Here is a 144,179-nt window from a genome sequence, read left to right on the forward strand (position 1 = left end):
GAATTGACGGAGATTGTGAACAACGTGGAATGCTGGGTTATGTAATTGCATAGTGAACCCAATATGTGAAGGTGTTAGTCATAGGAGAATGAAATCTGAAGTCGCAGAGAAGGTGGTATGGCAATTGTGTGGAAAGGCGTTATATCGCATAGCAGATTCAAACCTAGTGTAATAGATCGACCGAGTTACAGTATGGAGAAGCGGATAAGGTATGGATGCATAGGATCCATTGGATCACTGTCATCAATGGAGCGTACAACATCACGTTGGATCAGCGATGTATGATCTTCGATCACCGATTGATATTAAATCGGAGTTGAATGTGCATGCAACCACCAATATTTATAAAGACGGCTATATTATGTTTTCTTTTAAATCCATATATTTTCCTGTAATTTGTATTATGAGTGGCACGGGGTTTTAACCCTTAACGCCTATATTGTAATAAATGAAAAGGTTTAAAAGTTTTAAAACGCTTCCGTTTCAGCTTAGTGGGCCCATAACCCACAGGCCCAGGTTCGAATTTTTACATGAAAAGAGATTTTGGCATACCCCAAGATTTCTTTTCATCAAGTGGTATCAGAGCAGGGAAAGGATTTCCTGCGAGAAGAAGAATGCAAGCAAAAGGGGAAAGAGGTAAAGTTGAGTTAAAGCTGGAGAGTTTATGGTCTTACTATCGTGCAGATGGTGGCAGCGGAAGGTGAGAAGATTTGCAGCAACCTAGAGAAAGGTGTGCTCAATTGGTTCCATAGAAGAGAACCAAAAGGATGCTAAAAGACCGAGTGTGGAGGGCTTGGTGAGGTATTGTGTAACAGAAGGAGACTGTTACTGCAGCGGTTGGTTGTAGCTCACAGAAGATCATGAAGGCAGTTCCACTGACAAAATACAGTGGGTAGAATTGTCGAGGACCAGGAGAAGTATATTACTAGGAGGTCATAATTTTTTTTTTACCTCGGGAGTATGATGCAGGAGCATCTGACCCTTTTCTTAATTAAATAAGAATCTAAGTGGAGCGATCAAGACATGGACAGTCAAGCTGGAAAACGGGAGGAAAATCTGCTCAAAAACAGATTTAATGAGGATTTGGTGGATATATTATCTGCGTGCATGCATTATGGAGCTTTCGTTGGAGGAAAATAAGGATCGGATCTTATCAATCCTTTCGATCTAACATTCTTATATGTATATAGTAAGACAAAGATAGAGAGCGTAAGAAGTAGTGTGATAAATAGACGTTTGTGAGAAAAATTGAGTGAGATGTAGCCGAGAGTGAGCTTGTTTCTAAGGCTGAAATGCCTTAGCCTGTGATTGTTCTGTATAATATATAAAAGCGTGTTTTACTGTGAGTTGTGTACGCCTGTATATGTGTATTGTATAAATGAATTAAATCTTGTGTTGAGAGTTGGTTGATCGACCATCGATCACTCGTGGATCGATGGCGATCTAAAATATCGTTTAAATGTTTATATATATGAAGTTTAATTTGAATTGACAGAGATTGTGAACAACGTGGAATGTTGGGTTATGTAATTGCGTAGTGAACCCAATATGTGAAGGTGTTAGTCATAGGAGAATGAAATCTGAAGTTGCAGAGAAGGTGGTATGGCAATTGTGTGGAAAGGCATTATATCGCATAGCAGATTCAAACCTAGTGTAATAGATCGACCGAGTTACAGTATGGAGAAGCGGATAAGGTATGGATGCACAGGATCCATTGGATCACTGTCATCAATGGAGTGTACAACATCGCGTCGGATCAGCGATGTATGATCTTCGATCACCGATTGATATTAAATCGGAGTTGAATGTGCATGCAACCACCAATATTTATAAAGACGGCTATATTATGTTTTCTTTTAAATCCATATATTTTCCTGTAATTTGTATTATGAGTGGCGCGGGGTTTTAACCCTTAATGCCTATATTGTAATAAATGAAAAGGTTTAAAAGTTTTAAAATGCTTCCATTTCGGCTTAGTGGAACCATAACCTACAGGCCCAGGTTCGAATTTTTACATGAAAAGAGATTTTGGCATACCCCAAGATTTCTTTTCATCAGAAGTGCTGAGCAGACCATCGAGATTTTGCACCCATGAATATTCAGCTTTTTCATCTCAATTCAGGTGGTGGAAGAGCACATGTCAGACTATGGAAGAGCACAGGTCGTTTTCAAGGAGAGATAAGGCTGAATTTTCTCTTCTTTGAGGCAAGATGGTTACCACTATTGGAAATATATTTCCGAGCCCTTGTAGTGGGTTAATTTTTTTCAAAAATCTTCATTTTTTTAAGTAATTACTATTTAGGTATCACATATTCTAGTGGAATTTTGATTATGGTAGTGCTCAGTTTTTACCAATAATGATTCAAGTTCCAACCACCTTCCAGTATGAATCCCTCTCTCAATCACAGAGTGATCAAATCCCACCTTTGCATTGAATATACTAATAATGTTAGGAGATGATTGAGAGTACCCCAAGTGAGGTAAGTTGTAATTATTATTTTAAATTTAAGAAAAGAATTATATTTTTCAATAAATAAGCCTGCAATCACAAGCCTATAGTATCAGGTGGGGGTATGCTTGTAGTAGAGAACAGAAAGGCATCCCTTGTTGTCTATAATTTATTCACCAAGACCCATAAGATTTTTCATTTTGTTCTGCCTCACCCATGGTCCTAATCACTTGTTGGCCTTTGATGTTAATGCCATAACTTGGGATTTGGCTGAGGTTACCATGGCTCGTGTGGTTTTTCCGCATATACTGGAGCATGAGGGGTCCTTGATTATTGTTGGGATCAATGAGGTTGGAGTTTTGAAGCTTGGAAAGAGCTAGGAAAATTAGGTTCTTGAAGATATCAATTTAGGAACTAGGGCGGGCATCAATCAATGTAGTTTCTCTAGCTGCTTTCTTTGCCAAGATAGCATGGTTCGTTTGGTGGATCACTTTTTTTGGCCAAACATGAAGCATAATTCTAACCCAAGAAAACCATCCCTTTCCATGGGGTGATCACTTTCTTTGGAATAAAGTATGCAATATGCCTGATCATCTCTTTAGTAAATTTAATCATGGTAATATTAATCACTTTTTCACTGTTGGTCTTTGGGACAAGATTTTATTTTACATACACTACTCTTCACCTAATTTTCATGTATGATATTTTGGAGAATATATGGTGTGGATTTCCACACTATCCTCTTTACAGTTGCTTGTGTAAACCAAGATGGTTTTTCCTTACATGGGAGCCTCGCCTTGACAAGATGGTATAATATAGGTATCTTAATTAACCTATTCGTGATAATGCAATCTCATAGATTTCATTCTCGACCTTCACTCACAAATCCATATGGCTCGGCTCTTAAGATGCCAACTAACCTACTCAAAATTAAGAATATGCCTTTTCTCTAACTCCATCGCCTTCATTTCTAATAGATGTTCCTTAGAAGGGGTGAAAATGTCCAAAAGGGAGCTAAGGGATTCCATATTAGCCACAATCCAATTGAAATCACTTTTTTTATTAAACTTATTTATTTATTCCCATCTACGGATTACCCCTTTGAGAGAATTAAGTTTCTGCAGTAGCGAGTCCATAGCTAAAAAATTATTCGTATGGGAACCCATGGGACAATTATCTCTCACAAAGGATATGAAATATTCCTCATGTAGCCACATCCTATTGAACTTGAAATGGATTCCAAGTTGAGAAGCCTCCCCTCTCCATTACAAAATGATCAGCATATCGTCTAAAATCTTAGACTATTCCACCCAAGACCTATAGTTTCCAAAATGTTCCAGAACCTTACCATGGACTAATAATTTTTCAAGTCACTTGCCTATATGATTAGATCCCAAGCTAAAGTTATATTAGGTAGGAGTCAAAGGAAAATCCTTGACATTGCAAACGGAGTAGTTCGTGAACAATCTATAAAGAAAAGGGCCAAGTGGGTCAGGTCTACTACAAAAACCACAAAAATCACCACAAGAAAGTGTAGCACTAAAATCACCAGTTATAAGAAGGGATTCAATCTACAACATACCATAATATTCCATCCATTCCTAGAATTCCCACCGCTCTTGGAATGGAGCATATAAATTTAGGATATGTATTTGAGATTAATGACCGCTAATAGAGCCAGTAAGAACAATACCTGCAAAAAAACTGAAATAAGAGACATTCACCCAATGAGGATTCCACATGATCACCATACCATAAGATAGTCCACAAGAATTGGTAGTTGAAAGATACTAACTCAGACAAATGGATCAAAAAATTGCAATCATCTTCTCCTTTGTGGCCATGGTTTGGTAAATAAAGATCAAAATGAGTTAAACCAAGTTGAAAAAACAATTTAATGAGAATTTTTTTTAGAGGAATCCCCTAAACACTGGATGTTGAGAGAAAGAAGTTTCATCTAGTCAAACCTAGTCATGGGCATTGATTCTCTAAGGGCTCAAGAGTCGCCAATACAGATAATGGGAATGTCTTGAAGGATATGTTGACAGTGCTAGAAATGTGTCAACAAAGGGAGTCTCCCTGATGTGAAGTCCAAATTAGATCTCACACCATTTGGTGTAGGAGCCTCATCCGTAATATTACCCTGGTTTCCATATATCTCAAAAATATTCCTTGGCCCTAACTATTAGCATGAGAGAGGGATGTAATGATGTCATGGATAACTTTAAAACCTTGCTCACAACGAAAGAAGTTTTCTCGTTAGAAGACATTGATTTTGGGGTTAATCACTTGGCTAATGGGAAAGCTAAGGACATTGAAGGTCACGAGGTGGAAATCTTAAAAATTGGAGGTCCTGCCTTCATCCCCCACATTCACAAGCTTTTCAATCAAGCAGTCAATCAAGGGTTTCCTAAACCATGGACTCAAAGCCCCATTATCCCTCTTTTTAAAAGTGGGGATACAAATAACCCCTCTAATTATCGAGTAATTATGATCAGCCCTCTCCTAGCCAAGTTATATGGTATTATTTTGGAAAGGAAGTTGAGCATATGGCTTGAAAGTGAAAGTAAGTAGGCTAAAGGCCAAGCGGGTTTTAGAAAGCAACACTCAACAATAGACCAGCTCATTACGCTTAGGATCATTGTGGAGGAATGCCACAATGATAAATCCAATCTCTGTTGTTGCTTTGTGGACTTTATAAAGGCTTTTGATATGGTTCCTAGAAACAACCTTTGGAACATATTAGAAGAGCTAAAGGTTCCTTTTGAGTTGAGAGCTACCGCTATAAGGTTATACGAGAATGTAATTGCCAAGTTAAAGAGCAATGAGGGGTGGTTGAAAGATATTAAGTGTAATATCAGAGTTAAACAAGGTTTTCCCCTCTCCCCTGCCCTATTTGGCATTTACATCAACAAGCTAGAAGGTTGTTTAGAGGAAGTAGGATATGCTAGCACAATCTTAGCTGGGATAGTCATCATCCTTCTTCTCTACGCTGACAATATTATTCTTCTTGCAAGTTGCCCATTTGATCTTGATAAGAAACTTACACTTCTTAAGGATTTCTTCTCTAACATGGGTATGATTGTTAGCACTCACAAAACAAAAGTTATGATTATCAAATCCAAGAAGGACACTTAAGATAATTTCACGTATGACAATAGTAACTTGGAAGAAGTGTCTTCATACAAGTACCTAGGAATTGATATTCATCACAAGCTCAACTGGAACTATAGCATTGAGAAAAGGATTAATGGGGGATGGAAAGCTTACTTTGGTCTTGAAAATAATTGTAAAATGGAGAACCTCATAATGTGGGATAGAAAGAAGTTCCTCTTTGAAACTTTAGTCACTCTGGTTATCTTATATGGATGTGAGGTTTGGGGTTGTAGCATCTCTAGAGAGTCCTAGAGAAAGATTGAGCAAATCCAGAAGCATTTTATAACATATAACCTCAAAATTAAAAGCAACACACCCTATCTTATTCTCCTTATAGAAGTGGGTCTTTCCCCTATCGAGAGCCTAGCTATTACTAGGCTTCTGTTGTACAAGCACAAACTCAATAACATAGGAGACCATAGACTTCCTAAGCTAGCTTTAAATTCCATCCAAAACCACCTAAGGCTCAAATGAGATTGGTATAAAGACACCAAGGCCTGGTTAAACCATTGGGAGACTGACGAGAATGTTGCATTGCAAAACATTAATAACATTAAAAATATTGTTACTTCTAAGTTCAAAGAAAAAATGTGGTGTGAGAAAGATTTAGCAGCTAAAAGAAAATTAAGATATTACAAGGAGGTCATCAACCCCACCCTAGAAGATCAAAAGTATCTCTCTGTTTTAACTAGCTCAAAGAAGAAAATCAATATAGCCAAGATTAGAACAAACTCTCATGAGCTCCATAGTGAGACGGGTCGTTGGGTAGTTCCTAAAACACCATGGTAGAAAGGTTCTACCATCTCTGTGAGAATATGAACATCAAGAATGAAAATCACTTCATCTTAGAGTGCCCCATGTACAACCACATTAGATCTCAGTTTCAAAATCTTTGTTGCAATACTAACCTTCCTAGCCATTTACGTTGTCAAAATTACAGTGATCAGCGGACGTTAACCATCATCATCATCATCCTATAAAAGTAATGTAAGACAAAGTTCGAAATTGAAAATTCTATTTATAGTTGTCGTTGATTCTTTTTGTTATTACTATTGTTTAGTTTGTTAATGTAAATATTATTATTTTATTTCTAAATTATTTATTCCCTATTTTACCTTTTAAATAAATTAATTGTAGCAAAAAGCACTAGAAAATGATATTAATGTGATGTAATGTTTCGTTGAGTTAGTTAACATTACAATAAAAAATAATAATTATATATAAGTTTACGAATGGTGGTTTAAAAGTCCATGGTATTGCATAGCCCATAGTATATGTCAATGGTGTTTTTATAATAAAAACTATTTAAAATTTTAAAAAGATCCATTACCTATAGTATATTTCAATGCTATTTTTATAGTAAAATCTATATAAAAACTTAAAAAAATCTATTATAAAATATAATAAGTACTAGATGGAACAAAAAATAACAATTCACCTTTTCTTAATAGTAATAATAATGACACAACTCTCCTAAAATAATTATCAATAGCATTAATAAGACATCATAATGCAACACTCTATTCAATGAACATAGGATTAATAGAACATTGTAATCAAACACTCCACGGCGATGGCTTTCTATATAAAACCTTGTTTCCACCCTTCTATTAAACCTATAAAAAATAAATTATTTTTCAATACAAAATAATCTCATTTTGGTTTAACAATTTTAATTTTAATTTTAATTATATCATTTTATTTAAAACTTTGATTGAGAAACATTAAGTTAGTTTTTCTAACGAGTAATATATAAAAAATTTGATATCCATATTATTTATTGGCTATGCCAATAAAATTTTATGTATTAGAGTATGAACTTACGAGGACTATTTCGGTTTTTACTATTGAATTTTAAGGAGTGTTTCAAAATAGGTGAAATTAAATTTAGATTGATTATTAATTTTGATAATATTTTAGAATTTAATAAATAATAATTTTTATTGAGAAAAAATTTTTATTGACAAAAACACTTATTATACAATTTAATATGATGTGTAAAAATGTCCATAGATCATTAAATTTTATTCAGCGTAACAAACATAGAAAAATCTAAAAAAGATAAAAATCCTACTGACACTTTTTACTAATCTATTTCCGAAATTTTAATAAGGAATTCATTTAAATATATGAAACCATTTAAATATCTGAATGTTTCGATGTTCTTAGAATCAAACTGACAGTACAAGCACAGTAGGTTAATTTGTTTCCAAATCGTCAAACACTCCTTCTGGGTTGTCACCTTTTTTGGAAGAGATTTATCCAGTATATCCAAATATTGCTTCATCTTTCCCTTTCCCAAAATTTTTGTATATTCTTGGACTACTTCTAGCTTCGCACCTCTTCACGAAGGAAATTTATGAAGTGTAAGGTAGTCTTCCATTTCCTGCCTCAATTCTCTTTAGGAACGGACACTTTTCGCATTGAACCATTGTTTAGTAAACAATGGTTCTTTGCATGGTGTTTGGTTTCCCAGATGGTGTCTAATGTTTTTCTGTTATCTTGATTGACGGGATCGTCAGCAAACTCAGAGCTAATAGCGTCCATATATTCCGAAGGCACCATTTCCATCTCAATTTCATTGCTGTCCGATGAATGATTGGATAAACATGGTTGTATTTCCTTATCAAAGCCATCAACAAAGCTTTAATAATCCCTCCACATGCCTGAAAACAAGGTTCTGCACACCATTACAATAAAATACATGAACTCTAAAATCAAAATATAAAACCCTCTTCACACAAAGGAGCTATTCGTATCTCCATAGCTAATATCGAGGTCCACTAAGGGAAACCTTTGAGGTCCTAGGAAAAAAATAACCCATTACTTGATAACTCTGATCTTATTTAATGCTGACACGCAATTATGTTAGCTCTCTGTGTTCAGTGGTATGAGTTATGTTCTCATGTATATAGAGTCTCTCTAGCACTTAGTCATGGGAAAATCCCTTATAAGCTTACAAACCGCGCACTACAATACATGTATATATAATGATTATGATGCTCCCTTGAGCTACCCTTCTTGATCTTATCGAGATTTGACCAAGGATATTAACCTACTCCATATATATTTACACACACACACACAAACACACACGCACACACACACACACACCCACATATATGGTTAGCTTCATTATCTCTTATGAACCTTATTTTTCTCGTCCCAACTCAACCTTCATCATATAAATATATAATGATATGGACGGGGATGCCCTTGGATCCCTACCATACGAACCTATCTCTCCTAAGCTTACCTAGATTCGTCTAAGGCCATTAACCTTCTCCCCACACACACACACACACACACACACACAGATATATATATGAACAACTTCACTATCTCTTCTAAGGCTTTTTTTCTCAGCCCAACTCGGCCTGCAACATATAAATATATAGAAATATGGATAGGGATTCCCTCGACTACCTGTCATACGAACATATCTCTCCTGAGCTCTAATAAGTCTTTAGCCAGACAATACTCTCTCTCTCTCTTCTCTCTCTCTCTCTCTCTCTCTATATTATATATATATATATATATATATATATAACTCTCATGACCTTAAGATAAAATGTCGACCCTTGGTGTTTAATTATTCTTAAGAAGACCTTTAAGCACTAACAAAGATCTAGTTGTCTCTTTTAGATCGATCAGGCAATTGTTAAGCTCAGAACAACATAATAATTCATATACCATTTAGGATTAAGATTTAGCATCAAAATAAGTTCCTTTCCACATGCACGAAATTCATTCATTCATCCATGAGCCACATAGAGAACCAGTAATCCTCCCTTTTACAGGAAGCTTCATTTCCAATATTAAAAAGCCAATGTTAACTAGCCTATAATCGTGTGTAAACCCCTTGGTGGAAGTAATGGAATATTGGATATATCCTCCAATAGTATTCATTAAGGTGATTCAAGCCAAAATTTAGAGTCATGAAAGAAATAATACATCACCCATTCCTTATACGTGATGCGGAAACCCAAAATTCCTACCTGTTATATGCCATTTTTTCACATTCGATCAGTGAGCCTCCTAATGGGACCAATCAACATCCTATTCCCCCTTGTCACCATCTTGCACAAAGCCCTAAGCATTATCCCTTCATTCCTGAGTGTTTTAGCCCTAAATTGTATCATTTGAGCTAGGTCTAGGACCAACGCTGCATGTATGCCTACTTGGGTGCGATCACCTACAGGTTGCTCCTCTATGGCCTGCGTTGGTCAGCAACACATTGCTCCCCTTTCTACCTGTGTTGGTTCTGGAAATATCATAGAATGATTGAGATTCTGAAAGCTTCCCCTTCCAGGAGTTTCTAGAAGTTATTTTAAGTACTTACCTTTGATAAGACATTCAGATCCTATCCTACCCTACTTTGGAGATTTCATCACTTATCCTTTGATCCTATCCCTCCATCAAAGGTGGATCTTAAACCCTAGATTGGTAATTGGATAAGAACTCCCAACTTACCCTAGTTATATATATATTTACAACCTTCTATGTGGTTGGGGGTTGGATTTTGGAGAGTGATTATGCTCTTATGTTGCTGCAGTGAGTGGTTATTATCGCATGCATTTTGGGTGATTGGAGGTGCATATTGTGACAAAGAAAGGATAAGTCAACAAATTGGAAGAGCACTTCAACAAGATCAACTGCTACTTATGGTTGTAATTTCCTTCCATTTGTATTAATGTAAAGACTTCATTGTTTTCGTATATGTGATGTTGTTACCATGGACCCTATATTAGGTTGGGCAGACCTACCTATGGTTTTCGGTCCATGGTTTTGGATGCGATGGTTTTCGGTCCATGGTATTGGATGCTTCGGCATGTATAAATATGTATTGTAACATTGAAAGGAAAATAATGAAAAATCAAGTTGGTAGTCCCAATTTTGGGATCCAGGGCAAAATCTCTGTGTATATGTGTTTTATGTGCTATGCTCTCGCATTGTTTATGTTCTGTGTTTTAGAATTTGTATGCAGGTAATTTCTGTACAAGGTTAAAACCTACATTCATGAGGCTATTAGATGACATTTTACAGCCATTCACCATGTCATCTGTAGTGGTATACTTGAATGACATCCTGATCTTCAGCCAAAGTTGGGAAGAGGACCTCCACCACATCTAATAGGTTCTCCAAACGCTGCAGCAACACAAGTTATGTGCAAATTTGGAGAAATGCACTTTTGGCATGAACCAAGTTCAGTATCTGGGATACATTATTGATGAACGGGGGGTGCATGTGGATCCAACCAAGATCCAAGTCATTCTGTATTGGCCCTCTCCAACCACTCTGACGGAGCTATGCATCTTTCTGAGTCTTGCCAAATTCTACTGGAGGTTCGTGTTGGGATTTTCTCATATCACTTGGCCCTTGAGTCAAGTGACCAAGGGAGGAGTGAAAGAAAAATTCTTTTGGTCTCAATCTCAACAGAAGGCATTCACAGAGTTGAAAAATCTCCTCTACTCGACACCAGTGCTCACACTACTAGACTTTCAACAACCATTTAAGATCAAGACAAATGCCTGTTACTATGCTATTGGGCAATCCTCACTCAACACGGGAATCCAATGGCATATCACAATGAGACAGTTTTAGACATTGTCCAAAAGTATCCCACTTATGACAAAGAGATGTATTCCATTATACAGGTATGCCGACAATGGAAGCATTACATTTGGGGAAGGAAACGGTAATCCACACAGAGCACTAGCCCCTGTAGCTCATACAGACGCAAGGGAAGTTGTAGAATGATTGCCATCAGAAGTGTTCAACATACCTGCAACAGTTCCATTTGAATATCAAGTATGCGAAGGGCAACACTAATAATGTTGCAGATTGCCTCAGTCGACCACCGATCATGGCGTTAACCACCGTGCTCAATTCTTGTGGGCACAAGACTTCTTATTGTCCACTTCTCTACAAAAGCAACCCAAAATTCAGCCACACATACTAGACACTGTTGGAGGGTTAGCATGTTCTAAATTTTCACCTCCAGGATGCCTTGTTATGCAAGGTGGGTCACCTTTGTGTTCCTTCAAGTGAGCGTTCCAAGATGATTTGGGAAGCAGACTATAGTCAGGCTACTGGGAATTTCGGGGTCAAGAAAATGGTGTCATTACTGAAGAAGTATTTCTATTGGCCAAATCTTCAACAGGTTGTTGGGAAGTACATCAGATCATGCACTGCCTATGCCATTGCCAAAATGACCATGAAGAAGTAATACTTCTATACTCTGTTGCCTACCCCAAGTCAACCTTGAGAATCCATCTCCATGGATTACATGTCGATCCTTCCTTCGACTAGGCATGGAAATCATTGTGTTTTCATGGTTGTCGACAGGTTCTCGAAGATGGCCATTATGGCGGCCTGTAAGAAGAATATCACAGCAAAAGCCACTGCTAAACTCTCCTTTGAACGAGTGTGGGTACAATTTTGGATCCCACAGTCTATCATCTCAGTTTAGGACAAAAATCTCAATATTACATTTTAGTCTAGTCTCCAGTCGATGTTGGACACCAAACTCACTAAGCCCACAGCCTTTCATCCCCAAACTGATGGCCATATAGAGGTTGTCAACATGATGATCATACAAATTCTATGCATGTACAACTCAAAACATCCATGTAGATAGGATGAGATCCTACCTTATGTTTAGCACAACTATAACCGAGCTCTCCATAGCTCGATTGGCCATAACCTTTTTTAGGTGGGCTTGGGATTCCAACCACTATGTCCCATTGATGTGGCCATGCCATTTGCACCTATTTAGGCATATTCGGCTCACTTCTAGTCCAAAATAGATAAGGAAAACAACTTCATTGAGCACATTCAACATATCTGCCATCATGTGCACGACATTTTGGAGAAATCAAATGCCAAGTACAAGAAGCGACATGATCAACATTGGGTGACACATAATTTTCAGGTGGGCAACATAGTCTGGTTTCATTTGAAAAAGGAACGCCTTACCGGAGCCTATCAGAAACGGGCCACTCTGATATAGTCCTTACAATGTTACCAAGGCTATGGGAGATAATGCATTTGAGCTCAACATTCCCCCATCCCTTGGCCTACACCTAGTGTTCAATGTGGACAGCCTTTGGCCATACATTCCACCATTACTAGACACATCTGACATTGTAGAACAGCTCACGCCAACAAACTTAAATCCAGATTGCATGGAACAAGCTGCAACTAATCAAATCATGGAAAAGTAGATGCAGCACACTAGCCAACAAAAGATCCAAATGTATCGAGTTGTCAAAGCAAGAAAACTCCTTCAATAGGGCAAGTGGCTCACCAGGGACCAAGTTTAGCGGAAGTTTCCTCATCTCATGGAGGAAATCAACACAATGGGGACCATTTCTTCCTAAGGGGGGAGGAATGATCCAAGTGGATATTGGTGGCCACCTGCCAATTCCACTTGGACCACCACCGTTGTCTCTTTCAATTTTTTAGTTTCATTAATTGTAACACAATTTACTATTTTTAACAGTTTTTCAGGTCGTGAACTTCCAGAGCCGTTTTGAGGCACTAAACGACATTTTTTTGGAAAACTTGGAGAAACATGGGTTAATGGATTGATATTTCTCACTAAAAAATTGTATTCCTCAGATAGATCTTTCTAACAAGGTATTGTGCACATCAAATGAAGATCATATGCCAAAGTTACAACCCCAGGAAGTTGATGTACCAATTTACCCAAACGGGGCCCGTAGTTTGGCGCTTCATCTACTAGTGTTAGGTTTCTAGATGTTTATGGTTTTCCATTGTTTCTCAACAACAAATACGCCTTCGAGCCTCACTGTAAGATAGTTCAGAGGCATGTAGCTGCCACATCTATCCTCATAGATAAGATACCATCGCGCAACCTATTTTATTTCCATTTCTGTTTGTAAGCATATTTGAGTATTTTACTTTAAAGAAATGAAGTATTATTTCTGATGCATCTCTATATTTATTCTTATCTTTGTAATTTGTTGCATTCCTGTTTAAATCTGGATCAGTAAATCCACTCTAAGCTTACAAGTTGTGCATTGTACTACATGTAGATATAATGATTATGATACTTCCTCGAGCTACCGCTCTCGGGCTTGTCGAGATTTGGCCAAGGCTATTAACCTACTCTATACATATATCTATGTGTGTGTGTGTGTGTGTATCTGTTTAACTTCACTATCTCTTATGAGCCTTATTTGTCTCCTGCCAACTCAATCTGCATCATATAGATATATAATGATGTATATAGGGAAGCCCTTGGCTCCCTATCATACCAACCTATCTCTTATGAGCTTGCCAAGATTCGCCCAAGGTAATTAACCTTCTCCACACACACACATATACATATGTGGAACTTCACTATATCTTCTAAGCCTTATTTGTCTCGGCGCAACTCGACCTGCATCATATCAATATATAACAATATGGATATGGATTCCCTCGACTCCCTTCCATACCAATGTTTCATGCCTGAGATTTAATGAGTCCTTAGCCAAGCATGTGCTCTCTCTCTCTCTCTCTCTCTCTCTCTGTGTGTGTGTATATATATATATATATATATATCTATCTATCCATCTATCTATCTATCTATCTATATATATATATATATATATATATATATATATATTATATATATATATATATAATATATATATATATTAATATATATATATATATATATATAATATATATATATATATATATTATATATATATATATATATATATGACTCTCTTGAGCTTAAGACCAATTTTCTAGCCTTGGTGTTTAATTCTTCTTAAGTAGGTCCTTAAACACTAACAAAGATCTAGCTATCTCTTTTATATCAATCAGGCAATTTTCAAGGTTATAACAACATAATAATTCATACACCACTTAGGATTAAGATTTAGCATGGAAATAGGTTCATTTTAAATTGCACAAAATTCACTCATTCATCCATGAACAACATAGAAAATCAATAATCCACCCTTTTACAGGAGAATGCATTTACAATATTAAAAAGCAAATGTCAACTAGCCTATAATGTTGTGTAAATACCTCAGTGGTAGTAATGGAATATTGGATAAATCCTTCAATAGTATTCATTAAGGTGATTCAAGCCAAAATTCAAACACATGAATGAAATACTAAATCACCCATTCCTCATACGTGATGTGGAAACCCAATATTCCTACCTTTATAGAAAATAACCAATTCTAGGAATCTAAAATAACATTTACATAACACACCAAACAACCATTTAGAAAACTATGGCATACAAGGAATAAATCCCATTCATTATGGCATATTAAGAGTTCAATAAGCAGTCATATAAGGTATACATGCACACAAAGTTACATGAGCACATATCTAATAATGTAGAATCCTAGCAACTATGATGGGGACTCTAACTCTCCACCCAACTCTAGATGTACTACAACCAAACTTTCTTGCAATTTTCACCTGTGACCTAGATTTCAACACTTGAGGAAGGGTGCTTCAAAGAGGATTTTCACAGTTCAATACCACCAGGAGCCTTGAAACCCCTTTTTGCACACAAAATATACATGAACAAGTGCCTCAGTGCCTCCAACCTTTGAACATTTCTGTGTGCCTTTTGATATGTGAAAACAAGCTTTTCCTCTCCTCCTCTTTTGTGTGTTTTATCTAGGATATTTCTCCTTTCCCATATGATTTTCCCTCCTCTCTTTTCAAGGCTCTTCAATACCCCACAATGGTTCTCATGTGTCCTCTTTCCCACAACTCTCTTTTCCTTCCTCTCATGTGTGGGGACTCTTCGTCCTCTCCCCTAATCCTGTCATTATTTATATTGCAATCATATTTGGTTTGCATGGGCATACACCACTTAATGCACCTATTGATATCATTCATGTTAGTCCTCATTTCATGTGGTCATTGGGATAATGGTAAGCCAACTATAGAAAAATTTAGGGGGGAATGTTAGCCCAAGGGTGAAATTTAAGGTGTTTTATGTAGGTTTTAACCTCGTACAGAAATTACATGCATACGAATTCTAAAACATAGAAAATAGACAATGCAAGAGCATAACACATAAAACACATATACATAGAGATTTTCCCCTGGATCCCAAAACCGAGACTACTAGATTGATTTTTCATTATGTTTCTTTCAATGTTACAATACATATGTATACATTCTGAAGCATCCAATACCCTGGACCAAAAAAACCATTGCGTCCAAAACCATGTGCTAAAACCATGCACAAAACCATAGTTAAGTTCATCCCACCTAGTCATGGAAAGAATATAACACAACCCAACATTCTCCCACTTGTTGTTTTCTTTCCACATGGGGCCATAGGAGACCTTAGTCATTTATCCAGCCCTGCAATGCCCATTGTTTCTCTACACCAAGAGAACTTCTCAGAGCTCACAGAATTTGTCAATGCATCTGCAGTATTTTTCAAAGTGTCCACCTTTACCAGCAACCAGGGAAACGTTTAGGGGTTAACATTCGCCCATGGGCTAATTTTCTATACCTTCTCCAAAAACAAGATTCACTAATTTCCTTTTTTGGTAAGAATGATTCTTCTAAATTTTATAGAATGAAATTATTTTACCCTAAAAATCGCCAAAAATATTATATATAGACTATATAAAAACATTATAAACTTGAATATTTTTACAAAATAATCTCCGAACATTTTATATATTTCTTATTATGCACTAGTGGGATTTGCCAAGGTTTCTAAACTTTAAGGTAAATTTCGATCCTTAAAATTTTGCCTGCCAACAACACCTTTTTGTCTTCTATCATATCCCTCACAAAGTGATACTGAACATCAATGTTCTTTGTCTTTGAATGATAAGTAGGGTTCTTTGACAACAAAATTACACTTTGGTTGTCACAATCTATCCTTATAGCTCCTTGTACTAACCACATACTTGAACATAATCTGTGCAACCAAATTGTTTCCTTGGCTGCATGAGTGGCTGCCATGTATTTTGCCTATGTAATTGATAGTTCCACTAGAGATTGTTTCTTACTCATCCAACTGACTGCACCTCCAAATAGGTTAAACACATACACACCTGTAGATCTTTTATCATCGAAATCTCCAGCCTAGTCTGCATCAACAAAGCCACGAATATACAACACTCTGTCTAATCATGGTCTTCCTTGATAGCACAAGCCATAATCACTAGTGGCATGCAAATACCTAAAAACCCACTTCGTTGTTGTCTAGTGCTCCTTCCCTCATTTTGACATAAATGTGCTCAATACTCACACTGCATGTGCAATTTGTGGTCTAGTATATACCATCCCACATATCATGCTATCGACTCCACTTGCATACGGAACATGGGGCATGTCCTCTTCCTCTTCTTTTGTCTTAGGACACTATTGAGAAAATAACTTTACACCTACAGGAATAGGAACCTTGACTGGTTTACTATCCTGCATATTAAACCTCTGCAATATTGTCTCAACATACTTCCTTTGGTTTAACCAGAGCTTCCTCTTTGCCCAATCTTTTTTAATTTCCATGCCCAAAATATAGTTTACAGCACCAAGATCTTTCATGTCGAATTTGGAAGACAATTGGGTCTTCAAATCCTGGATGATTTCTTGGTCATTTCCAACCAGCAACATACTATCCACATACAAGAACAGATAAATAACATGGTCACCAATTAATTTAAAATACACATAGTGTTCTTCTTTGCTTATGGTGAAGCCAAGTCCCTGTATAAATGTATCAAATTTTAGATACCACATCCTTGGTGACTGTTTTAACGCATACAAAGAGTACTTTAAGTTACGTACCAGTTCTTTATTACCATTCACTGCAAAGCCTTCAGGTTGCTTCATGTAGATCTCCTCTTCCAAGGCCCCATGAAGAAATTTTGTGTTCACATCCATCTGTTCTACCTAAAAATCAAAAGGAGCAGCAATAGATAAAATTAATATAATAGAAACTACCTTGGAAATAGGAGAAAAAATATCACCAAAATCAATTCGAGAGACCTAGGCATAACCTTTTGCTACCAACGGAGCTTTGTATTTCTCCACCTTTCCTTCTGCATTTGTCTTCTTCTTGAACACCCATTTGCTGCCAATGGGTTTCCTTCCAGCCGACAACTCCACTAGATCCCAAGCCTCATTTTTGTGTAAAGATTCCATTTCATCAACCATGGCCTCTTTCCAGAGTTTTCCACCCTCTAAATCTACTGCTTCCTTCACAGTTCTGGGATCATCATCATTAACAGATAAGGAAAAATTTAAATAGAAATCATATGGACTATACCTTTCTATCTCTTCAACTTCGAATTCCTCCTTTGCTGTGAGTTTTATTCTTCCTCCTTATGCTCAAACTCTATCATCTCAGGTTCCTTTGGTGGACTTCATGTTATAACATATTTAACCTCTCTGAACACCACATCTCTGGTGTACATGACCTTCCTTGTTACTGGGTTTCAAATCTTATAACCCTTTAAACCATCCTTATACCCAATAAAAATGCACTTTTTAGATTTACTATCCAACTTGGTTCTTTTCTCCTTTAGAACATGTACATATGCATCACATCCAAATACCCTCAAATCTAAAACAGAGGGTTTCTTACTAGTCCATACCTCTTGTTGAGTCTTATCCTCCAATGCTGATGATGGTGATCTATTGACCATGTAACATGTTGTCTCCACCACCTCTGCAGAGAATTCATGTCCTAACCTAGCACCACTGAGCATGCATCTTGCCATTTCCATCAACGTAGTTCATTCTTTCTGAAACTCCATTTTGCTCAGGTGTGTATGGAGTAGTCTTCTGGCATGCTATACCACACTTCTTACAGAATTCTTCAAATTCCTTGCTACAAAACTCTCCACTATTATCTAGCCTCAACACCTATATCTTCTTCTCTGTTTTGTTTTCCACTCGATCCTTAAATTATTTAAACCTATCAAAGACTTCAGATTTCTTCTTAAGGAAATATATCTATGTATTCTTTGAGAAGTCATCTATAAATGATACATAGTACACAAGCTTACCCATTAAACCTTCACAGGTCCAAACACATCATTGTACACAAACTCTAATATCTATTTCGCCCTCTCACCACCAGACGGGAAACTCACCCGATTCTACTTCCCATATATACAATTTTTACATAAAACAAAATCCAGATATATATTAGTCATACCTTCTACCATACCTTTACCATGAAGTATTTGAAAGCCCTTCTCTCCAATATTTTCAAGCATTTGATGCCATAACATGGTCTTTTCTCCAGGGACCAATAGATTTTTTGCTCCACTTTCAGGATCCACAGAACTGTTGCACCCATTAATAACAGTGCTACCTTGCAACTTCTACAAAGTTCCAATCCGAACTCCCCGTATCAATACCAGTGCTCCCCGAACCATCTAGCATGTATCCTTCTTGAATACTATTTTTACACCTTCATCATCTAGCTTTCTTACAAAAATCAGATTTCTGGCCGATGCAGGAATATGCAGAACACCTGGAAGTGTTCTAGCCCTTCCACCTTGAAAATTCAACTTTACTTTTCCATGACCAACAATTCTAGCCTTCCAATCATCCCCTAATAAGACATCACCACCATCATATTTCTCATACTTGCAGAAGCACTCTCTATGGGGAGTGAAGTGAAAAGATGCACCTGAGTCAATCAACCATGCCTCATGATCTACATGTGTACTTGAAGAAGGCAAGTACACATCCCCACCTTCATCTGAGGTGGTTTTCACCTCTACAAAAGGAGCATCATCAGATCCCTTTCCTTTATCAGGAGCTTTAGATTTACAATCCCTTTTGTAGTGTCCTTCCTTTCCGTATTTCCAGCAAACAACCTTTACATGTTTTCCTAGAGATTTAGGTCTCCCTCTAGATTTAGATCTCCCACTCAATGACTTATTTTTATTTCTGTTTTGGGACCATCCTCATACAGACACGGCATCACCATTCTAGCTCTCCATATTTTTCCATCTCATCTCCTCTATTAGCAATGATGAGACTATTTGATCAAACTGTAACGCTTGCATTGCTACCTATTGCAATAACCAGACTATCCCACGAATCTGGTAGAGAACACAACAAATTGATGCACTTATCTTCATATGAAATTTTAATATCAACATATAATAACTGACTTACCACAGTATTATATGCATTCAAATTCTCTATCACTGAGTCTCCAGTTTCATCCTTAGGTTATATAGCTTTTTCCATATGAACAATATATTCACCAGAGACTTAGATTGGTACAAAGTCCCTAACTTGTCCCACAAAGGCTTCGTTGTAGCTTCCCTTGATACACTCAGCAATACTGAATCTGATACACACAATCATATTGTGCTCTTTGCCTTTCGATCTAACTTCTTCCATTCTTCATCAGACACTCCCATTGGTTTAGTGCATGGATCTACCGTGATCCACTGATATTTATCCACCAACAAATCCTCCATCTTGAGTTTCCATAACTCAAAACTCAGACCATTAAATTTCTTGATCTCTAACTTTCCACTTCTCACCATCTTCTTTCACCACCAGAATCGATCCTACAGATCTCCAGCTGAACAGGGTCTACCACAGGCCCGAGTGAAACAACTCAACAACAAAGGTGTCCTCTTGAAGCCAAAACAACTCTGATACCAAATGTAGGTTTTAACCCCATACCGAAATTACCTGCATACGAATTCTAAAACAGAGAAAATAAACAAGGTGAGAGCATAACACATAAAACACATATACACAAAGATTTTCCCTTGGATCCCAAAACCGGGACTACCAGATTGATTTTTCATTATGTTCCTTTCAATGTTACAATATATATATATATATATATATATATATATATATATATATACATGTTGAAGCATCCAATACCATGGACTGAAAAAACCATCATGTCCAAAATCATGTGCTAAAACCATGCACAAAACCATAGGTAGGTTTGTCCCATCTAATATAGGGTCCCAAAAAAATTTCCTCGTGGTGTTGTCCCAGACCCCATAGAGGGGGGCTACTGTCCCCCTCAAAGACCCTGGACAAGGGGGGCTTCCACGCCCCCTGTGACCCCCCCGCTACACAATCAGTGCAACGAAGGGGGGATTTGCGCCCCTTCTAACACATACCAACATTTTATATGCCAGAGGGGATTTTTTCTTTATATTACACCGATTTTATATAGTTAGCCCAAAAATTTGTTATAAAATAAATATTTATTACATTTTAGCCATAAAAAATAAGGTGAATAAACAATGAAAAACCAAATTTGCCTCTTTTGGGACATTGGACTTTTTTGCAATCGCTGAATTTCCTTGATTGGAGGTTGGATTTCATTGCAATCACCCTGATTTCCTAGCTTTCAAATCGAGGGTAGGGTTTAATTGAAGGGATTTTCCTGTATAAATTTTACAGTCTCCATTCGTGAGTTTTACATAGGTCGTGACTTGTTTTCAAGCAAGAGAATCAGTGTCCATTCATGTAGGTCATGAGTCATTTATGATAAAGATACTTAGTCTCCATTCATGCAAGTCATGACTCGTTTTCGAGCAAGAGATTCAATCTCCATTCATGCATGTCGTGACTTGCTTTCAAGAAAGAGACTTAGTCTCCATTCGTGCAAGTCGTCACTCATTTTCTAGCAAGAGACTTTGGTTTATAAACAATATATCAGAGTAGAGCAACACATTCATGAGTTTTACACAAGTCATGACTTGCTTTGAAGTAATAGATTTTGGTTTATAGACAATATATAATGGTAGAGCAATGCCAAGGATACCATACAAGAAATCCATTCAATTTGTGTATTTAGGGAGTAGTAAGTTCCATAGATTGATCTTCATATCTTAGAGTAGATAGAGGGTAGTTTTCTTCATTTGTATCAATAGATCTCTCGATATAGTGTGAAGGGCTTAAGAAGGGAAAATTGATAAGTCTTTGTAACTTGATAAGATTTGCAGAATATCTACCTTAACCTACTGACATTGTTGACACCTGGAAATAGCTTCTGCTATATCCTTCTTCATTAATGTTAAAAAGTAATGCTTTCTGGATGCTGTGACATTACACAGAGCAGAAAAGTGCTGAGCAGACCATCGAGATTTTTCACCAGTGAATATTCATCTTTTTCAGCTCAATTCAGGCAGTGGAAGAGCACAGGTCAGACTGTGGAAGAGCACAGGTCATTTTCAAGGTGAGATAAGGATGAATGTGCTCTTATTTGAGGCAAGGTGGTTACTACTACTAGAAAGATGTTTCTCACCCCTTGTATTGGGTTAATTTTTTGTGGAAAAGCTTCATTTTGTTAAGTAATTACTATTTAGGCATCACATATTCCAATGGAATTTTGATGATGGAACTGCTTAGTTTTTACTCTAAATGATTTGAGTTCCAACCACCTTCCAGTATGAACCCCTCTCTCAATCATAGAGTGATAGAATGCCACTTTTGCATCGAATTGATTAATAAGCTTAGGAGATAAGTGGGAGTACCCCCAGGGAGGGAAGTTGTAAATATTATTTTTAATTTAATAAAAAATTATATTTTTCAATAAATAAGCCTACAATCGTAAGGCTATAGTATGAGGTGGGGGTATGTTTGTAGTAGAGAGCATAAACGCATCCCTTGTTGTCTATAATTTATTCACCAAAACCCATAGGATTTTTTTATTTTGTTCTGCCTCACCCATGGTCCTAATCACTCGTTGGACTTTGATGTTAACGCCAAAAATTGGGATTTGGTTGAGATTACCATGGACCATGTGTTTTGTCCGCATATACTAGAGCATTAGGGGTCCTTGATTCTTGTTTGGATCAAGGAGCTTTGATTTTTTAGGCTTGTAAAGAACTAGGAATACTAGGTTCTTGAAGATATCAATTCATGATCTAGGGCAGGCATCAATTGATCTAATTTCTCTAGCCGCTTTCCTTGTCAAGATATAATGGTTTGTTTGGTGGATCAACTTCTTTGGCCAAACGTGAAGCATAATTCTAACATAAGAAAACCCTCTCTTTCCATGGGGTGATCACTTTCTTTGGAAGATTAGTATATGGGAGCTCGATGAGTCTGTCAAGCAATGGATGAAAGTATGCAGTATGCCCGACCATCTCCTTAGTAAATTTATCCATGGTAATCTTAACACTTTTTCACTATTGGTCTCTGGCACAAGATTTTATTTTTCATAAACTACTCTTCAATCATTTTCATGTATCATCTTTTGGAGAATATATGGTGTGTATTTCCACATTTTCCTCTTTACAGTTGTTTGTGTAAGCCAAGATGGTTTTTCCTTACATTGGAGCCTCTCCTTGAGGTGATGGTATAATGTAGGTATCTTAGTTAACCTATTCGTGATAATGAAATCTCGTAAATTTCATTCAAACTGTGGGATTTCTTACCTTCATTTGTGTCTCTGTGTAATTATGTGGCAAAAATAAGGAAATTTTTTGCATTTAGATGTCCTTTTGTTGACTGGCCCATGTAGAAGGAAATTTCTCCATGGATAGGCTTGAATTTATATTTGGTTTTTCAAACTTTCAGATGTACGGAAATATCTACAAAAATAGTCAAAGAGGCAAACTCAAATAGTCTTGCTGACAAGAATCAATTCTTTTTATTGATAAGCATTGTAGATGGGATGGGGAAGCCATCAAGACATCCTATTTGTAACAAATTAATTAGTTGGTCCAATTTCATTAGGCTTTTCTCCTATCTATTTTCTTCCAAACTCATATAATATTCCCTAGCTATGTAATTGACTAACTAATGCTATTGTTTGTTTCACGAATGGACTAAGATACAATATAGAACATTTGGCTCCACAACCACTGTGGGATACTAAACAACTAGCTTTGCAACATATTTTTCCAACCTTGGTTTTATAGGTGGTTCTAGACCCATGCTAGTTACTAACGTTTTTGGTCCTTATGATATAGGTGTTTATTACTTTGCTTATGGTGCCAGACCGACATCTGCATATTTTAAATCAAATACATTTTAGAATCACTCTTTTTGGGGTCAATTCAACCTTCTTTCCCATGCATTTCGTGGGGATATCAGGCATGCCATGTTGCATTCTAGATTATCCAAATGTTTTGGTTGGTCTTGATTAAATCCATCTCTTCACAAAGCTCTTTCAAGGGGAAAGGATATAAGGAAGGGCCAGAAAGGAAGATGAATTCATTCTTTTTCAACTATAACTTACTCTTTCAGAGAAAGAAATATGGGGTCTTGAAAAGCTATAGAATCTCGAAGAAAGTAAGGTAAATATTGAGGGGGAGAAATATAGTTTGTCATGCTATACTCAAGAGACAACTTTGGTAGGCTAATTTATTTGAGGTTTCTTTGGTATGTTACTTGCTTTGAACCTAAAAAGATTGACTCAACAACATCAACGAAAATGCAAACCAACCTACAACCACACGTTGAAAACAACTTCCTACAAAGTGGAAATCTTGTTCAAAATACATTGTAAAAGAAAATAGTGTAACGAAAATCCATGACAAACAAAACCATCTATCGAGAAAACAAAAACCACATCCGAAAAGGTATTGAACATATGTTATTCATATTAAGGTATTGAGTGAGTGTATTTTCTTGATATTAAGATATTGAGTGTATGTTCTTGATCTTACCCAAGTCTATTAGCCTAAGGCCTATGGGAACCCACTCTTAACTAATCCCCTACCCTACTCACCTGAATGGATCCACTTCTAGCTCATTTTTCTTTGGGGTACACCTAGAGATGTTCTGCTTAAGACTTCTGCATCGACTCAGTTGTATTTTAAAATACTAGAGCTTGATTTCATGCAAGGAAGGACATTGGCTACAATGCACAATAATAATATAGATACTGCACAAGGAGAACAAGGAGAATATGGAGAATTTTTTGGATGTAATAATAGTAGTAATGACCTTCTAATGATATTACTATTATTACATTGTGCTAAGGGTTATGCTATGATATTATATATTCTAAAAATAAGTGTGATTGTTGTGCTGATGTATCATTTGTTGTTAATGAGTTAGTAATAGTTTTCCCACATCGTCTGCCACATTTACTTCCCCAACTTGTTGAGTAATCCTAGGCTACTAATGTTAGAAGCAAATACTTAGAGTATGTAATGATACTAATCCATTTATAACTAATTTCTTAACAATTTTCTTATAGCAACACAATTAGAAGCATACAAGAGAAATTTAGTTTTCAAACAGTTGTCGAAACTCATAATTCTACAAGACAAAAAAAGATTGCCAATTATTTCTACTATCAAAAAGAAGGAGAATAACTTCACTGAATGTAATTTCAAAGAATGGAATATTAGAGTGTGTCTCCATTTTCACATTTATCGCAACTCGTAGTTCTATAAAACAAAGAAAAGTTCGACCTATTTCTAGTATTAAAAGGAAGGAGAGTGACTTCAATAACTTGAATTTTAGATAATAACATATTGTCCTGTGTAAGTTATAGTCTATAAGTGAGGATGTTGATAAGGAATGTTGTCTGTAGTTCAATATTTCCATGCATCAAGAGTCAAATTTATTAAAAAATATAATTATTCCAAAAAATCATCTGAATGTACCTTACAAATTCAAGTGAAAAAGGCTCTACGATACCCATAAGAGAGCTTCAATGCCTAAGAGAAACTCTTAAGACAAAAACCATTTTGGGTTCAACCATACACTATTCAAGCTTTCTCAATTGTGCAAATCCACCCAGGACTATCTCTTAGGTACCAATCCATCTTGGATTTTCCAGGGACTGAAAATACATCATGTACCTCAATTCTCATTTTGATAACTTGAAAGTTTATGATAAGACAACCATCTAATATGGTGCATATTGGTTTGGAAATAGTAAGGGCTTTTATTTCGTATATGTTATAACAATTTTATTCTAATTCGATTGCAAAAAAAATCCCTTTGAGGCAGCCAACGATTTTGTTTTCCGAAATGTAAAAGTGATTAGCATGGTTGCCAATGATGGTCCCCCATCCTTACTCTTTATTGATACATTTGAAATTTCAGTGGTGACGTTTTTTTAATAGAAACATAAAGTGGCATTGGACAACTGACAATTCAATTTCTTTATCATTTTCATGTTGTGTGATAAAAATTAAGTACTCAGTTACCTCTATTATCTTGGTAAAAAGATATAGAGAGTAGTAATATTTTCTGAGGGGTTATTCCGACCTAAAAACCTTTATGATTGGCACATGTGGACTGGTTCTAAGTTAGGGGCAAAGTACCTTCTGGTCTAAAATCCTAATTTATCTCGATCACCACCTCAGCGGGGACCACCTCCACTTGTGGTCAATAAACCTATATAGATCTATATATGGGCCTTCCATCACCAGTATATCTTTGACCAGATGAAGGCCATTTTCTAGGGCTTGAGAATTATGGCGTGCCTCTACTTCTTCTGCTTCCAATTGTCCTTCTATAAAACTCATCGTCTCTTCTAATCTATTAATTTCTCTAGCAATGCAGATAATTATCACATTAACTGGCAATTCTGAGCGATTTGGGTCATTTCAACGTGGCGATTTTGTTATCGAAGATATTTGCATAATAGAAATCCCATGATACAAGTCTGCACTACCAATATCTTCAACATTACTTTCAGAAAATTTATTTGTAACAATGTAAGGACCCGTAATTGTTATTATCCTTTGGTATGGTTTTTTTTCCAAGGATTTTCTTAGCTTCATCATTCATGTCACAGAAAATCTGAAACATAAGGGATTCGATTTTCACATAACCTTCGTTATTCATATAAGCATGTTTTAGCATTTCAACATAACCTTCAATGAGAACAATTTACTTGGGTTTCATATTAGGACAGCCTTCTACATCATGGATGTCCTCTGCTTTCAGGCCTATGACATCAATTGCCTTGCTGATTTCCTCACAGAATTTCCATGAAGTTTCTTTAGTGTGTGTCCCTATATTATTGTTCTACATAAGCTTTGTAATTTTAATAATGAATTCGTTTAAATATCTGGAACCATTTAAAATATTGAACGTTTCGATTTTGTTAGAATGAAACTGACAGTACAAGCACAGTAGGTTATTTTGTTTCCAAATCATCAAACACTCATTTTTGGTTGTTACCTTTTTTGGAAGAGATTTATCCAATATATCCAATTATTGCTCCATCTGTCCCTTTCCCAAAATTTATATATATTCTTGGACTACTTCTATATTCGCACCCCTACACGAAGGAAATTTCTAAACTCTAAGGTAGTCTTCCATTTCCTACATCAATTCTCTTTGGGAAAGGGCACATTTTGCATTGAACCAGTGTTTAGTAAATGGGTTCTTTGCATGGCATTTGGTTTCTGAGATGGGCTCTAACGTTTTTCTATTATACGGGATCTTGATCGACAAGTAACTGGACGAGATCACAAGCAAACTCACAACTAACAACGTCCATATATTCTGAAGGCACCATTTGCATCTCAATTTCATTGCTCTCCGATGGATGATTGGATCCCATATCAATTTCATTGCTCTCCGATGGATGATTGGATCCCATATCAATTTCATTGCTCTCTAGTAATTGATAAGCTTCCATTCTATTATCGCAACTACATGATTACTTCTTTTCTAAATTTTGGTAATGGCAAATAGAACGCCTTACAAAAAAATTACTGAAAATAAAAGACAATTGTTCGTCAATTTTGGTTAAATGACACTCCAAAGTATTTGATCACGACGAAAGGTGTGTTGTTTGTAATTGTTGATGTTCTACTAATGAATATTTTGCCTTCATGACTTACCTATATTAGTTAAATAGCCTTTTTTCCCATAATAACACCCATAGGCATGCCCAGTCGAAGGGGCCCAGTCGACCCCACAAACCCACCGTTAAATAGCTAATAATATGTGTTTGATTAGTTGATTATCAAACATTTGTTGATATAAATTATTTTTTTTATAAATTAACTATCTTATATATATATGTTTACTCGAGAAGTATGGAGGGATCAAATCTCTTTTCAACCTAAAAAGAGAATTACAATTCAAAATATTTGATCTTATAGTGAGAAGTTAATTAAGATGGATCTATGAGATTTAGCTATTAGTTATCATTCATTTTAATTATTAATTTAATTTTATTTTTATATAATGTGATCCACTCAAAAAAATTAAATTAATAATTATAATTATTAATTTTATTATTTGGTTTTTGAATTTATTTTAATTTTGATGCAATATGATGAGTCAAAATGTTTACATAACAAGACAAGATAGCACAGTACATTACACCAATCTCTTCCATATTGGCCTAGAGCCAGAGGCCCAATGAACCAAGATGCATATTATCTCTGGATATATCAAGTGTGAGGGATAAAATATTTTGAGGTGCAAACATCTTTTAAAGTCAAAAGAGATTTGATCATTATAGAGGCCTGCTAGATATGTACTTAAAATGCATCTAGCCTAGTTTTATTATTAGTTAAAAAAAAAACTATTATGATATATGTCCATAAATTACTTTTCAAAATATATATATATATATATATATATATATATATATATATAATTCTTTACAAAAATATATTTTTATATTTAAAAATGTTTTAAATCTTTTTTATTGATTTAAAATGTGGGAACATATTCTCATATATATAAATATAGATATTTAGTTATTTAAATTAAATGATTATTTCACTCCTACACTTTATACTTTTTTTAAGTATATTTTTAATTAATTTATTCTTATAATAATTGAAAATGTTATAAACTGAAACCGTTTTTTGTGGTATTTATGATCTAATTTATCAATGTTGTATCTAGCATGACTGGGAGCCATAATATGAACAGAAGCCATAAACATGGTTGTATTTCCTTGTCAAAGCCATCAACAAAGTTTTAATAATCCCTCCACAAGACTCAAAAAAAGGTTTTGCACACCATTACAATTTAAATACTTGAAACTCTAAAATCAGAATATAAAAAAATCTTCGCACAAAGGAGTTGTTCCTATCTCGGCCCCGTCTAGCTAGCTAATATCGACATCCACTAAGGGAAACCATTGGGATCTTGGGACAAAAAATAACGTATTACTTGATGACTATCATCTTGTTTAATGATGACACACAATTATGTTAGCTCTGAGTGTTGGGTGGTATGATTTATGTTCTCATGTATATAGAGTCTCTCTAGCACTCGAGCATGCACAAATCCATTCTAAGCTTACAACCCGTGCACTGCACTACATGTAAATATAATGGTTATGATGCTCCCTCAAGCTACCCCTCCTGGGGTTGTCGATATTTTTCCAAGGCTATTAACCTACTTGTTGTGTCATCTACAAGCACCCTCCAAAATTTTGGTTTGCACCCAAATTCGAAGCCTCCCTTGAGAGTTTCACTTGATGACTGCACACACTCAGGTTTACTCTGTGAGCTCATGTGAGTTTTCGCGTTCGACTTGGTTGATCATTCTTCCCAAACTTTTGCATGTTGTGTCAATGTCATGCTTGCGATCAGGTTTTGGTCATGCTCAAGGTCTTTGCTTCATGTGTACATGTTGTGCTCGTTATGAAAACATCTTTCGCACTCACACACAGAGTCACATTCACTGTTGTGCAAGCGTCATCATGGTCGATCAATGATTAATCACAAGTGTCGCGCTTGTCGCTTGCACCATCGGTCAGTCATGTTGAATATGCATGTCTAGTTGGTTTGAATCGTCTCATCGTCAAGTCATGCGGGTGTGTGTTTGTAAGATCACATTTGCACCTTTCACTCGTTCACACACTTAGTCATTTTACTGAAGTTATGATGACCAATCTCCCCTTTGATAGCTGACCGTCACCCCTCCATCGACGTGATCAACTATCGCCCAGAACAACGCAAAAGCACCAAGAAAGTATTTTCAAGTTGTGTTGCCCGCAAGAAATTCAATCAAGCTTCATGTTGGCCACCTGAAGAGTTGGACACGGTAGCCACCCTGGGACTGACTCCCATAAAAAAATGGGCAGAGGCTGTTGACCTTACCCACTCTGCTGACTAAGGATATTGTCTAGATAGGCTAGACAAACACCTAGTGCCCATCCCTGCCTCTCTTAAGAAATTACACAATTTTTCTAGCCACAACTCCTCACAGTCTACCGGCTGCACATCCAGAAACTCGCGCAGATTTCATGAGTAGGTCATCTACTACCTAGCAGTCCACTCAACTCATAAATTGCGCAAAAATGATTGCCAAGCCAACCTCCCACCATCAGTACAATTTCTCTTGCCAGTAACAAACTGCCAGTTCCCTCGAGGAATTGCGCAATTTCTACTACCAAGATCCTCGCAGCTGACTGCCTGTTCCCCTTACAGATTGTTTAGTTTGTGCTACCAGTGACCTAGAAGCTAGTTGCCAGTTCCCTCTAGGAATTCTGTAGTTTTGGCTGGCATTTTCCTGTCCAGTTCCTCCAAAAACCAGCAAAAATCTTGTCTTTCAATCCTCCTTGTAGCATGACCTGTTCCTTCAAGAAATTGCGTAATTTTTTTTTCCAAGCCCCTGCTTCCCGCTCGTTCCAAAAAATGTGCAAATTTTGTCTACCTTGCCTTCTCACAATAGAGACTATCCCTCCCAAAATTTGGGTAGTTTTTCCTTCCAACCGAGCCAAACCTCGCGGACAATCACTATCGTCTTGAATTACCCATATTCATCACCTAGTGACCCTTGCAGAGTTTTTATCAGCAGTGCCTGGAGCCATCATCCTACCTCACAACCTTGTTCCCTCTCCCAGTTACCTACATCCAAATTGATCGTGTGTCATGGTAGACTAGGATGTTTTTGGATTTAATGTCGTCTCGTTATGAGTGATTCCGGGTACAGGTACACCAACAAACATGACGTGATGACGAATGGGATGAAGGAGGGGAGCACATGCTAAAGGACAGGTTCACCAATGGACGAATGAATGACGCATGCAAAGAGATATGATTGCAAATGGATGATCATGCGAAGATGTGTTCGCGGACGGACGAATGAGAAAACATGCAAGATGTGCTCACAAATGGATGAATGGATGCACATGCTCCTTTCGTGAACAGATGAGCCTGTCAAGCCTTCCAACATACAAGAAAGGAGAAGAGTTCCAAAGAAACATCAAGTGAACCAACAACCATTGAGGACTCCACACACTTTTCAATGTGGAGGTGAAGATGTGACACACCATGAAGACATCCATCACCCAACAACACTGCAGCTCGACATGCACTCTAGCAACAACATGAATGTACCAACACTTTCATGTCGATTCGTGTCATGAGTCATGTCATCCACATATCTACTATGGGCCATGTTTTCAATCAATGTAATGTAATGTGGAAGTCTAAGAGACCCACTTGTTGTGCAAAGAGTCATGTAAAGTCGAAAAGTCATGGAAGTCAAACAGTCATGAGGGTATTCGAATAGCCACAAGGGTTAGTTTCACCCCTGGCTATAAATACCCCCTCATTCGTACATGCAAGGGAATTTTCACCTTAGCTCCTCCCACATAGCCAAGAGAGTTTGTAATCTTTTCCATGAGGAGTAAGTAGTGGCTCCAACCCCTCGCGCATGAGGTTAGTGATGTATGGTGTAATGATGTGTCTTGGAACGTTTTCTTGATTCAGAATCATGCTAACAGGCCAACACATTTTCATACATGTATTGTAATTATTGTAAGGCTAATCTTGAACACTTGTAATGCATGTTGCTTTAGCCTGTGTTGAAATGTTGAGCCCCAAAACTACCTCTCTTATACACATTTTCTTAAACCCTTTCTCTTCTATTTTCCCATCTCAGTGCCTCCTAAGCTATCAAAAGTTGTTACATGTTGATTTCAGGAGTGTATTTGAGTGATTTTCAAATTATATCATTGTGTGTGCTATTTGATCTAGGTTTTGTTTATCAGCTATGGAATGTAGCCACTTTCCGCAGCTAACTCGCAATTCCACAACCATTTTCATTGTTTTGTAGGTTACAGGTGTTAGTAGGAGGAATGAGACACATGGGTAGCTCAGGAATGATACACACATGGATGAGGTCCTATCTGCTTAGCCAAATTCGTAAGGAAAGGTACTGGTCAAAGTGTGGTCAACAGAGAGTTCTACGTCAACTAGGACTCTATTCCTGCACGTAAAAGAAGCTCGAAGCCATTCCTGAACTTGTGGATCCATTTTTGCCACCTAGAGGCCATCTCCATAACACAATCCAACATCCACCTCACATAGATTTACTGCTCATGGCAACTGAGAGGCTGAATCCTCGGATTTTGACCTATTCACGTGTCTGTTGCTGAACAAATTCCTCTGAGATACAATTATCCATTTCCTCTATAAATATGAGCGTTTGCAATACAGATAGTTAGTTATTGATACTATTGATATAGCTTTATTTTTTTGTTGTCTAACTAAGAGACATATTCCTCTATTTCATAATATAAAACTCTGTTTTTCACATGGTTGTTTAAGCGTGGTTTGAAGTGACAGCGTGTTAGTCCAAAGCTGTGCAGAGGGCCCCTACGTAACTGAGGTCCCTTCTTTTGTTTTGTATAGTTTTTCATGTATATTTTCTCTCATTTGAGATGTACATTTCTCATGTTTTGCTTATGGTTTTAATCATTCTAATCCTGTACATGTTTTTGCAGCTTCTTACATTCTCTACTAACACTAACCAGTGCACTTCAGAATAACTCTTTAAGTCTAGTTATGCTTGAGCTTTTTAATGTAGTTTTTACATCAAGTGGTGATCTGAGACTTGCTTCCTCTGCTGAACATTAGTTTTCAATTCTAGTTTTTTATGCTTTTATTTAGAGAGATTTGTTTACTACTTAAGATAGTTTAGGTATCAGTTCTTCATGCTATATGATGATATCTTTGGAGCCTTTAGCTTAACCCCATATTAAAAGTTAATTGGCGAGCTATTATGATTATAGGTGAAGTAATTTATTTTTCTTTCATTAGTATGCAAGTAGATAGTTTAGATGTCAGTTCTTTCATGCTATATGATGATATTTCCGGAGTCTTTAGCTTAACCCCATTTTAGAAGTTAATTGACGAAATGTTGTGATTATAGATGAACTAATTGACTTTGCTTTCATTAGAGTGAAATTGGATAATTTAAATGTAATTCTTTCATGCCATATGATGATATTTCCAGAGTCTTTAGCTTAACCCCATTTTAGAAGTTAATTGATGAAATATTGTGATTATGGGTGAAATCATTGACTAGTTTCCAGTTTCTTTAGTTTTTGGTTTTGAGTGTAGCAGTTGATTAGATTTCAATTCTGTAATTAGGATGGATAGCAGAGATAGTAACCTCATTTTCAGTACTTAATTTTTAGCTTGATTTATGTAGCTGCATGTTTTCACTCTTCTTCAAACTCTGATTTCATGAATAGCATTTTTTGAGATCTTTTAAGTTCTAAGTTTGGAAATTATTGTAAGAAGCACAAACCCTGTCTTCAATTCTACATCCACACTTGATATTTTAAAGTATTCTTAAAACTTTAGACTAGGATTTCCATTTGCATTAAAACACTTTAGGAGACCAACAAGAAAAAAACCCCAAAACAAGATAAAACTCAAAACAATGAGGTAAGAAAAGGGTTCACTAGCACATACAGTGCACTACACTTCATCAGTTTAGGACTCCCGGATTGATAAGTTATGTAGCAATTTAGGACACACTAAATTGACTAAACATTTTGGTGCCATTGTCGGGGAAGTGTAACTAGGTAGCCTATCTCTTACATTAAAAAAAGGGGGAAAATTAATAATTTCTTGAAGTATGCTCTCCTCTTGAACCTACTGTGATCTGGAGGATTAGAAAAGAGAATTACTAGTTCAATAATTTCTTAAGTATGCTCTCTTTTTTCACCTAGTGTGATCTGGAAGATCAAAAAAAGGATTATTAACCCAATTAAAAATCATCAAACAAAAAAAAATGACATGCATAGAGAAATAGATTGTAGGGGAAGGTTTATAGCTAGGGGCAAAAGTTCGATTTTTACAACTCCAACTACTTCAAGGAATAGACAAGATACACCTCCATCCTAGACTCATACTCCCAGCCTTAGGATTCCTAGAATTCAAGGGGTAGCAACTGAATTAAAATATTCTCCCACTCCATCTACTAAATCTGACCTAGGAGAAGAACCCTTCTTCACCTCCATAGGGGAGCCTATTGCAGTAGAAGAAGTAGAATTACCTAGAGAAAAAGAAGAGGTAGAAACTCTCTCTCATCAGCCACTAATAGAGGAACCAAAAGATTCTAAGGAAACTATCATGGCAGAAGAGGTACAAGAGAGAGAATTTTCACTATTTGGAGGAGAGGGTAGAGGTTGAGGTAGAGGAAATAATGGAGGTGGTAGAGGTAATAATGGAGGAGGTATAGGTAACAATGGGGGAAATAGGGAAGGAGATAACTCATTTGGATTTCCTATAGTAGATGAGGAAACCCATACAAAAATGAAAAAAATTTCACCATCTGTCCTCCCAAAATTTTATGGATCACGAAGTGAGGATCCTGAAACATTTCTATTTGAGTTTGAACTCTTATGCCGAACATATGACTATCTAGAAGACTCTCAAAAACTCAAATTGTTCCCTTCAACATTGAAAGGCGTTGCTCTGAAATGGTTTATGGGATTAGTTACTCAATCTATTATGACTTGGAATGATATGAGGCATGCATTTTTGGATAGATATCTGGATTATTGTATGCCTACTAATCATAAGGATGAGGTAATCAAAATGATGCAAAAAGAAGATGAGAACCTAGAGGATTTGCTTGAGAGATTTCAATACAACTTAAAGAGAGCAAAAATGAACAATTTAGATGAGGAAACCTTGAAGGCCCTTTTATTGAAAGCCATTAGAGATGAATGGATAGATATTTTAAACATGATGGGGAAGGGAGACATCTCTCAACTTCCACTAAGTGACATAACATAACTATGTGTCCATGTTTTAAGGGGAAAATCTAAAACTGGAAAAGGGCCTAGAGATCCTTCTCTTATTAGAGCAAACAAATTTGCAACTGGGACAATAAGTAGGGTAGAGATTGATAATATTCTTGATGAGTTCAAAACTAACATTCTAGGGAGACTTAGTGAATAATTAGACACCCTCAAAATTCAAAACAAGAAGAAAACAGAAGCTGATGCCTTAGCCATCTTTTGCACAAAATATAGAAAGAAACATGCCCTTAGAGAATGTCCCTTAGACGTAAAAGTTGTAGAAACATATATGATTTGCTTAGAAAGTCATGAGACCAAGGATTGTCCTTCAATCCCAGGACTCAAAGCTGTCTTTCAGGAGGACCCAAATTTTGTAGAATCTCCTTGCTTTGTTTCAATAAGACCTTGGCAAGGGCAAGAAAATCAAGGATTTAACAATCCAATGAATTTTCAGCCCCTACCAAATTGGAATTCTTGGCAACAACCTTGGCCTCAACCTCAAAATCAATATCAATCTCAATCATGGGCACAAGGGGTACAAAATCCTTCTGGGAGATTTGCTCAATATTATCAATATCCTCCATCTTATTAGGGCTATCCTCCCCCACAAAACCAACAACAAAATCCACAACTTCCAAATCAAAGCCCACAACTTTCATTACCATTTCCACAACAACAACCTCCTCAAAAATCAAAATCCTCAAATCTTGCTTCCATTTCAACCCAAGCCAAATCAACTACTAGCCCAACCATTACCAAATTCCAACAAAAAAAGACCTTTAGAATGCTTACATGGTAGAAGGACAACAATTTACTACCAACATGATTGTTCCTCTAGATCTTAATGATGTTCAACTTAGATCTGGTAGGATTCTAGAAAAGGCAAAACCTTCTATAGATGTTCAAGAGCAAGATGCTTCTAAGGAGGATTCTCTGAAAGTCAATAAAAGTTTTGAAGAAGCATCCCTTCAAAACCCAGCCATTCAAAAAGAAAAACAAAAAGAATCAACCCCCACAACTCCTATAGTTGAGCAACTTGTATCTACATCCACACCTCCTTTTCTTGAGAGATTACAAATTGACAGGGGAGTGGAAAAACAAAGCTTGTTGCCTGACTATGATTTCCTAGATGAATTAAAGAATGTATGTATCAAGATTCCCTTGCTACAAGCCATTAGAGAGATTCCTATTCTAGAAAAAACAATAAAGGAGTTGAGTATCAAAAGACCAGGTATGAAACCAATAGAGACAAAAAGAATCCACCTGGTAGGAAAAATATCAGATATCATGATGGGAAAGATTACCATGCAAAAATATGTGGATCCAGGTAGTCCAATTGTCAAGACACACATAAATGGAATATAGATTCCAAATACATTGATTGACTTTGGGGCTGCTATAAACATTATGAGTAGACAGACTATGGAACAACTTAAACTTCCTAATCTTCCTTTTGCACCTACCTTACTGCAACTTACAGATAGATCACTAATCAAACCAGATGGTGTACTGGAAGATATTTCGGTCTCCTTAGATTCTTGGGAATATCTAGTATATTTTATGATTTTGACTCCCAATAATAATCTAGGAGGACACCCACTCATCTTAGGAAGACCTTGGCTAGCCACAGCTGATGCTTTTATTAGTTGTAGATCTGGTGACATGTACATTTTTTATGGTAGTTCAACAAACAAATTTACTTTGTATCCTCTAGAAAAAGCAATTACAGAAGTAGGAGACAATGAATGGGTCGATGATGAAGATGTTATACAACCTGTCTTTACTCTCTCTGAGGTTAGTGAAGATAGTCAAATCCTGAACACGTTACAAAACTTTGAAACATCTTAAGAATATGATCACACACAATTTCAGTTAGATTCTGATATTGAATACTTGTCATCAAGGCAAATGTCTGTCTACTCTATGGAAGAGTTTGGCAGTTATGCAGTTGAAATTTTTCTAGGTAAAACATTGAATATCAACAAAAACTTGGAAAAGTTACAACAAGAAGAGCTAACCAAAATTTTACAAAAACATTCTACTGCGTTTGCATGGGAGTGTAGTGATATGAAAGGTATTGACCCAAAGACTTGCATCCATCATATCTATATTGAGGAAAATAGTAGACCAATCAGATAACTTCAGAGAAGGATGAATCCAAATCTTAGGGAGATTGTGAAAGAAGAGCTCCAAAAATTACTCAATGTGAACTTCATTTACCCAATCCCAGATAGCCGATGGGTTTCTACCTTGGTGATAGTCCCCAAAAATAATGGTAATGGAGGGTGTGCATTGATTACAAGGAATTGAATAAAGCAAACTTGAAGGATCACTTTCCTTTGCCCTTTATCGGTCAAGTATTAGATCCATTAGCAGCCAAAATGCACTTTTCAATTTTTGATGGTTTTAGTGGTTATAATCAAATTCAGATGGCACTTGAAGATCAGGATAAAACCAATTTTACTTGTCCATGGGGAACTTTTTCCTACTGAGTGCTTCCTTTTGGATTATGTAATGCACCTGCAACATTCCAAAGAGCAGTACCAGGAATTTTTTCTGATCTAATCCATGATTATGTAGAGGTATATATGGATGATTTTACAGTCTATTTTAATACATTTGAAGAAGCCTTGGAAAATTTGGAAAAATTCCTTACAAGATGTAAAGAAACAAACCTTTCATTAAGCCATGAAAAATTCTTTATGATGTTTACTGAAGGTATTTTTTTAGGACATCATATTTCAGGGGATGGGATTAAAGTAGACAAATCCAAAGTTGAAGTCATCTCCAAGTTACCTATTCCAAATTGTCGAAAATATGTTAGAATTTTTCTAGGATTTACTGGATATTATAGAATATTTATAGAAAACTTTACCAAAATAGCATCTCCACTCTTCAAACTTCTTACAAAAGATTGTGAATTCAAGTGGAGTCCTGATTGCCAATCAGCATTTGAAGCTTTGAAAACAAGAATATCTAAAGCACCTATCTTGAGAGGACCAAATTGGAAGGTTCCCTTCCATATTTCTACAGATGCTTCAGATACAGCTCTAGGAGCTATATTGGGTCAAAAAGACTTGATTCCTTATGCCATTTACTATACCAGTAAAAATTGACTCCGACTGAGTTGAATTATACTGTGACTAAAAAAGAGTTCTTAGTTGTTGTTCATTCAATCAATAATTTCAAACATTATATAACAGGCTATGAAAATTTTATTCATACTGATCATTCTGCAATTAGATGTATGATGAAAAAACCTACTACTAATGGCAGAGTTACAAGATGGTTCCTACTTTTACAAGAATTCAATATTACTATGGTAGATAGACCTGGGAAACAAAACACAGTTGCTGATTTCTTGTCTAGGCTTTAGAATATCAAAGAATATTCTCCTGTAGAGGATAAGTTTCCTGATGAATACTTATTTGCGGTAACTACTAAAACTCCTTGGTTTGTAGATATGGCTAACAATTTGGTTACAGGGAAACTACCTCCACATTTATTTACTAGTGAAAGAAGAAAGATTATTCAGGATAGTTCAAGATATTCATGAATTTCTAACGAATTTTTTAAAACAGCGCCAGACTTTGTGATCAAAAGATGTGTCAGGGAAGATGAAATGCCTGATATTCTAAAAGCATGTCATGATGAACCGTGTGGTGGACACTTTATTGACAAGAGGACAACTTATAAAATCCTTTCTTTAGGATATTATTGGCTATCCCTCTTCAAAGACGCAACACAATATGTCAAAAGGTGTGACAGCTTCCAAAGGGTAGGGAAACCTACCCCCTCCAATGAGATGCGACTAAAACCTTGGGTACTCATCGAACCTTTTGAAAAATGGGCTTTATATTTTATTGGCCCTATTAATCCTCCATCCAAGCAGAAAAAGTATATATTGGTATGTACTGATTATGTCACTAAATGGGTAGAAGCCAAAGAATTATTTTCTACTACTGAAAATACATTAGTTAATTTTCTTTATGAGGATATTTTTACTCACTTTGGTATTCCAAGAGAAATTGTGACAGATCAGGGAAGTCAATTCACTTCCTGTATGATGGAGAAGCTGATGGAAGAGTACAAGGTCAAGCATAGAAAATCCACTCCTTATCATCCACAAGCAAATGGTCAAGTGGAGTCCACAAACAAAGTAATTGAAGGAATCATTACCAAGACTATGCATCTACATAGAAGAGATTGGGCAGAAAGGCTTCCTAAAGCCTTATGGGTCTACAGAACTATATGAAGGAATACAATAGGACACACTCCCTATGAACTTGTTTATGGGAAGGAAGTTTTTCTCCCCATTGAGTTCCAAGTTAAAACTTTCAAGATGGCAGTTCAGTTGGGAATGGATCTATCAAAAGCTCAAAAGCATAGACTGGAGCAGTTGAATGAACTAGATGAGATCAGACAAGAAGCAGTTCAAAGATCTGATCTAGTTCAGCAGCAGAGAGCTAAGTGGCATGACAAATACATCAAGGACAAAAAGTTTCAAGAACGAGATTGGGCATTACTATTTGATTTAAAGTTCAAAGAATTTCAAGGTAAATTTCAGAGTCATTGGCTTGGGCCATATGAGATTGAAAAAGTTTTTAGCAATGGAGCGGTAAGAATCAAAACAATTGATGAGCATCAAACTCCTCTCATTGTGAATGGTCATAGATTAAAGATCTATCATAAGCCACTCTCAAAGGAGGAGTTTATCAAAATCTTTTAAGATAATTCTCCAATGAGGTTGGTGAAAAAGAAAATAAAATAATAATGTATAAGCCTAAAAACCAATCACTGATTGGCAGTCTTATCCAGAAAATACAGGGCAAAAATCAGAAGATTCTAATGCCCTATATTTTCCAAAAAAAATCTCTCATTTCACTCATAGTTTGTTCCATTCCATTTCATTTCATTTCATTCCATCTCGGCACCACGTTCCATCAATACAATTTCTTTCAGTTTATCTTCATATTCAACTTTCCATATATCATCCATACAGTCATTTTTCATTTCCATTCATTCGCCAAGTCATATGTCATTCACTATGTCAGTTTCCACAGTTGAACTCTAATTCCGCAGCTGAAGTTTGATTCTACAGCTGATTGCTGATTTCGTAGCTAATCCTATGTTACTCTGTAGTGATAGTCAAATGATTAGCCAAATAATAATAGAGGTAAGATGCAGGTATGGAAGAGGAAGATCTTTGAAGACATCAACACCTAAAAGCACCTACAGAGGTAGCAAAGTTAGCAAACGAAAGAGGTATGATTCCAAGGTATGAACAAAACCATTTTCAAATAGCATTTCAAACGCATAATTTGTATATTTTGTAAATCAAATGCTCCATAATGTGTAATGATTTGACTTGATGGCTGCATTAACTCCACCATATCCTCTGCATCAATCCTAATGGTCTCATAATCCACTCTCGATTTTAACTCGTACTTAGTCGTAGACCCTCATTACACTTGTTAAAATGGCTAATCATGCAGATGTGAGTTGATTGAATACGACTCTCTTCCACTGACATTCCATTCTGCAGCCTTTTTATGAACCCACTGACGTCCATTCCACAGCCTCTTATGAACTCAACCTCTGTTCAGTTTCACAATTTTCATGAGTGACACTCTGCCTCCACACTTTCACACCAGGTTTTATGATTCTCGATTCATTATGTCTTTACACAGACTTCTGCTCCGTGAACCCACTCTCATTTCATGCTCAACATTCTTCCCATTTCGTAATCACTGGTTCTCTCCACGACCCTCTTCTATTTTCCGCTCACATAACTATCCTGCTCCCGTAAAACTATCATTTACAGAGGTATCTTTGCAGTAAGAAGAAGGAATGGGTCTTATAGTGAGAATAGAGCCAGAAGGAGCCAAATTCATGGAGGGATACTCGCAGCTTAAGAGCACATTGAAGAAGGCAAGATAGTTGCAGTTTATTAAGAAGTTCAAGGGTCATAATAAGGAAGTTACAAAAACATTTGCAAGATCTTTCATTGGTATAGAAGTTGAAATTGGGGACATCAAATTTCCAGCGACAGAGTCATCCATTGTAGCAACAACAGAGCTTACACAAGAAGGGGAGAGATGGTTTAAGAACAAGGACTTCAATGAAAAGGTCTGGAGGGTCATTCTTTGTAATCCAGGTATGGACGTATCAATCTTTAAACGAGAAATTCCTGTTTCAGCCTTACAAGATAAATGGACTAGTCTGTTGTTGATCATTTAGAAATTCATTACATGTGAGGGCAGGTATGGCTCCATGTACATGTATCATATCATATTATTAATGAATTTCTTGGAGAATGAAACTATCAACCTTCCTTATTTCTTGTTGAGTAGTTTGAGAAAAATGCACTATTGTGCAAAAGAATATAGATAACGTGGAGCTTCATCTCTACCATCATGGCCTTATTAAAATCCTGGTTGAGAATCATTTGAAAGAGAGGAAAGATACATGGGAAAATTCCTAGTTAGGAATTTCTTGAAAGACCCTCTTGAAGTGCCTGAGGGGATTTCAACAAAGAAAGGTAGGAGGAAAAGAACAAATTTAACAATCCAAGATACTCCTACTAGTGTGACCAAGGAAACCAATAAAGAAGAATTGCCTTCTAAAACATTGACTGAGTTTAGGAAACAAGTAAAACAGAAAGGAAAGAGGAATATTGAAGACATTTACCAGACTCTTGAACCTTATTTAGCAGAAGAGCAAGTACTTTCTGAGAGATTAATTCATCTTAAAGAACAGTCAACTAAGGCAAAACAAAAAGGAAAGGAGAAACAAAGCACATAAAATAGAGACACAAGCTCACAAGGTCTACGAAGAAGCTCTAGATTAAAGGGAAAATTGAAGAAAATGCAAATCAAAGGAACTCATCTCATAGACCTGGGAGGTGAAACTCCAGATCAATCACCAGAAAACACTCCACATGATCAAAGTCCACAGTATTCTCCTTCTCCTTAGTTAAATTTTGAAAATAGTCCAAGAAAGACAACTCCAGAAATTGATCAAACTCAACAACAGATTTATGATTTCATTGAATCATTAGACTAACAAAAAATTATAGTAGAACAAGGAACTTCATCTAATCAGCCAGGTACAGCTTAGGAAACCTTAATTCAGTAATTGAAGCAAGAAATTTATGAGCTGGAAGTCCTAAATGGGCATATCCAAATGGAGAATGAAACACTAAAAGAGCAAAACAAACTAGACAGAATTATCCATGAAAATACCATGCTGCATTTAGGATTATGGCACAAGAAAAATAGAAAACTAAAGAAGAAAAATAGGAGGTTGAGTAGAGCCCTCATCAATCTCAAGTACATATGCCTGATGATGAAGCCCAGGATGACAGTGACAGCAAGAAAGAAGAAGAAAAGGTTATATGTCTTAGCAGAAGTTTCAGAACAGATGAATTGGAGGAAGGATGGTTACAATTTTGGTTGCATGAGGACATGCAACATCTTCATAGTGGGGGTATGTTGAGCCCCAAAACTACCTCTCTTCTACACATTTTATTAAACCCTTTCTCTTCTATTTTCCCATGTCAGTGCCTCCTAAGCTATCAAAAGTTGTTACATGTTGATTTCAGGAGTGTATTTCAGTGATTTTCAAACTATATCATTGTGTGTGCTATTTGATCTAGGTTTTGTTTATCATCCATGAAATGTAGCCACTTTCCGCAACTAACTCACAATTCTACAGCCGTTTTCATTATTTTGTAGGTTACATGAGTCGGTAGGAGGAATGAGACACATGGGCAGCTCAGGAATGATCTACACATGGATGAGGTCCTATCTACTTAGCCAAATTCGTAAGGAAAGGTACTCGTCAAAGGGTGGTCAACAGAGAGTTCTACGTCAACTAGGACTCTCTTCCTGCACGTTAAAGAAGCCCAAAGCCATTCCTAAACTCATGCATCTGTTTTTGCCACCTGCAGGGCATCTACATAATGCAATCCAACATCCACCTCGCATAGATTTACTGCTCATGGCAACTAAGAGGCTGAATCCTCGGATTTTGACTTGTTCATGTGTCTATTGCTGAACAAATTCCTCTAAGATACAGTTATCCATTTCCTCTATAAATATAAGTGTTTGTAACGCAAATAGTTAGTTCTTGATACTGTTGATGTAGCGTTATTTTTCTATTGTGTAGCTGAGAGACATATTCCTCTGTTTCATAATATAAAACTCTATTTTTCACATGGTTTTTTAAGTGTGGTTTGAAGTGACACTGTGTTAGTCCAAAGCTATGGAGAGGGCCCCTACGTAGCTAAGGTCCCTTCTTTTGTTTTGTATAGTTTTTCATGTATATTTTCTCTCATTTGAGTTGTACCTTTCTGATGTTTTGCTTATGGTTTTAATCATTCTAATCCTGTACATGTTTTTGCAGCATGTTACATTCTCTACTAACACTGATCAGTGCACTTCAGAATAAGTCTTTAAGTCTAGTTATGCTCGAGATTTTTAATGTAGTTTTTGCATCAAGTGGTGATCTGAGACATGCTTCCTTTGCTGAACTTTAGTTTTCAATTCCAGTTGTTGTCCTTTTATTTAGAGAGATTTGTTTACTGCTTAAGATAGTTTAGATATCAGTTCTTCATGCTATATGATGATATCTTTGGAGCCTTTAGCTTAACCCCATTTTAGAAGTTAATTGGTAAGCTATTGTGATTATAGGTGAAGTAATTGATTTTGCTTTCATTAATATGCAAGTAGATAGTTTAGATGTTAGTTCTTTCATTCTATATGATGATATTTCTGGAGTCTTTAGCTTAACCCCATTTTAGAAGTTAATTGATGAAATATTTTGATTATAGATGAACTAATTGACTTTGCTTTCATTAGAGTGAAAATTAGATAATTTAAATGTCATTCTTTTATGCCATATGATAATATTTCAAGAGTCTTTAGCTTAACCCTGTTTTAGAAGTTAATTGACGAAATATTGTGATTATGGGTGAAATCATTGACTAGTTTCTAGTTTCTTTACTTTATGGTTTTGAGTGCAACAGTTTATTAGATTTCAATTTTGTTATTAGGATGGATAGCAGAGATAGTAACCTCATTTTCAGTACTTCATTTTTGGCTTGATTTATGTAGCTGCATGTTTTCACTCTTGTTCAAATTCTGATTTTATGGACAACATGTTTTAAGATCTTTTAAGTTCTATGTTTGAAAATTATCATAAGAAGCATAAACCTTGTCTTCAATTCTACATCCACACTTGATATTTTAAAGTATTCTTAAAACTTTAGACTAGGATTTCCATTTGCATTAAAATAGTTTAGGAGACCAACAAGAACAAAACCCCAAAACAAGATAAAACTGAAAACAGTGAGGTAAGAAAAGGGTTGTCTAGCACATATAGTGCACTACACTTCATCAGTTTACGACTCCCGGATTCATAACTTATGTAGCAATTCAGGACACACTAAATTGACTAAACTTGAACACTTGAACTTATTTCATAATCTATTAATGAAAATGTGTTGTATATGATGTTAATGTTATCTCGAATGTGGTGGCTATCTCCTCAAACATCAAACTGACATTTCACATAAAACTTGTTGTAACAACTGTTGCACTCATGTGGACTCATCCTTTGAGTGTTGTACGTGTTATCTTCACTTGTGTCTTATGACTGCTGCATCCGTGTGGACTACTCCTCCAGAAGTTGTGCACTTCCTGTTGTTTTGTGTGTTCCTAGCAGAGTTGGAGCTTCCTCCCAACTGACTTGGGACTCACTCTCAACCTTTCCTTATGCAGTGAAATAACCATTGACATAAGTAACACTATCAATCACCAAGCATGTGAACCTCACTTCTCGAAGGCACAAGATTCCATATCAACACCTTCCCCTTGTCTGTCCCATCACTCGCTAGTTCATGAAAGTAGTCAGACTGATCCTAGGCATATATCATCTTCCATATGCATCAAGAAAGCCAAAATCCACTCCTATAGGAGTTTTTGTATCATCAGTTGAAGATGCAATCCTTGCCACACTTGAAGGTCTAGAAGAAGCTATTGAAGACGAAGAGTAACCTCTGGTCTTTCCACAAGGCGAATAAGACACTCTTGTGATCTTGGGATCAAACTCTAGTATAGGAGGCAAAGGGGAAAGCAGCAGAGGAGGCAGAGGCAGAGACAAACCAATAGACTCAGAGCTAGAACCATCAGATCCCGAAAGAGAAGAGGAGGATGAAGAAGAAGAAGAAATGGCTGACCCAAATCTTGAATGGATGACTCAGGGACCATTGGCTCTCCCAGCTATTCTACACAAGATACCGAAGTGATCAGAGAGAATGAACATCAAGTTCAACCTTGATAGGATGGTGAAGGCAGAAGACCACTTTGACAACTTCTACCTATAGCTGCAGACCTTTGAGGTACGGTATGATGCATAGCATGTATATTGTTCCCATGTACCTTCCACAGTCGCACTACTGCATGGTATCACAACCTTCCAGCAAACACTAGACTGAAATGGGGGTCATTCAAGCACATGCTCCTTGGAAAATTTTCTGATGACAGGACCCCATCCATGCTACTCAAAGAATTGGGAAGCCTCAAGATCGAGGGAAAAGAGAAAATAAAAGACTTCAATCATAGGTTTCCATGCATATTGAACAAGTTTGCAGTGGAAAGTAAACCTCATGACTCCATCATTGTTGATTACTACAGCTCCGTATTTCCAACTAGCATTGTGTAGTTTGTCAAGCAAGCTCCACACCCAACACTATTAGAAATCTGCGAAGAGGCTATTGTTGTTGAGAAATACCTACGTGCAATTGGAGTCATCAAGGATGACGGATCAACAAAGGAATCCAAGGATGCATGGAGGAAGTCTCAAACAATGGTGAGCAAGGGTAGAGACAAGGAAGCAACTGATATTAAGACCCTCACTCGCGTTCTCAAGAACTTGGCTACAAAAGTGTTCAAGCTCAAACAACGAAAAACAAACACAATTTCAAGTAGTCATCCACCTAGATAGAGACATGCAAGAAGCTCATGACGAAGCAACCAGTTCACTCCAAAAAATTCTTGGTTGATTCCAGCATGGGAGCCAATGTCATGACGTTGTCCATTGCGAAAAAGATCAATGGACAATGGAGCGAGACATCCGTGCGAATCATACAACTTGATCAAACATCGGTACTAGCCATTGGTGAACTATGAGACATGATCATCTGACTATCTCATGACAGTCGATTCCACCAATGCATTAACATAGTGGTTGTAGACATACAGAAAGCATACGGTCTATTACTTAATATAGACTAGTCCAGTAGGCTAGATGTATATTTTGCTACAGACTGGTCTCACATGTGGCTTCCATACAAGGGCAAATGCAACCAAATCTGGGTGTTCTCTTGAGACGTACATGAAGCATAATGTCACTCCCCTTAATGGTGAGAATGAACCATTGGCCTGCATAGATCTCATGTTTCACAACTGCCTCCTTGAAACAATACTGGGGTGTTATCATGCGCGGCCAACTCCAACCCCACTAGATATGCAATTGGGACTCCTTCCTTGCCCAACTGATGGTATTGAAACTTGTACAGTACAATGTACTAATAGCAGTAGTAGTAGCAACAATAGTAGTAACAGTAGTACTAGCACATCAAGTGGTCTGTGTACAAACAAGTTGTGGACCATGTACTTTGACAGATAAAAGACATAGGATGGCTCAAGATCTGGGTGTCTTGGTCGAACCTTACATCAGGAAGCATTTGGTTTCAAGTTTCTTGGAGTTCGAGTGCACGGATAACGTTGCTAAGTATGACACACTCGTGTTAGGCTTGCAGAAAGCCATCAGCCTCAACGTGGTCGCAGTCAAAGTGGTAGGTGATTTATAGATAGTGGTACGATAGGTACGTAACACCATTCATTATTTATCATTCCACCTCAAACATTACCAGAAAAAGGTATGGAGACTAATATCGAAATTTCAAGAATTTAATATCATTGTTATACCCACGTACGTGTAATGCAGCTACCAATGCACTAGCAAATGCAGCTTCAAGAATGTCACCGATTACGGATAGATTTACTATTGCAATTTTGTAAAAACCATCTATCCTGAACAACATAACTAACTTATGTGTGTTTAATGATGATCAATAGATTCTCCATTTCATGGCCAATTCTGACATCTTCAAAGATGCAATGGTAGATGGTGACGAGCATGAATGCTCTCTGCAAGCAGAAGTTTGTAACAGGAAAATCCACCTTATTACAAAAGGCGTGGAAAGATTAGAAAAACTTTATGACTTGCAAGAACATTTCCAGGGGCTGAGGAATAGCAAGACCAAAAGCATCACCATGAGGCATGAATAGATCAACCTAGAAATAGAGAAAGATATGAAGTTCATCAATCTTGGTACATGTTAGACATATCAAGAGCGGAAATCCTTTTTCCATTTGTTCAAGTAGTATTGAGATGTGTTCGCACAGACATAAGCTGATCTGAAAACTTAATGCAAATCATCCAACACATCATCCTGATCAAAGAAGGGGTCAAGACATATCAACAAAAGTTGAGGAAAGTACATCCATCGCTTGAAGCCCTCATACAGAAAGAGCTTACTAAGTTGTTGGATGCACAGACCATATATAAAGTTTGTCATTCCCCATGGGTTTCAAATCCTATTCTTGTACGTAAGAAGTCTTGGGAAATCTACTTGTGTGTCAATTTCCAGAATGTAAACCACGCCTCAGAAAAAGATAATTACCCCATGTCATCTATGGACCACATTTTACAAATAATATATGGGGCATAGATGTTTTCTCTTCTTGATGGTTTCTCATGATACAGTCAGTTTCTGGTAGCAGAACCTAACAAACTCAAAACTACTTTCTGTACCAAGTGGGGTATGTTCACTTACAAACTAATGTCATTTGGGCTTGTGAATGCAGGTGCAACATTTCAGCGCAACATGGACATCGGTTTTCTCAAACTCATTAGATAGGGCATAGTGGTATACCTCGATGATGTGACTGTGTTCTAAAGAAGATTAGAGGACCACCTACGCCATCTGAAGAAAATTTTTGAGCAATGACAGAGATACATGATTTCCTTAATCTAAAAAAGAGAATATTTGCAATGTCGAAGGGGAATCTTCTCGGAAAAATTGTTTCCAAAAGCGAGATCAAGGTGGATCTAAACCAGGTCCATACTGTTACATAGATCCCTTACCATGCCAACAAGAAAGCCATGTAGTCCTTCCTGGGCAAGATAAAGTTCCTCCGGAAGTTCATCTCATATTATGCATAGATAGTTAAGCCCATGACGGACATGATCAAGAAAGATGCAGTTTATAGCTGGGTTAATAGGGAAAATTATGCATTCGCCTAGATCAAGCAAACCATTGCAGATGTGCCTACCCTCTATAGCCCAGACTTCAATAAAGACTTCCTTCTATACACCTTGGCCTCTAATAATTCACTAGTTGCAATACTCACTCAGAAGGATGAAACAAACGATGAACATCCCATCACCTTCATGAGATCTGATCTGAAAATGAGATCTTAAACAACTATTAAGGTATTATAGACTCATGTGTGTGGATTTTCCTATGTTACTTTATGCAATGGATCGATAAGATTGTGAAATACATAGACAATGAAGCAATAAAGAAGCATAATAGACAACACACATAAACATAACAAATTTAATAAGGAGTTCACCCAACACTCCTAGGCTACATCTCCTGGTCCAGCCTTCAGTGGTGACCTCTCTATTATGTCTTCAGAAGCAAAGCTTTACAAAAGTGAGCTCAATTTGATTCTCACACAACATATACAAAACAATAAGGCTTTCTTGTATCCCCCAAGTCTTTCTGAGTACACTGACTCTCCATCTCCATTTGCTCCTTTTCTCAGCATTGCTTGCCTTTGTCTTTTGTCTTCTATGGCTTTAAAGCCAATTGGCATTGCCTATTCATTTCCTCCTCTCGGCTTTCTGTCTCTTTGCCTCTATCTGCTCGAATCCCCCTTCTGAACATTAAATAATCATTTCAAATGCCTTTAGGGGAGGTGGCCACCTGTTCTACAATAGAAGAGTGCTTCTGGCCTTTGAAATCCCTAAAACAGTCACTCTCTGTTTACATGGAGAAATGCATTTAAACATGGGAAAAACAACCCAATCACTATTTATCAGACTTCAAAATTCCTTAAATTCTCTCTACTCTCCTATCGGGTCTACCTATAAGTCGCTATCGCATGTCGCATAAGCTCATGCTATGGTTTCCCCTTTGTATTTAAAAATATGCTAAAACATTGGAAAATCCCACAAAAATGGCTTTATGTGGACCTGAAATATTATGTATTTTCATTCGCAAACCCCATCAGGACTGGGTTTCATCGTATCAGCACTTCCTTTTGTATTTCATTTAATAACGAAATACGTGAAATATACATAGAAAACACCTTTTTACGGATCTAAAATTATATCAAACACTGCTTATATTTCCATCGGATACGGCAATCACAGCGCACATATATATATATATATATATATATGTATATGTATATGTATATGTATATGTATATGTATATGTATATGTATATGTATATGTATATGTATATCACACTCCTCTGTGTAGCTCCAATGCGATATCATGATGTGATTGATCGCAATTGCATATCGCACATACCCTCATCAGGCCATTTGGTGAGTACTCTAATGTGGTTTGCCGACGCAATATTGTGATGCAATGTGGGCCGTCGATATGCACACTTGATTGATGGTCCTCGTTGACTCGCTGATTGTTGTCATGTATACCATGTGGTCTCCACCAATAGTCTTCACTTGCCACTGCCGATTGCAATTTTCCAATTGGATCTGGACCATTGATCGACTAGATCTGACAGCTCCTATGCATTGCTCTTTTCTCCACTGATAAGCCTATTGTTCCACTGTTTCTTTGTGTTTTTGTCTATCGATAGTGTTTTTTGAGGTTTCTACGGGCTCTTCCTTATGCGATGGCTTAGATTTTTTTAAAGGATTTTGAAGACCTAGAGAGTTTTTGGATCCATTTTGGATCATGCCTTCCCATTGAAAATGATTTTGGACCACCAAAAGTTGGGTTTCAAGCATCGATCAAGTGATGATACAACTTCCTCACTTGTCCAACTTCCATCCATCGTGAACTGCTAGGTTTTGAACCTTTGAGTCCAATTCTTAGGTACTCAACATCCCCTCTGTGCGTAGTTCTTGCCTTTCTGTCTAGAACTGTACCTTCCTGCAACTCATTGAGATATTTAGGCAATAGATCATCAATAGAAGGCAACTGCCTTTGCTCTTTGGGATCTTCAATTAATGAAGGTTCAAAAAGTCTTAAATTTTATGCGTTAACCATTGAATAGATGTGCATGTAAGCTGGCAAATCAAGGCAGAAAGCATTCTCACCAATTTTCTCAAGTATCTTGAAAGGCCCATACCTTATTGGCTTTAGCTTCTTTCCTTCACCTTGAATTCTATCTTTCTTGATATATAGCTAGACTTGCTCACCGACTTGGAAGCTATGTTGCATCCGATGCTTATCATGCCTTGCCTTGTACTTGGCTTGGCTCTTCTCAAGTTGTTCCTGCACTGTCTGGTGAATTTCTTGGATTTGTTCAATGAACTTGGTTGCTTTTTCCACATCATTGTGTCCATCATCTACTATGTCTTTTTCAAAGACAAAATCCAAGGCAGACCTTGGTATAAAACCAAAACAAGTCTCAAAAGGAGATCTCTCCATAGAAGAATTCTTGGCACAGTTGTAAGCATGTTGCACATAACATAAAGGCTCATCCCAAAGCTTGGGATGCTTGCTACAATAACCCTTGAGCAACTGGATCACTTTCCTGTTGATCACCTCTGTTTGGCCATCTGTTTGTGGATGAAAGGTTGTTCTCTTCTTTCGTCTGGTGTCCATTAATTCCCACAGGTTTGACCAAAACTTCCCAACAAATCGTGAGTCTTGATCAGATACTATTGAAGTGGGTAACCCAAAATGCACCCAAACATGTTGAAAGAACAACTTCATTATATGTTCAGTTGTAATCTGCTTGCTACAAGGTATTAAAATACACATTTTTCTGAACTTGTCCACAATAACATATAAATAGTCAAGACCTTTTCTAGATTTTGGCAATCCCCCAACAAATTCCATGGAAGCACTTTCCCAAGGATGGGAAGGAACTGGTAGCGGAGTGTACAAGCCCCATTTTCTATTGCTGGGCTTGCTTTTAGCACACAGGGTACACCCTTTAATATATCTAGAAAATGTTTCATGCATTCTTGGCCAATAGCAAAATCTTTGCAGCTGTGCAACTATTTTACTTACACCAAAATGACCTGATACTTGAGAAGTATGTGCTTCCCAAATTACGTTAACTCTTTTAGTTTGTGGAATGCATAGCTTTCCCAAATGATACAAGAGTTGGTCCTTAACATAATAATCCAATTCTTCTACTTTTTTTCCATGGCATAAAGTTGCATATACATCTTTAAAATCTATATCTTGAGCATACTGTTCAATGTAGATTTCATGCATTATTGAGTTATGCTTAAGTATAGTAGATTCATTTATGATTGGTTTGGACAATATATCTACAACTTTATTGTGTATGCCTTTCCTATATCTGATGACAAGATGAAACTGTTGTAGGAAACCCATCCACCTATAGTGTCTTGATTGCTGCAACTTAGTTTGTGAGTGAAAATACTGAAGTGATTGATGATCAGTATGTATAATTGTTTCTTTGTCCCTTAAGTAATGTTTCCACTTTTTCACACTTTGGACTAATGCATACAATTCTTTATCATATGTGGGATAATTAACTACTGCAGAACTAAATGTCTCAGAATTATAACATATGGGTTTACCATGTTGCATCAACACTGCTCCCATGGCATAGCCACTAGCATTTGTTTCAATCTCAAATGGTCTTTGAAGATCTGGCAATGCTAGTACTGGTGTTGTACTAATTTTTTCTTTTAAGGTGTCAAAGGCTTTCTATTGTTTGCCTCCCCACTGAAACATCTTGTTCAATCCTGTCAAAGCATGTAAGGGAGTTGCAATTAAGGAAAAGTTAGCAATAAACTTTCTCCAATATTGTGCTACTCCTAGGAAGCTCCTAACTTCTGTAGTAGATTCAGGTTTAGGCCAGTTCACAATGACTTCAACCTTAGAGGGATCTATCTTCAATTCACCACCCCCTACAATATGGCCCAAATAATTTAAAGATGTTTTGCCAAATTCACATTTTGATAACTTAACATAGAGATTTTCTTTTTTCAAAGCATCTAGAGTCTGCTTTACATGCTTCAAATGTTATTCCTATGTTTTACTAAAAACGAGATTGTCATCTAAATATACAATTACAAAATCATCAATAAAAGGCCTGAGTACATCATTCATAACTCTCATGAAAGTGGCAGGAGCATTAGTTAAGCCAAAAGGCATAACCATCCATTCATACAACCCTTGCTTTGTTTTGAAAGTATTCTTCCATGCATCTTATTCTCCTACTCTGACCTAATGATACTTACTATGGAAGTCTAGCTTGGAAAAGTAGACTACTTCTTTCAGCTGATCCAATAGATCATCAATGCGAGGAAAGGGATCACAATTCTTGAACGCTATTTTATTCAGTGCTCTGTAATCAATGCACATCCTCCACGAACCATATTTCTTTCTCACCAACACGATTGGAGATGCGAATGGTGGTGTGCTTGGTGTTATGAACCATTTCTCGAGTAGCTCCTATACTTGCTTCTTGATCTCTACATTCTATAAAGAGGATAGCCTGTACATTCTGATGTTAGGCAATGGACCATCTTGCTGCAAATGAATATCATGTACAATTTCCCTTTTGGGTGGTAGACCTTTAGGTTCTTGAAATAAGATATCATATTCTGAAACAACTTTTTCTAAATCAGGTTTATGTTTAGCATCACAACGCTCAAATACATTGGTTTTATCAGGTTTCTTTTCCTTTACAACCATCAGTAAAAATTACTTACATGAATTTAAAATTCCTTTCATTTTCCATGAGTTTATGAGAGTATAATTATTTTTGAGTTGATGAGCTCTTACCATATATTCTATTCCATCTTTGGTGAGTTGATACTTATTTTCATCTCTATAAAAAATGGTTTTTCTATCATACAAGTAAGGACTTCCTAAAACAATACCACATATATCCAAGGGAATTACATCTAACTCTACCTCATCTACAAATGCTGACCCAATAGCAAACCTAAGTTTACATTGTCTAGTCACTTGTAGCTTTGCTTTATCACATACCCAACCTAATGGATATGGCTTCTTGTGAGGTGTGGTTAGTAATCCCAACTTCTTTAAAATTGCTTCAGAAATCAATTTTACTTGTGAGCCACTATCAAATAAAGTATCAGTCTTTTAATTCTTGGAAATAACTCTAATATGAAAAATCTCATGTCATTTCCTCTCATTTTCTTCATTATCAATAGTTTGCGCAGAGTTACTAGTAGATGCTTAAGAATTTTTACCTTTTATACCTATAGCTATGATTGTTGTTTCATCACTTGAGTCTGACCCCAAATCCTTTTGAATAGTAGCAGCTATCTTCTTCTTCTTTCCATCTAACTTCTTGGGTTTCAGCTCTAGATGCAAAGACCAGAAATGTTCATCATCATGTCCATCCTTCTTGCAGTGAGTGCATGAAGGTTTGGCTTTCTGTACAGCATTTTCCTTGCTCTCTTTCCATTTTTTCTTCCTCTTTTCCTTGTTCTTACTTGCAGTGGGATTTGATGATTCCCCAATCTCTGGGTTCACATTCTTGCCTCTAACCTCTAGATGTGTATCCTGAATAGATACCTCATCTATGCTAGTGGGGTTAAACATGAGAATGGTGTGCCTCAAATAGCTATGCAGACCACCTATATACTTCAACAAAGTTTTAGGTGAGTCTAAGGAAATGCCTATAATTAAAGCTCTTTTTCTAAATTCCTCGGTATAGCTTTGTACACTTTTCCCCTTTAATTGGCGAAGAGTTTACCAACTCATCATAGATTGCTACATATAAGCTAGTGGATGGAATTGTTTTTTAATGGCAGAAACAAATTCACTCCAGGTAGAAAGAATTTTACCATGCTTCTTCAAATCAGCTTGTGTCCTACCTTCCCACCACACTAGGGTAGTTCCTCCAAGGCGTAGGCTAGCCAGCTAAATTTTACTTCTTTCTGAATCAATGTTCTGCATCCTGCAATACACATCAATCTATCTAATCAAGTTATCTAGCTTTTATGCATTTAATTCTCCATCGTAGACTGGAAAATGAAATTTTACATCTAATTTAATCAAAGATGTTTTCTTCTTTTCACTTTTAGGGCTAGAAGGAGGTGTTGATAGAGAAGGCTTTTCTCCTTTCCCTTTGCCCTCTGAGGCATCTAGAGAAGGTTCTTCTACTCCTTTATCTTGTTTTGAGGTTGAATTTCTTTCACCTCGACCTTTCTTCAATTCTTGATACATATCTTCTACCATGGCTCTCATGGTCATGAAACTATCCATGAATTGAGATTCTGATTATAAGGGAATTTCTTCTACCATGTTTCTCCTCAGATAGACTCTTCCAATTTATAAGTTGGCTTCAACAAGTTCTCCTTCTCCCAGTTTGAGCTTCAACCTAGTTAGCATTCACAAACAGTCCAGCAAAAGCTTGTCTAACCTTAGAAAACCTAAAGCTCTCATACCACTTGATCTGAAAATGAGATCTTAAACAATTATTAATGTATTACAAACTCATGTGAATAGATTTTCCTATGTCACTTTATGTAATGGATCAATAAGTTTTCAAAATACATAGAAAATGAAGCAGTAAAGAAGCATAATAGACAACACACATAAACACAACAAATTTAATAAGGAGTTCGCCCAACACTCCTGGGTTACATCTCATGGTCCAGCATTCAGTGGTCACCACTCTACTATGTCTTTAAAAACAGAGTTTTACAAAAATGAGCTCAATTTGAGTCTCACACAACAGATACAAAACAACAAGGCTTTCTTGGATCCCCAAGTCTTTCTGAGTACTCAGACTCTCCTTGCTGACTCTCTGTCTCTATTTCTCTTTATCTCAGCACTGCTTGCCTCTATCTTTTGTCTTCTATGGCTTTAAAGCCAATCGGCACTGCCTGTTCATTTCCACTTCTTGGCTTTCTGTCTCCCAGCCTCTGTCTACTCGAATCCTCCTTCTGAGTGTTGAATAATAATTGCTAATGCTTTTAGGGGAGGTGGCCACCTGTTCTGCAACAGAAGAGTGCATTGGGCCTTTGAAATCTCTGAAACAGTTGTTCTTTGTTTACACAAAGAAATGCATTCAGACATGGGAAAAACCACCCAAACACTGTTTATTGGACTTCAAAAGTCCTCAAATTCGCTCTATTCTCCTATTGGGTCTGCCTGTAAGTTGCTATCGCATATCCCATAAGCCCGTGCCAAGACAAAAAATGTCTTTATGCGGCCGTCAAATATTATGTATTTTCATTCACAAACCCCGTCGGGTCTGGGTTACATCGCATCGGCACTTCCCTTCGTATTTTGTTTAATAATGAAATATGCGAAATATACATAGAAAACACCTTTTTACGGATCTCAAATTATATCAAACACCGCCTATATTTCCATCGTGTCTCGCTATCGCAGCACACAAACACACACACACACATATATATATATATACATATACATATACATACATACATACATACATACATACATATATATACATATATATATATATCTGTGTGTGTGTGTGTGTGTGTGTATCCTGCTTCTTTGTGTAGCTCCGATGCGATTGATCGCAATGGCATATCGCACATACCCCTAGGCCATTTGGTGAGTGATCTATTGTGGTTTGCTGACACGATATTGCGATGCAATGTGGGCCGTCGATATGCATGCTTTATCGATGGTCCTCTTTGACCACACTGATCATTTTTGTGTATACCATGTGGTCTCCACTAATAGCCTTCACTTGTTTTTGGAAATAATACTAAGAGGGGGGGTGAATCAGTATTATCAAGTCAAATATTCCTTTTTTTCAAAATCAAATGATGTACGCTACTTCAGTTAATTAAACCCGCGTATATATGCAACTATGCAGAAGGAAACCCACGTATACAATGCAAACTTTTACTTTAGTTTATCTTTCTGATGTTGATTATTAATCTGTGTTTCAGAAGCAAATAACCAGTAACCAGAAATAGTAAAATAGAGTAGAAAGACAATCGCACACAAGAACACAAGATATAAGGTGGAAACCCACTGTGGGTGAAAACCACCTGCTGCAATTCGTCTCTATCTTCCCTTTAATTAGAAACTTCTTTTTACAATTGTACTGGTGCAGTCCTTTACCAGTACGCAGGCTACAACCTGCAGAGAGGTACAACCCTCTCTCATTTTCCAGCTTCTCCTGGAAGGGAGCTACAACCCCCTTAGCTCTTGCACTAGCCAAGATACTAGTACATAGGTGTTGGCCTATAGAAAGCTACAACCTTCTCTTTCTTCCAGGGACCACGTTTCATAAATTTTCAAACTGGGTCCACAAATAACATCAATCAAACGTCAAGAATTTCTGCATCAACCAATCACCTTTTCACCAATCAAAACTGAATCAAAATAAACACTTCTCTGACGACTGTACCCAGATCACAGTCATAATAATCACACACCAAATCTAAGCCCAAAATACTGCAACAATAAACAGAAGCAACTAGATCACAACTCAAAAGATATACGCTGCTTTAATAGCCTGAAACCTGCGTACATATGCTTCTGTTGTAGGAACAACCTGCGTATACGCTCCTTCGCTTTACTGAACCGGCGTGTATATGCGCCTTCGCTTCACTAAACCTGCGTACAGATCTATAAAGGATAATTCGCTCTTTTAGATATTTAAACACTAATTAACCCAGATTATCAGACTTATAGATCAGGCAAGCGCCACATATATCAGATCAAAATCATACAAAGATACTATTATTCAAGCTTAAAGATTATGACCCATCAATAGAACTTATCCTTCTCTTTGTGCTAAGGTTCCTCCTTCGTTCAAATCCAGATCTGCACCATAACCCAATTACCAATATTCCAGATCTAGCACTTTATCAGATATTTAATAATAACTCAGATGATCCTTTGCCACATGATCTCCTTCCTCTTTTATAGTTTTAGGCCTTCCACAATACCACGGTCCAAAACCCTAATAAACCAATACCACGGACCCAATACTTGGGATCAACACTTCTAACGAGGTACCATGGTCCAAAAACCATAGGTTCAAATACCAAGGACTAACTACCACGGACCAAAGGTAAGTTCTCCAACATATACGTGCTTTTCCTTGCATGAAAGTGCGTGTATACGCATACGCGCCTTTGAAACATCTAACCCGTGTGTATACATGTCTTCATCTAGATGAACCTGCGTATATGTCTTTTCCTTCATTCTGAAAGCCTAAACTGAGGTTTGTTAACAAAGATAGTTGCCATCAAGGACAACACCTGTGCCATAGCTCCAAACCTGTGCCATAATGCCAACAATCTCCCCCTTTGGACTTGATGGCAACCCAAAATCCTCAAATTCATTCTCCCCCTTTGTCATCAAGGGCAAAGGGTTGTGCTCCCCCTGAGTACATGCTGAAATTTCTACCCTGCTGTGCTGACCATGCTCCCCTTGACTGTAGGCAAGATCTGCAAAAGATGTTCTTCAAGAAGAACCATGACTTATACATCATAAAAGACCTTCCTATCACCAAAAGACTCAATACATACATCCATCACCCAAGCAAGTGGGGATCATCCACCCAACCAAGTGGGGATACATCAGAAATTTACATATGACAACCAAGTTCATTACATGTTCATCCCAGGCATAGTGGCGAAACCAAAATAGGCCGTTACATGACCTTGATACCATAAAAGAGATACCACAAAAGAGATATATGACATAGAGACGAAATATCTAGAACAAGACTCATGAAAGTCACCAATAACTGATAGCAGCAACATCTGTCAATCGCCATTCAGATCAGCAACCAAGATTTCCTTCTGTTCTCCCTCTGCCTCTATTCCACTTGAAACCAACAATAGCTGTGAACTAGAACCAAAAGCTTCTAAGTTAATGCCAACAATGCATTATTAGAAGATTATCTGCTCCCCCTGAACCTGTGCCGAATGGTCTCTGTCAGACCCATATCAGAATATCTTCAACCAGAGCTTGTCCCTACTGATATCCATCAAACGTACATATATGCTATTGTCTCTGCACAAACCAACGTATGTACGTGGATCCTCCTCAGGCAACTAGCGTACACCTATTTTTCTCTGAAACAGACAAGTTTTAACAGCAAGATGATGCATCAACTACTCCCAGCTTCTGTCTGAGGTATTCAAATGTCTCCCTGTGCAGTGGTTTGGTGAGAATATCAGCAACTTGTTCCTTAGAAGGAACATACTCCAATTTGACCTTTTGTTCCAACACTTGTTCCCGGAGAAAGTGATACTTGATCGGTATGTGCTTGGTCTTTGAATGCATGACTGGGTTCTTTGAAATGCTGATTGCATTTGTATTATCACATAAGATGGAGATAGGTGGTTTACAAGTGATTTGAAAGTCCTTCAAGGTTTGCATCATCCAAAGAAGTTGAGTGCAACAAGATGCGGCAGCCACATATTCCGCTTCAGCTATAGATAAAGCAATCGAACTTTGTTTCTTGCTGAACCAAGGTACTAATCTAGAACCCATAAAGAATGCACCACCACTTGTGCTCTTCCTGTCGTCCATGCTTCCAGCCCAATCTACGTCTGTATAAGCATGAAGAGTGATATCTGTATCTCTAGGATACCATAAGCCATAGTTTTGAGTTCCTTGAAGATATTTGAAAATTCTCTTCACTGCCTGAAGATGAGTTTCCTTTGGATTTGCCTGAAATCTTCCAACTATTCCCACTACATGCATGATGTCTGGTCGGGTACCTGTCAAATAAAGTAGACTTCCAATCATAGATCTATAGGTTGGTTGATGTACTGCTGCTGATTCATCATTTGCACTGAGACTGCATCTTGTAACCATAGGGGTACATACTAGTTTCGAATCTTCCATGCCATACTTCTTCAGAATTTGCTTGAGGTACTTGGTTTGAGACAAGAAGATATCGCATTCATTTTGTTGGATTTCCAATCCAAGAAAGTATGTCAGTTCTCCAAGCAAGGACATTTCGAATTCTTTCTGCATCACCAAGGCAAAGCTTTGACTCATAGCTTCTTCATTGCTGCCAAAGATAATATCATCTACATACACAACAAGTATTAGCAATTTGTCATTTTCATTTTTTATATAAATATTTCTATCTGCTGATCCTTTTGAAAAACCTTGTTGATGAAGGTATTTGTCCAAACGGTAGTACCAAGCCCTTGGAGCCTGTTTAAGACCATAGAGAGCCTTTTTCAGTCTCCATACAAGATTTGGATCATTCCCAAGAATGAAACCATCTAGCTGCTTAATGTATACTTCTTCTTCTAAATCTCCATTCAGAAAGGTTGATTTCACATCCATTTGAAATACTTTGAACTTCTGAAAGCTTGAGAGAGCAAGGAACATTCGGATGGCCTCAAGTCTTGCAACAGGAGCAAAAGTTTCTTCAAAGTCTATTCCTTCTTGTTGAGCATACCCTTTACGAACAAGTCTGGCCTTGTTTCTAATTACTTCCCCATTTTCATTCAACTTATTTTTGAAGAGCAATTTTGTCCCTATGACATTCTTATCTTTTGGTCTAGGAACCAACTCCCAAGTGTTATTCTTTTCGATCTTCTCAAGTTCTTCATCCATTGCCTTGACCCAGCATTCATCCTTGCATGCCTATTTTACATTTTGAGGTTCAGTGGAGGAGAGCAATGCCAAATAGTTTGAGGCTTCTGCAATTGTTCTTCTTGTTTGTACACCTGCTTCTTTCTGTCCCAAAATCTGAGATTCTGGATGATTCTTCTGAACGTACCTGGATGGAGTCTTCTCTTCTATCCTTATCTATTCCTCTAGTGCCTCTTGAGGTTCTTCTTCATCATTAGTCTGATTTGGAGAGTAGTCTTCATCCTCTTCGATATTTTCATAATTTACTTGCCTAGGAATGTATCCTTTTTCATCAACCACTACATCAATGCTGTCAACAATTCTTCCAAGTCTTTTATTGTAACACTTATATGCTTTGCTGTGGGGAGAATAACCAAGGAGAATGCCTTCATCTGCTCTAGGTTCATGTTTGCCAAGCTGTTCATCATTATTCTTAATATAGCATTTTCTTCCAAAAATTTTGAAATGCTTTACCGAAGGAGTCTCACCATAGCAGAGCTCATGAGGAGTTTGAGTGTTGTTCACTTGGACATTTGTTTTGTTGAGAATAACAACCACAGCAAATGCAGCTTCACCCCAGAAGGTTGCGGAAGTTCCAGACTCATCAAGCATAGCACGAGCCATTTGTTGGAGGGTTCTGTTCATCCTTTCCACCACTCCATTTTGTTGAGGAGTCCTAGCTGTAGAGAATTCCCTTCTTATTCCATGTTCTTCACAGAAATCCGAAAATTCATCTGAGGTAAACTCTCCACCTCTGTCGGACCTAAGGCACTTAATTTTGTGATCTGATTTGTTTTCGTCCAAGGCTTTGAAGGATTTGAATTTTTCGAATGCTTCGTCTTTGTGCTTCATAAGTCCTAACCAAACCATCCTGGAGAAGTCGTCAATGAATAATATAAAGTATTCTTCTCCTCGAGGTGACCTTGTCCTAAATGGACCACATACATCTGTATGGACTAGTTCAAGAGGCCTGCTGGCTGATCCTTCCTTCTTAGGGAAGTTAGTTCTGGTTTTCTTACCAAACTGACATGATTTGCATATGTTGTTGTCTGGAATTTTGATATCTGGAAGACCACGAACTGCCTGGTATTTGGATGCTTTCCTTATTTGTGAAAATCTTAGATGCCCCAACCTCCGGTGCCATAACCAGTGTTCATCATCCTCGCTCAAATAGTATTGTTGTTGTCCTTCTTCAAATATGTATAGATTATTTGGAGTTCTTCTGCCTTTGATCACTATTTTTCCTGTATCAATATCATGAACACTACATCCATTTGATTGAAATATTACCTCGGTTCCTTGATCGCACATTTGACTGACACTCAGTAGATTATGCTTCAAGCCATCAACATACAAAACATTTCCAGCTTTGACCTTTTCTTTCAACTGAGCAGTGCCTTTTCCTTTTATGGCTACATGAGTATCATTTCCAAAAGAAACTTTCTTTCCCTTTTCTAAAGCAGTATATGATTCAAGTTTTTCTTTATCACCTATCATATGCTTCGAACATCCACTGTCAATGTACCATAGATTTTCCTGTCCTTCTGCATAAAAAGCTATCCCACATCTTTCTGGTTGCGGTTCCTTCATTCTCCATGTTCTGGCACTTGAGGTTTGTTCCTTCTGAGTTGTCTTCCAAAACCTGCTCCTGCATTCAGAATCTTCATGACCGAAGTTATTACAAATAGAACATTCAATTTCATTTTCAAGGGCGGAAAAGTTGTTATAAGTCCTTTTTGTGATTCCAGTCATACTTCTTTGTTTTTGAGCTTCTCTAGTCATGATTGTCTTATAGGCAACACATTGAGTTGCTTTTTGACCATAGTTATGGCGAGAGAAACATTGGCCATTGAAGAAACTTCTGCGATTATCAAATCTACCAGCCAAATGATTGTAGTTTCGATTATCATCCATTCTTGAAGCAAATTGAGAAGTTTTTACCTGTGGCTAGTTGTAGCTTTTGTTCACCCTTAAGATGGATTGCCCCTGATTTACCTGATGGTCTTTGTTTATTCTTGACGTAATTTGTCCCTGTTTTACTTGGTGATCTCCATTGGGCTTTTTCTCATTCCTCCTTGCTGCATCAAGATAACTCTTTGAGGTGGATGCTTGAGATGCTTCTCCATTATACCCCAGACCTGTCTTGATTAGTGGAGAACGTTGTACATTGATAATCTCATCCAGAGTTTCAGATCCTTTAACAAATTTAAGATTAAGAGCCTTTGTTTTCTCAATTTCTTTTCTAAGGCCAACAATTTCACATTCTAACTTCTCAAGAAATTTTTCTTTTTCATCAAGTTGGAATTGCAGAGTATCAATGATCATATTCTTTTCTTCTAAACATGTTTTGAGTCTGGAAATCTCTTCATAAAAACCATCTACATCTATAGCATCCATGTAATCATCATCTTCAAAAGCCATTAAAAGTTTATATTCATTACCTCGTTCATCTTCGTCACTATTTGATAGGCCATCACTATCTTCATGAGTGTAGTAACTTTTCTTAGTTGCATTTTGTTTCTTGCTCCATCTAACAGGTTCCTTTCCTTTGTCAATCTTATCCTTATGAGGACATTTGGTAGCATAGTGACCTACTCTTCCACAAGCAAAACATTTGAAAGGTAACTTACCTCTGAATCTTCCCATACCCCGTTGAAGATTTCTGACAAAATTTGATTCTTCTTCTTCTTCTGTCACGTGTCCTGACTCATAGTATTCTCCTTTGTTTGAGACCTTGAAGGAAACTTCTCTCTTGTCTGATGGACCTCCTTTCCTCATTTCATAAGCAGTTAGAATTCCGTGCAGCTGTGACATTTTAAGGTTTTGTAGATTCTCCTTTTCTTCTATTGTAGAAACTTTAGATTAAACCTAGGGGACAAAGATCTTAGAACTTTTTCAACCACAACAACCTCTTTTATTTCTCCACCCAAATTTTTCATACAATTAACAATCTCATGTACACGAAGAAAATAGTTAGCCACACTTTCATCATTATACATCCTGAGATTTTCATACTGAATCCTAAGGGTTTGAAGTTTTACTCGTTTTACCTGATCATCTCCTTCATAGCTCAGAACAATCTTGTCCCATATCCCTTTTGCGGATTTAAACTGCATTACCTTGACAAATTATGATTGAGATAGGCATCCTAATAGAGTATTGATCACCATTGCATTTGTTTCATATTTCTTCTTCTTAGCCGGATCTGTAGGAGTTGCTGATGGAAAAGTATACCCTGTATCTATGATATCCCAGACTTCTATACCAAGATATTGAAGATAGGCGGTAACTCTTACCTTCCAATAAACGAAGTTTGTCCCATCAAAAATCAGTGGCCTGATTGATGCTTCCCTCTCGTAGTTTCTCATGATGAAAGATCTTTCTTCAAGCGATCAAGATTCTTCTGAAGAACTTGGCTCTGATTCGAATTGTTGGAAATAATACTAAGAGGGGGGCTGAATCAATATTATCAAGTCAAATATTCCCTTTTTTCAAAATCAAATGATGTACGCTACTTCAGTTAATTAAACCCGCATATATACGCAACTATGTAGAACGAAACCCGCGTATACAATGCAAACTTTTACTTTACTTTATCTTTCTGATGTTGATTATTAATCTGTGTTTCATAAGCAAATAACTAGTAACCAGAAACAGTAAAATAGAGTAGAAAGACAATCACACACAAGAACACAAGATATAAGGTGGAAACCCAATGTGGGTGAAAACCACCTGCTACAATTTGTCTCTATCTTCTCTTTGATTAGAAACTTCTTTTTACAATTGTACTTGTGCAGTCCTTTACCAGTATGCAGGCTGCAATCTGCAGAGAGCTACAACCCTCTCTCGTTTTCCAGCTTCTCCTGGAAGGGAGCTACAACCCCCTTAGCTCTTACACTAGCCAAGATACTAATACGTAGGTGCTAGCCTATAGAAGGCTACAACCTTCTCTTTCTTCCAAGGACCACGTTTCATAAATTTTCAGACTGGGTCCACAAATAACATCAATCAAACGTCAAGAATTTCTGCATCAACCAATCACCTTTTCACCAATAAAAAATGAATCAAAATAAACACTTCTCTGACGACTGTACCCAGATCATAGTCACAGTAATCACACACCAAATATGAACCCAGAATGCTGCAGCAATAAACAGAAGCAGCTAGATCACAACTCAAAAGATATACGCTGCTTTAATAGCCTGAAACCTACGTACATATGCTTCTGTTGTAGGAACAACCTGCGTATACGCTCCTTCACTTTACTGAACCGACGTGTATACGCGCCTTCTCTTCACTAAACCTGCGTACAGATCTATAAAGGATAATTCGCTCTTTTAGATATTCAAACACCAATTAACCCAGATTATCAGACTTATAGATTAGGCAAGTGCCACATATAGCAGATCAAAATCATACAAAGATACTATCATTCAAGCTTAAAGATTATGACCCATCAATAGAACTTATCCTTCTCTTTGTGCTAAGGTTCCTCCTTCATTCAGATCCATATCTGAACCATAACCCAATTACCAGTATTCCAGATCTAGCACTTTATTAGATATTCAATAATAATTCAGATGATCCTTTGCCACATGATCTCCTTCCTCTTTTATAGTTTTAGGCCTTCCACAATACCACGGTCCAAAACCATAAGAAACCAATACCACGGACCGAGTACTTGGGATCAACACTTTTGACGAGGTACCATCGTCCAAAACCATAGGTTCAAATACCAAGGACTAACTACCACAAACCAAAGGTAAGTTCTCCAACATATACGCACTTTTCCTTGCATGAAAGTGCGTGTATACACATACGTGCCTTTGAAATGTCTAACCTGTGTGTATACGCGTCTTCGTCTAGATGAACCTGTGTATATGTCTTTTCCTTAATTCTGAAAGCCTGAACTGAGGTCTGTTACCAAAGAGAGTTGCCATCAAGGACAACACCTGTGCCATAGCTCCAAACCTGTGCCATAATGCCAACACTTGCCACTGCCGATTGCAATTCTCCGATCGGATCTAGATCGTTGATTGGCCAGATCCAGTAGCTCCTGTGCATTGCTCTTTTCTTTGTCGATAAGCCTATTTTTCCACTATTTATTTATGTTTTTGGCTACCGATAGTGTTTTCCAAGGTTTCTACGGGCTCTTCCTTATGCGATAGTTTAGATATTTTAAAGGATTTTGAAGACTTAGAGAGATTTTGGATCAATATTAAGCATGCAGGGACCAGAGCTCAACTACCTTTCCATTGACAAGAAAGCTTATGCAGTCTACAAGGTGGTGAAAAACTTTAGGCCTTATTTGCTGAAGAACCACTGCATAGTCTTTTTCCCTCACCAACCAGTCTGAACATTGCTTGTACAACAAGAACTGGGTGAAAAATGTGCGAACTAGATGACAGGCATGCCAGAGTATGATCTTGAAATCAAGCCAGTTCACACGATCAAAGGACATGGGCTCTACAGACTTGCAGTTGAAGCAGTGCATGCACCGCAGAGTGACGAGGAGCTCGCTGGCTGGGAGCATGAAATTGAGATATATGATATCTGGTGAGGAACACTCACCGAAGACAGAACCTCTTGGTATGTCGATGTGCACCAGTACCATGAGCATGACACCGTACCATCTCACTTTTCCATTAGATAGAAGAGGGAATTGCACCTTAAAGCCTTAGCATATCAGTCAGTGCATGGAGTGCTTTATAGAAAGCACATTAATGGATTTTTTCTCAGGTGCTTGGAGGCACATGAATCAGAGAAGGTACTTCGAGATCTACATGATGAACCCACTGGAGGTCATTTTGTAGGAAGTACCACTGCGCAGAAGTTATGCAAGCTAGTTTCTACTGGACCACATTATTGAAGGGTTCACATGGTTATGCTCATAAGTGCCTGGTCTGTTAGCAAGGCGCCGACAGAACATGAAGATCGGAAGCTCCTCTACACCCTATTGCAGTGACCAAACCATTCCAATAGTGGGGCCTGGACATCATTGGGGAAATATTACCACATTCGTCAAAGCAACGCTGCTACATCCTAACAACAACTAGCTACTTCACGCGGTGGATAGAAGCAGTTCCGCTCAAACAAGTGAATGACTAGGAAGTCATCATCTTCATCCAACAAAACATAATCTCATGCTTTTCTCTTCTAGTATCACTTGTTTTTGATAATGTAACGTACTTATCATCTTTCAAACTCTATGATTTCACATTACAAAATGGTATTATGCTAAGCATTCATCTAACTATTACCCACAAGGAAATGGTCTTGGAGAATCCACAAATAAAAACCTCATCCGCATAATCAACAAGATTGTTTTTTCTGAGCAACGCAACTCGCATACTGCCCTCACAAATGCATTATGGGCTAACAATGTAACACCCAAGCCCTCTATAAATACCTCACCATACTTCCTGGTTTATGGTAAAGAAGCCATCCTTCAGCCAAATATATACCTGCCTGCACTTCACCTTTCCCAAGAATCCCAAGGCTTATTGGTGCCTGACCCAGGTTTTAGAAGTGTAGTAGCCGAACAAATCCTGCACTACCGGCCGTTTCGGCAACATTCCGTGGAGCACGGATTGAAGTCTCACCTGAGGTATTATGGGAGGGTGCTGGAACCAGGTTTGTGCACCCTTGGGATGTCTGGATGTGTTCTGCAAGGTTTGCGAACTAATCTGTGGCCTCGCGCCACTCTGCTTCTGCGTAGATCTGGAACAAGGCACTTTCTGAATAGTTACTATTTATGAGTTTGTTATAGATCAAATATAATCCTTGCAGTCTTTAAGAAACTATTTAATAGAGGTCTTTAAGCAACAAGTTAATATAGATAACCAATACCTAGAAATGTAATAGCTTTGCATAAGTTCATAACATAAGCATAGCGCACAGATCGAAACAGATATATAAACCAAAAATTACCCAGAACTATAATGTTTTACAGTCCACACAGTATTTCATAACCAAATTATCTTTATTAATATTCTTGATTCAGTACAATTCACTTCCTTCCCTGGGCACATAGCTACAGGGGTCTACACACACAACTGCGGACTCTATCAGGTTTCTGCACACACAACTGTGGAGCCTCTATTCAACTACTAACATTTCACGACCCGAACATACAGACTCAGAGAAAAATTACTTTTAAAACCTCATAACACCGTTCTCTAGCCAGAAATTGACTTCTACCCTTAGAGCCTCGCTCTATTTATACATTCCCATGGTCCACGGACCATAGGCAAGCCGGCTTACTTCCTATTATTTTATATTATTTTTGGGCAGACAACCATTTGACTCGACTTATTACATATCGTGCTCCACGTATTTTGGAGATTTACAATATTAGTACACTACTTTATAGACTTTAAGTTATCCAACACCTTGCCAGCTAGTACATCGAAGGATGGATGTTCTACATAAGCTTCAGGAAGAAAGGATGAAAGAAAAAGAGAAATTCACACTCTATCAGAACTGTATGAAGATATGGTTTGATAAGAAGTCTACAGGGAAAGACAACTTCAGTGTTGGTGACTTAGTTTTGAAATGGGATAAGCCTCGTGAAGATAAGGGAAAACATACAAAGTTCCAGTCCATGTGGATTGGTCCATATATAGTCCATAAGAAGCTTGGCTCACACACGTATTGTCTACAATCACTTGATGGAGTATTGAAAACCTTCCTGTCAACGACCAAGATCTCAAGCATTACTTTCAGTAGGTTGGACCATGCCCATGCCATGTACACAGTGTGCTCACTTCTTGTTGTTTTCATCTTGTTTACTTGTAGGTTTTAACCCCGTACAGAAATTACCTGCATACGAATTCTAAAACACAGAAAATAAACAATGCAAGAGCATAACACATAAAACACATATACACAGAGATTTTCCCCTAGATCCCAAAACTGGGACTACCAGCTTGATTTTTCATTATATTCCTTTCAATGTTATAATATCTATTTATACATGCCGAAGCATCCAATACCATGGATCAAAAACCATCACGTCCAAAACCATGGACCGAAAAACCATAGGTAGGTTTGCCCAAACTAATATAGGGTCGAAAAAAAAATTTCCCAGGCCGTTGCCTCGGACCCTGTAGCGGTGGGCTACTCAGCCCCCTCAAACCCCCCTGTCACCCCCCCCCGCTGCACAATCGTCACAACGAAGGTTAGTCGTGGAAAGAATATAACACAACCCAACATTCTCCCACTTGTTGTTTTCTTTCCACAGGGGGCCATAGGAGAGCTTAGTCATTTTTCTAGCCTTGAAATGACCATTGTTTCTCTACACCAAGAGAACTTCTCAGAGCTCACAGATTTTGTCAATGCATTTGCAGTATTCTTCAAAGTGTCCACCTTTACCAACAACACCTTTTTTCTTCTATCATATCCCTCACAAAGTGATACTGAACATCAATCTACTTTGTCTTTGAATGGTAAGCAGGGTTGTTTGCCAAGAAAATTGCACTTTGGTTGTCACAGTCTATCCTTATAGCTCCTTGTATTAACCCCATACTTGAACACAATGTTTGCAACCAAACTACTTCCTTGCTTGCATGAGTGGCTGCCATGTATTCTACTTCTGTAGTTGATAGTGCCACTACAGATTGTTTCTTACTCATCCAACTGACTGCACCTCCAAATAAGTTAAACACATACCCACTTGTAGATCTTCTCTGATCTAGATCTCCAACCCAGTCCACATCAACAAAGCCACTGATATCCAAAACTCTGTCCAATCCTAGTCTTCCTTGGTAGCACAAACCATAATCTCTAGTGCCACGCAAATACCTGAAAACTCGCTTCACTGGTGTCCAATGCTCCTTCCCTGGCTTTGACATAAACCTGCTCAATTCTCCCATTGCATGTGCAATGTATGGTCTAGTACAGACCATTGCATACGTCAGGCTACCAACTACACCTACATATGGAACACAGAACATATCCTCTTCCACTTCTTGTGTCTTGGGACACTGTTCAATAGGATAACTTTACACCTACAGGAATAGGAACCTTCACCGGTTTACTATCCTGCATATTAAACCTATACAATATTGTCTCGACATACTTCCTCTAGTTTAACCAAAGCTTCCTTTTTGCCTGATCTCTTTTAATTTCCATGCCCAAAATATAGTTTGTAGCACTAAGATCTTTCATGTCGAATTTGGAGGACAATTGGGTCTTCAAATCCTGGATAATTTCTTTTTCATTTTCAACCAACAACATATCATCTACATACAAGACCAGATAAATAACACGGTCACCAATTAATTTAAAATACACACAGTGTTCTATTTTGCTTCTAGTGAAGCCAAGTCCCCGGATAAATGTATCAAATTTCTGATACCACGTCCTTGGTGACTGTTTTAACCCATACAGAGACTTCTTTAACTTGCATACCAGTTATTTCTTACCCTTCACCACAAAGCCTTCAGGTTGCTTCATGTAGATCTCCTCTTCTATCTCCCCATGAAGAAATGATGCCTTCACATCCATCTGTTCTACCTTAAAATCAAAAGTAGTAGCAACAGATAAAAGTAACCTAATAGAAATTACTTTGGCAACAGGAGAAAATATATCACCACAATCAATTCCTGGCACCTAGGAATAACATTTTGCTACCAACAGAGCTTTGTATTTCTCCACCTTTCCTTCTGCATTTGTCTTCTTCTTGAACACCCATTTGCTGCCAATGGGTTTCCTTCCAGCCGACAACTCCACCAGATCCCAAGCCTCATTTTTGTGCAAAGATGCCATTTCATCAACCATGGCCTCTTTCCAGAGTTTTTCATCCTCCGAATGTATTGCTTCCTTCACAGTTCTGGGATCATCATTAGTAATAGATAAAGCAAAATTTCAATAGAAAGAAGATGGACTATACCTTTCTGGCTGCCTTCTTTCTCGAACTAATCTTCTTACACCTACAGTTTGTGGCTCTTCATCTTCTGATTCCTCCTCTACTGTAGAGTTTGATTCTTACTCCTTTAGCTCAAACTCTATCTTCTTAGGTTCCTTTGGTTGGAATTCATGTTTAATAACATCTTTCACCTCTCTGAACACCACATCTTGGCTATACATAACCTTCCTTGTTACTTGGTTCCAAATCTTATAACCCCTTAAACCATCCTTATACCCAATAAATATGCACTTTTAAGATTTACTATCCAACTTGGTTCATTTCTCCTTTGGAACGTGTACATATGCACCACATCCAAATACCCTCAGATGTGAAAGAGAGGGTTTCTTACCAGTCCATACCTCTTGTGGAGTTTTATCCTCCAACGCTAATGAAGGTGATCTGTTGACCAGGTAACACGTTGTCTCCACCACCTCTGCCCAGAATTCTTGTCCTAACCCGGCACCACTGATCATGTTTCTTGCCCTTTCCATCACCATCTTGTTCATTCTCTTTGCAACTCCATTTTGCTGAGGTGTATATGGAGTATTCTTCTGTCGTGCTATACCACACTTCTTACAGAATTCTTCAAATTCATTACTGCAAAACTCTCCACTGTTATCTATCCTCAACACCTTTATCTTCTTCTCTATCTGGTTTTCCACCAGAGCCTTAAATTCTTTAAACCTGTCAAAGACTTCAGATTTCTTCTTAAGGAAATATATCCATGTATTATTTGAGAAGTCATCTATAAATGATACATAGTACACAAACTTACCCAATGATGGAACCTTCACAGGTCCAAACACATCACTGTGCACAATCTCTAATATCTGTTTCACCCTCTTACCACCAGAAGGGAAACTCACCCGATTCTGCTTCCCATATAAACAAGTTTTACAAAAATCAAAATCAAGAGAGCTATTACTCATACCTTCTACCATACCTTTACCATGAAGTATTCGAAGGCCCTTCTCTCCACTATGTCCAAGCCTTTGATGCCACAGCATGGTATTCTCTCCAAAGACCGCTAGATTTTCTGCTCTACTTTCAGGAACCATAGAACTGTTGCACCCATCAACAACAATGCTACCTTACAACTTGTATAGAGTTCCAGTTTGAACTCCTCAAATCAATACCAGTGCCCCTCGAACCATCTTGTAGGTATCCTTCTCGAACACTATTTTTACACCTGCATCATCCAACTTGCTTACAAAAATCATATTTCTAGCTAATGTAGGAATATGCAGAACACCTTGAAGTGTTCTAACCCTTCCACCTTGCAACTTCAACTTTACTTTTCCACGACCAACGATTATAGCCTTCCTATCATCCGCCAAGAAGACATCACCACCATCATATTTATCATACTCGCAGAACCACTCTCAATGGGGAGTGAAGTGAAATGATGCACCTGAGTCAATTAACCATGCCTCATGATCTACATGTGTACTTGAAGAAGCCAAGTACACATCCCCACCTTCATCTGAGGTGGTTTTCGCCTCTGCAGAAGAAGCATCATCAGATCCATTTCCTTTGTCAGGAGCTTTAGATTTACAGTCCCTTTTGTAGTGCTCTTCCTTTCCACATTTCTAGCACACCACCTTTACAAGTTTTCCTAGAGATTTAGATCTCCCTCTAGATTTATTTCTCCCACTCGATGACTTATTTTTGCTTCTATTCTGGGACCATCCTCATACAGACAAGGCATCACTATTTTGGCTCTCCATATTTTTCTGTCTCATCTCCTCCATCACCAAGGATGAGACTATTTCATCAAACTGTAAGGTAGTTGCATTGCTACCTATTACAATAACTAGACTATCCCATGAATCTGGTAGAGAAAACAAAAAAATGATGCACTTATGTTCATCTGAAATTTTACTATCAACAGACGCTAACTGACTTACCACAACATTAAATGCATTCGGATGCTTTGTCACCAAGTCTCCATCTTTCATCCTCAGGTTATACAACTTTTTTCCATAAGAACAGTTTATTCACCAGAGACTTAGAGTGGTACAAAGTCCCTAACATTTCCCACAAAGTCTTCACCATAGCTTCCCCTGATACATTTAGCAATACTGAATCTAAGACACATAATTGTATTGTGCTCTTTACCTTCTGATCCAACTTCTTCCATTCTTCATTGGACACTCATGTTGGTTTAGTACCCAGATCTATCGTGATCCACTGATATTTATCCACCAACAGATCCTCCATCTTGAGTTTCCACAACTCAAAATTCTGACCATTAAATTTCTCGATCTCTATCTTTCCACTGCTCACCATCTTCTTTCACCACCAGAATCGATCTCACAGATCTCCCACTGAACAGGGTCTACCACAGGCCTGAGCGAAACCCCTCAATGACAAAGGCATCCCCTTGAATCCAAAATAGCTCTGATACCAAATGTAGGTTTTAACCCCGTATAGAAATTATCTGCGTATGAATTCTAAAACAAAAACAATAAATAATGTGAGAGCATAACATATAAAACACATATACATAGAGATTTTCCCCTGGATCCTAGAACCAGGACTACCAGCTTGATTTTTCATTATATTTCTTTCAATGTTACAATACATATTTATACATGTTGTAGCATCGAATACGATGGACCGAAAACCATCGTGTCCAAAACCATGGACTGAAAAACCATAGGTAGGTTCGCCCAACCTAATATAGGTCCAAAAAAAAATTCCCGGGGTGCTGCCCTGGATCCCGTAGAGGGGGGGCTACCCACCCCCGTCAAACCCCCTGGATAGGGGGGGCTATCTCCCCCCCTATGACTGCCCCACTGTCAAATTTGTGCAATGAAGGGGGGGCTCTTCCCCCCCTCTAACCCCCCAGTTCACTACGTAGGTTAGTCATGGAAAGAATATAACACAACCCAACATTACTTTCCTTATTATCTTTATTTTTACTTTGTTTGTTCTACATACTATTTTTGTTCACGTTTGTTTTGTTTGCTTGGTATATTACTATTTTTGTTTCTGGAAATAAGTGTTGCCAACTACTACGTTCTGCCTTTTTGAATAGAGTATGTGTCTGAAATTTGAAGAGACTTGTGACACAGTAGCACTTGGCTAGTTTTGTGTCCATCTTCTATGTCCTTGGTTATAGCATTCAACCGATGAAGTCTTGACAGAAAATATGAATTGTCTGGAAGGGAAATTTTGGTCGAACCATGAACCTGTGTCCACTCTGCGAAGCCCCATGCCCGTACTGAGTCTTCTGCACTTTGTGTTCAAACTCATCCAACTAGTAGAAACGGAGAAGAGGAAAATCTAAATGAGAAAACCTATGTCAGAGGTCTCACATGCTCCTCTGAAGGAACAACCTCTTCTACTCTCAATAAGTCAGGATCCCTCTTCCACCCCAAAAATAAATAAGTGCCTATGCACATTCCTCTTGAAAAATACAAAGGTGAAAGAAGAGAAATGCTTCCTGCGCAGAGAGGTGAGGCATGCAATTCCACTAGGGTACTGGACAGGCTCGCTGGTAGTGGAGAAATGTGTGTGATCCTATGTGACTCTGTCAGGGTACTGTCCAGGCTTGCTAGAGACATAGAAACACTAGAGATGGAAACTTATACTCTCAAAATCTTCAACTCACGAGCTAAACTACCCTTCTAGGATTCAAAGCACTATGATCAAGTTGAAATTTTGGTTGTGTATTTTGGGGTAAGTGGGGAAGCCGAAATAACCTGTATAGAGATTCAATGCTCCCTAAAAGACCAAGGCCCTATTCTATCAATGAACCAAAATAGAGAGGATGGAGTCCTACCAGTGTGTCGCCAAGTGTTATAGTGGCAACAACCACCCTCCAAAATTATCGCTTGCACCCAAATTTGGAGCCTCCGTTGAGAGTTTCAATTGATGATTCCAAAAAATTGGGTTCACTCAATGAGCTTGTGTGAGTCTTTACGTTCCCCTTGCTTGTTCATTCCACCCAAACATTTGCATGTTGTGTCAATCTCGCGCTTGTGATCAGGTTCTGGTCATGCTCAAGGTATTCGCTTCGTGTTTACATGTTTTTTTCACTATGAAAACATTTGTCACACCCATACACAGAGTCACATTCATTGTCACGAAAGCATCGTCACAGTCGATCAAACATCAATCACAAGTTTCGTTCTTGTTGGTTGTACCATCGGTCAATGATGTTGAACATGTGTGTTTAGTTGGCTTGACTCATCTCGTCATCAAGTCATATGGGTGTGTGTTTGTAAGATAACATTTGCATCTTTCACTCATTCACACACTTAGTGATTTAGCTAAAGTTATGAAGACCTAACTTCCCTTTGATAGTCGTCCATCACCCCATCATCGACTTGATCAATTGTCACCCCGAACAGTGCAGAAGCACCAAGCAAGCATTTTCAAGCTACGATTCACATAAACAATTCAGTCAAGCTTCATGATGGCCACCTAGAGAGTTGGACCCAACAACCACCTTGGGACTGACTCCCCTACAAAATTGCGCAGAGGCTGCTAACCTTACCCACTTTGCTAACTGAGGAAATTGAGCAGAGAGGTTAGAAAAATACATAGTTCCTATTCCTGCCTCTCTCAGGAAATTACATAATTTTTCTAGCTAGCCCTCCCAACAGTCGACCAGCTGCTCATCCAAAAACTTGTGCAATTTTCATGAGCATGCCCTCTGCTACCCAATAGTCCACTAAGCTCATAAATTATGTAGATATTATCAGTAGGCTAGCCTCCCAACATCAGTGCAATTTCTCTCGCCAACATCTCCCAGTAGCAGTCTGCCAGTTCCCTCCATGAATTGCGCATTTTTGGCTCCCAGGCTCCTATACAATTCCTCCAAAAACCTGCACAAATCTTATCTTCCAATCCTTGCTACAACTCAACCTGTTCCTCCAAGAAAATATGAAAATTTTTCTATCAAGCCCCTGCTTCCATCTTGTTTTGGAAAATGCGCAAATTTTGTTTACCTTGCCTTCTTGCAGCCCGAACTGTCCCTCCCAAAATTTTCACAGGTTTTCCTTCCACCCGAACCAGACCTTGTGGATAGTCACTATCGTCTTGAAATTCCCATCTTCATAACCCAGTGACCCTTGTCCTCGGAGCCATCATCCTGCCTCGCATTCTTGTTTCCACTCCCAGTCACCTGTATCCAAAATGATCATGTGTCACGGTAGACTAGGAGGTTTTTGGATTTGATGTCATCTTGTCATGAGTGTCTGTAGGTACAGGTACACCAACAAACATGGCGTGATAACAAATGGCATGAATGAAGGGAGCACATGCTGAAGCACAGGTTCCCTAATGGATGAACGAATGATGCATGTAAATAGATGTGCTCACGAACAGATGATCATGCAAAGATGTGTTTGTAGATAGACAGATGAGCAAACATGAAAGATGTGATCATGGATGGATGAATGGACGAACATGCACCTTTTGCAAACAGATGAGTTTGTCAAGCATTCCAACATACAAGAAAGGAGCAACGTGCCAAAGAAATATCAAGAAAACCAATGACCATCGAAAACTCTATTCACTTTTCCATGCGGAAGTGAAGCTGTGCCACACCATTAATACATCCATCCCCCAGCAACATTGCAACCCAACATGCACTCTAGCAGTAGCACGAATGTACCAACACTATCATGTTGAGTCATGTCATGAGCCACGTGGACCACATCTCTATTGTGGGCCATATTATTAATCAATGTAATGTAACATGGAAGTCAAAGAGACCCACTTGTTATACAAATAGTCATGTAAAGTTCAAAAGCCATAAAAGTCAAGCATTCATGAGGATATTCAAACAACTACAAGGGTCAGTTTCACCCCTGGCTATAAATACCCCCTCATTTGCACATGGAAGGGAATTTTCACCTCAGCTCCTGCCACATAGCCGAGAGAGTCTGTAATCTTTTCTCTGGGGAGTAATTAGTGGCTCCAATGTCCCACGCATGGGGTTAGTGATGTATGGTGTATCGATGTGTCTTGGAACTTTCACTTAATTCAGAAGCCTGCTAACAGGCTAGCATGTTTTCACACATGTATTACAATTGTTGTAAGCATAATATTGAACAATTGTAATGCATGCTGCTTTAACCTGTGTTGAACACTTGAACTTATTTCACTTGTTGCAATGCATAATTTGTTGATGAAAATGTGTTGTATATGATGTTAATGTTTTCTTGCCCATGGCGACTATTTCCCCCAACATTAGACAAACATTTCACATAAAACTTGTTGTAACAAATGCTTTATTCATGTGGAATCATCCATTGAGTGTTGTATGATATCTTCCACTGTGTGTTGCGAGCGCCGCATTCATGTGGACTGCTCCTCAAAAAGCTATGCATGTCATGTTATATTGTGTGTTCATAGCAGTGTTGGAGCTTCCTCCCAACCAACTTGGGACTCTCTCTCACACTCTCCCACTACAATGAAAGAACCATTGGCACAAGTAACACTAGAAATCATTAGGCACGTGAACCTCACTTCTCGGAGACAAACTAAACCACTCTCCTATGTTGAAAAGAAATATTTAAGGCGAATATTTTAGTTAACGGCAACCGGGCCATCATACTAGATGGGACTCCCACACCAAATGATGTGAGGTCGAGTTGGGATTTCATGTCGAGGTGATCCCATGAATATTGGCAGGTCCAACACCATCAACACAACTCCATATCTATATCTATATATATATATATATATATATATATAATATATATAATATATATATATATATATATAATATATATATATATATATATATATAGATATAATATATATTATATATATATATATATAGGGATTTCTCTGGCTCCTTACCATACTAACCTATCTCTCATGAGCTTTAATAAATCCTTAGCTAAGAATGTGCTCTCTCTCTCTCTCTCTCTCTCTCTCTCTCTCTCTCTCTCCTCTCTCTCTCTCTATATATATATATATATATATATATATATATATATATATATATATATATAATATATATATATATATATGCCTCTCCTGAGCTTAAGATCAAGGTTGTCCCTTGTCATTTAATTCTTCTTAAGCAGGCCTTTGAACACTAACAAATATCTAGCTATCTCTTTTAGGTCGATCATGTAATTGTCAAGGTCATAACAACATAATAATTCATATACCACTAAGGACTAAGATTTAGCATGGAAATAAGTTCATTTTCATATGCACAAAATTCATTCATTCATCCATGAACCACATAGAAAATCAATAATCCTCCATTTTACAGGAGGATTCATTTGCAATATTAAAAAGTGAATGTCAAATAGCCTATAATCGTGTGTAAATACGTCAGTGGTAGCAATGGAATATTGTACAAATCCTCCAATAGTATTCATTAAGGTGATTCAAGCCAAAATTCAAACGTAGGAAATAAGTAATAAATCACCCATTCCTCATATGTGACATTGAAACCCAAAATTCCTACCTTTATAGAAAATATCGAATTCTAGGAATGTAAAATAACATTTACATAACACACCAAGCATCCATTTAGAACACTATGGCACACAAGGAATAAATCCCACTCTTTATGGCATATGAAGAATTCAATAATCAGTCATATAAGACCTACATGCACACAAAGTTACATGAGCATTTACCTAATAATGTAGGATCCTAACAACTAAGATGGGGACTCTAACTCTCCACCCAAATCTAGATGAAATGCAACCAAACTTTCTTGCAATTGTGAACCATGACCTAGATTTCAACACTTAAGGAAGGTTTCTTCAAAGAATATTTTCACAATTCAATATCACCAGGAGTCTTGAGACCCCTTTCTTCATCGAAAAAATACATGAGAAAGTGCCTCACTGACTCCAACCTTTGAAAATTTCTATGTGCCTTCTGATATGTCGAAATAAGCTTTTCCTCTCCTCCTCTTTTGTGAGTTTTATCTAGTATATTTCTTCTTTCCCCTATGAATTTTCATCCTCTCTTTTCCAGGCTCTTCAATACCCCACAATGGTTCACATGTGTCCTCTTTCCCACAACTCCATTTTCCTTCTGCTCATGTGTGGGGATTGTTCATCCTCTCCCCTAATCCTGCCAATCTTTATATTGCAATCGTATTTGATTTGCATGGGAACACACCACTTACTCCACCTATTAATATCATTCATGGTAGTCCTCATTTCATGTGGTCATTGGGATATTGTTAAGCCAACCATAGAAAATTTTAGGGCGGAATCTTAGCCCAAGGGAGAAATTTAAGGGGTTTTAAATTTTGGAGGGGAATTTTTTTATATTACACCCATTTTTTATAGTCAGCCCAAAATTTATTTCGAAAATAAATATTTTTACATTTTAGCCATAAAAAAATAAGGTGAATAAACAATGAAAATCCCAATTCACCTAGTTTGGGAGGTTGGATTTTCTTGCAATCGCCTAATTTCTTGGATTGCAGGTTGGATTTGGTTGCAATGACCCTGACTTCTTGGTTTTCAAATCGAGGGTAGGGTTGAATTGAGGGGATTTTCCTGTATAAATTATACAATCTCCATTGGTGAGTTTTACATAGGTCATGACTTGTTTCCAAGAAAGAGACTCAGTCTGCATTCATGCAAGTCGTGAATTGTTTACAAGCAAGAGACTCAGTCTCCATTTGTGTAGGTCATGACTCAATTTCGAGAAAGAGACTCCGTCTCCATTCATGCAGGTCATGACTTGTTTTGCAGGAAGAGACTCAGTCTCCATTCATGTAGGTCGTGACTCATTTTCATGTAAGAGACTTTGGTTTATAGACAGTATATCTCAGCAGAGTAGCACATTTGTGAGTTTTACACAAGTCGTGACTCGTTTTGAAGCAATAGATTTTGGTTTATAGACAATATATCATAGCAGAGCAGCGCCGAGGATACGATACAAGAAATCGATTCATGTTATGTATTTAGGGAGCAGTAAGTTCCATAGAGTAATCCCATTTCATTCTTGTCTGTAGATCTCTCGGTATAGTGGGAAGGGCTTAAGAAGGAACAACTGATAAGTCTTTGTAGCCTGATAAGATTTGTAGAATATTTACCTTAACCTACAAACATTGTTGACACGTGGAAATATATTCTACTATATCCTTCTTCATCAATAGAAAAAAATAATGCTTTCTGGCTATTGTGACATTAGAGCAAAGAAGTGCTGAGCACACCATCGAGATTTTGCACTTGTGAATATTTAGCCTTTTTAGCTCAATTCAGGCAGTGGAAGAGCAAATGTCAGACTATGGAAGAACACAGGTCATTTTCAAGGAGAGATAAGGATGAATTTTCTCTTCTTTGAGGCAAGATGGTTACCACTACTAGAAATATATTTCCGATCCCTTGTATTGGGTTAATTTTTTGTCAAAAATCTTCATTTTGTTAAGTAATTACTATTTATGTATCACATATTCTAGTAGAATTTTGATGATGGTAGTGCTCAATTTTTACCAATAATGATTCGAGTTCCAACCACCTTCCAGTATGAATCCCTCTCTCAATCACAGACTGATCAAATTGCACCTTTGCATTGAATTTACTAATAAGGTTAGGAAATGAGCGAGAGTACCCCAAGTGAGGTAAGTTGTAAATATTATTTTAAATTTAAGAAAAAAATGATATTTTTCAATAAATAAGCCTGCAATCACAAGCCTATAGTATCAAGTGGGGGTATGTTTGTAGTAGAGAATAGAAAGGCGTCCCTTGTTTTCTATAATTTATTCACCAAAACCCATAGGATTTTTCATTTTGTTCTGCCTCACCCATGGTCCTAATCACTTGCTGGCCTTTGTTGTTGATGCCATAACTTGGGATTTGGCTGAGGTTACCATGGTTTGTGTGGTTTTTCCACATATACTAGAGCATGAGGGGTCCTTGATTATTGTTGGGATCAATGAGCTTGGAGTTTTGAAGCTTGGAAAGAGCTAGGAAAATTAGGTTCTTGAAGATATCAATTTAGGAACTAGGGTGGGCCTCAATCAATGTAGTTTCTCTAGCCGCTTTCTTTGCCAAGATAGCATGGTTCGTCTAGTGGATCACTTTGTTTGGCCAAACATGAAGCATAATTCTAACCCAAGAAAACCCTCCCTTTCCATGGGGTGATGACTTTCTTTGGAAGAATGTATGTAATATGCCTGATCATCTCTTTAGTAAATTTAGTCATGGTAATTTCAATCACTTTTTCACTATTGGTCTTTGGGACAAGATTTTATTTTACATACACTACCCTTCAATAATTTTCATGTATGATATTTTGGAGAATATATGGTGTGGATTTCCACACTATCCTCTTTATAGTCACTTGTGTAAGCCAAGATGGTTTTTCCTTACATGGGAGCCTCGCCTTGACAATATGGTATAATATAGGTATCTTAGTTAACCTATTCGCGATAATGCAATCTCGTAAATTTCATTCTCGACCTTCATTCATAAATCCATATGGCTTGGCTCTTAAGATGCCAACTAGCCTACTCAAAATTAAGAATGCGCCTTTTCTCTAACTCCGTCGCCTTCATTTTTAATAGATGTTCCTTTGAAGGGGTGAAAATGTCCAAAAGGGAGCTAAGGGATTCCATATTAGCCACAATCCATTCAAAATCACTTTTTTTATTAAACTTATTTATTTTTTCCCATCTACGGATGACCCCTTTGAGAGAATTAAGATTCTGCAGTAGCAAGTCCATAGGTGAAAATTATTCTGATGGGAACCCATGGGACAATTATCTCTGACAATGGATATGAAATATTCCTCATGTAGCCACATCCTATTGAATTTGGAATGGATTCCAAATCGAGAAGCCTCCCCTCTCCATTACAAAATGATCAACATGTTGTCTAAAATCTTAGACTATTCCACCCAAGACCTATAGTTTACAAAACGTTCCAGAACCTTACCATGGACTAATAATTTTTCAAGTCACTTGCCTGTATGATTAGAGCCCAACCTAAAGTTATACTAGGTAGGAGTCAAAGGAAAATCCTTGACATCACAAAGGGAGTAGTCCGTGAACAATCTATAAAGAAAACACATGGAATGGAGCCGTGATTTTCTTTTACCCCGGGAGCCTGATGCAGGAGCATCTGGCTGAAAGGGCAAAGACAGAAGCAAGGTTGATATGGTTTCTGAAGAGGACAGAGAAATCAATTCACTGGATGGATATTATACTTGTTTTTTTTTTATGTTTTTTTTCTCCTTTCATTAAAGTTGCCTAAGATTAATGTAATGACTTTTAATTAGGAGCAGTAGCAACTAGTTAGAGTCGTTGTTTACAGACAATTACATTACTGTTGTAAAAGCATGAAAAGGAAATGTACTAGCCAACTATGCAAAGTTCCACATAAGGAACAACTGATGTAACCAACCGAACAAACCAACAGCAGTTAAAACCGTTTGAAAATAGTGCTATTAAAGCAGGGAAAAAGGCACATTACGGGGTTTGATTGTGTAAGAAAGGAAACAAAGAGAGAAATATAATTATTGTTCTGTGCACACACAATCCTATAGCGTCCTCAATGCTGTGTAACATTTGTTAATATTTTACCATGTGAATACTGTCAATGTACTACTACAGGTTCTGAACCAGGAGAAGAAGATAGTCAAGTCGGACGAAAAGTAATAGCGTCCAGTTACAAGCGACACAACCAAAAAATATTCAAGCATTACATAACCATAATAGGTATGTGAATTTATGAAAGAAATCCAAATTTATTCCAGCGCCGAATTCATAGGGTTACAAAATACAGTCATCCAAAATTCATTATTCGTTCACATTTTGTTCAGAATAAAAGACCGAACCCAGTTCGCAGACGTGGGGACTAAAACCAACTGCAACAGAAGCCAACCCCATAAGACCCTAACTCGTTTCCATAATCAACGACAAAGCCTAATGAGCAGAGAACCGAGAAAAGATAGCAGCTCAAGGCCAACAAGAACATACCAATCCTACCAGTCGTAAAAAAAACCAAGACAAGCAAACCACAACAAACAGAGCGACGCTACCCGTATTTTGTTCAGAACAGCTGAAAGTCCAAGTGCCAAGGCCATCGAGCGGCTACACCTGTAAGAAGACAAACAGAACGAGATTAGGTTCCAAGAGATAAATACAGAGAACTGGAAATGGAATGACCGAATAAAAACAGTGTATTGTTACCTGACAGGCAAGCCACAGCCGCACCTACACCTCGAAAGACCTTCCTTCTCACAAAGGAGCCAAGACGTTAGACTCAGGAAGAAGAGGGGTGTAAATGTCTAGCATGGAACAGTGACTTACCAGGCGAGTTGGCGGAGCAATCAACAGAGAACGCCACCATAACCCTATCGAATTTGTGAGGGAACGAACCAGCACTGAAGAAGATGTCACCAAGAACCATGCAGCCATCAAATAACTGTAAACCCTCGTGAAACACAGACAGCAACCGATAAAAGACGCACAGAGGCAGAGACCCACTAAGGCAAACTCCAAACGCATAGTGACAGTGAACATACAAGCAGAAGAATATAATAACGCAAACCTTACCAGGGTTTCAATGAATCGCCGGGTGAACAGAAGAATTCCAGGCTGAGTCCCAAACGACCGAGGCCGAGAAGGCAACCAGGAGCACATAACTCAGTAAACCAGGCGGACAAGCCTCAGGAAAATACAAAGAAAACCACAGAAGCTGCAAGGGATCGCCGAGAGCTCACAGAGAAAATGACCGGGAGAAACAACGAAAACCAAATGAGCGCGAAGGTGTAAAACCCCAAACCAAGGCGGGTTCGTAGAATCCCGAGGAGGGACAGATGTCCATCGGAAAAACAACCAAGGTACAATCACCGTAACTCTAATTAATTCAGCATAGATTAAAAATCAACTAACATATATCCGAAATCCTTTTGACTATTATATTCATTGTTGGTACATATCATCATAAGCACATTGACAACGGGACCACGTGGGCTGGCCCCATCAAGTGGTATGAGAGCAGAATTTTAAGGAAACAGAGGAAGATGGAAGTTCAAAGACGAGGACATGGAAGAGGTGCACGCAGAGTAGCAGACAAGGGCTTGAGAGAACAGTTGAGAATCCTTACTGCTTGCTTGGAAGCAGTAGAGGCGGGTAGGAGAAGAGACCTAGAACTTGGGGATGATAGTGAAGAAGAGGCAGCAACTGCTACAGATGGATCAGAGGAAGAAGCCCCGGAGTTAAGACTGTTGAGATCGGTACTGTTAGCTAGCAGCAAACCCAAACCTGAGATCCCTAACTATGATGGCAGTCTGTCTGCAGATGTTTTGCTGGATTGGGTAAGTGAGTTAGATAAGTATTTTGAAAACGAAGAGATCAGTGAGGACAAAAGAGTTAGATTTGCTGCGACAAAGTTAAAAGGACACGCCGCCTTATGGTGGGATAGTGTCCAAGCGGACAAGAGACGAATGAACAAGCTACCTATAAGAAAGTGGCCAAGGATGGTGGCAAAACTAAAGGGCAGATTTTTGCCTAAAGACTCTCAGGTTGAAATTTATCGACGAGTGCAGAATTTAAGGCAGAAAGGTATGACTGTGAAGGAATACACAGAGGAGTTTTATCGTGTAAATTTGCGGGCTGGTTATACGGATGATACTCCAGAAAAAACAGCGAGGTACGTGAATGGCTTGAGACTGGAAATACTAGATGAGATCAGTATCCTCTCTCCACGAAATATAGAAGAGACCTTTCAGAGTGTTGTAAAGGCTGAAGAAAAAATTAACAGGAAACAGAATAATAGGAGAGGGCGAGGAAATGGCAGAGGACAAGGACAGTCCTATGGCAGAGGGAGAACTGCCACTAACAGCGAAGAAGGCAGCAGTTCCAGAGCCTCAGGGACAACAGAGAAGGGAGATAGCACCAGAGGAGGTCGACCATATTAGCGTGGAAGGGAAAATGGTCGCGGAAGGGGGACTAATGTCTAGTGCTACAGGTGCCATAAGTGGGGGCACAGATCCTTCGAATGCCCGGAAGCTGAGCACACTGGCCAGAGGGGAGCATTTGTTGCGTAGCCTGAGGAAGCTGAAGCACAGCCCTAAGAGATAGAAAACATGGCAGAAACAGGAGAAGCTTTAGTTTTGAGCAAAGTATTTTTGAAGCTAGCCAAGGAGATGGCTGAACAGACCCAGTGGAAGGCGTTGTTTCAAACAGTTTGTAAATCACACAGGAAGTGCTGTAAATTGATCATAGACAACAGAAGTACGGACAATTTAGTTGCCACCGAGATGGTGGAAAAGCTGGGATTGAAACGGCTTAAGCATCCCACACCTTACAAGGTGTCGTGGCTACAGAAAGGCCACCAACTATTAGTTGATGAACAATGCGAGGTTGAATTTCACATTGGAAAATACCAAGACACGGTGGTCTGTGATATTATGCCAATGGACGTATGCCATATACTGCTAGGGTGGACTGTGGGCCAGAATGATCGGGAAGGTGTCGCATGATGGGTAGACGAATTGTTACAAATTTGTGGGAAAGATGGGATCAAACACTAAGGGCTTGTACCCATCAAAGAGGAGGATGTAGCAGAACCAAGTGGAACAAAAGCATTGTTAATAGGAGGGAAACAGTTTGTGAAGCAGATTGAGGAAAATGAGGTCAATTATGCGATTGTAAGGAGGACAAAAACGATGTTGCTGAACACAGAAAAGTTGGAATTGCCTGCAGAGATTCAGGAGCTGTTGAAAGAATTTAAAGACATTGTAGTTGACGATCTACCAAATAAATTGCCTCCCAAGAGGAGCATTAGCCATCATATTGATTTCATACCTGGAGCAAGCCTACCGAATAAGGCAGCATATAGAATGAGCCCGAAAGATAATGAAGAGATTCGTAAACAGGTGCAGGAGTTGCTAGATAAGGGACTGATTAGAGAAAGTTTGAGCCCTTGTGTGGTACCAACAGTACTCGCACCTAAGAAGGGTGGAGAATGGCGAATGTGTACAGATTCACGATCTATCAATAAAATCACTATTCGGTACAGATTTCCCTACCCAGAATGGATGACATGATGGATTGTCTTAGCGGGGCAACTTATTTCACGAAGATTGATCTGAAGAGTGGATATCATCAGATCAAGATTAGAGAAGGAGATGAGTGGAAGACAGCTTTCAAGAACAATGAAGGGCTATACGAATGGCTGGTCATGCCATTTGGATTAAGAAACACTCCTAGTACTTTTATGAGATTGATGAATGAGATGTTAAAGGAATTTATTGGCAAGTTTGTGATAGTTTACCTTGATGATATCTTGATTTTCAGCAGAACGAAAGGAGAAAATCTTCAACATGTTCTAAGGGTGTTAGAAAAGTTACAGCAGAACAAACTACTGATAAACTTAAAGAAATGCACTTTCCTGCAGAAGGAGCTGGTCTATCTAGGGTTTGTAGTTGCATAAAATGAATTGAAAATGGACCCAGAGAAGATTGCAGCAATCATAAATTGGCCGTCATCGAAGAGCTTATTTGAGGCACGTAGTTTTCACGGACTGGCAAGTTTTTATCGGAAATTTATTAGGAATTTCAGTGAAATCTGCGCGCCAATGCTAGAGACCATCAAAAAGGCCAGTCAGCCTTTTTGTTAGACCATGGCGGCAGAAGACAGTTTTCAGCTTTTGAAGCGGAAGATTACGGAGAGGCCAACCTTGAGGCTGCTCGATTTTAATAAACTTTTTCAGGTTCAGTGTGACGCAAGTGGAACAACTATTGGCACTGTGCTCAGTTAGGAAGATAGACCAGTGGCATTCTTTAGTGAAAAATTAAATGAGAGCCGGCAGAAATACTCCTCGTATGACCAGAATTTTATGCTGTGGTCCAAGCTTTAAAACATTGGAGGCACTACCTACTGGGCAATGAGTTCGTATTTTTTATGATAATTCGGCGTGACAATATGTAATGCAGTAGCACAAGTTAAACCATAAGCATGCCAAATGGGTAGAATACTTGCAGAGTTTCACTTTCGTGTTAAAACACATAAGTGGGCAAGCCAATAAAGTGGCAGATGCCTTGAGTAGAAGAGCTTTGCTCTTATAGGAAAGTAGCATACAGGTGATGGGATTCGAACATCTGAAGGATTTGTACCAAACCGACACAGATTTCAAAGAAGCTTTTGAAGCCTGCCAAAATCCCGTGTTGAGGAATGCAAGTCCATGGTTAGACTACAATTTGCAGGAAGGATTATTGTTCAGAGGTCGGCAGTTATGTATCCCGGACTATTCGATGAGGGAAAATATTGTACGGGAGAAGCATAGTGGTGGACTAGTGGGACATTTTGGCATCAACAAAACTTTGGAGCAACTCGAACATTTATATTATTGGCCCAAAATGAGCAGGGATGTACAAAGATATGTGAAAAGGTGTAAAGTATGCCAACTGGCTAAAGGACACAGTCAGAATACTGGACTTTACACACCACTACCTGTTCCAAGCAGGCCATGGGACTCAGTCAGCATTGACTTTGTCTTAGGACTGCCTAGGACGCAGCGGGGATATGATTCAGTAATGGTGGTGGTAGATAGATTTTCGAAAATGGCTCATTTTATTCCTTGCCAGAAAACTAGTGATGCCACGTACGTGGCTCACCTGTTTTTCACGGAGGTTGTTAGACTACATGGCCTACCCAGATTTATCATTTCAGAAAGGGATGTAAAATTCACAGGACACTTTTGGCGCACCCTGTGGAAAACGTTGGGCATGCAATTGAATTTCAGCTCTGCGTATGATCCGCAGGCTGATGGACAAACAGAAGTGGTGAACAGGAGCTTGGGGAATTTATTACGGAGTCTAACTGGAGAAAATTCACGGTTATGGGATCGTGCTCTCGCTCAGGCAGAATTTGCTTATAACGATTCGCCCAATCGTAGCACTGGACACAGCCCATTCCAGATTTTTTACGGCATGCATCCTCAGGGAATACATGAACTGCGAGATTTGGGAAAGTTGGAGTGGAGAAGCGCGGATCGGGAAGACTTTGCCGAAGCAATGAGCGAACTTCATGAAAAGGTCAAATTAAAATTGCAGGACAGTGTATAGAATTATAAGCAACAAGCAGATTCAAAGCGAAGAGAAGTGCAATTTAATGTTGGAGATGAGGTTCTCGTGCACCTGCGCAAGGAACGATTTCCTAAGGGCACGTATAATAAACTAAAATATAAGAAAATTGGTCCATGCAAGATCTTACGTAAATTTTCAGCCAACGCTTATGAAATACATCTGCCACCTGATATAGGCATTTCACCTATTTTCAACGTGGCGGATCTATTCCCATATAATGCCCAAGCAGAGGACAACAGTGTGGTACGACCAGAACGGGACACCCAAATTAGAGACAATTCTTGGAAGAAGCATATGCCTTCAGCTCAGTCCCATGAGATTGAAGGGATCCTCACTACCCAGGTAGCCAAGAAGACACGTAGGAAAGAGTATCTACGATATCTAGTCAAGTGGAGAGACCGTCCAATGGATGATAGCTCGTGGCTCGACGCGGCGCAGATACAGAAGGTTGGCTATTCAGTGGAGGAACTCATGGAATGGAGGCATGATTTTCTTTTACCCCGGGAGCTTGATTCAGGAGCATCTGGTTGACAGGGCAAAGACAAAAGCAAGGTTGATATGGTTTTTGAAGAGGACAAAGAAATCAATTCACTGGATGGATAGTATACTTGTTTTTTTTTTTTTTTCCTTTCATTAAAGTTGCCTAAGATTAATGTAATGACTTTTAATTAGGAGCAGTAGCAATTAGTTAGAGTCGTTGTTTCCAGACAGTTACATTACTGTTGTAAAAGCATGAAAAGAAAATGTACTTGCCAACTATGCAAAGTTCCACATAAGGAACAACTGATGTAACCAACCGAACAAACCAACAGCAGTTAAAACTGCTTGAAAACAATGCTATTAAAGGAGGGAAAAAGGCACATTACGGGGTTCGACTGTGTAAGAAAAGAAACAGAGAAAGAAATATAATTATTGTTCTGTGCACACAAAATCCTACAGCGTCCTCAATGATGTGTAACATTTGTTAATATTTTACCATGTGAATACTGTCAATGTACTATTACAGATTCTGAACCACGAGAAGAAGATAGTCAAGTTGGACGAAAAGTAACAGTGTCCAGTTACAAGCGGCACAACCAAAAATAATCAGGCATTACATAACCATAACAGGTATGTGAATTTACGAAAGCAATCCAAATTTATTCCAGCACAGAATTCATAGGGTTACAAAATACAGTCATCCAAAATTCATTATTCGTTCACATTTTGTTCAAAATAAAAGACCGAACCCAGTTCGCAGACGTGGGGACTAAAACCAACTGCAAACAGAAGCCAACCCCATAAGACCCTAACTCGTTTCCATAATCAACGACAAAGCCTAACGACCAGAGAACCGAGAACAGATAGCGGCTCAAGGCCAACAAGAACAGACCAACCCTACAAGTCGTAAAAACCAAGACAAGCAAACCACAACGAACAGAGCGACGCTACCCGTATTTTGTTCGGGACAGCTGAAAGTCCAAGCGCCGAGACCATCGAGTGGCTCCACCTGTAAGAAGACAAATAGAACGAGATTAGGTTCCAAGAGATAAATACAGAGAACTGGAAATGGAATGACCGAATAAAAACAGTGTATTGTTACCTAACAGACAAGCCATAGCCGCACCTACACCTCGAAAGACCCTCCTCCTCACAAAGGAGCCAAGACGTTAGACTCAGGAAGAAGAGGGGTGTAAATGTCTAGCATGGAACAATGACTTACCAGGTGAGTTGGCGGAGGAATCAATAGAGAACACCACAATAACCCTATCGAATTTGTGAGGGAACGAACTAGCGCTGAAGAAGATGTCACCAAGAACCATGCAGCCATCAAATAATTGTAAACCCTCGTGAAACACAGACAACAACCGATAAAAGACGCAAAGAGGCAGAGACCCACTAAGGCAGACTCCAAATGCACAGTGACAGTGAACATACAAGAAGAAGAATATAATAATGCAAACCTTACCGGGGTTTCAACGAATCGCTGGGTGAATAGAAGAATTCTAGGCCGAGTCCCAACGACCGAGGCCGAGAAGGCAACCAGGATCACATAACTCATTAAACCAGGCGGACAAGCCTCAGGAAAATACAAAGAAAACCACAGAAGCTGCAAGGGATCGCTGAGAGCTCGCAGAGCAAATGACTGGGAGAAACAATGAAAACCAAATGAGCGCAAAGGTGTAAAACCCCAAACCAAGGCAGGTTCGTAGAATCTTGAGGAGGGACAGATGTCCATCGGACAAACAACCAGGGTACAATCACCGTAACTCTAATCAATTCAGCACAGATTAAAAATCAGCTAACATATATCCGAAATCGTTTTGATTATTATATTCATTGTTGGTACATATCATCATAAGCGCATTGACGACGGGACCACGTGGGCTGGCCCCATCATCTTGTTAAGCCAACCATAGAAAATTTTAGGGCGGAATCTTAGCCCAAGGGAGAAATTTAAGGGGTTTTAAATTTTGGAGGGGAATTTTTTTATATTACACCCATTTTTTATAGTCAGCCCAAAATTTATTTAGAAAATAAATATTTTTACATTTTAGCCATAAAAAAATAAGGCGAATAAACAATGAAAATCCCAATTCACCTAGTTTGGGAGGTTGGATTTTCTTGCAATCGCCTAATTTCTTGGATTGTAGGTTGGATTTGGTTGCAATGACCCTGACTTCTTGGTTTTCAAATCGAGGGTAGGGTTGAATTGAGGGGATTTTCCTGTATAAATTATACAATCTCCATTGGTGGGTTTACATAGGTCATGACTTGTTTGCAAGCAAGAGACTCAGTCTTCATTCATGCAAGTCGTGAATTGTTTACGAGCAAGAGACTCAGTCTCCATTTGTGTAGGTCATGACTCAATTTCGAGAAAGAGACTCTGTCTCCATTCATGCAGATCATGACTTGTTTTGGAGGAAGAGACTCAGTCTCCATTCATGCAGGTCGTGACTCATTTTCAAGTAAGAGACTTTGGTTGATAGACAGTATATCTGAGCAGAGCAGCACATTTGTGAGTTTTACACAAGTCGTGACTCGTTTTGAAGCAATAGATTTTGGTTTATAGACAATATATCAGAGCAGAGCAGCGCCGAGGATACCATACAAGAAATCCATTCAAGTTATGTATTTAGGGAGTAGTAAGTTCCATAGAGTAATCCCATTTCATTCGTGTCTGTAGATCTCTCGGTATAGTGGGAAGGGCTTAAGAAGGAACAACTGATAAGTCTTTGTAGCGTGATAAGATTTGTAGAATATCTACCTTAACCTACAAATGACACGTGGAATAGATTCTACTATATCCTTCTTCATCAATAGAGAAAAATAATGCTTTCTGGCTATTGTGACATTAGAGCAAAGAAGTGCTGAGCAGACCATCGAGATTTTGCACTTGTGAATATTTAGCTTTTTCAGCTCAATTCAGGCAGTGGAAGAGCACATGTCAAACTATGGAAGAGCATGGGTCGTTTTCAAGGAGAGATAAGGATGAATTTTCTCTTCTTTGAGGCAAGATGGTTACCACTACTAGAAATATATTTCTGCGCCCTTGTATTGGGTTAATTTTTTGTCAAAAATCTTCATTTTGTTAAGTAATTACTATTTATGTATCACATATTCTAGTAGAATTTTGATAATGGTAGTGCTCAATTTTTACCAATAATGATTCGAGTTCCAACCACTTTCCAGTATGAATCCCTCTCTCAATCACAAAGTGATCAAATCACACCTTTGAATTGAATTTACTAATAAGGTTAGGAAATGAGCGAGAGTACCCCAAGTGAAGTAAGTTGTAAATATTATTTTAAATTTAAGAAAAAAATGATATTTTTCAATAAATAAGCCTGCAATCACAAGCCTATAGTATCAGGTGGGGGTATGTTTGTAGTAGAGAATAGAAAAGCGTCCCTTGTTGTCTATAATTTATTCACCAAAAACCATAGGATTTTTCATTTTGTTTTGCCTCACCCATGGTCCTAATCAGTTGCTTGCCTTTGTTGTTGATGCCATAACTTGGGATTTGGCTGAGGTTACCATGGTTCGTGTGGTTTTTCCACATATAGTAGAGCATGAGGGGTCCTTGATTATTGTTGGGATCAATGAGATTGGAGTTTTGAAGCTTGGAAAGAGCTAGGAAAATTAGGTTCTTGAAGATATCAATTTAGGAACTAGGGTGGGCCTCAATCAATGTAGTTTCTCTAGCCGCTTTCTTTGCCAAGATAGCATGGTTCGTCTGGTGGATCACTTTGTTTGGCCAAACATGAAGCATAATTCTAACCCAAGAAAACCCTCCCTTTCCGTGGGGTGATGACTTTCTTTGGAAGAATGTATGCAATATGCTTGATCATCTATTTAGTAAATTTAGTCATGGTAATCTTAATCACTTTTTCACTATTGGTCTTTGGGACAAGATTTTATTTTACATACACTATCCTTCAATAATTTTCATGTATGATATTTTGGAGAATATATCGTGTGGATTTCCACACTATCCTCTTTATAGTCACTTGTGTAAGCCAAGATGTTTTTTCCTTACATGGGAGCCTCGCCTTGACAATATGGTATAATATAGGTATCTTAGTTAACCTATTCGCGATAATGCAATCTCGTAAATTTCATTCTCGACCTTCATTCACAAATCCATATGGCTTGGCTCTTAAGATGCCAACTAGCCTACTCAAAATTAAGAATGCGCCTTTTCTCTAACTCCGTCGCCTTCATTTTTAATAGATGTTCCTTTGAAGGGGTGAAAATGTCCAAAAGGGAGCTAAGGGATTCCATATTAGCCACAATCCGATCGAAATCACTTTTTTTATTAAACTTATTTATTTTTTCCCATCTACGGATGACCCTTTTGAGAGAATTAAGATTCCGCAGTAGCGAGTCCATGGGTGAAAATTATTCTGATGGGAACCCATGGGACAATTATCTATGACAATGGATATGAAATATTCCTCATGTAGCCACATCCTATTGAATTTGGAATGGATTCCAAATCGATAAGCCTCCCCTCTCCATTACAAAATGATCAACATGTTGTCTAAAATCTTAGACTATTCCACCAATGACCTATAGTTTACAAAACGTTCCAAAACCTTAGCATGGACTAATAATTTTTCAAGTCACTTGCCTATATGATTAGAGCCCAACCTAAAGTTATACTAGGTAGGAGTCAAAGGAAAATCCTTGACATCACAAAGGGAGTAGTCCGTGAACAATCTATAAAGAAAAGGGCCAAGTCGGTCAGGTCTACTATGAAAACCACAAAAATCACCACAAGAAAGTGTAGCACTAAAATCACCAACTATAAGAAGTGATTCAATCTACAACATACCATAATATTCAATCCATTCCTAGAATTCCCACTGCTCTTGGAATGGAGCATATAAATTTAGGACATGTATTTGAGATTAATGACTGCTAATAAAGCCGGTAAGAACAATACCTGCAAAAAAATTGAAATAAGAGACATTCACCCAATGAGGATTCCGCACGATCACCATACCATAAGATAGTCCACAAGAACTAGTAGTTGAAAGATACTAACTCAGACAAATGGATCAAAACATTTCAATCACTTTCTCCTTTGTGGCCATGGTTTCCTAAATAAAGATCAAAATGGGTTAAACCAATTTGAAAAAATAATTTAATGAGGTTTTTTTTTAGAGGAATCCCGTAAACACTGGATGTTGAGAGAAAGAAGTTTCATCTAGTCAAACCTAGTCATGGGCATTGATTCTATAAGGGCTCAAGAGTCGCCAATAGAGATAATGGGAATGTCTTGAAGGATATGTTGACAGTGCTAGAAATGTGTCAACAAAGGGGGTCTCCCTGATGTCAAGTCCCAATTATATCTTACACCATTGGGTGTATGAGCCTCATCCATAATATCATCCTTGTTTCCATATATCTCAAAGATATTCCTTGGCCCTAACTATTAGCATGAGAGAGGGATGTAATGATGTCATGGATAACTTTAAAACCCTCCTCACAATGAAAGAAGTTTTCTCATTAGAAGACATTGATTTTGCGGTTAATTGCTTGGCTAATGGGAAAGCTAAGGAAATTGAAGGTCACCAGGTGGAAATATTAAAAATTGCAGGTCCTGTCCTCATCCCCCACATTCACAAGATTTTAAATCAAGCAGTCAAGCAAGGGTTTCCTAAACCATGGACTCAAAGCCTCATTATCCCTCTTTTCAAAAGTGGGGATAAAAATAACCCCTCTAATTATCGGACAATTATGATTAGCCCTCTCCTAGCCAAGTTATATGGTATTATTTTGGAAAGGAAGTTGAGTTGAAAGTGAAAGTAAGCGGGCTAAAGGCCAAGTGGGTTTTAGAAAGCAGCACTCAACAACAGACCACCTCATTATGCTTAGGATCATTGTGGAGGAATGTCGCAATGATAAATCCAATCTCTATTGTTGCTTTATGGACTTTAGAAAGGCTTTCGATATGGTTCCTAGAAACAAATTTTGGAACATATTAGAAGAGCTAAAGGTTCCTTTTGAGTTGAGAGCTACAACTATAAGGTTATACGAGAATGTAATTGCCAGGTTAAAGAGAAATGAGGGGTGGTTGAAAGATATTAAGTGTAATATCAGAGTTAAACAAGGTTTTCCCCTCTCCCCTGCCCTATTTGGCATTTACATCGACAAGATAGAAGGTTGTTTAGAGGAAGCAGGATGTGTTGGCACAATCTTAGTTGGGATGGTCATCACCCTTCTTCTCTACGCTAACAATATTGTTCTTCTCGCAAGGTTCCCATCTTATCTTGATAAGAAACTTACACTTCTTAAGGATTTCTTCTCTAACATGGGTATGATTGTTAACACTCACAAAACAAAAGTTATGATTATCAAATCCAAGAAGGACACTTACGCTAATTTCATGTATGACAATCGTAACTTGGAGGAAGTGTCTTCCTACAAGTACCTGGAATTGATATTAATCACAAGCTCAATTGGAACTATAGCATTGAGAAAAGGATTAATGGGGGGTGGAAAGCTTACTTTGGTCTTGAAAATAATTGTAAAATGGAAAACCTCATAATGTGGGATAGAAAGAAGTTCCTCTTTGAAACTTTAGTCACTCTGGTTATCTTATATGGATGTGAGCTTTGGGGTTGTAGCATCTCTAGAGAATCTTGGAGAAAGATTGAGCAAATCCAAAAGCGTTTTATAATGTATAACCTCAAAATTAAAAGCAACACACCCTGCCTTATTCTCCTTATCGAAGTGGGCCTTTCCCCTACTGAGAGCCTAGTAATAGGAAAGCCTAGCTATTACTAGGCTTCTGTTGTACAAGCACAAACTCAATAGCATAGGAGACCATAGACTTCCTAAGCTAGCTTTAAATTCCATCCAAAACCACCTAAGGCTCAAACGAGGTTGGTATAAACACACTAGGACCCGGTTAAACCATTGGGAGATCGACGTGAACGTTGCATTGCAAAACATTAATAACATTAAAAATATTGTTACTCCTAAGTTCAAAGAAAAAATGTGGTGTCAGAAAGATTTAGCAGCTAAAAGAAAATTAAGATATAATAAGGAGGTCATTTACCCCACCCTAGAAGATCAAAAGTAGCTCTCTGTTTTAACTAGCTCAAAGAATAAAATCAATATAGCCAAGATTAGAACAAACTCTCATGAGCTCCATAGTGAAATGGGTTGTTCGGCAGTTCATAAAACACCATGGATTGAAAGGTTTTGCCATCTCTGTGAGAATACAGACATCAAGGATGAAAATCACTTCCTCCTAGAGTACCCTGTGTACAACCACATTAGATCTCAGTTTCAAAATATTTGTTGCAATACTGATCTTCCTAGCCATTTACGTTGTCAAAATTAAGTGATCTCGGGAGGCTTCTCTCCAAGCTTTTTGAGCATAGGAATAAAATCTTAAATCAAACTAAATAATTTGTTTCTTTAGGTTCGATAGACCAAAGTTTGGTCTTAGTGGACATTAACCATCATCATCATCATATAAAATTGATGTAGACAAAGTTCAAAATTGAAGATTCTATTTATAGTTGATGTTGATTTTTTTTGTTATTACTATTTTTTAGTTTGTTAAATGTAAATATTATTATTTTAATTCTAAATTATTTATTCCCTATTTTACCTTTTAAATAAATTAATTGCAGCAAAAAACACTAGAAAATGATATTAATATGATGTAATGTTTTGTTGGGTTAGTTAATATTACAAAAATAAAAATAAAAAAATAATAATTATAAGTTTACGAATGGTGGTTTAAAAGTCCATGGTATTGCATAGCCCATAGTATATGTCAATGGTGTTTTTATAATAAAAACTATTTAAAAACTTAAAAAGTCCATTACCTATAGTATATTCCAATGGTATTTTTTATAGTAAAAGCTATTTAAAAACTTAGAAAAATGTTTTATAATAAGTACCAAATGTTTTATAATAAGTACCAACATTTGATAGGACGAAAAATAACATTCACCTTTTCTTAATAATAATAATAATGGCACAACTCTCCTAAAATAATTATGAATAGTATTAATAAGACATCATAATGCAACATTCCATTCAATGAACATAAGATTAATAGAACATTATAATCAAACACCCCACGGTGATGGGAGTTTACTCAATGAACATTTAAAGCACAAATTACTTTCTATATAAAACATTGTTTCCACCCTTTTGTTAAATCTATAAAAGATAAATTATTTTTCCATGCAAAATAATCTCAATTTTGTTTAACAATTTAATTTTAATTTTAATTATATCATTTTATTTAAAACTTTGATTGAGAAACATGAAGTTAATTTTGCTAATGAGTAATATATAAAAAATTTGATATCCATATTATTTATTGGCTATGGCAATAAAATTTTATGTATTTGATTATGAACTTCGGTTTTTACTATTCAGCCTGACCAAATTTGATATCCATTTTATTCAGCTTAACCAAAATAAAAACATAAAAATAAAAATAAAAAACCTAGTGACACTTTTTAGTAATCTAATTGCGATCGATCCAGACTGACTCGTTTTACTAAAATAATTCTCGAAAATTAACGATAAACTGACTACTTCATTAATCTGATTACAGAGTTGAAGAACTTCATAACCAGGAATTTCTTCTCCAACACTTCTGGAGATAGCTGTGAAGATATCCAATGCAAGTTGCGCAATTCTAGAGTTAATCATTCAAATATTTTGCATCCTTTCTTGGCGCAGAACAATGGACCAATGCTTTCATCGTCAGTTCCATCTTCACGAGTAAAATGTTTAAACATGTGAACGATCTCTTTTACTATATACAAACCTTGTCTTCCGAAATTAAGAGCCCATGGGTCTTCTGTCATCAGTATATCTTTGACCAGACTAAGGCCCTTTTCTAGGGCTTCAGAATTATGCCGCGCCTCTGCTTCTTCTGCTTCCAGTTGTCCCTCGCTAAAACCGGTCGTCTCTTCTAATCTATTAATTTCTCTCGCAATGCAGATAATTATCGCATTAACCAGCAATTGTGAGCGATCTGGAGCATCTAAACAATACGAATTTGTTATCCAAGATATTTGCAGAATAGAAATCCCGTGATACAGGTCTTCACTGCTGATATCTTCGGCATTATTTTCAGACAATTTCTTTGTAACAATGTAAGGACCCGTAACTGTTATTATCCTTTCATATGATTTTTTTCCAAGGATTTGCTTAGATTCATCATTCATGTCACAGAAAATTTTGCAGAAAATTCGCAACATAAGGGATTCGATTTTCACATAACCTACGTTATTCATATAAGCATGTCTTATCATGTCGACATAAGCTTCAATGACAAGAATTTGCTTGGATTGCATATTAGGACAACTTTTTACATCATGGATGTCCTCTACTTTCAGGCCTATGACATCAATTGCCCTGCTGATTTCCTTACAGACTTCCCATGCAGATTCTTTAGTGTGTGTCGTTATTTTATTGTTCCACAGAAGCTTCGAAATTTTAATAATGAATTCGTTTAAATATCTGAAACCATTTGAACATCTGAACATTTCGATGTTCCTAGAATCAAACTGAAAGAGATTTATGAAGTGTAAGGTAGTCTTCCATTTCCTGCCTCAATTCTCTTTGGGAAAGGGCACTTTTCGCATTGAACCATTGTTTAGTATACGGGTTCTTTGCATGACGTTTGGTTTCCCAGATGGTCTCTAATGTTTTTCGGTTATACAGAGTCTGAGTGGGATCTTGATCGACGGCTAACCTTAAGGGATCGTAAGCAAACTCAGAGCTAATAGCGTCCATATATTCCGAAGGCACCATTTCTATTAGTTAAAGAGCCTTTTCTTTTTTTTATTTCCTAATAACACCTGTGCACAAGCCCATTTGAAGGGGCCCAGCCGACCCCACGAACGCGCTATCAAATAGATAATAATATGTAGTTGATTGGTTAATTATCAAGCATTTATTGAAATAAATATATTTTTTTATAAAATAATTATCTTATATTGATTTTGACTCTCGAACTATGGGTAAATAATTTGTTTATAAAGTAATTAGTTTAGAGATCATATGTCTTTTCACTCCAAAAAGAAGATTACACCTCAAAATATTTGATCTTCTAGTGAGAAGTTAATTAATATGGATTTAGGCGATTTAGTTATTAGTTATCATTCATTGTAATTATTAATTTTATTTTATAATTCAAAAAAAATAATTAATAATTTTATTATTTTATTTTTGAATTTATTTTAATTTTGATGCAATATGACTAGTAAAATTGTTTACATAACAAGACAAGATAGCACAAGACATTACAATAATCTCTTGCATATTGGGTTACAGCCACAGGCCCAATGAACTTAGATGCATCTTATCTCTTGATCTATCAAGTGTGAGGGTGAGGGATCAAATCTTTTTAGGCACAAACCTCTTTTATAGTCTAGAGAGATTTGATCGAGGTCTGTGCTTAAAATTGATCTAGCTGTTTGGTTATTAGTTTTTAATAAAACTATTATGATATATGTTCATATATATATATATATATATAGATTCTTTAAAAATATATATTTTTAAATCTAAAAATGTTTTAAATATTTTTTATTAATTTAAAATGTGGGAACATATTCTCTTATACATGGATAGATATGTAGTTGTGTAGTAATTAAATTTAAATGATTATTTCATTCTTGTAAATTTTTTTTTTTTAGTTTAGTTTGAACTAATTTATTATTATAATAATTGAAAATGTTATAAACACAAACTCTTTTTGTGGTATTTATGATCTAATTTATCAATGTTGTCTCTAGCATGACTAACAACAATAATATGATCGAAATCGATAAACATGGTTGTATTTCCTTATCAAAGCCATCAACAAAGCTTTAATAATCCCTCCACAAGCATGAAAACAAGGTTTTGCACACCATTACAATTAAATACTTGAAACTCTGAAATCAAAATATAAAACCCTCTTCACACAAAGGAGCTATTCCTATCTCCATAGCTAATATCAACGTCCACTAAGGGAAACCTTCGAGGTCCTAGGAAAAAAAATTACCCATTACTTGATAACTATGATCTTGTTTAATGCTGACACGCAATTATGTTATCTCTCTGTGTTGGGTGAGTTATGTTCTCATGTATATAGAGTCTCTCTAGCACTCGGTCCTGCACAAATCCCTTATAAGCTTACAAACCGTGCACTACAATACATGTATATATAATGATTATGATGCTCCCTTGAGCTACCCCTCCTGAGCTTATCGAGAGCGCAGTAAGTTAATTTGTTTCCAAATCATCAAAAACTCATTTTGGGTTGTCACCTTTTTTGGCAGAGATTTATCCAATATATCCAAATATTGCTTCATCTATCCCTTCCCCAAAAATTATGTATATTCTTAGACTAATTCTAGCTTCGCACCTCTGCACCAAGGAAATTTCTGATGTTTAAGGTTGTCTTCCATTTCCTGCTCAATTCTCTTTGGGAAAAGGCACTTTTCCCATTGAACCATTGTTTAGTAAACAGGTTCTTTGCATGGCATTTGGTTTCCCAGATGGTCTCTAATGTTTTTTTGTTATACAGAGTCTGAGTGGGATCTTGATCAACGGGTAACCAGACAGGATTTTGAGAATTATTAATTTTATTATTTTGTTTTTGAATTTATTTTAATTTTGATGCAATATTACCAGTCAAAATCTTTACATAACAAGATAAGCACAAGACATTACAACAATCTCTTCCATATTGGGCTAGAGCCAGAGACCCAACGAACCTAGATGCATCTTATCTCCAGATCTATCAAGTGTGAGGGTGAGGGATCAAATCTTTTGAGGTGCAAACCTCTTTTAAAGTCAAAAGAGATTTGATCCTTGTAGAGGCTTGTGAGGGTGAGTGATCAAATATTTTGAGGTGAAAACCTCTTTTAAAGTCAAAAGAGATTTAATCTTTATAGAGGTCTGCTAAATCTATACTTAAAATGGATCTAGCATCCTTTTGTTATTAGTTTTAAAAAAAACTATTATCATACATATATTGCTTTTCATTATATATATGCTTTACAAATATATATTTTTATATTTAAAAATGTTTTAAATATTTTTTATTGATTTAAAATGTGGGAACATATTCTCATACATATAGATATAGATATGTACTTATTTAAATTAAATAATTATTTCACTCTTCTACATTTTAAACTTTTTTTAAGTATATTTTTAATTAATTTATTCTTATAATAATTGAAATTGTTATAAACCGAAACCCTTTTTCGTGGTATTTATGATCTGATTTATCAATGTTGTATCTAGCATGACAGAATGCCATAATATGATCAGAAGCCATAAACATGGTCGTATTTCCTTGCCAAATCCATGAACAAAGTTTTAATAATCCCTCCATAAGCCTCAAAACAAGGTTTTGCACACCATTACAATTTAAATACTTGAAACTCTAAAATCAAAATGTAAAAAGCTCTTCACACAAAGGATCTATTCCTATCTCGGCCCCGTCTACCTAGCTAATATCGACATCCACTAAGGGAAACATTTGGGGTCCTGGGCCAAAAAATAACACATTACTTGATGACTATCATCTTGTTTAATGCTAACACACAATTATGTTAGCTCCCAGTGCTCGGTGGTATGATTTATGTTCTCACATGTACATAGAGTCTCTCCAGCACTTGGGCCTGCGCAAATCCATTCTAAGCTTCCAACCTGTGCACTGCACTACATGTAAATATAATGATTATGATACTCCCTTGAGCTACCCCTCTCAGGCTTGTCTAGATTTGGCCAAGGCTATTAACCTTCTCCATATATATATATATATATATATATATATATATATATATATATATAGATATATATATACATACATTTAACTTCACTATCTCTTCTGAGCCTTATCTATCTTTACGCAGCTCTATCTCCATCTTATAGATATATAATGATATAGATAAGGATTCCCTTGGCTTCCTGCCATACGAACCTATCTCTTACGAGCTTGTCAAGATTCACCCAAGGCCGTTAACCTTCTCCAAACACTCACACACACATACATATGTGGAACTTCACTATATCTTCTGAGCCTTATTTGTCTCGGCGCAACTCGGCCTGCATCATATCAATATATAACAATATGGATATGGATTCCCTCGACTCCCTGCCATACCAACCTTTGTCTCCTGATCTCTAATAAGTCCTTAGCCAAGCATGTGCTCTCTCTCTCTCTCTCTCTCTCTCTCTCTCTCTCTCTCTCCTCTCTCTCTCTCTCTCTCTCTCTCTCTCTTAAGTTCATTTTCATATGCACAAAATTCATTCATTCATCTCTCTCTCTCTCTCTCTTAAGTCCATTTTTCATATGCACAAAATTCATTCATTCATCTCTCTCTCTCTCTCTCTCTCTCTCTCTCTCTCTCTCTCTCTCTCTCTCTTAAGTTCATTTTCATATGCACAAAATTCATTCATTCATCCATGAACCACATAGAAAATCAATAATCCTCCCTTTTACATGAGGATTCATTTCCAATATTAAAAAGTGAATGTCAACCAACCTATAATCGTGTGTAAATCCCTCAGTGGTAGTAATGGAAGATTGGATAAATCCTCCAATAGTATTCATTAAGGTGATTCAAGCCAAAATTCAAACATAGGAAAGGAATACTAAATCATCTATTCCTCATATGTGACGTGGAAACCCAAAATTCCTACCTTCATAGAAAATAACCAATTCTAGGAATCTAAAATAACATTTACATAGCACACCACGCATCCATTTAGCAAACTATGGTACACAAGGAATAAGTCCCACTCATTATGGCGTATGAAGAGTTAATTATTAAGCAATCATATAAAATCTACATGCACACAAAGTTACATGAGCATTTATCTAATAATTTAGAATCCTAGAAACTAAGATGGGGACTCTAACTCTCTACCCAACTTTAGACGAATTGCAGCCAAACTTTCTTGCAATTGTCACCTGTGACCTAGATTTCAATGCTTGAGGAAGGGTGCTTCAAAGAGGATTTTCACACTTCAATACCACCAGTTGTCTTGAGACCCCTTTATCCACCCAAAAAATACATAAATAAGTGCTTCAGTGCCTCCAACCTTTGAACATTTCTATGTTCCTTATGATATGTTGAAACAAGCTTTTCCTCTCCTCCTCTTTTGTGTGTTTTATCTAGAAGATTTCTCCTTTCCCCCTATGATTTTTCTTGCTCTCTTTTGCAGGCTCTTCAATACCCCATGATGGTTCTCATTTGTCCTCTTTCCCACAGCTCCCTTTTCCTTTCTCTCATGTGTGGGGATTCTTCGTCCTCTCCCCTAATCCTCCCATTATTTATATTGTAATCGTATTTGGTTTGCGTGGGAATACACCACTTACTGCTCCTATTGATATCATTCATGGTAATCCTCCTTTCATGTGGTCATTGGGATAATGTTAAGCCAACCATAGAAAATTTTAGCGGGGAATCTTAGCCCAAGGGCGAAATTTAAGGGTTTTATATTTTGGAGAGGATTTTTTTTTTATATTACACCCATTTTCTATAGTTAGCCCAAAATTTATTTAAAAAATAAATATTTATTACATTTTAGCCATAAAAAATAAGGCGAATAAACAATGCAAAACCCAATTTGCCTCGTTTGGGAGGTTGGATTTTCTTGCAATCAACCAATTTCCTGGATTGGAGGTTGGATTTGGTTGCAATCGCCTCGATTTCCTTGTTTTCAAATCGAGGGTAGGGTTGAATTGAGGGGATTTTCCTGTATAAATTATACAGTCTCCATTCATGAGTTTTACATAGGTCATGACTTATTTTCAAGCAATAGACTTAGTCTCCATTCATGCAAGTCATGACTCATTTATGAGCAAGAGACTTAGTCACCATTCGTGCAGGTCATGACTCATTTTCGAGCAAGAGACTCAATCCTCATTCATGTAGGTCATGATTTGTTTTTGAGCAAGAGACACAGTCTCCATTCGTTTAGGTCACGACTCGTTTTTTAGCAAAAGACTTTGGTTCGTAGACAATATATCATAGTCGAGTAGCACATTGATGAGTTTTACACAAGACATGACTCTTTTTCATGAAATAGACTGTGCTTTATAGACAATATATTAGACAAGAGAAACACCAAGTGATCCAGGAGGATCCATCGATCCAATTGTACAGATGTTCAAAGTGTCATCATCAGAGTTCATGGGTGTCATTCAGTGTCGTAGCTTCAATTTAGTTTTGGTAGTGTTGGTTATGATCAGGTTGTTTTCGTAGTTCTTCATGGCATTCAGCGGAGATGGTTTAGCGCCTGGTTGTCGACTTGAGTTCATCAACAATTTCCCAAGGTTTGGTCAGCGACATGTGTTTTGTCATTCAAAAAACATGATTGGTGTTCACATGGTTGTATCATCCATCCCAGAGGTTTGATGTGTCATCCATTGCATAAGTTCATCATCCGGTCTATCGTTACAAAGATAGTTGGAGTCGACGATGTGCATGGGTTTATCATCGCATATGGGTTTATGTCACATTGTGATGCAAGATGTAAAAAGGGGTTTTTAAATTCTAGACCAAAAACCCTAAATTCAACATCTCAGTCCTAATGACTAAATCCTAAACCTATGCCTAAATCCTAACCATGTTCTACAAATACCTATGGTACAAATCAAATGTATTTTAAAATACATTAAACCTATAACTCCTATGTACAAATCCTATGCTAAAACCCTAGTCCTAACCCTAAAAACCTATCGCAATGAACATTACAAACCTAACTATAAACCCTCAGCATAATTCAATGTTTAAAACATTATAAACAAATCAAATTAAACATAACACAGTCCTAACTGCTAGCATCTGACCACGATGGGATCGTGTCGTGTGGACGCTATGGGGATACACCATCAGGGTTAGCACCAGGTAGTCAAAACCGTTATCGCAACTGTCAGTTGACTATGGAGTTCTAACCGTAGTGGGGATCATGTGAATAGTTACGGTTAACCGTGGGAGCACCGTCAACCGGAACCGCCGAAGCTTGGTCAACGAAGCAGTTGGCATCCAAACCGCGAGTCAGACACCTGTTCACATGCACTCTTAGAAATTCCTCCACCTGTTTAGCTACCAACTAATTGTTTCCAAGATATTATAAGGTTTATTTGGGTTTTTTGTTGTTAATTTGGTTATCAAATAATTCAAGAACCTTGTGACTAAACCCTAAGGTGTCCAACACCGAACCATATAAACCCCAGAAGTCAACTCATACACCTCAAAGTTAGCCAAAGGAGGTTTTTGTGCATCATCAGTTCTATAAAGGTAGTTTTTCCCTCATTGAGAAAGAAAGAGTGGTTTTCAGCTTTCGTATGCAGGTTCTGGAGGGATAGAGGCGATTTTGTTTTTATTGAGCGTTTGGAGTCGGATTTGGAAATCGTAAGAGGCATTGGAAAGCTGGTTTAGAGAGATATATGATGAAAGAGGTCAGAATTTCCTATGTGCAAGTTTAGTCTATCCAAGCCACTATGTAATTGACTTCTTCTTCTCACTCTTAATAAAAACGGTCTCCCATCTTGAAAGTAGACCCGGAGACGTAGTCCACCAAGGACGAACTCTGTAATCAATCTTGTTGTCTGGTATAACTGTGTTTTCATTCTTTTCACTTCTGTTTTGCATCTCAATTATGGTTTATCAGCTGTCGTAAAGTGTTCTGCTCCAACAGTTTTCCGCGATTTCCATGCTTTCATTTAGCATTCAAACTCATTAATGGCTAAACAATTCTACATCAATTTTTAGTATATGGTCATTTCAAATCACCAAGGATACCATACAAGAAATCCATTCAAGTTTTGTATTTAGGGAGTAGTAAGTTCCATAGAGTAATATCTAGAGCTCAGAGTAGAGAGAGGGTAGTTTGTTTCATTCATATCATGAGATCTCTCGGTATAGCGTGAAGGGCTTAAGAAGGGACAACTGATAAGTCTTTGTATCCTAATGAGATTTGCAGAATATCTACTTTAACCTACTAACATTTTTGACACCTAGAAATAGATTTTGATATATCCTTCTTAATCAATAGAAAAAGATAATGCTTTATGGCTGTTGTGGCAATACTCAGAGCAGAGAAGCATCGAGCAGACCATCGGTATTTTGTACCCATGAATATTCAAAATTTTCACCTCAATTCAGGCAATGGAAGAGCATAACTTAGACTATGGAACAACACAAGTCATTTTCAAGGAGAGATAAGGATTAATGTTCTATTTTTTGAGGCAAGGTGGTTACTACTACTAGAAAGATATTTACGAGCCCTTGTATTGGGTTAATTTTTTATGGAATACCTTCATTTTGTTAAGTAATTACTATTTAGGTATCACATATTCTAGTCGAATTTGGATGATAGAAAATCTGAGTTTTTACCATAAATGATTCGAGTTCCAACCACCTTCCAGTATGAACTCCTCTCTCAATCATAGAGTGATCAACTCCCACCTTTGCGTCGAATTAACTAATAAGGTTAGGAGATGAGCAAGAGTACCCCAGATGAGGGTAGTTGTAATAATTATTTTTAATTTAAGAAAAAAATTATATTTTTCAATAAATAAGCCTGCAATTGTAAGCCTATATTATGAGGTGAGTCTATGTTTGTAGTAGAGAATAGAAAGGTGACCCTTGTTGTCTATAATTTATTCACCAAAACCCATAGGATTTTTCATTTTGTGTTGCCTCACCCATGGTCCTAATCACTTGTTGGCCTTTGATGTTGATGCCAGAACTTGGGGTTTGGGATCAAGGAGCTTTGAGTTTTGAAGCTTGTAAAGAACTAGGAAAATTAGGTTCCTGAAGATATCAACTCAAGAACTATGGCGGACATCAATGAATCTAGCTTCTCTAGCTGCTTTCTTTGCAAAGATAGAATGGTTCGTTTGGTGGATCACTTTCTTTGGCCAAATGTGAAGCATAATTCTAACCAAAGAAAACCATCCCTTTCCATGGGGGGTCACTTTATTTGGAAGATTAGTATATGGGAGATCGATGAGTTTGTCAAGAAATGGAAGAATGTGTGCAGTATGCCTAATCATCTCTTTAGTAAATTTAGTCATGGTAATCTTAATCGCATTTTCACTGTTGGTCTTTGGGATAATATTTTATTTTATAGAAACTACTCTTCAGTCATTTTAATGTATGATCTTCTGGATAATATATGGTGTGGATTTCCAGACTGTCCTCTTTACAATCGCTTGTGTAAGATAAGCTAGATTTGCCTTACATTGGAGCCTCACCTTGAAATGATGGTAAAATGAAAATATCTTAGTTAACCTATTCACGATAATTAAATCTCGTAAATTTCATTCAAACTGTGGGCTTTCTTACCTTCATTTGTGTCTCTGTGTAATTGTGTGACAAAGGTAGGGAATGTTTCTCATTTATATGGCCTTTTGTTGACTGGCCCATGTAGAAAGACATTTCTCCATAGATAGGCTTGAATTTATATTTGATTTTGCTAACTTTCATATCTATAAAAATATCTACAAAAATTGTCAAAGAGGAAAACTCAAATAGTCTTTCTGACAAGAATCATTTTTTATTTATTTATAAGCATTGTAGGTGGTATGGGGAAGCCATCAACACTTCCTATTTGTAACAAATGAATTAGTTGGTCCAATTTCATTAAGATTTTCTCCTATCTCTTTTATTCGAAGTTCATACAATATTCTCTAGCTATGTAATTAACTAACTAATGCCACTGTTTGATTCACAAATGAACTAAGATATAATATGGAACATTTGGCTCCACAACCACTATAGGATACAACAACTAGCTTTGGAACATATGTTTCCACCCTTGCTTTTGTAGGTTGTTCTAGACCCATGATGGTTACTAACGTTGTTGGTCCTTATGATATAGGTGTTTATTACTTTGATTATGGTGCCAGACTGATATTTTCATATTTGAAGTCAAATACATCTTAGAATCACTCTTTTTGGGGTGAATTCAACCTTCTTTCCGATGCATTTTGTGTGGATTTCAGGCATGCCATGTTTCATTCCAGATTATCCAAATGTTTTGGTTGGTCTTGAATAAATCCATCTCTCCACAAAGCTCTTTCAAGGGGAAAGGATATAAGGAAGGGTAAGAAAGGAAGATGAATTGGTTCTTTCTGAACTATAACTTACTCTTTAAGGGAAACAAATATGGGGTCCTGGAAAGGCATAGATTTTCGAAGAAAGTAAGGTAAGTATTGAGGGGAAGAAATATAGTTTTTCATGCTCTACTCAAGAGAAAACTTTGGTAGGCTACTTTATTTGAGGTTTCTTTGGTATGTTACTTGATTTGAACCTCAAAATATTGAGTCAACAACAACAACGAAAATGTAAACTAACCTATAGCCACATGTTGAAAAGACCTTCCTACGAAATGGAAATCTTATTCAAAATACATTGTAAAAGAAAATGGTGTAACAAAAATCCACGTTAAAAGAAAATCGTCTAGCTAGAAAATGAAAACCACATTCGAAAAGGTATTAAATGTATGCTCTTCATAGTAAGGTATTGAGTGAGTGTACGTTCTTGATATTAATATATTGAGTGTATGTTCTTAAGCACTAGACCATAAAAGGTATTGAATGTATGTTCTTCATATTACCCAAGTCTATTAACCTAAATCCTATGGGAGCCCACTCTTAGCTGACCCAATTCCCTAGTCACCTGAATGGCTCCACTTCCAGCTCATTTCTCTTTGGGGTATATCTAGAGATTTTCTACTTGAGCCTTGTGCACCGAATTAGGTGTATTTTACGATACTAGAGCTTGACTTCATGCAAGGAAGGACATTGGCTACAATGCACAAGGAGAATATAGATACTACACAAATAGAACAAGGAGAATATGGAGAAATTTTTGGATGTAATAATAGTAATAATGACCTTGTAATAATATTGCAAATATTGATTGTTTAAATATAAAAGGTGTCATCTAAACATTCATAAAATATAATGTTTAATGTAGCCAAGATGTTAACAGTGATTAAAATTGATACACCCTATATTTATTATTTAAATATAATAGTTTTCATCCAATCATTCCAAAAATCTAATGTTTAGTGTAGTCAATATGTTAAAAGTGGTTAAAATTGATAAATACAATTTAGACATGGTGGTATAAATGCAATGGGATTTCTCATTATATATATCTGCACTGAATATCAAGTTCACTGTGGAAGTAGTTGGAGTGCCACGACTCATAACATTTTGAGGGAGGATGTGATGAGGAGTCTGTGATCGTATTTTGAGCCAGTTCAAACCTCATTCAAATCCATCAACTCAGATGAGCATATACTTGTTAGTATGGTCAAGGATGCTCGAATGGAGTTGGGGGAATGGATCAGAAGGACAAGTCTCGCCATTCTTCTATTGGATGACTATTAGGTGGCTTCGGGACAAGAGTTCATGTAAACAAAGAAGGTGGTCCCCATTACACAGTTAAATAGAATGTGGATGCAAAGTTAAAATCCTAACCATGGCACTTGGCAGCCTTATTTTAGATGTGAACATAGAATGTTTTTATGGTTTAAGAAATTTCATGTTCATGGTATACAATGAAGTGTAAGGTTTATGTTCTGCTATTATATATTCTAAAAATAAGTGTGATTGTTGTGCTGATGTATCATTTGTTATTAATGAGTTAGTAATAGTTTTCCCACATCATCTGCCACATTTACCTCCCCAAATTGTTGAATAATCCTAAGCTACTAATGTCAGAAGTGAACACTTACAGGATGTAATATGATACTAATCCATTTATAATTGATTTCATAAGAATTTTCTTATACCAACAAAATTAGAAGCATACAAGAGAAATTTAGTTTTCAAACAGTTGTCCCAACTCATAATTCTACAAGACAAAAATACATTGCCACTTATTTATACTATAAAAATGAAGGAGAATAACTTCGTTGACTAGAATTTCGAAGAATGGCATATTAGAGTGTGTCTCCACTTTTCACAGCTATCCCAACTCATAATTCTATAAAACAAAGAAAAGTGTGACCTATTTCTAGTATTGAAAAGAAGGAGAGTGACTTCAATAACTTGAATTTTAGATAATAACATATTGGCCTGCGTAATTCAAGTGAGGATGTTGATAAGGAATGTTGGTTTTAGTTCAATATGTCCATGCATCAAGAGTCAAATTTACTAAAATTAGAATTATTTCAAAAAATCATCTGAATATACCTTACAAAGTCAAGTGAAAAATGATCTACAATACCCATAATAGAGCTTCGATGCCTAAGATAAACTCTTAATACAAAAGCCATTTTGAGTTCAAGCATGCAATGTGCAAGCTTTGTTAGATCCCTATAATACTAGTGATTACCCCATTACTATTGTAGTTGTATCCCTTATTAATATTGTTGTGCCCCTATTGTCCCCATATTGTTATTATTGTGCCCCATAGAAACCCTCTATTGTTATTTTTGTGGCTTTATATTATTATTGTTAGGTCGGCTGGGTTATATTGTGACTCCTTAGACTCCTATATATAGAAAGGAGGTTTTGTAATTTGTATCATCCAAGAGTTGTTCATTTATGTAATTTAAAGGAGGTTACCGCTCAAAGAAGCTGAATCCTAAGGCGTTGATCTATCTTTTCTATCTTTTCTTGAGCTAGTTTCATAACATTTGGTATCAGAGCTTTAGATTCTAGGGTTTCACTACTCCAAACAGGCCATCGTGGCATTTTCGCTATAACATTTTTTCTACAACGTTTTAGAAGCTAAAAAAAAACCCATTTGAGAAGACATCGCACTAAATCTCGGATCTGAATTTCAGATCGTTTTACACTATATTTGTGGAGATATGATCTGATGAACTTGGTCTTTTGCAGACTCCTGAATTACATTCCAAACAGGTGACCTGGGGAAAATCGTCATAACTTTCTCTCTGAGCATCGGATTGAAATTTTGTCAGAAGGTACAAAACAAGAACAGACTTTAGTTTTCTTGTATATATTTTTCAGAGCTAAAGGTTGAAACAGTGACTCGCGGAAGGTCGTACAAGTTCACTCTATTGAACTAGTCTATAATCAGGTCATTGTGGGAGATTTGGCATAACTCTTCCGTGGAGAATCCAATTTGGATCAGACTGGTGGCATTGGAAAGAGAAATTATAGGGCTATCATAGGTTACAATTTCAAAACTACATGATTCGCAATTACAAAGATACATCAGATTCAATATCAAGCTCCTACAAAGTGAAAAAAGGTGTGTAGTTGTTTTAAATTTTTGCATAAGCTTGGTCTGAAAAATTAGTTTGAAGGAATTCAAAGGGAATAGTAAAGCATTATTATCGATAATTGATGTCCTAAGGGAAGAAAATGCAAACACCTAGTAGGCAACCTAAAAGGTCTAGCATGACTGATGAAGAAGAGGAAGAAATGCAACATGATATATCAAAATTACAAGACCAAGTGCAACAAGTGTCACTTGCACAAAAAGCAACAGAATCTAAGGTGGATGGTTCAAAGAAAGATGTAGAAGCTAAGATGGATGGTTAAAGAAAGGCATAGAAGCTAAGATGGATTGTTTAAAGATAAGCATGGAAGATTTGAAGACAGGCATGGAAGATTTGAAGATAGTTTTGAAGACAGATTTGACAAAGTTTCTATAAGAAAAGCTTCCCACTGGTGAAAGGGTAGTACAGGAAATTCATGATGAGAACAAAAGAAATGTTAATCATGATTTAATAGACTATAATGTTGGATCAAAGAGCCACCATATTCCAAAAATCGATATGAGGAAGTTTGATGGCAAGGATCCCGCAACATGGATATTATAGATGGAGCAATTTTTCGATCTCAATAATGTGCAAAACACACAAAAGGTACGTATTGCAACTTTATGTTTGGAACCAAATCATTTTGTATGGTACCAATGGCTTTACTCTTGTAAACAAATTATCACTTGGGCAATTTTTAAAGAAGAATTGATAGCACATTATGAGGATACAAAAGACAACACTTTTTTTAGCCAATTGATAAGTCTCAAACAAAAGGGTTCAATAATGGAGCACATTGAGGAGTTCCAGAAATTGAACATAAGGGTAAAAAATATTCCAGAGGAGCATAGGGTTGATGTGTTCATAGGGACTTTAAAGGATAATATCCAACATGATGTTCGCCTTTGGGAACTTGATTCATTAGAGAAGGCATTCAAGTTAGCAAGAAAAATGGAAAGAAATATTATGGCAACCAGGAATCATACCACTCACAACTATAAAGATGGAAGTGTTGTTGCCCCTATTCTTCCACAACCTATAAGGTTGACACCACAACAATTGGAAGAAAAAATAGCAAAAGGGCTTTGTTACAGTTGTGATAGCAAATACACTAAAGGCCATAAGTGTGCTGAGAAGAAATTATTCTACATAGATTGTGAAGAGGAAGAAGAAAAGGAGAAAGAAAGGTCAAAAGAAGAGGATATACTCCATGAACAAAGCCTAGATAAAGAAGAAATGAATCCGACCATATCTTGTAATGCATTGGCGGGAATTACCACTCCTCAAACCATCAAGATAGAAGGACAAATCAAGAAGAAAAAGGTAATAGTGTTGATTGACTCAGGAAGTACCCACAATTTTATTCATTGTAAGGTAGTAGTGTTGCTTCTTATATTTAGCAGCAGAGTGGCAAGTGATGTTTGCAAATGGAGGAACAATAAATTTCTCTGGAAAGTGCCATAATATCAAGCTATCCATGGGAGAATATGTATTGACTAGCCCAATGCTTTCCATTCCAATCGGAGGTGCTGATGTTGTACTAGGAGTCCAATGGCTACAATTCTTGGGTACAATATCTTTTAATTTTCAAGAACTTTTCATGAAATTTTATGCAGAAGGAAAGGAATTTGAATTAAGGGGTATTGTAGGGAAACCGGGAAAGATAATTAGCTCTAACGGTATGATAAAGCTTCTAAAAATGGAACAAAGAGGTGTAATTGCACAATTATGTTCACTAGATGTTTCCACATCGGAATCATATATTTCTCCTGATCTCCAAAGAGTCTTGGACAATCATTCCAAGGTATCTGAGACTCCCAAAGGTCTCCCACCTGTTCGTTATCATGATCATGCTATTCACCTGATTCCAAGAAGTGTTCCTCCAAACATCAGGCCATACAAATATCCCTATGCCCAAAAGAGTGAAATTGAATGTATGGTTGCAGAAATGCTAGAGGCTGGTATAATTCAACCTAGTCAAAGTTCTTTCTCTACTCCATTAGTATTGGTGCACAAGAAGGATGGATCATGGCGCATGTGTCCAGATTGTAGGGAGCTCAACAAGCTCACTATTAAAGATAAGTTTCCCATTCCTGTCATTGATGAATTACTGGATGAATTGCATGGATCAATTTACTTCACCAAGTTGGATCTTCATTCAGGATATCATCAAATCATAATGAAGATTGAAGATATTCCGAAAATAGCATTTAGAACTCATGAGGGTCATTATGAATTTTTGGTCACGCCCTTTGGCCTTACCAATGCACCTTCTACATTTCAAGGTTTGATGAATTCCATTTTCAAACCCTTCCTTAGAAAATTTGTGTTAGTATTTTTTGATGATATACTAATCTACATCATGTCTTGGAAAGATCATGTTGAACATGTTGATAGGGTGCTACAACTATTGGAGGAGAAACAATCATATGCAAAAAGATCCAAATGTTTCTTTGGAGCACAAGAGGTGGAATATCTGGGTCATATTGTATCTCATGAAGGAGTTAAGGTAGACCCTAGAAAAATTAAAGCCATTAAGGAATGGAAAATCCCCACATCCATAAAGCATCTGCGAGGATTTCTCGGGTTGACAGGGTATTATCGCAAGTTTGTTAAGAATTATGGGAGAATAGCAGCACCTCTAACAACATTATTGAAGAAAGATGCATTTTCATGGACTCCAGAAGCAACAAAGGCCTTGGAACATCTTAAAGAAGCAATGTGCCAAGCACCGGTCTTAGCTACACCGGACTTCACAAAAACCTTTATTGTGGAATGTGATGCTTCAGGAAATGGAATTGGTGTTGTTTTAATGGAAGATGAAAGACCCATTGCTTATGAAGGTCGTCCAATCAAGGGAAAGTTTTTACACAAAGCTATTTATGAGAAGGAAATGTTGGCAATACTACATGCACTTAAGAAATGGTGACCCTACCTAATGGGAAGACACTTCAAGGTAAGAACGGATCATGATAGCCTTAAATACTTTTTAGAACAAAGATTATCCTCTGAAGAGAAAAAAAAGTGGGTCACAAAGATGTTGGGTTATGACTTTGAAATCATCTACAAAAAAGGGAAGCAAAATGTGGTGGCATATGCACTCTCAAGAAAGGATGAGGATGTGGAAGCATTGTTGTGCACCATTTCTATTATCCAACCCGATTGGATAAATGAAGCAAGGGAGGAATGGAAGAATGATGAAGAAGTGTGGGCACCTATTCGAAACTTACAACAAGATTGCAGTACATCTAATACATTTAGCTGGCAAAATGATTCATTATGGTACAAAGATCGCTTATACCTCTGTAAGAATTCCCAACTCAAACAAAAGATTCTTATGGAATTGCACACTTCTGCCTTTGGAGGGCACTCAGGATTTTTAAAAACTTACCATAGGGTTAAGAAGGAATTTTTTTGGGATGGCCTTAAATCGGATATTCAAAAGTTTGTGGCGGAATGTTTGGTTTGCCAACAAAATAAAGTTCAAAACAATAAAGTTCAACCAATTAAGACTCGGGTCTATTACAACTTAATCCATTCCAAGCCAACGTTGGGAGGAGGTTTCAATGGATTTTATCACAGGTTTACCCAAGTCTGAGGGAAAGAATGTCATCATGGTGGTAGTTGACAGACTTACCAAGTATGCACACTTTTGTGCATTATCACATCCATTTAAAGCCAGTACAGTTTCTACTGCATTTATGGAAACAATTCAAAAGCTACATGGAAATCCAAAGATTATTGTAAGTGACAGAGATCTCCCATCTTCACTGGAAATTTTTGGACATAATTATTTTCTTATCTTGGTACTCAGTTAGCTCATAGCTCATCTTATCATCCTCAATCTGATGGGCAAACTGAGATAGTAAACAAATGTTTGGAAGGATATCTTCGTTGCTTTGTCTCTAATAAACGGACACAATGGGTCAAATGGTTGCCTCTAGCTGAATGGTGGTATAACACATCCTTCCATACAACAACAAAAATGACCCCATTTATGGCACTTTATGGATATCAACCACCATCCATCACATCACATTTAAGAGAAAATTCTAAGGTTCAAGTAGTGGAACATCACATCAAACATCAACAACAAGTCCTCCAACTCTTAAAGGATAACCTCGTGTTGGCATAGAATAGAATGAAACAACAAGTAGATCAACATTGTAGTGAAAGAAGTTTTGATGTAGGTGATTGGGTATTCCTATGGCTACATCCATATAAACAAATGCCCCTGAAGCAAGTTAAGAAGGATAATAAATTATCACCAAAGTATTATGGTCCGTACAAGGTGTTGCAAAAGATTGGTACTATGGCATACAAATTGGAGCTTCCTGCAGCTTCTTGAGTGCACCCAGTTTTCCATGTTTCATGTTTAAAGAAGGTTATAGGCGACAAGCTCCCAGTTCAAACAATATTTCCAGAACTTGATGAGGAAGGAAAAATTATATTGGAACTGGAAGCAGTCACGGAGACAAGAACTAGATAGCTACGAAATCGATCAATTTCAAAGTATCTCATCAAGTGGAAGAACTTATCTGCTGAAGATTCCACATGGGAGGATGAGAATTTTATACAGAAGCATCCAGAACTACTCAAGCGCTGACTACAACACTTTTTTGAAGGAGAGGGGCATGTTAGATCCCTATAATGCTAGTGATTACCCCATTACTATTGTAGTTGTATCCCTTATTAATATTGTTGTGCCCCTATTGTCCCCATATTGTTATTATTGTGCCCCATAGAAACCCTCTATTGTTATTTTTGTGGCTTTATATTATTATTGTTAGGTTGACTAGGTTATATTGTGACTCCTTAGACTCCTATATATAGAAAGGAGGTTTTGTCATTTGTATCATCCAAGAATTGTTCATTTATGTAATGTAAAGGAGGTTTCCCCCTCGGAGAGGCTGAATTCTAAGGCGTTGATCTATCTTTTCTATCTTTTGTTGAGCTGGTTTCATAACAACCTTTCTCAACTATGCAAATCCAACAAGGACTATCTTTCATGTACAGATCTATCTTCGATTATCCAGGGACTAAAAATAAATCATGTACCTCAATTTTCATTTTGATAAGTTGAAATTTTATGATAAGACAAACATCTAATATGATGCATATTGGTCTAGAAACAATTAGGGATTTTATTTCCTATAGGTTAGAGAAATTTTATTCTAATTCCATTGCAAAAAAAAATCCCTTTTAGGAAACCAACGATTTTGTTTTCTAAATTGTAAGACTGATTGGCATAGTTGCCAATGATGGTCCCCCATCCCTACTCTTTATTGATACATTTGAAATTTCAGTGGTGAAGTTTCTTTAATAGAAACATAAAGTGACTTTGGAGAACTAATAATTTGATATTTTTATAATTTTCATGTTGTATAATAACAAATTAAGTACTTAGTTACCTCTATTATCCTGGAAAAAATATATAGAGAGTAATAGTAGTATTTTTTGAGGAGTTATCCTGACCTAAACACCTTTATGATTGGCACATGCAGACTGGTTCTAAGTTAGGGGAAAAGTACCTTGTGGTCTCAAATCCTGATTTATCTAGACCACCACCTCAGCGAAGACCACCTCCACTTTCAATCAATACAACTATATACATCTATATAGGTCTGGTTGTGTTTAACTCATTGCAAGCAACTTAAATTGTATTCTTCTTAAAATTTTTCTTTAGATGGATGAAGCTTGTGTAACTAAAATTATACTTCAATTATTTTTCTTATTTTATAAATGTTTATATATTTGACATTTTTTATCCTTGTCTTAAATTACCTTGATAAGTTATGGCCCACAAAATATTTAGATGATATTCTATTCTGAGATTTTTGATATTTGTTTGTAAGATTCTTGTTGTTGGTCATTTCATATAGAGCTTGGGATTACTGGTAGAAATTCAAAGGCAGTATATGGAAGAGGTGGCCATCAAGGGATACTAATAGTAAAATTCTCTCCCTCTTATGCTGGTTTACAAGAGGCAGAGAAAATAGTCAAATATTTTGAAAGTAATAATCATGGGTGGAAATATTGGCTACGAGTTCAATCTTCAACTGTGAATCAAGACAATGGTGAAGATATCCAGACCTAGTAAACATTGATGAAAAAACTAAGTTGAAAAAGAGGGTATTGTATGGCTACCTTGAAATAGTTGGGGACTAGGATAAACTTGAGGTTGGTACTAGAAAAAGGGATTTCGTAAAAATCATGAAAGATATAGATACTACAACAGATGGTTTGTTCTAAGATGACATTTATTTGATTTTAACATAAATTATATAATTACCTTCACAATGGTTTACTTATATTTCAATATTAGGTAGAATTTGTCATCATGTATGGAATATTCTCAGTTATGGTTTATATGGTTTAGTGATTCAAAATGATAGTCTTGTAGCACAATGGTGTTTATCTATTTCAAGATATGGATGTGGCTAAGAACTTATGAATGTTGATTACACAGTTTAGAGCATGCGTTCCCTTGTTTAGATTTGTATATTTGCAAAACGAGGTTCATCATTTTATGTACTATGAGATCTAGTTTTCTTTCTAATGGTCAACATTAGCGATGGTATAATGAGGAGAAAATAAAATATTTATATTCTTAATTTACCTGAAACTAGTCTTCTAATTATTATTATACTAGATTATGACACCATATTAAATAGATAATGATTACAATTAGTTTGTCATTGGTAGGTAAAACGAAGCCTTGATTCAAATTAAAAATGTTTGTGAGTGAAGTTGATTAGGAGTTAGTTCTCTAGAAAGAATGTGACCCTATCTATTTGTCCAGTTTATACATTTGATATGTGCAATAAGAACATATTATACCGCATCCCTTTGATTTTGTAATTATTCATTTATTACTACTAAATTTCATTGTATTCACAATTTTGTAGTTTTTTATTTGAAATTGTTTTGTAAAGACAATATTATAATCATATCCGAGTGTTGACTGATGAAAATGAATCTTTATTTCCCTAAATTTATTTCCTTTATCTTGCAAGAAAGTGTGTTGAATTCAACTACTCTACTGAAGGATCAAGGCCTATTTCTGAAATACTTACATGTTATTATATTGAGTATAGTGTTCTATATTAAAAAATTCTAGATTTTTTATTTCTCTTAGAAAGACATGTGAGGAGGTGGACATAAATAGTAGATGGGGCTCAATAGTTTGGCCACATCATACGTTGTGATTTCCTATCATTTCTAATATAGCTACCCTTCCTTGAGAAATGCTCTATCGGCTATAGGATGGAATAACAACAGAGTTGTGCGCTAGGGGAAACCACGTAATCCAAGTTCTTAGTGAACAGAGGATCAATATGGAGCAGCTCAGCTTACTGCGTGACGAGCTGGTGTCACAGAGCCAAAGGTTGGTGGAGATGGTAGATGATGCTTGCTGACGCATCCCAGAGTTGGCTATCACAGTAGATCTACCAGTGGAAGAACGGATCCACAATTTGGCGAGTGGAGTCCGCGACGCAAGAGAAGAGACAACAAGGGTGCAGCTGGAGCTGAATCTCCAGATCACCGAGCTGCAGTTGAAGGTGCAACCTTCCACTCACCCAGAAATCAAGGAATAGTACACCAGTGCTATTACAGTAGGGTTGGAAGAGATTGGAAGTGTAGTGCACAATTATACCAACATGTTGGAACAGGCGCTTGAGGTCCTCACAACGTTACAGGAGGACCCCAACATCCAGCAGCTAGAGAGAGAAACACGTGAACTCCAGCAGTAGTACGACAACATCAGAGGAACTGCGTAGATAGTATTCCTCACCTAGTGGCTTGCGAGGATGCAGCAAGCCAAGGCATTAAAGGAGCAAGTGGACATGGCGCACCATAAGGAAGCAGTTCTCAAAGCACGCGTCCAAACATGGATTGATGAGGCCTTCATAATCACGACATATATTGAAGGAAAGCTCACACATATTCAGGGGATGCATGCATAGATGAAATGCAACATGATGGAAATAAAGGGCTTAGAAGAGAGAATGCAGCAGGTACAACAAGCAGCAGCTCAGTGCGTTACAGACATCACAACAGTTCAGGACCAGTTGGAGGGACTCCATGCCATGATCGCCACACCAACCGAGTGACTCGAGGGCGAGTCACGATGTTTGTATTGGGGGCCATTTGGGCATGGAATCCCCACGTAGCATAGGTTTAGAGCTCAAAGCCCAAGTTTCGAATAATATTATTGTAAAAACTTCGTGAATTGCGGGAGCGGAGCACGAATTCTATGTTTGAGTCATGGGGCTATCCACCCTAAGTTGTGAATGTAGTGTCGGCCTACCCATGGTCCATGGACAACGGGATTGTATAAATAGAGCAAGGCTCTAAGTTGTAGTGAAGGGAAGTCAAGTGAATTAACAAATAGATTGAGTAAAAAGGATAACGAGCATAGAGAAAGAGTCTAGTATCTTGGGTCGTAGTAGTAGGAAGAGGCTCCGGAACTGAGTGCACAGAGACCTAGTAGAGTCCGCAGTTGAGTGCGTGGACCCCTCCGGCTGAGTGCGCAGGGCGTAGTCGAGTTTGTAACCAAGGAAGAAGAATAATAAAGAGAAGTTTATCTGATTTTTGTGTATAAGTTCTTATGTTATTACATGTTTGATATCAATTGCAATTATATTGTTTCTTTACTGTGCATTGTTGTATGAATGGTGAATATTGGTAAATATAAATGAAAGCATACAGGTAAGCTAAGTTAATCAACTAATATCGGGTTACCAGCAAGGATTTAGGTAATAACACTATTCCAACTCCGAGTAGGGCTACGAGAAGGCAGCATCAGCAGCTCTAAAGTACTGATAAGTCCGCGAAGGATTCATGTTGCGGTTAGGGAAATTATGTTTTTAAAATAATAATTTAAGTAATTCATAGATCCTTAGTGAGAGGGTAACACATGGATGGATAAATAATCAAATTTTTAAATAAATAAAAATAATTATTTTTGCATTAAGTGAAAGTGTCACCGATGAAACCTCTTATAATATGAGAAAGTTATGTTAGAGGGAGAAAATTTTTCTCTACTAATGGATGAATTGCATAATGCTAGTATGACAATGACTATTGAGGTTATAGTTATTTTTGATAGATTGGGTCTCTATAAAGTTCTTGCACGTGGTTTAGAAGTCCATTGTATTGCATAGCCCATAGTATATGTCAATGATATTTTTATAATGAAAACTATCTAAAAACTTAAGAAAATCCATTACCCATAGTATATTTCAATGGTATTTTTTATGGAACTTAAGAAAATCCATTATAAAATATAATAAGTACCAACATTAGATAAACTTACGACAAGTGCGGCACTGAAGATAAACTTTGTGATGATAATGACGATGGTTGTGTAATAGTGCGTGAAACTTTGGAAATAAGTGAAAAAATGTCTATATGATGAGAACAACTCATTTTCACAAATATTTACCCTTGAAGTAAACCAAAACTCCTCTTTGCATGATAAGCGATAATTCCCATGCCTAAAGATGACACTTGCTATATAAAGATAAAAGTGTGAATGACACTTGAGATCTAAGCAGGGAGCTTGAAATCATGAGCTAAACAAGAAGTGACTAAGGAATGATCAATCACAGGATCCACAATAGGCTCCAAAATTTAAGTGTAGGCCAAAATTTTGGGGGGTGTTGCAGCCGCTACAACAGGGTGCCATCTAGAGTAACATTTACGGATTTTGTGAGGGGATTTCCTCAAAAATGTCTACTCCCTATGTTACCCTTCTGACAAACAGTAATATTGAGCATCGATCCATGGCTAATGACCAGAGACTTGTGAGAAACATCCTCCTTATAGATGGAGAACGCTTGGAGATCCATGACAAGATTTCTCATGAGGAGATCCATATCGTTTTCCACCAAGTTATGAGGGGATGAATCAATAAAATATGAATCCATCTGACGAGAAATATGAGAAGGACAAGGCCTAGGTGCATCCAATGAGGTGGATTTTGAGGGAAGGGAAACACCCCAAATCTAAGGAGATGAGGAGGCACCTCGGGGACGCCATGCACTAAATATGAGGGCTCATGAGGTAGAGGAGAACTCGAGGGAAAATATGATGGATTGGATGAAAAATTGAGTAAAGAAGACAAGGGATATGTTGTGGGCTTGGTAATCAAGAGAGAGGTGGAGTACAATGTTGAAATAGCAGGGATGTCATGTGAAACCATCAAAGTAAAAGAGTTTGATTATTGTGGGGGAAGACATACCATTGACCACCATAGCAGGGGGAGTCAAGTCAACTAGAGGAGAAGGGAGCATAGAAAAAGAGGACAACGAGTGATCCAAGGAACCACCATCTAAATTAGAATCAAAAGAAATATTGGTACATGCATGTGTCGCAGTTGAATGATGCACACAATCCTTGTCCACACGATGACCATGAGCCAAATTCCACTGCAGACCACCTAGCTGAAGCCTATTCCGATGAGGACATCGAGTCATGAGATGACAAGTGTGGTGACATAGGAGGAATTGAAAAGGATTCCCCTAGTAGTCAATTCTCTGCCTAATTCTAGTAGCACCTGATTCCAAATCAATGCACATAGGAAGCCTCCCCCCCGAGAAATTCACTTCCACCAGTATCCAGGTAATGTGCTTGTCCCTCTCCCCCAAGATATTGGCACCCAAATACATGAAGGAACCTATAGAATTTCCAATATCCACCAGAACTCTTTTCATCCAAAATTCTATCAGCAGTCTTAGGAGCTTGACCCAAACGTACTTCACACTCAGGGTCTTTGAGAGAGGATTAAAGCTGATATACCATTTGTGAAGTTGTAAAAAACTTTGCATGCGAACCCATGGAGCCTTTAGAATGTGCTATGGGTCATCCTCATGTAGGAAGTGAAACCCAAACCATGAGTTCATCAAGAGGCTAACCTTTGGGGAATACTTCAGAATGGGAAGCCATTTGAACTGAATCCATGCCTGCATCTCAGCCTTTGACATCTCTAGGAAGATCCACCACCCCACCAATGCGCGCTTTTGTAAGCTCAACACTCCATACAACAGGACATCATGCCAAAAACTAAGCTTAGGCTCTGGCATATACTTCACCACCTTCGTAAGCCACTTGGGGTGATGTCTGGCCAAAGGAAACAAATGAAGCTACTGTAGAATTCTTGTAGAAACTCTGATAGATCTAACATTCTAGTTAAATTAAACACAAGTAATTTGATGATATTCAAGAGAGGGGAGAGAGAATTTTCTCCATAAAACCAATGTATTAAATTAATGAACAATAGTAATACATGATCAACCAAACCTCTAATCCCAAAGGGAGGTGGGTATATAGAAATTGTTGAATCTAAAAAACTAGGAAAAAACTAGTAAAAACCTAGAAAAGGCTATGAAAAGCTAAAGGGAGGCCTAAAATAGAAAAAATGACTCAAGAAAGCCTATGCCAACTATCAGCCATGAGGAAAGCATGAGGAGGGGCACGTTTCCGAAGGAAGGAAACTTTAAAACATGCTAAAATGGTCCAGGGGACCAAATCCCTCGATTTAAGGGGGAATTTTCATGTGGGGTGTCAATCCTCAAATAACTCAAGTGGATGAGGTGTGGTTAGGTGTGAACATGCACTTAGATGTCTAAATGGTTTAGGAAAGTTTTTGGACCAATATTTCCATAATATTTAGCCTTTAAAGGAAAAAAACAAGGGAAAGTTGGTCCACCGAGCTAGTTTACCAAAAACCAAGTGTGAACATGATTTTTAGTGCATGTGGCTAAGTAGTGCATGTGGCCAAGTCAAGGATACTTAGGCTAAAAAATAAATGTAGATGTTAGGATTATCTTCCAACACCCCCCCTTCATCCTAACCCACTTATCTAAAATGAGTCCCAGCCAAGATGCCATGTTAGGTACTCAAGTACAATAAATAAAAGATCCTCATAAAATGAAGAAAGAGGGAAAACCTCATGGGAAAACACCCCCCCCCCCCACCCAAAAAAAGAGAGGAAAAAAAGGCTAAGTGGCCAGAAGGTCCTACTCAGCTATCTCCACCACTCCAAGCATAACTCTTAGTTCTAAAAATTTGTTTTCAGTGAAAGACTTGGTGAAGATGTCAGCAACCTGCTGCTCAATGGGGCAGTACTGCAGTGATATGACTCGGTCACAGATCATCTTACAGATGTAATGCATGTGAATCTCTATCTGCTTGGTCCTCTACCTCTAAACTGGATCAATCGATATCTGAATGGACCCCTAATTGTCACAAAATATGAAAGTCAGAAATGGATACTGAATACCAAAGTCGGAGAGAAGCCCCTACAACCAAACAACCTGTGTAGTTGCATTCACTGCACCTCTATACTCTGCCTCGGCTCTAGATAAAGAAATCGTGGATTGCTTCTTAATAGACCAGAAAAAAGGCCTTGAACCAAAGCTGAAAGCATAACCAAAGGTTGACTTGCAGTCTGTACCATCGCCAACCCAATCAGAATCTGTGTACCTAATCAGTGAAAGTGGTCAATTTGCAACATAAAAGATACCAAAACTGGAAGTACCTTTCACATATCTAAGGATTCTCCTTGCAAATTTCTAGTGAATCTCATGGGGCTCCTACATATATCTAGAACAAACTCCTACTAGAAAAGATATATCAGGTTAGGTGTGAGTAAGATACAATAAACTCCCAACCAACTGTCGATACAATGTACTATCCACCAAAGGTGTAGTACTTGCATCCTCAAATATGATCCCCAAAAGAAAGGGACATGTTGTTTCCTTGCATTCTATCATTTGAAAGTAGAAAAGTAGATCTAATGCATACTTAGAATGTGCCATCTTGATCCCTGAAGTAGACTGAGAAACTTCAAGACCAACAAGGTAGTGCAACAGTCCCAAATCTGTCATGGAAAATTGGTCGTGCAATGCTGATTTTTCTGAATCAATAGCTGAGGTAAGGTTCCTTGTCATCAGTAAGTCATCGACATAAAGTGTTATCAGCAAAAGGGATTCATCGTGTTGTAGAAAATAAACATTTGGATCAGATTTACATCGAATGAATCCAATGGAAAGCAGGAAAGAATCCATCTTTGCATACCAGGCTTTGGGAGCCTATTTTAGGCCATACAAAGACTTCTTTAATCTACAAACAAGGGAAGAGTTATAAATGTATCCCTATGGCTACTCCATATATATCTCCTTCTTGAGATATCCATGAAGAAATGCACTCTTCACATCCATGTGATGAACTTCCCATTTGCGAGAAGCAACAATGGCTAAAACTAGTCGAATGGAGTCCATTATTGCAACAAGTGTAAATGTCTTTATGTAGTCTATGCCATGTACCTTTGAGTATCATTTTGCAATAAGTTGAGCTTTGTAATTGCTGATCTCATCATCTACAGAAGTCTTTGTTCGATAGATCCATTGAAATCGAACAAGCTTTCTTCCTTTCGGAAGTGGAACCAAGTCCCATGTGTTGTTTTCCTTGAGAGCAGAGTACTCTTCATCCATGGAAGCCTCCCAAAGCGGGTTTCCAGAAGCCTCAGCGTGTGACTATGGATCAAAAACAAGTGTGATATAGGAATGTATGGGAGGCAATGGTTCGATGGCAGCCAGGGCTTGAGGATCCCTAGAAAACTATGATCTACTCCTTCTCGCGTCCACATGATCACCAATTAGTTCACCTGCATCTTACAGGGTTTTCTCTGCTCGAGTTGGCAGCTGAGTTGGAGAAGCCATGACCTACTCTTCATCCTCTGAATCAAACCCAAGAGGCTTCTATGATGGCTGCTTTGAAGTGCTTGAAGAAGTTTCAGACTCCTCCTTGTCAGTGGCAACAAGCTGTTCCTCAACATGGTTTGCTGAAAAATCATGCAGTGATTCTTCTTCAAACTTCACATTTCGAGCTACAAGGAAATTTTTAGTGTGAGAGTCTAGTATTCTATATCCTTTGACACTATCAGGATATCCAACAAAGATACACTCAACACTTTGAGGCTCCAAATCCTTCCTCTTATCTGTCAGAATGTGAGCCCATGCTCGTGAACCAAAAATGTGAAAGTGTGACACTTTCGGTTTCTTACCAGTCCAACATTAAAATGGAGTGGTGCCTTTGTGTGCTTTGTGAGGAACGTCATTTCGAATGTATGCTGCACAATTAATAGCTTCATCCCATAGCTTAGGAGCTAATGATTTGGACTGTAACACACAATTGGCCATATCTTTTAACGACTGATTTTTCCTCTCCGTGACACCATTCTGCTGTGTCGTATATGGCACTGTGTGTTGTAGCTATATACCTACATCAATACAAAGTTGTTACACATCTTTGTTGACATACTCCCCCCCATTATCAATACAGAGTATCTTAGTCTTACACCTAGACTCACTCTCTGCAAGTTCTTTAAATTATATAAGGCATTCAAATACTTCCAATTTTAATTTCAGAAACAATACCCAAGTAAAGCGAGAGAAATCATCTATGAAGGTGAGTACATATCGAGCCTTACTAATTGAATGCTGCAGGAATGGGCCCCTGATGTCATTGTGAATCAGCCCAAGAGCTGAAGAAGCTCTATGCGCCTTCCCTTTGTCAAAAATTTTCTCCAGATGCTTGCCAAGAATGCATCCTTAACATACACTGCGTGTGAATTTAATAGTAGGAAATCCTTCTACCATGTTTTCCTTGCTGAGTTGATGCAAGTACCTATAGATTAGATGGTCAAACCTTTCATGCCATAACTTGCTGATATCATTAGATTGTGATATAAATACAATGCTAATAGATTTATGAACAAAGTGGGAGAAGAAATACAAACGAGAACAGTGATCTGTAATTCCATGTGCAAGTTGTGAGCTCATGGAAATGTTGGTAATCCTTGCGGAGTCTGGAGTGAACTCCACCTTCATTTCAGAGCTGGAATGAGTGATCTGATATACTAAGAGAATATTTGCAGATAAAAAGGGAACATGAAGCACATTTGTGAAGCAACCCCCTTCAAGGTCTACAATTCCTTCTCCGCACACCTTTGCGGGTGTGGCATCTCCCAAGTAAATTAGGGATTTGGTGCTTTCTTCAATGGAGAAAAAATCAACTTTTGATGCAGCCATATGGTTCAATGCACTTGAATCAAGGATCCAAGATGATGGAATGGATGTGACACCATTAAAGCGTGACCATCTCATGCTTTCGCTCTCCCATCTCTTGTTCTGTTATCATCCTTCTTCTTTGCATTCTCGGACATGGTGAGATTGTGCTACTACAATTGCTTAGCCATCTCATCGATTGTTTTCAGGATGAAAACCTTTGGAAAAGTAGGTGCAAAGTGTTCTTTCCTTCCTCTTCTTACCCTTAGGAAAAGAAAAGATCTCTGAAGATTGTACGGGTCTCTCCTTCTTCGATTCATTAAATTTACCCTTCACTTTTTGCTTGTCTCTTCCATTGCTCTTTGGGGCATCAGTAGCCGCAAGTGCTTGGTTCTTTGAATGCTTGATGGCACCCATTTGGGCTAACTTAGCTTGATATTGAGTCAACGCTGCAATGAAGTCATTCAATGTAGGATTTTTCCATTTTTCCTAAGTCAATTTAGATGCTTGAAAGGTATAGAAATACAGAATATTCAAGGCCTAATTTCGAGAGAATCAAAAGGATGAGTTGATCTTCCTCTTTCTTGACTCCACATGCATCGAGTTCAACAAGGAGGGATTTAAACTTGTTGAAGTGTTCTTGTAGGTTTCTGAAATGAGTTAGACTGAGGGATATGATTTCTTTCTCCAATTGATGCACTCTCATTTAATCCTTCTTGCCGAATAGTCGTTCCCATGTGGTCCAGACCGCATCGGGAGTAGTGGCTTGGCTGACATGAAAGAGGATTTCTATGGAAATTGATAGGCATATCAGCCCAATTGCTTCATCTAATTTATTGAAATACTTGATCTTCTCTATTGCAGAAGTCGATTTAGTCTCTGTTGCCATTGTTACCCTGTAAAGCCCTTTGCTTCGGAGGAGGAGAATGATCTTTGTCTTCCATTCGAAGTAATTGAAAGGATTTAGAATGAGTTTTGTGGGCTGAGAGAGATGATACATTGTTTCTTGTTGAACCTCCTAATGACTTATACCTGCAAATAAAACCATGTAGAATCCACTAGATTCGAACTAGCTTTGATACCATGTAGAATTCTTGCAGAGACTCAGATAGATCTAGAATTCTAGTTAAATTTAACACAAGTAATTTGTTGATATTCAAGAGAGGAGAGAAATAATTTGCTCCATAAAATCAATGTATTAAATTAATGAAAAATAGTAATACATGATCAACCAAGCCTCTAATCCCAAAGGGAGGTGGTTATATAGAAGCTGCGGAATCTACAAAACTAGGAAAAAACTAGTAAAAAACTAGAAAAGGCTAAGAAAAGCTAAAGGGAGGCCTAAAATAGCAATAATGACTCAAGAAAACCTATGCCAACTATCAGCCGCGAGGAAATCATGAGGAGGGGTGCATTTCCCAAGGAAGGCAACTTTAAAACATGCTAAAATGGTCTGGGGGACCAAATCCCTTGATTTAAGGGGGAATCTTCATGTGGGGCACAAATCCTCAAATAACTCAAGTGGAAGATGTGTGGCTAGGTGTGAACATGCACTTAGATGTCTATATGATTTAGGAAAGTGTTTGGACCAATATTTCCATAATATTAATCCTTTAAAGGAAAAAAATAAGGGAAAGTTGGTCCACCAAGCTAGTTTACCAAAAACCAAGTGTGAACATGATTTTTAGTGCATGTGGCTAAGTCAAGAATACTTAGGCTAAAAAATAAATGTAGATGTTAGGATTATATTCCAACAGTTACCCCATGTCTTTCCCATGCACCTGATGTGTTTCCAAAAGAGTAGTTTTACCATACTAGTCCCCATCCCCACCCTTCCTGAAAATAAAGGATTGTATGTATACCACCTCAATAGCCATCATGGCTTGGATTAAGGCCTCTGGTGCGATAGATTCAGCATGTGACAATGCCATCTCCAAAAAATATGATCCAAAGTCAATCCAAATGTGGAAAAAAACAAGGGGTAATAAAAGTCCAAATCTGGCCAAGATCCGAAGTAGAATGAACAAGTAAAGGACAAACCCCTTCCCAATATAAGATATATATATATATATATAATATATATATATATATATATATATATATATATATATATATATATATATATATATATATAGATATATATATATAGATATATCAAGGACGCCAACAAAAAGGATGTCAAACCACTAAAAAATGTTACACTGCAATGTCAAGCATTGAGAGAAAAAATCCCAAGGGTAGGAGAATATATAAAAATTTACCCCCGAGGGGAGAAATAAATGATCCCCACAATACCCAAAAAATATGAAACCCAATGTCACCCAGATGAATCAAAACAAACACGCAATGCAATAAAAATCAACTCTCTCACATATGGGCCAACATTAATTCCCCCACCAACCTAATGACCCAAAACCACTCCTAAATAAAATTGCTCATTCAACAACCAGGAAACCACCCCAAAAGAGAATTGAAAAAAATACCTACGTCAAAAGCTCCTGTAAAAAAAGTGAGAGCACCAAATCCAGGGCAGCATGAACAATTTCCATTAACAACACCAACAACACACCAACAACTAGGAATGCACCACCAAACGTTCCCAGACTGCCAATCAACCACCTTGAAGGGTCTAGTACAAATCAAAGAGTAGGAATGAGCCTTCCAACTTTTTGAGACTATTGAATTATCATATTTCGCCACCTTAGGAGGAACCAATGATGACATGGGAAAGAAAACACCCCGAAAGATATTGAAAACCACCACCCCGCCTTTCCAGTCCACAAAACAATAGTCCCAAACCCCCAGAGGATTAGTCTCATAGGCCACACTAGGAATAATAAACACAACCCAAACTTAATGCCTTGTGGCCTTGTATGTATCCAGAATAAAGAGATATATGATATAAAGAGCACATAGGGGAAAAAGTAACAATTGTATAAGCTCCCAATCAAAGACTAAAGTCATATTATTAAAAAACTAGTCCCAATACGATATTAAAACTAAAATGATCCACTTGCACACCAGACTCAATTAGGAACTCAGAAGAAAACTTGAAATCACTTCAACCTTGTTGATGAGAGTGAGACAATTTAGACTAATATAAAATTGGATAAAAGAAACCAAATACAACACATGAACAACCCACGACGTTACATTATAGCCATGAGTGTGGAAGTGAGCGAAAATTTATAACCAAAACACCTTTCAAAACCCAAAGGTTGTAAAAATTAATAGGAGACCAAAGTCCAACACAATTCCAACCACTACACCACATTGGAGCACCTCAACACCCTACACCCTCTACCTCAACACTCTTTTGGTGTTTTGTACCATTAATCTGGATGGTTGTTTGTCACTACAATCATGTTCACATGTTCTATTCTCTTATTGATTGCACCAAGGAAACTCTCAAAACCAAGGTAGGAATGTGAAACACATGTTGGTTTTCATTTGCAACTCTAATGTCTAATTCAATTATTTTAACACAAAAATATAGTGGATAATGTGGAGCATAGTTTAAGTAATCGGAAATCAACATAGAATTTCTAGTTGTTTAGTTCTTTAATGAATGTTTCACTAATTGTGTAGGGGAAGAAATTAGAGGACAAATCATAATGCAACACTCCGCTATGTGGTTGGAGGCTACATCAACACTATGGAGCATAATTTGAGTAATAGGAAATCAAGATAAAATATCTAGTTGATTAGTTTCTTAATGAATGTTTCACTAAATTTCTAGAGGAAGAAAGTAGAGCACAAATCATAAGGAAACACTCCACATTGTAGTTAGAGGCTACTAAACAAGCTATTGAAAATTCCTACCCAAAAAACTCTATTTTCCATCTTCTTTTAAATCTATTAAAAAAGTACATTTTCCCAATATAAAATAGCATACATTAATATAAACTCATTTTATTTTAACAATTTTTATTTTGCATAAAAAAATAATATATATATATATATATATATATATATATATATATATATATATATTGTAGACACCTAATCATCAGGATTGGGTGAATAAATATAATTGATGTCAATAAACAATAAGAAATATGAATAGTCATCGGGAGATGAAGTGAACAATCTCCCTCATGTATATAATAAAGACCAACCTAAAGGAATAACATGAATTGAGTTTGTGGAGTTACTACTTGGCCTGACATGGTATCAGAGCCCTCTACACTCCCTGGGCTGTGCATAATTGTCCTTTCTGAGCCCTCTGGGCTCTCTGCCATAATCATTGTCTGTGCCATATTAATAGTTGGAACAGTCTTTCTATATGGTCGTAATAGCCCTATGTCGTAATGTTTTCTTTACCCTCTCGGTTTTCCAAAAGAGGAGTAGGTTGGGGTATCTGTTTACATTTTTCAATTGCAGTTGAAGGGATTCCCTATATTTTTGTCTAGGAGTCGCCCATTCGACTCTGAGAATTCAATAGCCCTCTGTGCATCCTCCCTATTGGATAAATTGACAATGCATTTGTATTTCAGGGTTGCCAAATCACCCATTGTTGCGTCAGCGCAGCTTATTGTGGGTGCTGAGAAGTGTTGCCACTAAGGACTGTTGAGAGTGCCGTTGTGAGTGCGCTATTTAAGTGTGAGGGAGTGTTGCAGAAGTGGAAACATATTAGAATGCTGATGATATATACCTCTGTTGGAGCACTGTATAGTATCAGGACATTGATTGAAGTGTTTCCCATATGCCTCAAGAATGCGTGCCTGAGTGTGATGTTGAAGAGTACTGTATAGTACCACCTTTATTTTCTCTCTGCTTCTCTTTGCGGTTCGTCCTTGGAGCCAATTCGTAGTGATTTGGATTTAAGCAAGAATGCAACAAATTACAGATATAACCATACACATATAGATGCAACAGAAATAATACTTCATTTCATTAATGTAAAATACTGAAATATGCTTACAAACAGAGTTGGAAATAAACTGGCTAGGGCGATGGTAGCTTATCTCTGAGAAGAGATGTGGGGGCTACATGCCTCTGAACCATGTTACAATGAGGCTCGAAGGCCTATTTATTGTTGACAAACAATGGAAAACCCTTAACATCCCAATATATAACCCTAGAAGATGAAACGCCAAATTGTGGGCCCCGTTTGGGTAAATTGTTACATCAATTTGCCGGGGTTGTAACTTTGGCATACGATTTCCATTTGACATGTACAATATCTCGTTAGAAAAATTGTTCGAGCACTAACACTTTGGGAAGGGAAACATGGGTTCATGGACCTGTTAGCTCTGCTATAAGACTCAGCTTTTGATGGGTAAAAAACAGGTTTGGCAGTGTCGGTTGTGCCTTCAAGAGGTTCGCAACAGTTGGTTTCATCTTCCCCTTCATTCTCCTTATTCTCCTTTAAACCCCTTTATCCCTTTTTTCTCCCAAAACCCCACGTAAGTCCCTTTATTTGGTCAAACCCTTCAGCATTGAATTTCAAAGCCCATACGATTATATTCACGTAACCGTGCACTTTTACAAAATCAAATAACCCGCGGCTTTCCTAGTCACATCACTCCTATTAACCCTTTATCTTTTTCCACTGTCTGATCATACCTCCTGCATGATCCAACAATATACGCTACTCCCATCATCAAGAGTTGCATGCACAATAGCGCACGGGAAAAGCGGTTTCCCGCCAAACCCAACTGCCACATCTCGCAGTTCTATTGCATCGTGCCCCCGCATACGGATACCACCTACCTCCTGTGAGCGGTGTGGGGAAACCGCTTACTGCCCACACATACATCCCCTGCCCGTTAACGTCCGCACACCTTTCTCATGCGATGACCGTTGGATCTGTTGTGCCCTGATCTGATGGCTCTAGTTTGTTCGCCTATGTTCTTTCCTGATATTGTCCACGAACCATTCCCCATTATTCATCTGTCGAGATCCAATAGCCTACAATCTCCCTATACTTCCTGATAGCCATTACAAAGTGCTCTCTGTCATCGATCCACGCTAGCCAATGGTTGATCTTCCTCCAGGCTGCCTGCGCCACAGCCTGTACCATGATCCTGAAGGACAGAAACGACCATCCAGCAGTATTTGGCACATTTACTCTTCAACGACTGTATTCAAGGGACAGTATGGCCAAAGAAGCAAAGTACATGCCTTGAGTGGTTAAATACACTTATCAGTAATGGAGCCTGTTTCATATTATACTTCACCTGTGCATGAAAGACGATCAAGTAGCAGAGAATGTCAAATTCATTTATGGAAGCAACAGATTGTATCAGAGACCCATATCAAACTGTTAATGTGGTTGGTGGTCCATTATGACCCCTCCACGCATAGGATATCAGATATTTTTGTAATCAACTTCCATATATACCCAGAAATAAGATGTAATGAGGGTTGATGGATATTGTTTTGATGTAAAGTTCAACTTCTGGAGACTGTAACTACTGCGATACCTACAGCATCTAGTCTTCATTTTTAGCTAATACAAGCTTCTTTTGCTATTAATTGCTCACTTTCCACTTCTTCTTTTCTCCAGGTTGTGCTTGTTATGCATTTTTCATGTGCTCTTGATGTTTAGCATTAGAGGGGCTGTCATCCAGCCTCTGTGTTAGAATCTAGTAAGTATTATTGAATGTGTATGCAGGCTTCTATTGTTTTAATGCCAGATAGCTGTCGTCTTGTCTGTGTATTAGGAAATAGATTTATAGACCTTTCTACTGGTTGCAGCTGGCCATCACAGGGTCCTGGGCATTTGCTGGTGTGGTCAGTATTCTTCATCTTCACCTGTTCCTCAAACTATGAGTAATTAGTGGTCTAAAACCTTATAGTCTGGGGGTGTTCACCCATGTCTCGTGTTAAGCATAGTAGAAGTGGTTATCTGGCTTGAATATGCATCATTTCTTCGATTCATCCACCTTTATCCAACTTTTTTGTTGAGTTTGTAATGTTCCTGAGCATCTCTGAGATACAACCTAGGAGAGTTTCTTGGGGCGATAACATTAATTGGCACCATTGCCGGGGAGAGGAGATTGAAGCTCAGCTTCACTGGGAGAATGACACAGTTCCAGATTTTGATAATAGATAACGTCTGGGTACATTTCTAGTTGTAATCATCTATTCGGAAACTCCACTAGAGGAAGACCAACCTTTGGCGACTCCACATTGAAGTTTTGGCTCAGTTTGTGAGACATACTCGAAGAAATCCTCAGAAATCACCAGCTGAACTAGTGCCTGACCCTGAGAGGACTATCAAATCAAAGAAAGCATCACAGAAAGGGGCTTCAGGATCAGGTAAGCCTAGGAAATCTCATGCATCTCTGAAAGATGAAGTTATAGCTGAAGATATATAGTTTGAAGATTTAGAGCCCAGCACTGTTAATAAGGAAACTCCTTTAGAGATTAAGTCAGCCCCTTTTCCATCTAGTTCCCCTTTGAATCTCAGTCCAAAGAAAGCTTCCCATACAGTCCAAAACATCCCTTTGTCTCTGCCATCCATCACATTACTTCCTGCCATTCAATCTGCTAGTATCCTTCCACATATCTCAATCATGGCAGGCCAACAAGCACCCATGAAGATAGAAATAATTGTTGCTGCTAGATATGGACCTTTTGTCTTCCCTGTCCCTTTGAATCCTATGCCTATGGGAGAATATCAAAAATATATGCCTAAGTTCACTGGCACAGAGGGAGTAACAGCAGAAGAACACCTTGAGCCCTTTTACAATTATGCTAATAATTTAGATATAAGTGAGAATGATGTGTGGATGAGAGTTTTTGCCTAGAGCCTTGATGGAGAGGCCAAGAAGTGGTTCAGAGAATTACCCTAGAGATCTATAACAGATATTGAAGCCTTAGATGATGCATTTTTGAAGCACTGGGGAGATAAAAAGAATTTTCTATATTACCATACTATGTTTGGTAACTTGAAAAGGGAAAATGGGGAATCATTACCTGATTTTAATAAAAGATTCAATCATATGTATAGTAAGATACCAGCTGAGGTAAAGCCTACCCGTGCCTCTGCCAAACCCACTTACGCCAATGTTTTTGACTTTGAATTCTGCTTGTTGTTGAGAGAAAGAAGATGTGCTACTCTGGCAGAGATGCAGGATGCAGCTCTAGAAGTAGAGTCTAATATTATGGCTGCAGAAAAGATCAAAAGTCAAGCTGATAGAAGGAGGCAGAGAGCTCAGATTTCTACCTCCTCTACATCATCTTCAGAGCCTAAATTAGATAAAATAACTAAGATGATAGAGTCATTGGCTGCTGAAATTTCTAAGCTAAATGTTGAGCAGAATTTAGGAAAGACAAGGCAGCAGAACACATTGGCTCCAAGAAATTCAATTCCATTCAGAAGAGAAAATGAGTAGTTACAAATAATTCAGAGGGGTGAAGAATCAAGAGAAGAGCAGAAAGTTAAAGCCCCTTTCCAAAATGTAGTAATGGAGGAGGAACAGTTTGAAGATAAGGATGAAATTCACTGCATGGAAGACAAAGGCAGTGCTGCAGTTTTGACATTGGCTCTATATGAAGAATCATTGCTACAGGAACAAGATAGTCAGGAGTAGGACAGAGAAGTTGTTCTACAAACTAAGGAGCAGCGAAGATATAATCTGAGGTCAAATGCGAAAAATGTCAAGGAGAATCCTGCCCAAAGAGCTGCTGCCCAAACAGAGTCTCAGAATATCAGACAGAGAAGGCTAGCAGCTGACCAGTCATCCTAAAAGCACCAGTTCAAGAGTTAAGAGGTTCTGATAAGTTTCCCCCCTCTTTCAGGTTTGAGTCAGAAGTTCAGAAATTGAAAATATCTGTTCCCCTAATAGAGTTGGTAAAGAGTGAAATGTTTAGAAAGCCTATCCTTGAATCCCTTAAGCTGGAAACCACACAGACCTCCACTGACTCTATCAATTTGCAAGATGACAAGCCTGCCATTGTGCTTAGTCCCATGATTGAACTTGTTGATAATAATTCTCCATCTTTTTATGTCTCCTTGACCATTCATGATAAAATCCTCCACAATTGCTTGCTAGACACAGGGGCCAGCCACAATTTAATGCCTAAAGCTGTCATGGAAGAGTTAGGCCTTGACATCACTAGACCATATCATGATTTATTCTCGTTTGATTCAAGGAAGGTGAAATGTTTGGGATTGATCAAAGATCTAGCCATTATCCTAACTCAGCTGCCCATGAAGAATATGATGATGGATATTGTGGTAGTAGATGTCCCTCCTAAGTTTGGCATGCTGTTGTCCAGAGGATGGATTAAAAGACTAGGTGGGACATTACAGAATGATCTATCCTATGCCACTGTCCCAATTTTTGGAGGGGAAAGCAGGAGATTGTACAGAGAAGCACAACTGGCATACATCATCAATGATGAGAAGAACCCTACTAATCATCCCATTTATGCTGTGGACATGGATTTTGGAGCATGTATTCTCCAAATTGAAGAATCTAAAAAGGCCTCAATGCAGCTCAGGAAACCAACAAATCAGGCTGAGGAAGAGCAAGAAAGTCAGGTTTGGGAAATGTTCTTTGATGGAGCATGTTCCAGGGAGAATGCAAGAGCAGGGGTGGTGCTGTTATCTCCAGAACAAAAAAGCACACAACTGTCTTTTAAGCTGGCTTTTCAAGTCACAAACAATATAATAAAGTATGAGGCTTTTCTATTGGGCCTTAATGTAGCAAAAGACAAAGGAATCAGGAACACAAAAGTGTTTGGAGATGCTGATTTGATCATTCAGCAAGTAAATAAAACATTTCAGGCAAAGCACCCAAGGCTAAAAGCATACAGAGATGAGGCATGGAGAATCGAAGATTCTTTTGATTATTTATGTATTTCATATATCCCTAGAGCCAAAAATTAGCTTGCTAATTCCCTTGTTGTGTCTTCTAGTCTGTTTATCCCTCCCATGCCTCCCAGACTAGTTTATGAAGTGCAAATGAAATATAGACCATCCTTGCCTGATAATGTCCAGCATTGGAAAGTTTTCAATGATGATGATGAGATAAATAGGTTTCTACAAGTCATTGATGAGTTTTCTGAAATACAAATTGACCAAGATAATGAAGCCTTGTTAGAAACCCCCCAATCCCAGCACAGAAATAAAATTGGTAAAGATAGCATTGTCCAGCTTCCCAGCAATCATATTCCTAAGGGTTTAATTCCTCTAGAAAGATTGTTGTCCAGAATGATGTGCCTTATAAGGCTGCCCGAAAAGAAGACCAATATGCAGTTTATAAGCATGATATAGGGAGTCCAGGTCTGCCTAGATACATAAATTTGTCCACTCATCTGTCTGCTGACCAGAGTGTTGAATATTGCAATTTAAAGAAGCAATTTGCTGACGTGTTTGCCTGGGAGTATAATGATCTGAAAACATATGATAAAAAGATTATTCAGTATAAAATCCCTTTAGAGAAAGACACTATTCCTTTCAAACAGAATTTGAGACCAATAAATCCTATGCTTCTTCCTCTAATTGAAAAAGAAATTAAAAAATTTCTGGCTGCCAAGATTATAGTTTCTCTTAGATATTCCAAATGGGTAGCCAATCTAGTAGTGGTGATGATGAAAAGTGGAGAAATCAAACTATGTGTTGATTTCAGAAACTTGAACAAGTACTCAAAGAAAGACAATTATCCCCTATCGAAGATGGAGCATTTGCTGCAAAAAGTCTCAGGAGCCAAAGTAATGTCTTTCCTGGATGGATTTTTTGGCCTTAATCAGATTGTTGTGCATCCAGATGATCAAGAAAAGACTGCATTCACCACTCCTTGGGGCACTTTTATGTATGCCAAGATGCCTTTTGGGTTGATCAATGCTAGAGCCACCTTTCAGAGAGCTATGGATATAGAATTTGTGGGAGAGAAGGATAAATTTGTCCTCATCTACCTTGATGACATAACCGTATACTCCAGCAACCATCAAAATCATTTGTAGCATTTGAAAAAGGTGTTCTTGAAACGCAGAAGGTTTGGGATTTTAGTCAATCCTCAAAAATCACAATTTAGTTTAGAAGAAGGCAAGCTGTTAGGACATGTTGTTTCTGCTGCAGGTGTCCGAATTGACCCAGAAATAGTAAAAGCAATAGAGACCTTGTCTGTCCCGAGATCAAAAAGGACATACAGTCCTTTCTGGGCAAAATTAATTTTGTGAGGAGGTTTATACCAAAATTTTCAGAACTTATGAAGCATATTACCTCCATGTTGAAGAAAGGATCAGAGGTCAGATGGACTGATGCAACAAGAAGATCTTTTGAGTCTATTAAAAAGGCCATTATGGAAGCTCCTACTCTAAGTAGCCCAGATTACAACAGGGAGTTCCATATATTTTCATTTGCCTCTGAAGATACCATTGTAGCAGTTCTATTGCAAGCAGATGAAAAGGGCTCAGAGCATCCGGTGGAATTTTTCAGCAAAAACTTGAGGGATGCTGAGCTGAGGTATGACATTATTGAAAAACAGGCATATGCCCTTATCAAACCCTTGAAAGCTTTTAGAGTTTATATCTTTCATTCCAAGATAATTGCATATGTACCCTCTGCCGCAATAAAAGATGTCTTAACACAACCTGATACTGATGGAAGAAGGGCCAAATCGATTGCAAGGTTGATTGAATTTAATATAGAATTAAAGCCCACCAAGCTGGTCAGAGGTCAGGGTCTTGCCAGGTTGTTAGCTGGAGAAAATTGCAGATCATTAGATATTGATTTCCTATGCACAATTGCAGAAAGTGGTCAGACAGATGAAGAAGAGGAAGCAGCTGAATCAGACAGAGAGCAGTCAGTGGCAGAAAAGATAGTTTCTTGTGATTGGTATTCGACAATAGTTAAATTCTTGTTGAAGCTAGAAATCCCTTCAAGCTTTACTCAAAGTCAAGCCAGAACTATAAAGCTTAGGGAAGCTAGATATTGCATCAATGAAAATATGCTCTACTGGAGGGATCCATCTTGAGTGCTTTTGAGGTGTCTGGAAAAAAAATAGTTAATAGAAGTCATGCAGCAGTTCCATTCCAGCATGTGTGGAGGGCACCATTCTTGGAAGACTACAGCCCATAAGATTCTCAGAGCTGGGTACTATTGGCCCACTTTATTTTCTGATGTATTTTCATTTGTTAAGTCTTGTGATAGGTGTCAAAGATTTGAAGGAAAACAGAAGCTGAAGTCCCTGCCCTTAAAACCAATACATGAAAAAGGACATTTTCAGCAGTGGGGTTTGGATTTCATTGGAGAAATCAATCCACATTCCAGTGGCCAGCACAGATGGATATTAGTAGCCACTGGTTATTTTACCAAGTGGATTGAAGCAATCCCTACTAGAAAGGCTGATCATAAGGTGGTCATGAAATTTTTAATTGAAAATATCTTGACCAGGTTTGGTTGTCCACGTAAATTAGTCACAGATAATGCAGCAGCCTTCAAGGCAAAAGAATTGGTGGATATGTGTGATTCAATGGGTGTTAAATTAGTTCATTCCACCCCATATTATCCTCAAGGAAATGGTCTAGCAGAATCTTCAAATAAAAGCCTGATAAGGATAATTAAGAAGCTGTTGGAGGACAATAAGAAGAATTGGGATTCTAAGTTCAAGTATGCACTATGGGTTGATAGAGTGACCATTAAGAAATCCATAGGGAATTCTCCTTTCAAGCTGGTATATGGCACTGAAGTTGTATTCCCAATTTAGTTAACTCTCCTTGTGGCAAAATTCCTTCAAGAAGAGCAGAATGAGGAAGAAGAAATGGCAAAGAGGATCACTGATTTAGTAGAGGTACATCAAATTAGAGAACAACTGATTGAAAAGGCTACAACACATCAGAAAAAGATCAAGGAAGCCTTTGACAAAGGGACAAAAACAGATCATTTTCAGGTTGGAGACTTGGTTCTGAAATGGGATGCATTGAAGGAAAAGAAAGGAAATCATGGAAAATTTGATGCTTTCTAGATAGGGCCTTTCATTATTTATCAGATTCAAGGAAAAAACACCTTCATGCTAAAAAGTATGGGAGGAGAAGCAGTTTTTTATGGCCCAGTTAATGGGTATTTTCTAAAACGTTATGTGTTTTAAGGTCTTTCGGCCTTAAAGTTGTAAATATTTTATTTTATGAGTTTATTGTAAGCAAAGTAGACTCCATGCCCAATGGAACACTAGGAATTTGGCTAATTTGTCTTCAACTGGAAAGGCAATGGTCTGCAGGTTCTTGAGACCTCACAGGGAGGATCTCATCCCCAGAAGGAGCCAATGTTAGCTCTGCTATAAGACTAAGATTTTGATGGGTAAAAAATAGGTTTAGTAGTGCCGGTTGTGCCTTCAAGAGGTTCGCAGCAGTTGGTTTCATCTTCCCCTTCATTCTCCTTATTCTCCTTTAAACCCCTTTATTCCTGTTTTTCTCCCAAAAACCCGCGTAAGTCCCTTTATTTAGTCAAACCCTTTAGTGTTGAATTTCAAAGCCCATATGATTATATTCACATAATCATGCGCTTTTACAAAATCAAATAACCCGCGGCTTTCCCAGTCACATCACTCCCATTAACCCTTTATCTTTTTCCACCATCCGATCGTACCTCCCGCACGATCCAATGATATACGCTACTCCCGTGGGAAAAGCGGTTTCCCACCGGACCCAACTGCCACGCGTCACAGTTCTATTGTGTCGTGCCCCCGCATACGGATACCACATGCCTCCTGCGAGTAGTGAGGGGAAACCGCTTACTGTCCACATGTACATCCCCCGCCTGTTAGTGTCCGCACACCTTTCTCGTGCGACGACCGCTGGATCCGATGTGCCCTAATCTGCGGCTCTAGTTTGTCCGCTTCCGTTCTTTCCCAATATCATCCACCAACCATTCCCCGCCGTTCATTTGCCAAGATCCAATGGCCTACAATCTCCCCATGCATATACCTCTCGATAGCCATTGTAAAGTGCTCTTCGCCATCGATCCATGCTAGCCAACGGTGGATCTTCCTCCATGCTTCCTATGCCCACAACCTGTACCATGATCCCGAAGGACAGAAATGGCCATCCAGTAGTATTTGGCACAGTTACTCTTAAACGACCGCATTCAAGGGATAGTACGGCCGAAGAAGTAAAGGACATGCCTCGAGCGGTTAAATACACTTATCAGTAATGGAGCCTGTTTCATATTATACTTCACCTATGCACGAAGGATGGTCGAGTATCAGAGAATGTCAAATTCATTTATGGAAGCAACAGATTGTATCAGAGACCCGTATCAAATAGTTAATGTGGTTGGTGGTCCATTATGATCCCTCCACGCATAGGATAGCAGATAGTTTTGTAATCAACTTCCATATATACCCAGAAATAAGATGTAATGAGGGTTGATGGATATTGTTTTGATGTAAAGTTCAAATTCTGGAGACTATAACTACCGTGATACCTACAACATCTGGTCTTCATTTTCAGCTAATAAAAGCTTCTTTTTCTGTTAATTTCTCACTTTCCACTTCTTCTTTGCTCCAGGCTGTGCCTATTATGCATTTTTCATGTGCTCTTGATGTTTAGCATTAGAGGGGCTATCATCCCACCTCTGTGTTAGAATCTAGTAAGTATTATTGAATGTGTATGTAGGCTTCTATTGTTTTAATTCCAAAGAGATGTCATCATGTCTGTGCATTAGGAAATAGATTTACTGACCTTTCTACTGGTTGCAGCCGACCATCACAAGGTCCTGTGCATCCGCTGGTGTGGTCAGTATTCTTCATCTTGATCTGTTCCTCAAACTGTGAGTAATTGGTGGTCTAAAGCCTTGTAGTCTGGGGGTGTTCACCCATGTCTAGGTTAAGCATAGTAGAAGTGGTTATCTGGCTAGAATATGCATCATTTCTTCCATTCATCCACCTTTATCCAACATTTTGGTTGAGTTTGTAATGTTCATGAGCATCTCTGAGATACAACCTAGGAGAGTTTCTTGGGGCGATAACAGGACCCATGACCTAGGTTGCCCCCAGGTTTCCCAAAAAACGTCATTTAGGGCTTCAAAATGGCTCCAGAAGTTCAGGACCCAAGAAACTACTAAAAATAGTAAACTATGCTACAATTACGGAAACTGAAAAACTAAAAGAGATAGTTATGGGGGTCAAAATGGGATAGGTGGGTGGCCACCAACATCCACCTAGATCATTCCTACCCCCTTAGGAAGCAATGGTCCCCATTGCATTGAGTTCCTCCTTGAGATGAGGAAGCTTCTGCTGAGCTGGGTTTCTGGTGAGCTGTTTTGCAATCTCTGATGTGTCCAGTAATGGTGGGAAGCATGATCAATGACGGTCCATATTGAACACTCGGTGCAGGCGAAGGAATGGAGGAATGTTGTTCTCCAAAGCATTGTTTCCCATAGCCTTGGTAATGTGGTAAGGACCATGTCGGAGTGGTTTGAGCTTCTGATGGGCTCTTGTAAGGCATTTTTTCTGTAGATGTAACCAAACTTTGTCACCCACCTGAAACTTGTGTAGTACCCCTGTGGGTGAGGAGAAGTTGTTCCTATGTTCTGTCATGACTGTATCCCTCTGTTGTTGCTGGTGCGTGAAGGAACCCTTCACAGGGGTCATGGATGTAGCAATGAGCTTCCCCTTACTTTGGGAGCGAACCAGACAGATGAATTTCCTGATCTGGGAGATGAGCTTACTGCCTTTCTTAGCAAAGATCAAAGAGGTGGCGGTAGGTGGGGCTACCTCTGGTATCTTGTATAATGAATTATCCAAAGAAATAATGATAGCGTGAGGCCTTGACTCATACACATCTTGTTGCCTCCACAAGTATGGCTAGCCTAATAGTACATCACAAGCATCCAGAGGTGTAACATCACACAATACCTCATCTATGAAGGGCTTGATGCTGTAGGGAAGGCGACACTACTGGTAAAATTTGAGATCTTGTCCTTCATGAAGCCACTGGATACTATACGGCTATGGGTGTGGTGTATTCGGTAGGCCCAACCACTTCATGACCTGTGCTGAAATGAGGTTCTTTTGGCTACCACTGTTGACAATGAATTGCAGCGAAGAACCCTTCACCCACATTTGTGAGTGGAAAAGGCGTTCCCCCTCCTCTGGATCTTCAAGTTCATTCTTCTGGATCTTGGTGGTGGCAATAGCGGCACTGGGATCTGCATCAATGATCTACTTCCCTTTGCCATTCCCCTTGTTGGGTTCTGGCTCAAGGTCAGAACATGCATCTGATTCGGAAGCCTTCAACTCGGCCTCCAGCGATTGCTTGGTCCAACACTCACTTGTGTTGTGAGTGGGGCTCTTATAGAACTCACACCACTTTCTCGTGTCCTTTTTTGACTTCAACGAGTTGTTCCTTTCTTGCGGCTTCAACGAGTTGCCTTGGGTCACCCCGCCTTGGCCTTGTCCTTTGGTCTTCGGATTCACAGATCCAAAGTCTCACTTCTTCTGTTTGAACTTTTGCTTGATTTTGACAGCATATCAGTATGTCGTGCTGAGCGAGGAGATGTTCAAGAACTCCATCTCTTCCTGGATGTATTTGTGTAGGCAGCCGTGGTATTTGAGTACCAGATGCAGATCAGAATCTTTGATACCCAATTGTGTGTGAAGGGTATGAAAAATGTTGGTGAACTCTGGCACATCTTGGTCCCTTCCCTGTCGCAGCATGGTCCACTTTATGTATTTGTCCTCATAGCTTTTGACAAGGTAGTATTGCTCCTTGAAGACATCTCGGAATGAATCCCAAGTGGGTGTGGCTGAAAATAGTGAGCCTGTACTTTCATCCTGCTACTCGCAGTAGGTTTCCCACTAGTCCTTGACATGGGGGGCTGCTTTAAGAAGAGCGAAAACAATCTTTTACTGACTCGAAAATTCATGAACAGAAAAATACCCTTCTAGCAGATTTAACTATTTATCTACGACATTTGCGTCTATTTGACCCTCGAAGATGGGGATTTCAAATTAACTTGTACCTTAAATGGTGTGGCGTTTCCAGAGTAGCTGTTGGAAGCCGATGGGCTTCTTCGAGCAAGATTTTGATAGGATCTCTTGCCCCCTCATCTTTCATCTCATCTACCATGGGAGGTTGTCGGGATTTGCGGGGCTGGTCTCGCAAAGGTTTGACCAGTTCAAGCCCTAACTCCTTATATCCCGACCTCATTGGGGTCATGCAAAGAAAAATAGAGAAAAAGCAGACCTCTCTGATACCACTAATCTTGATTTAAACAGGAATGCAAAAAATTACAGATATAGCCATAAACACAGAGATGCAGTGGAAATAATACTTCATTTCATTAATGTAAAATGCTGAAATATGCTTACAAACAGAGTTGTAAATAAACCTGCTAGGGTGATGGTAGCTTATCTCTGAGAAGAGATGTGGCGGCTACATGCCTCTGAAATGTGTTACAATGAGGCTCGAAGGCCTATTTATTGTTGAGAAACAACGAAAAATCCTTAGCATTCCAAAACCTAACCCTAGAAGATGAAACACCAAATTGTGGGCCTCGTTTGGGTAAATTGGTACATCAATTTCCCGGGGTCGTAACTTTGGCATACGATCTCCGTTTGATGCATACAATAGCTCGTTAGAACGATCTGTCCGAGCACTAACGCTTTGGGAAGGGCAATGTCGGTCCATGGACCCACGCTGCCCCCAGATTTCCAAAAAAACATCATTTAGGGCCTCAAAACGACTCTGAAAGTTCAGGACCCAAAAAATTGCTACAAATAGTAAACTGTGCTACAATTATGGAAACTAAAAGACTAAAAGAGACAGTTGTGGGGGTCCAAATGGGATAGGTGGGTGGCCACCAACATCCACCTGGATTAGGTAGCTAGTCAAAATTCCACCAAGTATGGTCCAAGTTCGATTATAAAGGCGGGATATGACCCAGCACCATACGCTCTGTATTGGAACGTTGTTGGTGTTAGAATGTTGTGGTATGGATCATTGTGAACGATATCTTGCATTAGAATGTTGTATGGTATCATGCTCCTAATATATACCTCTATTGAATGCGCTGTACAGTTTTGTGTATTTACGCTGACATATATTTAGGCTGTTCCGAATATATTTAGGCTGCCATATATATACACAGTTACTCACCATATATTTATGCTACCCCACCTATATATATTCTATACTTTAATGCTGTCCAGTTGAATGCGTATTCACATTTGAATTTTCTATCCAGTCACATCAACATTATATTTTTTCCCATAAGGAGTAAAATTTTGCAGAAGAAGTTTTTGTTACAGTATGCATTCAATCATATCCATTGTGGGAATAGTTCTCACTGGCAAGGAGAACTATCCTGAGTGGTCCCGAATGATAAAACACACCCTCATTTTCAATGAGTTGTGGAAAGGAGTGTGCATTGGAGATGGAGACAAAGAGCCAGAACAACCTAACTCAGACAAAGAGCTTGCCATTTGGGAAAATAAGAATAGCAAAGCTTATGCATTAATCACAGCATCTGTAAATGAAGAGGTGAGTCACCATATTTCACTAATTTCAACTGCTTTCGAAGCCTTACAAAAGCTGAAATAACTCTATGACTCACATTCTGCACTTGAAGTTGTTCTACTCACGATTAAACTCTTCACTCTTGAATTGAAAAATAATGATCCTCTTGCTCTTGCATCCAAAGTAAAGTCTATAATGCATGATATCAAAGTCACTAACATCGAATTGGATATTCCTCTTATCGCTTTTCTCAAGGTGCTTTATCCTACTTACTCCAATTATCTTGAGTCATTGCAAGCAAATGGAAATCTCAAAGATATTACCTTTGACACTCTTGTGAAAAAATTTGTTGAAAGAGAGAAAGCTTTTGGAAAGAAGATGGCCCCTAAATCCTCTGAAGAGGCTGTGTGTCTTGCTCATAAAGAAAAGAATACTACTCAAGATTCTTCCAAAGGAAGAGGTGGTCAAAGAGGAAGAGGAAGATATTTCAGAGGCAGGGTGGCCAGACACTCTCAAGGAGAAAAGGCAGATTTGCACTGCATACACTGCAAAAGAAATGGATCACATGATGCCTCTACATGTAAAATACCTTGCGACAAAATTGAGAAGCAAAGAAATCAACCCAAAGGTAAAACTAATGACATAGAAAAAGGTAAAGCACCTGAATTTGCTCATTATGTGGTGGCACAATGTAATTTTGGAGTAAATGAATATTTATTTAATGCTTCACTTGCCTCTTGGAAAAATGATTGGTTGCTTGATTCATGAGCAACTTGCCACATGACTCATAGAAAAGATTTTTTTGAAGAATTTACTGACAATGTTGATGGAGTAGTATACTTTGCAGACCAATCAAAAATCAAGCCATCAAGGCTTGGCACAATCAGGCTTAAATTCCCTGGTCTTCCAGACTTTCTTCTGCATCATATTCTATATCTCCCATAGCTGAAGAGAAACTTGTTGTCCTTGGTCCACATCCACCAGCAAGGTCATTCCATTCATATGTTTGATGGCAAGCTTGAGGTGAGAAAAGCATCTAACCACTCACATGTCATGAGGGGAATAGAAGCATAAAGACTTCTCAAGCTGCAAGGTACTTCTGCTCGTGCACAACGTTTCTCATACAATTCTTATTATGAAGAAGGTACACTTCCATCAAGTTTATTATGGCATGCTAGATTTGGACATTTGAACTATGATAGCCTCCACTTGTTGAAGAAAAATGGTGTTGCTGGTTTGCCAACAATTCCTAGGAAATTTAAGCAAAGTGATGCTTGCATTCTAGGAAAGCATAGTAAACAATCTTTGCATGATTCACATTCAAGAGGACATAGAAAACTTGAATTCATTCATTTAGATTTATGTGGTCGAATGCCTGTTCCTTTTGCAAATGGAAATAAATATATGATGACATTTATTGATGACTACACCAGAATGTGTTGGGTTTATTTATTGAAGAAAAAATCTGATGCTTTTCAAACATTCAAGAACATTCATAAATGGATTGAAAATGATGCAAAATCTCATATTGGGTCTATTCGAACTGATAATGGAAA

This window comes from Pinus tabuliformis, chromosome J (genome assembly GCF_031772625.1).
Source record: "Pinus tabuliformis cultivar Carrire ecotype Pingquan chromosome J, CPIR1, whole genome shotgun sequence".
Classification (NCBI taxonomy): domain Eukaryota; kingdom Viridiplantae; phylum Streptophyta; class Pinopsida; order Pinales; family Pinaceae; genus Pinus; species Pinus tabuliformis.